The 140,473-nt window shown below is 33.9% G+C and overlaps 14 protein-coding genes, 3 long non-coding RNA genes and 1 pseudogene across 22 annotated transcripts; 9 read left to right on the forward strand and 9 right to left on the reverse strand.

The window, feature by feature from the left end:
- Positions 1–907: 907 nt before the first annotated feature.
- Positions 908–3,561, reverse strand: LOC124845128 (putative protein phosphatase 2C 33). Of its 2 annotated transcripts, XM_047322176.2 has the most exons (4): positions 2,819–3,560; positions 2,595–2,712; positions 2,288–2,511; positions 908–2,195 (listed from the first exon to the last, which is right to left on the reverse strand). In XM_047322176.2, exons 1-4 carry the CDS (start codon positions 3,362–3,364, stop codon positions 1,971–1,973), a joined length of 1,113 nt encoding a protein of 370 aa, XP_047178132.2. In that variant the 5' UTR covers positions 3,365–3,560; the 3' UTR covers positions 908–1,970. The 2 variants fall into 2 exon arrangements, with proteins under 2 accessions (XP_047178132.2, XP_047178131.2); XM_047322175.2 differs by having other exon boundaries at positions 908–2,511; positions 2,819–3,561.
- Positions 3,562–7,277: 3,716 nt separating this feature from the next.
- On the reverse strand, positions 7,278–23,100 carry LOC148194866 (phosphoglucan, water dikinase, chloroplastic-like). Its single transcript, XM_088095857.1, has 19 exons — positions 22,716–23,100; positions 22,017–22,626; positions 21,822–21,908; positions 21,610–21,741; positions 20,792–20,917; positions 20,521–20,699; positions 19,703–19,787; positions 18,417–18,581; positions 18,259–18,311; positions 17,646–17,854; positions 17,424–17,542; positions 16,905–16,975; positions 16,571–16,688; positions 15,841–15,924; positions 15,675–15,761; positions 15,512–15,588; positions 15,213–15,363; positions 14,515–14,632; positions 7,278–13,710 (listed from the first exon to the last, which is right to left on the reverse strand). The coding sequence occupies exons 1-19, from the start codon at positions 22,904–22,906 to the stop codon at positions 12,809–12,811; spliced, it is 3,564 nt and encodes a 1,187-aa protein (XP_087951983.1). The 5' UTR covers positions 22,907–23,100; the 3' UTR covers positions 7,278–12,808.
- A 1,450-nt stretch (positions 23,101–24,550) lies between these two features.
- Positions 24,551–26,639, reverse strand: LOC124840285 (UPF0235 protein At5g63440). Its single transcript, XM_047316319.2, has 5 exons — positions 26,474–26,639; positions 25,998–26,363; positions 25,450–25,538; positions 25,119–25,187; positions 24,551–24,939 (listed from the first exon to the last, which is right to left on the reverse strand). The coding sequence occupies exons 1-5, from the start codon at positions 26,586–26,588 to the stop codon at positions 24,880–24,882; spliced, it is 699 nt and encodes a 232-aa protein (XP_047172275.1). The 5' UTR covers positions 26,589–26,639; the 3' UTR covers positions 24,551–24,879.
- A 5,034-nt stretch (positions 26,640–31,673) lies between these two features.
- Positions 31,674–33,761, reverse strand: LOC124840282 (protein LAZY 1-like). The gene is made up of 5 exons (XM_047316317.2): positions 33,552–33,761; positions 33,404–33,470; positions 32,541–33,319; positions 32,140–32,410; positions 31,674–32,053 (listed from the first exon to the last, which is right to left on the reverse strand). The coding sequence occupies exons 1-5, from the start codon at positions 33,555–33,557 to the stop codon at positions 32,034–32,036; spliced, it is 1,143 nt and encodes a 380-aa protein (XP_047172273.1). The 5' UTR covers positions 33,558–33,761; the 3' UTR covers positions 31,674–32,033.
- A 6,294-nt stretch (positions 33,762–40,055) lies between these two features.
- On the reverse strand, positions 40,056–42,746 carry LOC124840287 (uncharacterized). The gene is made up of 5 exons (XM_047316323.2): positions 42,589–42,746; positions 42,078–42,488; positions 41,929–41,983; positions 41,616–41,701; positions 40,056–40,369 (listed from the first exon to the last, which is right to left on the reverse strand). Exons 1-5 carry the CDS (start codon positions 42,628–42,630, stop codon positions 40,217–40,219), a joined length of 747 nt encoding a protein of 248 aa, XP_047172279.1. The 5' UTR covers positions 42,631–42,746; the 3' UTR covers positions 40,056–40,216.
- Positions 42,747–43,250: 504 nt separating this feature from the next.
- LOC148194867 (uncharacterized) lies at positions 43,251–49,154 on the reverse strand. Its single transcript, XM_088095862.1, has 9 exons — positions 48,888–49,154; positions 48,469–48,800; positions 46,621–46,770; positions 46,210–46,353; positions 45,860–46,016; positions 45,316–45,488; positions 44,570–44,625; positions 44,090–44,192; positions 43,251–43,541 (listed from the first exon to the last, which is right to left on the reverse strand). The coding sequence occupies exons 1-9, from the start codon at positions 49,090–49,092 to the stop codon at positions 43,452–43,454; spliced, it is 1,410 nt and encodes a 469-aa protein (XP_087951988.1). The 5' UTR covers positions 49,093–49,154; the 3' UTR covers positions 43,251–43,451.
- A 376-nt stretch (positions 49,155–49,530) lies between these two features.
- LOC148194868 (exocyst complex component EXO70C1 pseudogene) lies at positions 49,531–51,444 on the reverse strand (annotated as a pseudogene).
- A 618-nt stretch (positions 51,445–52,062) lies between these two features.
- LOC148194869 (uncharacterized) lies at positions 52,063–54,737 on the forward strand. The gene is made up of 3 exons (XR_015781418.1): positions 52,063–52,222; positions 52,369–52,442; positions 54,469–54,737. It is a non-coding gene; the product is annotated as an uncharacterized LOC148194869 (long non-coding RNA).
- A 3,466-nt stretch (positions 54,738–58,203) lies between these two features.
- Positions 58,204–60,853, forward strand: LOC148194870 (uncharacterized). The gene is made up of 3 exons (XR_015781419.1): positions 58,204–58,363; positions 58,510–58,583; positions 60,610–60,853. It is a non-coding gene; the product is annotated as an uncharacterized LOC148194870 (long non-coding RNA).
- Positions 60,854–61,040: 187 nt separating this feature from the next.
- Positions 61,041–65,825, forward strand: LOC148194871 (serine/threonine-protein kinase PBS1-like). Of its 2 annotated transcripts, XM_088095861.1 has the most exons (6): positions 61,041–61,185; positions 61,310–61,535; positions 61,784–62,007; positions 62,118–62,307; positions 64,496–64,887; positions 65,004–65,825. In XM_088095861.1, the coding sequence occupies exons 2-6, from the start codon at positions 61,385–61,387 to the stop codon at positions 65,460–65,462; spliced, it is 1,416 nt and encodes a 471-aa protein (XP_087951987.1). In that variant the 5' UTR covers positions 61,041–61,185; positions 61,310–61,384; the 3' UTR covers positions 65,463–65,825. The 2 variants fall into 2 exon arrangements, with proteins under 2 accessions (XP_087951987.1, XP_087951986.1); XM_088095860.1 differs by having other exon boundaries at positions 61,110–61,535.
- Positions 65,826–67,436: 1,611 nt separating this feature from the next.
- LOC124840292 (delta(3,5)-Delta(2,4)-dienoyl-CoA isomerase, peroxisomal) lies at positions 67,437–68,692 on the forward strand. The gene is made up of 2 exons (XM_047316330.2): positions 67,437–68,115; positions 68,322–68,692. The coding sequence occupies exons 1-2, from the start codon at positions 67,488–67,490 to the stop codon at positions 68,510–68,512; spliced, it is 819 nt and encodes a 272-aa protein (XP_047172286.1). The 5' UTR covers positions 67,437–67,487; the 3' UTR covers positions 68,513–68,692.
- Positions 68,693–73,704: 5,012 nt separating this feature from the next.
- On the forward strand, positions 73,705–79,001 carry LOC124840294 (uncharacterized protein At2g33490-like). The gene is made up of 11 exons (XM_088097307.1): positions 73,705–74,220; positions 74,304–74,376; positions 74,459–74,533; positions 74,641–74,702; positions 74,792–74,860; positions 75,223–75,251; positions 75,327–75,534; positions 75,633–75,875; positions 76,587–76,670; positions 76,788–77,793; positions 78,665–79,001. Exons 1-10 carry the CDS (start codon positions 74,104–74,106, stop codon positions 77,742–77,744), a joined length of 1,917 nt encoding a protein of 638 aa, XP_087953433.1. The 5' UTR covers positions 73,705–74,103; the 3' UTR covers positions 77,745–77,793; positions 78,665–79,001.
- A 2,781-nt stretch (positions 79,002–81,782) lies between these two features.
- Positions 81,783–90,183, forward strand: LOC148194872 (coiled-coil domain-containing protein SCD2-like). Its single transcript, XM_088097618.1, has 17 exons — positions 81,783–82,218; positions 82,303–82,466; positions 82,670–82,745; positions 82,875–82,916; positions 82,983–83,045; positions 83,508–83,557; positions 83,644–83,671; positions 83,847–83,921; positions 83,994–84,104; positions 84,189–84,249; positions 84,734–84,850; positions 84,994–85,118; positions 85,205–85,274; positions 88,300–88,341; positions 88,452–88,492; positions 88,818–88,944; positions 89,954–90,183. Exons 1-17 carry the CDS (start codon positions 81,904–81,906, stop codon positions 90,061–90,063), a joined length of 1,617 nt encoding a protein of 538 aa, XP_087953744.1. The 5' UTR covers positions 81,783–81,903; the 3' UTR covers positions 90,064–90,183.
- On the reverse strand, positions 85,507–90,202 carry LOC148194873 (uncharacterized). Its single transcript, XR_015781747.1, has 2 exons — positions 90,065–90,202; positions 85,507–85,903 (listed from the first exon to the last, which is right to left on the reverse strand). It is a non-coding gene; the product is annotated as an uncharacterized LOC148194873 (long non-coding RNA).
- A 5,639-nt stretch (positions 90,203–95,841) lies between these two features.
- Positions 95,842–100,710, reverse strand: LOC148194874 (trihelix transcription factor ASR3-like). Of its 2 annotated transcripts, XM_088097753.1 has the most exons (3): positions 99,706–100,710; positions 99,384–99,425; positions 95,842–96,430 (listed from the first exon to the last, which is right to left on the reverse strand). In XM_088097753.1, the coding sequence occupies exons 1-3, from the start codon at positions 100,511–100,513 to the stop codon at positions 96,147–96,149; spliced, it is 1,134 nt and encodes a 377-aa protein (XP_087953879.1). In that variant the 5' UTR covers positions 100,514–100,710; the 3' UTR covers positions 95,842–96,146. The 2 variants fall into 2 exon arrangements, with proteins under 2 accessions (XP_087953879.1, XP_087953878.1); XM_088097752.1 differs by lacking the exon at positions 99,384–99,425 and having other exon boundaries at positions 99,706–100,706.
- Positions 100,711–102,718: 2,008 nt separating this feature from the next.
- On the forward strand, positions 102,719–106,394 carry LOC124823028 (uncharacterized). Its single transcript, XM_047295152.2, has 5 exons — positions 102,719–103,011; positions 103,256–103,619; positions 103,717–103,787; positions 105,825–105,923; positions 106,025–106,394. Exons 1-5 carry the CDS (start codon positions 102,772–102,774, stop codon positions 106,124–106,126), a joined length of 876 nt encoding a protein of 291 aa, XP_047151108.1. The 5' UTR covers positions 102,719–102,771; the 3' UTR covers positions 106,127–106,394.
- A 1,398-nt stretch (positions 106,395–107,792) lies between these two features.
- Positions 107,793–112,274, forward strand: LOC124823025 (DNA repair RAD52-like protein 2, chloroplastic). The gene is made up of 4 exons (XM_047295145.2): positions 107,793–108,305; positions 108,549–108,586; positions 108,721–108,812; positions 111,962–112,274. Exons 1-4 carry the CDS (start codon positions 107,953–107,955, stop codon positions 112,097–112,099), a joined length of 621 nt encoding a protein of 206 aa, XP_047151101.2. The 5' UTR covers positions 107,793–107,952; the 3' UTR covers positions 112,100–112,274.
- Positions 112,275–115,261: 2,987 nt separating this feature from the next.
- Positions 115,262–139,352, forward strand: LOC148194875 (ATP-dependent DNA helicase 2 subunit KU70-like). Of its 3 annotated transcripts, XM_088097288.1 has the most exons (20): positions 115,262–115,417; positions 115,513–115,590; positions 115,686–115,805; positions 116,115–116,229; positions 122,093–122,198; positions 122,285–122,402; positions 122,502–122,585; positions 122,701–122,759; positions 127,174–127,307; positions 127,606–127,649; positions 130,844–130,920; positions 131,585–131,732; positions 132,466–132,510; positions 132,883–132,944; positions 133,449–133,509; positions 135,128–135,220; positions 135,323–135,443; positions 136,362–136,464; positions 136,632–136,813; positions 138,898–139,352. In XM_088097288.1, the coding sequence occupies exons 1-19, from the start codon at positions 115,349–115,351 to the stop codon at positions 136,783–136,785; spliced, it is 1,791 nt and encodes a 596-aa protein (XP_087953414.1). In that variant the 5' UTR covers positions 115,262–115,348; the 3' UTR covers positions 136,786–136,813; positions 138,898–139,352. The 3 variants fall into 3 exon arrangements, 2 of the variants coding, with proteins under 2 accessions (XP_087953414.1, XP_087953415.1); XR_015781701.1 differs by lacking the exon at positions 138,898–139,352 and having other exon boundaries at positions 136,391–136,464; positions 136,632–136,749; XM_088097289.1 differs by lacking the exon at positions 132,466–132,510.
- The last annotated feature ends 1,121 nt before the right edge of the window (positions 139,353–140,473 follow it).

Below are 140,473 nucleotides of genomic sequence, written 5' to 3' on the forward strand. Positions count from 1 at the left end.
GTCTGGTTAATAAAAACAAATTAGTGGACAAATTAAAAATAGAAAAGAAATATTACTGGATAAAATCCCTAATGTACACAAAATAATAGTTAAGTTTTTTATTTGTCTTTCACCTAAAACCATTAATAACCAGAAAACACGATAAAATATATTTAATATTTTTATAACTTTCTAATTACCACATCTAATATTGACTAATTTTTTTTATAAAATTTTTATAAATATATGTTTGTATGTGTGTTGAATTGAGATTTTTACTTAATTACTTTTTATTTAGTTAATTAGAATACGAGACTTTATTCGAAATTAATTAAATTCTATATAGCTTATCCAATTAAAAAGTGTCAAAAAAATAAAATATAAGATAAAGAAATAAACACCTTTATGAAAATTTTAAAAAGGATATATTAATTTTATCTATAAATAATACGAAGTGATCTATGAGGATGATATTTCATAATTTTCATTTTCATTTTAATAACACCCAAAAAGTGTGTTCTTAGTTCAGATTTATATAATTGCAATTTCTTTTTTAAATATCTAGTTCACATGTATCATACGTTATATATTTTCAAGATAAGAAAATTAAGATTACAAACTAAACCAAAATAAAAAAACTGGTTAATCATATACAATGTAAAAAAATTAATGAAATAACAATGTAAAAGCATGTAAAAAAAAAACTATTGTGATAACAAATATAGATGTGCATGGGGAAGTTTATCATATACAACCACGCCAAAATCAGAGAAAATATAATTAAATAGGAGAAGCAGAAGTTATTACTATGTTGAATTCAGTTTACGCAATGGGCACAAAACAATGTAAAACATAATGCATTGACGAATATCATAGAATAATCGAGATCGGCAAAAATTCAAGATGACTTTATTGTTTAAGTCAGTAATTAAAAAGTGCAAATAGTATAATATTAAATTCTTTGACACGACTTACAAAAGAACACTCGTTTGCAAAACCCCAACCAAATGTCACCAAGTAAAAGGTCTTGTTATACAATCTACAAGTAGCTTTTGGCTGGAAAAGTTCTATTTGTCCATCAAACGAGTTCTACACAGCTCAATGATATTACATCCTTATCAAGTGACAGATAGACTCAAGGCAGCTTGACTTCATAACCCAGTCAGCACCATTATAGACAAGGAAAATGCAAATCAAAATGGTGGCTATTACAAAGTGTATTTCTCCTTTGCCCAATTTATAACATCAGTGGGTTATACTCATTTTGCTCAAGACGTTCAGAGCTACATGGAACTACAGCTAAGTATTAAAGAATTAAAGGTCAGGCTTCTGTCTCAACTCTACTAACCACTGAAATAGTAATCGACAAGAAACTTTTGTTTCAAAAAAGGACTTGGCCTTGTGTGGCTTTGGAAGGTGTTGGGTATTTGGAGTGTTTAAATTAAAATGTAAATAACAAGGAAAAATATAACTAACAGGGTAAAATACAAATGACAGAAAAGCAAATAAAATTCTTATTCTTTTCTTTCAAGCAACCCCTGGATGAACTACATAATATAATCTAAAGACTTGGATATACAGATAAGGAAAAGATCTCCAGCTAAAAAGAAAAGGACGGTAGTATCCCTTTACCCTGTACATGTAAAAATATAAGATAAATTATGTCATTTTGCACACACACCCGAGGTTTAATGAAATTATGTTCCGTATGTATTTGCATGGCTACATCTCTCTATCCTTATAACTGCCTAAAAAAATATCAAGTGACATGTGTTAATGGGTAGTATATAACTTTATTTTGTTATATAAATTGAGAGAGATTTATTTGGGGAGAGACAAATGAAAATTTGTTAAACCTTAGGATGTGAGTGTATTCCTGAAATAGGGGATGCAGCCAAATAGTCCTTCTTCTAAATAAAGAGAATGATGGTTGACATAAAAGATATGTACTGTGGGCACTTTCGTTAAGGTTCCGCTCTAAGTAGTGGTGGTTACTGCTCAACGACATTTGATGGGTCTTTTTTGGGGGTCGATGGTTTTAACTCCGACATGGAATTAAGGAAGAGGCAAACTACAGAGCAATCATCAACCTTGGAAGTGGGAAGCTTGGTTTTCCATGCCTGAACAGCTGCGTCAACCAGTATTCGAGCCGCTGAAGAGCGTGGACTAGACGACACAATGGACACAACTTCTTCGTTTGATAAAACATCCCATACCTAAAGAGATTTGAAAGTATGTGCATGATAACACAAGAATGTGGATCATATATATTTGTGTTTGACAAAAGAAAAAAGGAGGTAAGCGTTACCCCATCTGTGGCTAACACAACAAATTGATCCCTGTGATTGAGGCGGTGATAAGAGAGATCAGGAACAGAGATGAGTCCAAAGTCCTTGAGACAAAAATCTCCAAAAGATCTTGACATGGCAAGCCCGGGGGAGTCAACATTGGGAAGCCATAATCTATAAATCCCCGGTTCATTTTGAAGGGCGAACACTCTTCCCTTACAAATCCTTATCCTCTCTGCTTCCCCTGATGAATAAAAAACAGTGAGACAAGAAAAATATCCAGCATTGTATTGGACGCAAATAAAGACGTGGGTAAGAGAGAGGTACTTGGAAGATCAGGCTTAAGGTCAGTGGTCAGCTGAATGGCAATAAGGGAACCATTGCGGTCATGAGTAGCCAATACAGCTCTGGAGTCACCCACATTAGCAATAAGAAGGTCGTGGCCCTTAAAGGATGGAGGGAGGGAGGGATGAATGAACGAAAATTGAAGAAGGTGGCAGATAATGTGAAGTGATGGGATGGGATGGGATGGGATGCGATGTGATACTCACCTGCTTGAGCAAGGTAACAGCCGTGGAGCCACTAGAGGAGCAATCGATCTGATTGTGAATTCTGAGGTCTCTGTCCATGATCTTCGAAGCTCTGATAAAAGATTGTCTGAGCGTCGCAATTTCAGTTGGGGCAATGGTACAAGGTTCAAAGTCGTTGTTCATGGATGTGTTAAAGAAATTGCGATAACTGTAGGTGCTGTCAGGATTTGAGGAATTCCACTGAGCCATGAGCTTTAAAGGAAAGGAATCCCTGAGTTTCTTTGCAACCAAATGGCCATAAGGTCCGTGGCCATCGAAGACACCGCATAAAACGGTGCCGTCGTTCGAACAGAAGTTCTCCCAAACAAGCATTGCATCCTGGTTGATCCCTCCGTAGCCTTTTCTGCAGTACAAGGAAGCAATCTGCGATGAACCGTTCAAGAACAATCTCCCAGGAACTCTGTGAACCCGCATTTCAATCCTATGATCCGACAATTCGGTTGGACTCCACAAGCGGTCATCACATGCATCCGATGGTGCCCCCGCGACGGAGAGGCAAGATCCCATTCCCACAGATTCCGAGCCAACACACCACTTCTCCAGGCTACTTCCTTCCTAATCCTAACGAACGAAGCAAGAGAAACAAGTCAATGCAACGTGAATCTCCTCAGCATTTGATGCCATCCCCTACTGCTACTCTCTCCCTCCCTTTTACGATTATAGGAATTGAACGAAGATAAAGATCCTTATCCAGCTAAAACTACAAAGTTAGTTACATAGTTTGTTAGTTTGTTATATCTTTTTCGGATAATTCTTCTTTTTTTTTACTATTTTTTTCTTTTTCTAATTTCCAATATATAATATATATTATAATTGAAATTCATAATAACTAGTCAAATTTAAAAAAAAAAAAAAAACTAAGTCTTTTTATATGTTTGTGGTCATAAATGTGAATCCCAACAAACATTTAAAAAAAAAATATTAAACAAGGTTAGTAGGAGAACCTTAGTTTCCTACCTTTCCGAAAAGTTTATTAAAGTTTATCTTCTATAATATAGAGTAAAATCTAAAATTCTTTACAAAACTATAAATAATTATAAGTGAAATTTGTGAAAGGAGAAACACTTCTTTAATTACTATATTAAAGGTATCTTTTTATTCTGCGACTAATTAGGTAAAGAAAATAGACATTTACCATTTTTTTATATTTATTTATATGTTTTAATCTTTTAACGTGGTGTTCAAAGATAGTAGTGTCAAAAAGTCGATAAGTTTAGGACTTAGCTGTAGGGAAGGTCGTTCAAGCGTTAGGTTTGTGCGAAAAATGGCGTTCAACGGCAAGGATGTGTCGCTTATCGCCAATGTTTATAATTTTCTCTCTTTACTTTTTCTTTCTTTGGCTTTTTTTATTTCTCTTTAAGGATTGGATGGTACTTTATGATATGTTTAATATGCTTTATGAAATGTTATTAAGGATTTTGAATGAGGTTGATGTATGTATCAAGTTGTGATTGAATAAGAGTTTCTAAAGAAAAATTTTAAGTGGTTGTATTAAGTGTTGTTTGTACAAATGTAGGAAGCTCAATCTTATGGGTTTTTTGACACTCTAATGGTAATTTATTTTCAATTAGAGAGTGATGTTTGTGGTAAGAGTAGCAGGAAGTCCTAGTCTAGGTGTTCCATTATGGCCTAAGAAGCGAAATAGATTAACCTTGTGTGTGATAAGGTGAAACTCGTTGACAATGACTCTACAGAGCAATAATGGTCACCACAAATAACTCGACATTCATATTTTATCCGAATGGTCAGGTCTAGGTTAATGATATGTCTAGGATGTTGTTTGTTTAATTTGATATGAAATGTGATGTATGATGAATTCTGATATTTTTTGTATGTTATTTTTAACATTATCTTACCCTTTTTGTGTTTTTTTGTTTTTCTTTATTTATGTATGTTTGGTATCTTTTACAATGATTATATGGTTGGTGTGAGTAGAGAGAGATGATATCTCCATGGAGTAAGCATTGGAAATAATAGAACAAATATATAATTTACTTAGAATAAATCTTTTGTATAGTTATCTACTGAGAAAAACTTTATGTACGTCTCTTCTCTTTTGGAGTTGTAAATATAAAATATATGTATGAATAACTATGATATTTTATATATTTTCTTAACTCTAACGGGTTTTTTATATTGATTTTGTGATAATCCTTATTAGTATTTATATTATTTAAATAAGATATTACTTCTAATATTATTTTGTTTAATTACTTATATTATTTATAATCATATTTTTCCTATGTACATTTTGTAAACGTATTTTATTTAATTATTTAATATTATTTATCTAGACTATTATACGAAAAGATTATTTTTTTAATATATACATTTTGTTTTTAATTCTTTCCTTTAAAAATAATTATTTTATCAATTTTAATTTTTAAATAACCGACTTTTTAAATTTAATCGTTTTTCTCGATTTAATAATTCTTTTCTTCTAAAACTTAACTATTTTTTAAACTAAAATAGCCCTTCATAATACTAAAATTATCCACCAAAAAAATTAAAAAAAGTTACCTATAATAAAATTCTAAAGCGTATTTAAATTTAGTTGTATAATTATAATAATAAATATATTATTTTTTGTTATCATAAAAAATAATAAAATTAAAATTATTTTTTATGTTATATATAATTATTTAATGTTATATATAATTAATTTTTGTCAGTATAGTGTCTCCAATCTCTTCCTTTTAACTTTCCGATATTATTTATAGTTTGCTTAGTGATCTGAATCTACCTCTTCTTACTTGATTATTCAATGTTATTTATTATTTATTATTTAGCTTATTTCTTAATCTAATTTTGAATATGATTCCTTTTGGCAAATAAATATAAACTACATTTATATTTTTATTTTACCTATCACTTTTACAATTTAAAGATATTATTTTTTTAATTACACTCTTAATATAATTAAATGGAGAAAAAAAGACAAGTTATGATAAAAGAAAGAAAATGAAATGATAAATAAATATGTATGTTTTAATTTTTTTTTTTGATTAGGATTAAATATGTTTTTAATTTCAAAAAAATTTTATTTTTCGGTCTTCTTTTTGTATATTTTGATCTTTCTCCAGTAATAAACTTCTAATAAACTTCTGATGTGCCTAAATTTAATCTGATGTGGTTAAGGCGTGCCACATCATTTAAACTTGGTGTCCGCGTTTTCATCTCCATCATCCTCTTCAATGCCTTCAATGCCTGCTACCACCACTTTTCTACCAATCGTGATTCCAAGAAGGGAAAATAGGCTTTCTCCTAGCAGCATGACCTTGTGCCATGGCAGAAGAGGAAGAAACTCTTTCTGTGTTGCATGACGAAAAAGCCCTACCCGGATCGCACCTCCAAAGCGCCGCCTTCTCCGAACAACTAGAATCACTAGCTCTTCACTCAGCGCCACCCTGCAAGTCAAGGTTCTAGATGTTCGTCACCACCAAAACCATAATTGCCAAGAAATCCTCTATTTCCCAAGGTTAGATGGTCTGCAAGCAAAGAGCAACAGAGAAATTGGGGAAAAGAAAAATGGTCTAAGGTTTTTTCTCGAGTTATGGAAAGAGATATGGGGTTTATTATGGTTTGTGATTACATTATGTATATGGAAGGAGAGGAACCCCTTTGCAAGACCCGTCAATACAGATGCTCAGAACTGAAAAATTAATCAGTTGTTAACAAATTTGTATCAAAAGATAAAATTGGTTCATCCTTGATGTTATGTCATATTTGGTCATTGAATCAGTTCAAGATTAAATCTTTTTTTCTATTTTTTCCTGTTTTTCTGTCTTTCTGCATCATCTAAAGTTTAAATTTTTTTTAAATAACTGGGTATGCCTGAACGATATAGAGAGGCTTGATTTGTGAAACTGTACAATGGATATAGGAGCGTGAGTACTGGTTTGTTTTTCCTTTTTTGTTAGAATTTCTTGTTTTTTTTTTTCTGGGTGGGTACAAATCAGAGTATGCAAATGTCAATCGAATCCTCGTTTCCCAGATTAGCACTTTTGAGACGGTGTTTTGTCTGAAAATTTAATAATGGTTGAGTTTAAAATTGCTGGGTCAGATGTATAGTATCTGTCTGCAACTAAAAGGTTTGAAAATCAATGGCATAAATGCATAATGCCTCCCCTGGTTTATCACTTCTCTTTCATTTTCTTATTTTATGCCTTTTATCTCTCTTATTTTTTCTTTGTCCTTTTTTGGATTAATTTTCTGATATAACCAATCCCTTTGAAAGTGACTCCTGCAAAAGTGATTCATGAGGACATCAGACTTTCTTAAAATAGAGGTTTTCTCAGTCTTCAAAAGTTTCGTTTTATGGTAAATATTAAGAACCGTCTAAAATTATGTTTAATATGTAAATATCAATAAAATAAGTTTAACATAATATTCAGTTCCAATATATTCTATTAAAGAAATGTTGAACTTCAAAATTCAATGCTACATTATACACAAACAAATACACGCAGCTGGGATGTTTACCAAATAATGGATGTGAGTAAGAGGGGTTATCCTCCAAACAAAATTTTTGGTGCTATTCTCCAAACAGAATTAAACTTCCACCTAAATAACCCGTGAAATAAAGGTTTGCATTACAAACCAGTACAAGTTGGGGTGAAACTCTAATTCTAAATAGAAAACTAAACATAGAGAATATGCTTCCGTGTATCAGGTAAATCAAAGGTTTCTTAAGAGTACAAAAGAAACACACAGAGGAAATAAACAGTCTCCAAAAAATACTCTGTTCAACAGACACACAAGCTATTCTCACCACCACCTTGTTCTTTTTGCCAGCTGATAACAGGAGAACTTTCCCATCCATTATATCCGCAGCTTCAATCCTCTTACCTTCACTGTCCCCTCTGCTATTATTTAAGTAAAGCCCCCTTGCTTCAACAACCTCTTTGCCGCAGACTTACTCTCGAATAAACCAGAAGAGACCGAAAGATCCACCAATGACAGATTCAAACCAGCTTCATAAGCCAAAGACTTTGGAGACAACCAAATAGCACCGTCCTCAGACTTTCCAAACTTGGTACCATCACTCTTCAAATGAAGAGGAAATGTTAAGCCATATGCATCTTTCACGTACAATATCTTCCTAATCAATTCAGTCCCAGCAGTTATATTACCCCACTGATCACTACCCCCAATCTGAACATACAACATTTCTTTCAAGCATTGTATCGAACAGGTTCCGTGCATCTCTGGTAGCGTCACCGAACCAAACACGGTGGCGCACCTCCTCCCAGCCCAAGCCTTCTCCGAACAACTAGAATCACTAGCTCTTCACTCAGCGCCACCCTGCAAGTCAAGGTTCTAGATGTTCGTCACCACCAAAACCATAATTGCCAAGAAATCCTCTATTTCCCAAGGTTAGATGGTCTGCAAGCAAAGAGCAACAGAGAAATTGGGGAAAAGAAAAATGGTCTAAGGTTTTTTCTCGAGTTATGGAAAGAGATATGGGGTTTATTATGGTTTGTGATTACATTATGTATATGGAAGGAGAGGAACCCCTTTGCAAGACCCGTCAATACAGATGCTCAGAACTGAAAAATTAATCAGTTGTTAACAAATTTGTATCAACAGATAAAATTGGTTCATCCTTGATGTTATGTCATATTTGGTCATTGAATCAGTTCAAGATTAAATCTTTTTTTCTATTTTTTCCTGTTTTTCTGTCTTTCTGCATCATCTAAAGTTTAAATTTTTTTTAAATAACTGGGTATGCCTGAACGATATAGAGAGGCTTGATTTGTGAAACTGTACAATGGATATAGGAGCGTGAGTACTGGTTTGTTTTTCCTTTTTTGTTAGAATTTCTTGTTTTTTTTTTTCTGGGTGGGTACAAATCAGAGTATGCAAATGTCAATCGAATCCTCGTTTCCCAGATTAGCACTTTTGAGACGGTGTTTTGTCTGAAAATTTAATAATGGTTGAGTTTAAAATTGCTGGGTCAGATGTATAGTATCTGTCTGCAACTAAAAGGTTTGAAAATCAATGGCATAAATGCATAATGCCTCCCCTGGTTTATCACTTCTCTTTCATTTTCTTATTTTATGCCTTTTATCTCTCTTATTTTTTCTTTGTCCTTTTTTGGATTAATTTTCTGATATAACCAATCCCTTTGAAAGTGACTCCTGCAAAAGTGATTCATGAGGACATCAGACTTTCTTAAAATAGAGGTTTTCTCAGTCTTCAAAAGTTTCGTTTTATGGTAAATATTAAGAACCGTCTAAAATTATGTTTAATATGTAAATATCAATAAAATAAGTTTAACATAATATTCAGTTCCAATATATTCTATTAAAGAAATGTTGAACTTCAAAATTCAATGCTACATTATACACAAACAAATACACGCAGCTGGGATGTTTACCAAATAATGGATGTGAGTAAGAGGGGTTATCCTCCAAACAAAATTTTTGGTGCTATTCTCCAAACAGAATTAAACTTCCACCTAAATAACCCGTGAAATAAAGGTTTGCATTACAAACCAGTACAAGTTGGGGTGAAACTCTAATTCTAAATAGAAAACTAAACATAGAGAATATGCTTCCGTGTATCAGGTAAATCAAAGGTTTCTTAAGAGTACAAAAGAAACACACAGAGGAAATAAACAGTCTCCAAAAAATACTCTGTTCAACAGACACACAAGCTATTCTCACCACCACCTTGTTCTTTTTGCCAGCTGATAACAGGAGAACTTTCCCATCCATTATATCCGCAGCTTCAATCCTCTTACCTTCACTGTCCCCTCTGCTATTATTTAAGTAAAGCCCCCTTGCTTCAACAACCTCTTTGCCGCAGACTTACTCTCGAATAAACCAGAAGAGACCGAAAGATCCACCAATGACAGATTCAAACCAGCTTCATAAGCCAAAGACTTTGGAGACAACCAAATAGCACCGTCCTCAGACTTTCCAAACTTGGTACCATCACTCTTCAAATGAAGAGGAAATGTTAAGCCATATGCATCTTTCACGTACAATATCTTCCTAATCAATTCAGTCCCAGCAGTTATATTACCCCACTGATCACTACCCCCAATCTGAACATACAACATTTCTTTCAAGCATTGTATCGAACAGGTTCCGTGCATCTCTGGTAGCGTCACCGAACCAAACACGGTGGCGCACCTCCTCCCAGCCCAAGCCTTCTCCGAACAACTAGAATCACTAGCTCTTCACTCAGCGCCACCCTGCAAGTCAAGGTTCTAGATGTTCGTCACCACCAAAACCATAATTGCCAAGAAATCCTCTATTTCCCAAGGTTAGATGGTCTGCAAGCAAAGAGCAACAGAGAAATTGGGGAAAAGAAAAATGGTCTAAGGTTTTTTCTCGAGTTATGGAAAGAGATATGGGGTTTATTATGGTTTGTGATTACATTATGTATATGGAAGGAGAGGAACCCCTTTGCAAGACCCGTCAATACAGATGCTCAGAACTGAAAAATTAATCAGTTGTTAACAAATTTGTATCAACAGATAAAATTGGTTCATCCTTGATGTTATGTCATATTTGGTCATTGAATCAGTTCAAGATTAAATCTTTTTTTCTATTTTTTCCTGTTTTTCTGTCTTTCTGCATCATCTAAAGTTTAAATTTTTTTTAAATAACTGGGTATGCCTGAACGATATAGAGAGGCTTGATTTGTGAAACTGTACAATGGATATAGGAGCGTGAGTACTGGTTTGTTTTTCCTTTTTTGTTAGAATTTCTTGTTTTTTTTTTTCTGGGTGGGTACAAATCAGAGTATGCAAATGTCAATCGAATCCTCGTTTCCCAGATTAGCACTTTTGAGACGGTGTTTTGTCTGAAAATTTAATAATGGTTGAGTTTAAAATTGCTGGGTCAGATGTATAGTATCTGTCTGCAACTAAAAGGTTTGAAAATCAATGGCATAAATGCATAATGCCTCCCCTGGTTTATCACTTCTCTTTCATTTTCTTATTTTATGCCTTTTATCTCTCTTATTTTTTCTTTGTCCTTTTTTGGATTAATTTTCTGATATAACCAATCCCTTTGAAAGTGACTCCTGCAAAAGTGATTCATGAGGACATCAGACTTTCTTAAAATAGAGGTTTTCTCAGTCTTCAAAAGTTTCGTTTTATGGTAAATATTAAGAACCGTCTAAAATTATGTTTAATATGTAAATATCAATAAAATAAGTTTAACATAATATTCAGTTCCAATATATTCTATTAAAGAAATGTTGAACTTCAAAATTCAATGCTACATTATACACAAACAAATACACGCAGCTGGGATGTTTACCAAATAATGGATGTGAGTAAGAGGGGTTATCCTCCAAACAAAATTTTTGGTGCTATTCTCCAAACAGAATTAAACTTCCACCTAAATAACCCGTGAAATAAAGGTTTGCATTACAAACCAGTACAAGTTGGGGTGAAACTCTAATTCTAAATAGAAAACTAAACATAGAGAATATGCTTCCGTGTATCAGGTAAATCAAAGGTTTCTTAAGAGTACAAAAGAAACACACAGAGGAAATAAACAGTCTCCAAAAAATACTCTGTTCAACAGACACACAAGCTATTCTCACCACCACCTTGTTCTTTTTGCCAGCTGATAACAGGAGAACTTTCCCATCCATTATATCCGCAGCTTCAATCCTCTTACCTTCACTGTCCCCTCTGCTATTATTTAAGTAAAGCCCCCTTGCTTCAACAACCTCTTTGCCGCAGACTTACTCTCGAATAAACCAGAAGAGACCGAAAGATCCACCAATGACAGATTCAAACCAGCTTCATAAGCCAAAGACTTTGGAGACAACCAAATAGCACCGTCCTCAGACTTTCCAAACTTGGTACCATCACTCTTCAAATGAAGAGGAAATGTTAAGCCATATGCATCTTTCACGTACAATATCTTCCTAATCAATTCAGTCCCAGCAGTTATATTACCCCACTGATCACTACCCCCAATCTGAACATACAACATTTCTTTCAAGCATTGTATCGAACAGGTTCCGTGCATCTCTGGTAGCGTCACCGAACCAAACACGGTGGCGCACCTCCTCCCAGCCCAAGGCGTCGTCAGCGACACCGCACGTCGCCAGGGTCATCGCCGGCCATCGCGAAAGCTCTCCTCTCCTGGCTTTTCTTTGCGCGCGAGAGGGAGACACCCTTCTCCTCCGTGACGCGTCCTCACCGTCACTAGCAAGGTCAGCCACCACTGACGCCTCCAGCGGAGGAAATCCCGCCCTTCACGACGACTCAACCTCTCAACCACAAACCCTAACAGCTTAACGCATCCTCAACCGTTAGTGGAAGACGCTGTCGGCAACTTCCCAAAGACGCATGACCTTTGCTTCCCTTGCTCTCAACAACGACTCGTCATCACCTCCGTTACTGACGATGGGTTCTCCTTCCCTTTATTCTCTATTTTGATTGGATCGGTATGAGTTTGTAAGGTATGTGTACTAATGACCTCTTTGTGATTGCAAATGTAGAAGATGGTGCAAGGCATGGAAACAAGGATTAAATGGTCTGACGACGATTAAAATAACATAGGTTTGAGATGAATAAGAGAGAAGTCTCACGGCCTAGTCACGTTTAAAAAGAACACGAAAAATTGTAATTTTCTTAAGAAAAAAAGTTAAAATATAAACATATTTAACTCTTTTAACTATTATTATTAAAATTTAAAAATGACCTAAATAATTTTTTAATAACTTGAACACTGGGGTACAACAAAGATTTTCACTCAAATGCATATTTTTATTTATTAAATTAGAAAAGGAGAATTTATTTCCATACATTTAAATTAGTATGGAATATCAAAGCTAGGCCTTTAAAGTAAGATTTTTGGTGGAGAGCTTGGTTTTGAGGAAATGTCTTTGAGGAAATAAATCTACATATTTCAGTGTGGTGCCATAAACAAATATGTATATGCTTTCTATATTGTATTGAATTGAATGTCCACTCCACTACAGGGGTTGGGGCCTTGTCTGTACGATAAAGATGTCTTTTCCAACAAGACATCCTTCCACATCCTGTGGGCAACCGAACTTTCTCTCCAGGAAAAACCCAACTGCACAAAGGCGTTGACCAAGTTGTCTACGGAAAGCCGAGTCAACTGTCAGTGGTTTCTTGCTGTAATCAACGGTCAAACGGATAACCTCCCCATCTGCAGGCCCTGCACCTCGTACCAGCAATTCCTCACTCAAGTTAGCAAAAGCTAGGGTTTGCACTTGCCCGTCAAATTTACCCGATGATAAACGCCATGGTGTACCCCTTGTTCCAGAAGCCAGAGTTTCACCAAGGCCAGAAGCAATCTCAGCCTCCACACAATTATTATCCTGATTTGTTGGGCTCACAGTATGCAGTACAAATGATAGATCTGGTGAAAGCATTTCTTGGATCAGAACTGCCATTGAAGCTTCCATCTGAGGAACACCAGCAGCACGCCGGCTCAACACTGCTCTCCGAGTGTACAGTGAAGCCCATACTTTGCTAACGGCATTTGCAAAAACTGTTGGATTGGAAGGACTAACATTGGGTATTGATTCATAAAGTCCAGCTGCTGACATTCCAGCTAAGTCCTCAACGTTGGCACTGGATCGAACAATTAAATGTGCATTGCTTGGGAATATTTTCCCAATGCTTTCAATGATGTCTTTTGGTAGGTTGAGGGAAAAAATTAATTCCTGGAGTTGATGGCACAGATCATCAAGTTCACCACCCTCTTTTGCTGTTTCTATCTTTTCCAGGATAGACCTGAATGCTTCGGTGGAGTTACTCCTCTCTAGCTCCAATTCCATCGATCCAAATGGTAAAACTGCCCCAGAAGGAACTCGAAACGAGGCGGGAACTCCCTGATCACTGTAAACTGTAATTCAAAAATCAGACTTCAGAAATGTGATTTACCAAAAAAATAGTTGTTAGTTATTAAATTGTTAACTTGTCTATGATTCTGATAACCGCAATTAATACCGCATGTAAATCTTCCAAATCGACACAATCAATAATCTTCTAAGATCTCATTTAATTGACAATGTATGGTTCAACATAAGCACTTCAATCTATTTGAATATAAGAACATAAAGCAAAGCCGTAAGGGAGAGAAAAATTCAGAGACATGAGTTTTGCAGAAAAATGCAGCTGATATATTCACTAATGAGTCTTAACACAATGCACATTTGCATGCATACACATCAGTATTTGCCCATCCCCAATTACTGGATAAAAATATTAAACCTTTTTTATGAAGTAGAAGAATTCGTTTAGAGGAAAAGAGTAAAGAGTCAGACTAGAAAACATCCTCCAGAATATAGGGGGAAAAAATATAACATCAATTTAAAGATGAACAAGATTTAAAGCATTGTTTCAGTACAGTTCTCTAATGGTCTTGAGCTGACCAGTTTCAAAACAACATCTTGAGCTGGAATATCTTTCTTCATGACTATTAGTGAACCAGAGAGGGCGTCTTAAACAGCGACAATGTATTATTCCATAATGAATATATCATCAGAAAGATAAAATATGGCACTACTTGAGTTAAAGTTACTCGTTCCAATATCAATGGTCAGACATAGTTATGCAACTCGTTGCTTTTATTGAATCTTAACTTTTTGTTTGTGGTGCCAACATAGTAATATAATAGCACTACCATTTTCAGTTAAAAAAATCTCACCTTTATCAGAAACTTCAGACAGTGATGATAAGCGACCACATGCAGCAGCCTTTGCACCTGATGTCTGTATTTCTGCATCAGGAAGCAAGATAACTCCGCCAGAAGAAGCACCCTTGATCTGAAAAGAATAATTATTCATCAGAGGTAAATTTTATGAAGATTTAAGACAATGGTAATTGAATAAATGCCAGGCTTATAAAATCATTTCTGTGAATAATAAGAGTTAGATTGATATGACATGTGGTAATATAAAGCAAGAAAGAGGTGATACTTCTGAGTTCTGAGAACAAGGCAAAGACAAGCAAAGGTCTGCAGTAGTCTGACTGGTCATCAAGGGATTAAGGGGACAGTTTAGATGGAGGAAAAAGGGAGTACAGCTGTTGCAGGGTAAGTTGTAAGTGTTTCTTACAACAAGACTCGTGGGTTGGGACTGGAACATCAGTTGTTAGATTCAAGGACTATTTTCTTACTTTTAAAACTTTTTTCAAATTAACATTTTGAAACAATGTATTTTGTTTTGTTCTAAAAAAGTTCCTTAAACTGTTTTGAAAGATAGTTTTTATAAAAAAAAATGTCCAGTTTTCAGAAGAGAGTAAATAGTTTTTCATAAGAATACCTCATTCATTTTTACCAACCTGTAATTTATCTCTAAAATATCAACAAAGCCAAAAAAAAGTGAATAATTTATCATCCTCTACCTGATCAAAATTGGAGATTCTATTAGAAGAAAAAGAAGGAACTTCAACTCCAGAAACATAGTCATCAGAAGAACTTCTAATGGAAGAATTGTCGTTTGTGTCCACTAAAGAGGATAACTTCAGATTAACACCAGCGGTTGATGCTTCCAACCTGAAAAGTTAAATTGAAGCAGGAAAAGAGAAAATTGAAACCATTATACCATTAGATCTTGCTCAAAAGATCATGTCAAATACAAAAATATATGGTTCAGTTTTGAAAACAATTAATAATGGATGTGAAAATTGTCTGAAAATATAACCTCACATATGACCCAATCAGCCTTTGTATATCAGCAACATTTTCTTCATCTTCACATGTGACAAAGACGACTTTTTCCTGTAATAAAGAATAGGAGTACGAATGTCATATTGTAGATATTCAAACATCAAAATCATTAATCGGATACTTAAAAAAAGACTGGCCTGCCGTGCCCTAACACCAAGATGAGACAAGTGAGGAAGTTCTTGCTGAAGTATAACTCCCACTATGTTCCTCCCAGCAGCTGTTACCTGCCAGTGTAATGAACTTATAAATATTAATATTTTAATATTTACATATACTCTCAAATACAAATATATATGTAGCTACCTCTTCGTCACCATCAGCTTTGTTAACTACTAGGATAATAGGTCCTTCCACTGATGGTAGTGAACCAGGAACAATTCTTTCAACCTAGCTCAAAGAAACCCAATTTCGTGTTAGTCAAGAATGAGAGGATATCACTACCCTAGTTAGTATCCATTTATTTTATTTTTTTTCTTGTTTTTCCCCAACTTGCAGTCTTCTGTTTGATAATTGATAGTATGAAATTACTTGATCTCGTGGATTTCTTTATTGTCTTAAACCATGTGTCCGGTTCCTATTAGTGCTTTATCGCTTTCATGGACTTTATCATCCAGAGAGTGAAGTTTGAGATGTTTTTACCCATGATGGGTGATGAAAGACTATGGAATGAAGGATCTGGAAAGATATGATATCTGTCTTTCGATTCAATTACTTCAACACAAATATGCTATACGCTGCAAGTGGTCTTTGCAGTAAAAAAATATCTTGATGGTCAAGTACTGATGTATGAAAGAACATACACCATAATATTTGTGACATGAAGTTATGCTGGATTACCATTTAAGCTCTATGTTGCAGATGTTCTAGTATAAGGATAAATTCCCTTTTAAGATATTTACGCAAGGGATGAATTACTTCTGTAAATGCAATAAGGATTTTCTATAAAAGTTTTCTCTCTCATACTCAGAAGAACACAGTAAATATTATAATAACATTGTCCATAATATTTCCAAAAGCAACTTGGTAGTGGTACCTGAACCAATTTTCCCAAAGCATCTCCTGGAACAAGAACATCCCAACCTTGAGAACCAAGGGTACTTCTAACAGCTTTTAGAAGAAGCGTAGATAGTTTTGAAACCTGGAAAATCACACTTAAAATGTACAGCAGAAAAGTCAGATAATAAGTATCTTCATAATATACTCCTTGAGTTTGGTAATGAAATCTGTAGTTGAGGAATAAACATGAAGAAAAATCACAGATAATGGTGAAAAAGCTTTAGACCGTATTTCCTGAAACTTTCTCTGACCAAATTTGCAAAGGACAATGTACCCGAAAGAGAAATATGAAGGACAATGCATTAACATACCCAGCTCGAATCTCAGCTTCTGTATATGTGCTGACACTGTTTTCAGGTATTCCAAGAGCTTTACCTAGTATCTGCAACATTTAAAATGACAAGTTTGTGTATTTCAAGATATATGCATTTAAAATGAAGAGGAGTCCAACTGTGAAAACTAAACAGTACCAGCATCACGAGACATAAATTATTTAACTTTGAGACGAAGGAAGAACTACAATCAAAATTTCTATCTCTAAATTGAATTTCACTCATGTTCTGATTCCTTTCTGGCTAAAGGTTGTATAATAATTATTTCAAAAATATTTATAGGTCACACATCACAACTATTAAGGGTGTTATTAAGACTAACAAACTGTGCTTATTTAATTATATTTTTTTTCACTGAAAGGACTTTTTAAATTTGTGCACTCCCTGGTCTTCGTTGCATCTTGGCTTCATTTTATATCATATTTCTTTAGTATCCTTTTGCATCAGGCATTGAAATTGCAGGCCACTAAAATCATCATCATAATAATACTTTCTAACCTGGACTTTCTGTGGGAATATCTTAAGAAGTTCTTCAGTATATTCATCAGTTAGCCTCTTTGATCTATCAAGTGTAGCTTTCAGTCTCAATGTCCAAATTGTCTTGCCATCTTCATTTCCTGAAATAAAAGGAGTACATTTAACATGAAAATTATTCAACACTGTCTACAATGATTTTTAAAAACAATAGAGAAGGGACCCAAGAGAAGGCCTTCATGTTACCTTCTCTTTCATGAAGGTCTCTTTTACTCCAGGCAATGAGTTCATTTTCAATAGCACCACACTCTTCTGGCTTCCAACCAGATAACTTCAGCTGGTGGATTCCAATTATAAGGGCTCCAAGTGGATCAGTCCACAAGTTTACATTTTTTGACTGCACATTTGCTGCCAGCCAACTAGCACCTCCCATAACTTCAAGCTCGTTGAGAAATCTATTAATGTGTTTAGAAGTTAATGTGATACCAATAGAAAGATCTTGTTATGCAATCTACAAGTAGCAGTTGGCTGGAAAATTTCCATATGTCCATCAAAGAAGTTCTACACAGTTCAATGATACTACATCCTTATCAAGTGGCTTGACTTCACTGCATCATTATATTTTACCCTTATTTTTTGCCCTTTTAAAGTATTTAGATGATTTACGGTCTAATAAACATCTATCTTAGTGCAGAGTATTATGCACTATATTCTAGTATCATCTACTACTGTCTAAGTAGTTAAAAGTACTCCATGCCCTTCATAACATGTGTCCTTCGTATATTTCATAAAAAGTCATTCAACTTATTAGTATCTGACAATTTTACAAAATTTAATAAGAACAAGGTAGGACAAAAACCTGCTTAAAAGAACAAATGAGTAATCCTCAAGGCCAATCTCACAGAGGCGCCACTGTACCTCCCCAAAAAAGATGAGAATCAAAAGATGTTCCATCATTCTTTATAAAGAAAATCAGGTGCAAAGTCTGGCTAAATGATTGAATTAAACTAGTGTCACCTTTTGACGCATAGCTATTGCAGAATCTGGAGCATCATTCCTGAGACCACTTTCAAGACCCTTTACAATATTTTCTCTCAGAACATTTAAAGATTCCATTGTTTTAAATAAAAGTTTAATTACATCTTCTGTTGCAGCAGTTGATACTGCTACAGTATCCATATTCTGGAAAATTTACAAAACATTGTCCATTATCAGTAGATGCCACTATCAGAACAACTGAGAACCACAGTCATATAAATAGGATAAATGCTACAGTACAAGCACCATAATAGACTGGTCAGATTACTTCTGCATACTATCAATTTACACTCCTAAATCTTATGATAAGCCTTGAAAGAACCACACTACAAAAGTTAGCCATTACAGTAGAAGAGTCCAAGACCTTATCCCATACCTCCAATGTGGACTAGAGTACCATAACTTACTATTGGATCCCAACATCCCACCATGGTCTACTACCCAGGGCCATTTGATTCTCAGGCAAAAACTAAAATGTCAGTATTAGTACACACATTGTTCATTTGCAGTTGAAATACATGGTGTAAAGTTTTGATTAAAGTTGATAGGAACCTAATATCGTTTATTACAAAGTGAGGAAGTACTCCCCAATTTACAAATTTCAACACAAACACTGCAGAGTTCAGAGGGTCTGCACCTCCCGCCAATGCCCAAAAGATCCTATTTCCTCACTAATTGACATGTCCTTCCCTTGCATATTCTTTTTCTTATTTATATGAAAAATAACTTATTTTTCTAACTACTTAATTACATCCTTAGTCCTCCATCAATTGTGCACTTTTGTCCCCCAATGGTTTCTCCTGCTTAAAATCATGTCCCTCCACCCTAGCTTCATTGAATATTTAAGTCATTCCTTTTGCTGTTCATTGCTATCATAAAAACAATCAAGTATTGTCAACATGACAATTGAGTTAATGCAGTTAGAGCTCCATTTTAGGTTATTTGGGTAATGTGCAGGTTGTCGCATCAACTAATTTTGTTAAATATTAGATGAAATCAAGATGAAAGGACCTGATTGTGAATGGAAGAAAGCTTGAGAGCCACTTATCACAATTGAAGCCCAAGAGACCAAAGCCCAACAATTGTAAAAATGGAATTAATCATTTCCCGAGTATCTCATCTCCCAACAAGCTAACTCACTAACAACTACTTATTCTACCATGATTTAGCTGACATCTTATTCCATAATTAGTTTATTCTAGTGGCAAAAATTGACACCAAATCAAGAAATATAAATGCAAGAAAATCAAAACAGGCAAATTTACCTTTTTGCACTCCAAGAATGAATTAAGTGCTGAAATGCCATATTCATCCATAGATTCATGAATTGATTCTAGCTGTTCAGCAAGACTGCATGCAACATGACGAAGCCATCCGTGAAAGCATCAAATTATGATTTTCCAGTAATAGTATAATACAAGTTTAAATGATTTGAATATATCCTTGAAATTTAGTACACTATGTTCAATCAAAAGTGTACAATCCTGATTTTTCAGTCACTAATTAACACAAACCCAAATTATTTGAAAAGATCCTGGAAATGTAGTATACTTCATTGCTGGCTCCCCTCAGCCACCCTGACCCCCAACCCCTGTCAAACTACTGCAGGATTCACAAGAGATGACAAGCCTTCGCACAAGAAGCTTTAGTCTAGTGACCTTGCTAGGAACAGGCCTACAGGTTCTATAGTCTAAAGCAGCTTCTCTACATGTGAAGTGTACGACACTCCCCATGCTCTATAATGTAGGAGATTAATTCATTTAATCACCATTTTTTTATTGGAGCCTCTACTGCAAGTTGCTTCCAACGAAATTGAACATGGGAACTCATAAAATGAGAAACTATTACATAGTCTTAATCAGTTGATTTTCTGACTTAAGGAAAATCAGATTACTTCATAATGAATGCTTTGCTGCCAACAGTAAAAGTTCATGCAGTTTCATGATCAGTCTATTGGTTAACAGCCTAATTGAGTATTCAAATGATGGGGGAGTTTTCAAGAGAAAACTACATAATGTTTAAATTATAAAAAGACAAATTGACGTGAAGACGAAGCCAAAACTTCTGCATATTCATATCAAACCTGCCAGCATTGAAGAAGTCTTTGAGTTCTAGATGAAATATTTTGAATTCCTTTACAAACGGTTCACTGTATTCTCCAGGGTTTTTCGTGATTTTAGCAAGCATAGCTTCTGTAGCAACCAAATCTTCAGGCCCAGCATTTCGGTGAAGCTTGTTTTGTATTGTATGCTTAATTTGTAACTGGACAATAAACAATACAGATAACAGTTGACCTATTATTAACATTGAAAAGCAATGAGATTTCATACTTTATGTACTATGAGGAGAACAACCTTGAGGTCATGTGGGATGTCATTTCGATGAGCAATATCTCTAATTCGAGTAAGAGGTACAGATGCAGTGAATTCTGCCTTGAAAGATGGCAGACATGGATGAATCTTTCGGATGACTAGAACTTCCTGTGTGTTAATGAAAATATGGTAAATGAAATAAATAAGGGTTAAACTTTTCTGAACAGAAGGATATAAAAAAGGTGGCAAATGTAAAGAAATATTATATCAAGTTTTCAACAACACTTTTAAACAATAATTTCCAATTCCCGGACGTTTAACATTGAATGTATGTCAGACAATTTAAAGGAAATGGCTGAACTAAGCAAATAATTTAATTTAGAACAACTGCTACAAAAGTTTAAAACAAAAAAGACAAGGAAAATATTAAGAAGATATGAAACTAATTGACTGAATTTTGAACTATAATGCTATCTTCAAAAAATATAAATAAGGGTTTGTTTGAATAAACTTCTCCATAAATGCTTTTAAGAGAAGAAAACAAGAAAATTGAAATAAATTTCTACAGAAGTTGAGACTAACTTAAGTACAAGTAAAAAGACAGATTTAAAAAAAAAAAGATAAGAGATAATTTATGCATAAATTTATTTGAACTTCTAGAAAAGTTTATATAACTTTTTCATCTCATTTTTTTCTCCTATGTTTATCTAAACAAGCCTTAAGGCCAAAACACACTATATACTGCAATGTAGAACCTATGACATAAATAACCACCCTCGTATAACTTTTGTTAAACATCAGCAACATCTATAATGCAATCAGGACCACATGATCCAATGTCAAAAGTAATAATAGATCACCTGTGGAGATATATCCTTCCGAGTAGTGTGTCGCTCTAGTTCCCGAAATATAAGCCTTGAAATCTCAGCATGCCTATTGGGGCGGTGGTGACCTCCATCTTCAAAACAAGATATTTGCCCCGTGTTTATCCACTGCACAGATAATGTAAGAAGGGCTCAGAAGATGGTAAAAGAAGAGCATCGATGATTGAATGAAAAAGAAAGAACAAGACCTTGAGATAGATAGCTGAGTACAAGAGAGCCTCCAAGCGATCTTCGCCTTGCAGACCTTCAGCTATAATATCACGTACGATATCGAGCTTCAAAGTGAAAATTATGGATAAAGTTAATATGCTGATTAAGAAGTAAAGGTACTGGTTTCTAAAGAAGGCACTGGGGGAAGGGAGTATTATTATGAACTGAAGTACCTTTCTCCACCAATTCCTAGCGTTTTGGTCGGCTTGAACCAATTTGAGAGGCAAGCCATGAAGACCTGAAGTGTCCCATTTGCTCTGTGTTTCATGGGTTCGATGCTCGTTGGATCGCATGAAAGAAATAGGTTTACCTTGCCACTGACCTACAAAGGGACTTGGCTCTGCCTCTTCAGAAACAGAAGAAGCAGCAGCATCGTATGCATCACCTACCTCCTCCTGTAGTTGTGGTTGTTCATCCAAAGGGTGCAGCTCCAAATTTTCTTGGGTTGCGTCCCATGTAGCGACGGTGGCAAAATGACCTGCCACGGGCAACTTCAAGACTCTGTTTTCCCCCGCTTCCCAGACCAAAGTCGAGTCCTTTTTTACAGTGACGAATTTAAACTGAATGTGATCGGTCCTTTTAAATTCCAAGTGACACACCCATCCATTTTCGGTCCAGTTCAAGGGAACACTCTTGTTCCATGATCCTAATTCCTTGGCGGATCCTCGGATGACAACGTGATCGCCAAATTGAACTTGGTGATCTAATCGAACTTGCAGACGAACTTTGCGGTCCATGGAGACGGAGGAAGGATTGTCGTTTCCTTCTTCTTGATCTTGGTCCCTGGCATTGATGGAAGTAGTCAGTCGGAAGGAGTAAGCAATAAAAATGAAGCATTAGAGAGAGAGAGAGAGAGAGAGAGAGAGAATGACCTGGTTTGAGTTTGAGGGGAGGAGAGAGCGGAGAGGGGCGGAGGCAACCGGTGATGTAGAGAGCGCAGCGGAGGGAGCGAGGGAAGAATGAATCTGAGATGGGTTTTGTAGGAAGAAGTGGAAGTGGAGGGATGGGCACACACACAGAAGCATGGGCGGATGGTAGACGCATACACACGCAGAGAATCCATTACGTAACACTAACTTCTATTCTTCTTCTTCTTCTTCTTCCTTCTCTTCTTCCTCTATACTCAACTCCCAGACAAGATCAAGAAGATGATATTTTGGAATGTGAGCATTACACACGTGCATACCCATTCCCTCTCAACTCCTTAACACGTGCCTCCAAACACTTTATTAAATTTCCCTAAATATCCTTCCCTTCCACGGCTCAAACATATCTCCTTATCATCAACACTGCAACTGGTGTCCCAAGAAGACAACACGAGATGGGATGGGAGCTACATTTATTCTAAATCTTCATTACAAATATTCCTACCACATAAATAAATGCTTTTAATATTAAATAAGAAAATAATAAAGGTTTCCAACATGTTCTAATACCATAAACATGATAAAACTATCTACTTTTATTAGATTGGTCCCTTGTGTCTTGCTATATCTTCAAGAAACTAATTGTCATGTATTAAAAAAATTAATATATTTTAAAGACATTACAGAAAAATTAAGGAGATAATCCAGATTTGAACATAGAGATTAAATTAATAATGAATACAATTTATTTTGGTAAAAATGTTAAGTGCTAATAGTTTTATTGTTTTATTGAAATAAATTTATTTTATTTTTTAGTTCTCTTTTTGAATTTCTTTTAAGTTTTTTTTCATCATTTCCCCTCTTCTTTCACTACCTCCTTCTCTTTTCTCCTTCTCTCCCACACCACTTTCCATCCTTTTTTCTAGTCCTCCCCTACACACCAAACGATATTACCTTCATGTTACAATTTTAAATTAAATTATGATTTAATTAAGTAAAAACATATTAAATATTTATCTTCAAATATCACATTATTAATTGGAGTTATATTAAAATGAATATCCCGTAGAGAGAGAGAACAAATTGATTAATAATGAGTTTTATATGAGGTTTCAAAAATGTTTAATTGATTTGTAATGATGTCTTAACTATCTTCAAGATGTTAGAAATACTAAGTTTTAACTAATTATGACTGCCTTGAAGATGTTAGAAATACTAAGTTTTAACTAATTATTGAATTATTATGTAAAATGTTTGTTTTCATTTTAATTGATTAAAAATAACAGTAACATTTTTTTAAATAAATGAATTTTGTCTTCATTTCGCAATGTAAGAGTGCAATTCAAAACTTTGATTGGTAAAATATGAAAGGTCAAGAAGCATTCTTGGAAAGCAAATGATCTTAATATGTGAAAATAAAAAAACAAGAAGCCTTCAAGAATCTGGTTTTTGGTTTAACATTTATAATTTGTACTTATATTTTAATTTAAAAAATTACTTACAATTTAAGATACTATTTAGTATAAGAGTCTTAAGCAAAAGCCTCACATCCTCCACCGAAATTTCTTTATAAATCTCAAATGATAAACTTAAAGAATCTGACTGCGACAAGCTCAAATTACAATACAAACGCTTTTTAGATAATAGTTATTTAAAAAATCAATTTTAAAACAATTTCTAATTAGTAAATAATATATAAATTACGCTGATAACATATCAAAACTAAATTTGAACAGTTCTCCTATATCATACTGAATTCTATTGAGATGAGCTGTATAAACAACAATAATTAAAACTAAATTAATATTTTACAATAAACTAACGTTAAGAAAAAAATTAAGTGACACAAAATTTAAAGAATATTTAACAAACGGTTAAACTAGAGTGCAATACATAATTTACCCTTGATGTATCGAAAAAGAGAAGGATTTTGATGCGTTTCTCTCGTAACCAGGTAGATTTTGTTCACCTAATACCATCCAATCAAGTGTTATAGTACATGAGCATGACAAGCAAGGTTTCTATTGCACCGTAGCGAACTGCTTTGTTGAGAATCTAAGTAAACAACATTACAACTGAAATTTAAACCTCCCTGCCTTAATATGGAAAATGCAAATGAACCTCATAGAAGCAGACAGATACCATGGATACTAAAGCTAAACAAACAACGTTAAGGTTGCACAGCCTCCAAAAGTTTCTCATAAACTTGTCTAGCAGTCAAATCCTCCACCTGAAACAGTCGTCAAATGTGAAAATAATTACAAAGTGACAATCTTATAGGAGGGAAACAAGAATAATTAAATCACTGGAATTGATACGATTATTCAGAATAGAATCGTTTGGAAGAAGCCCAAATTCATATCAATGTGAATGCTTCGATTTGTTATACTTGATAATAATGTAACTCACCACAAGTAGCTTTGATTTGTTATTCCATCCTCTCTGAAGAGTCATCTGACTCAATCTCAAACCCAAAACCTATGTAAAAAATGTGTAGCGGAAAGTTGTCAGTGCTACAGTTGTCTTCGACCAAAGGGAAAGATTGAGCAAAGAGACAAAATAACATAAAAGGGTTAACAAAAAGTCCTGAGAGTTTAAGGAGGATCATGTGTAGTGTAGACAATAGGCAGCCCCGAAGAAAGGCCACCTTTACAACCAGATCCCGTGACCACAGAGTCACAAGGTAACAACCAAAACTCACACCCAATAAAAAGAGAAACAAAGAGGGTTTTAAAAATACCTTTCCCATAAATTCCAAAAGTTCGTTGTTGGCCTCTCCACGGGCAGCAGGAGCAGCAACAGTGACTCGAACATCATCGGCATTTACTCCTGATACAGAAAAAACAATCTAAATCTAATCCTCAAGATTCAACCGGGATTTTATTACGAAATTATATGACATTCCACAGCAAATGTACTGCAAGCATTGCATTATATAGAATAAGTTACAACTCTATGTTACAATGTGAACGAAAAGGTTTTTCGCATTTATTCTTAAATTTCTCATTTTACCTAACCTTTCTTTATACTTTTTGTTCCAATTTCATTTACTCTTCTCAATTAAGGCCTCCAAAACATCACTGTTCATAATACCATAATGTTTCTTAATCCATCCATGAAAATATGAGAGGGTAGGAAGCATAGAAATATGGAAGCACATGGGGTTTTGAAAAAGATAATGAATGAGAGATTTGCATATGCAGTCCGAAAAGCAGAGAAAGGGTAATGACAGAGAAAGTGGGATGTGGAGCGTGTGTAGATGAAATTACAAGGGAAGAGAAAGGGTACTGGTAATTGCTGAACGTTGTGCACGATCTTCAACTTCTATAGCAACCTGAACAAGTCCTCCTTCAAGCTGCGATATACAAGGTGGAACGGGGGCATCCTGTGGGTTGGTTTCGGCAGCAACAGTGCTGAGGGCACCATCAAGGACGTAGATGAGAGAGGAAGATTCGAAATCGTGGTCGGCGCGATAACAAACGAAAAGACCACAGCCCATACAGTTCATGCGGTATTGTTTCTCCAATTTGCCCTCGCCTCTCTTTAGGAGAACTTTTCCGGCGTGGTGAACGTTGAATCGGGCGAGATGTTTGGTTTTGTCGAGTACATAAGATTTGTCGGTTTTCCTTTTGGGCATTTTCTGCAATTGGGTATCTTCGCGTGGAAGAAAGAGGAATTGAGACAGGGATATGAAACGGAGAAATTGAGAAATTGAGAAATTGAGAAATTGAGAAATTGAGAAATTGAGAATGGAAGAAACGAACCAGTGATGAGGACATGGGAAGCGCAGTGTTTACAGTAATAAACGAAGAGATCGGAGTGTGGACCCTCCGGAGCCGCATCCTCGCTTGAGTACGTGTGCGTTGTTCTCTTCGGCATCTCTCTTCCGCTAACCGCCGCCGCCGCCGCCGCCGCCGCCTTAGCCTTCGTAACTAAGAGACTAATAATGAATTTCCTGGGCCTTGCCCGCCAGTTTTATTTGGGCCAGGCCTTGCCCACTAATTATATATTATTCTGGGTGTTGCTCCCTCCACCTCCACAGCCTTCTCCCTCCACCTCCCCAATTATCTTTAATTCCAATTATATCCTTAAAGTTAAAATTTTTTATTTTTATTATTTTATTATTTTAATATTTTAATATTTAAATATAAACCAATATAAATATACATTATTAAAATACATTAAAAAGATATTCAAAAATAATAAATCAAAATATTAAAATATCTAATAAAATAATAACAGAAACATAAAATTAAAACAAAGCTTAAACGGATGACATCCTTCAACGGATGTCAACATCCGTTTAAGGCGAAACGGATGTCGACATCCGTTTTGCCTTAAACGGATGTTGACATCCGTTGAAGGATGTCATCCGTTTAGGCTTCGTTTTCATTTTACGTTTTAAGGTTAAAGGATTATTGGAAAGATTATTGGAAGGGTTTAGGGTTTAGAGTTTAGGATTATTGGAAGGATTATGACTACGTACCTGGAGAGGAACCACGACAAGCACATTACACCACAAACACACTGCACCACGTACTGCACCGAAAGCAAGAGGAAGATTGCTTGATAATTCTTTTCACGATCACTGAGCTTTGCAGAAAAATATTTTACTCATACAAGGAACTACGTAGGTTATCAGTGAAATATGTTATAAATGAGTAAAATTAAAAAACAATAATTCTAAAAATAAAATTTTACTGAGGGGCAAAATAGTAAAGGAGAGGTGGAGGAAGAAGGCTGTGGTGGTGGAGGGAGCAACACCCTATTATTCTCTTTGCTGGAGGCCGCCAAAAACATTTCAAGATTTATCAGATTTCAGTCTTGTATGTAACTGAAATAATAAATGCGTGTAATGTTTCAATGAATTGAAATAATCTTTGTTGTAAGTAAATCTTGTCGTCCTTCCTACGTTTTTTTACTAAAGGAATGTATTTTTTTTTAATTTACCAAAATATATAACTTTTAACAATATTACATATACGAGTAAGTCAAAGTTACAATAAAATATTATAATAAAATTATATTAAAATGGTGTGATTTTATTATAAAAAAATTATGTTAATATGATATAATTTTAATTTAAAAACTAAAATTATATCACTTTAACACGATTTTAGTAAAATGTATTGAGTTAAAGTTGTGTTACACTAAAATGACTTTACTTTTAAAATGTTTTATATTAAAATCGTATCATTTTATCATAATTATTTCGCAATATAGTCATAAAAAAAAGAATTTCATATTGATGTAATGGATCTTTTTTGGACACCAAAAGTCACTATTATTTTTAGAGATGGTAAATGTGAGGATGGGACAAATGGGTTGACTATTTCATTATATTGTTCTTATATTCAATATAAAACTGTATTCACATCCATCCTTAATATAGAGTTTTTTTTTTGGTTACGTTAGTGCTTGCTTGTCTACCTCTTTAACATTTAAAATATTAATAAAATAATTTTAAAAAGTAATAAATAAAACATAAAATCATGTATATAATGTTAAAAGAATGTATATTTTCTTTTTTCATATCAAAAGTATTACAAATATAAATTATAATTATATGAATATTAAATCATGATTAAATAAAAATCAAATAATCATTAAGTTAAGCTACCATGTAATATAAAGTTTTTAAATTATCTAATAGAATAAAGATATTTTAGTAATTAAAAGTGAGATGATAAAATAACGAGGATGAATTGATATGTATATATTTATTACAATCTCCGTACTTAAATATTCAATAATTTATAAAATTGAATATATTCATACAACGTGCAAATACATGTACGAGCTTTATATACATGAAAATACTTAAATTTAATTTCACAAAATCGGTTTATAAGGTGAGATTTGCACACTTATCTTTAGTCAATGTGAAACTTTTAAGATACCTCCTCACGCCGATATATAGACATCATCTCGAACGTAAAATTAGACATTAATGAATGATTCGATAACAGGCCGATAAGAGGTGGAAGAACATACCTAACAAAATACAAATATTGCTAGAATATACTTTAACTATAGCTTTGATACTATGTTAAGAAAATAACTTTAAGTTTAACTCAATTCACACAACTGGCTTCTTAACACTCTCAATTACATCATTTTATACGATCTTTATAACAAATCTTAATTTCTTTTAAAGTTAAAAATTGAAATTAGTTTTTTTTTTCAAAATTTTGGACCAATTTTAACTTTCTATTTTTAAAATTGTTTAATTTAATCTTTTTAACCAAATTTTATTAAGTTTATTTAATATTTTAATAAAATTAGATAACTAAATTAGATAAAAAATTTAAAAATTTATTATTTCTAATTTGTAGTAAAAAATAAAAATATATTTAACCTTTCTTTAATATATTTTCATATAAAAAATACACTAACAGTTAGTTAGAAATTATTGTCGGAAAAATATGTTTAAAAACTACGTTTGTATCAAAGGAACTAATGATGAAATATCCTTTCACAAGTAGAACATATCATGAAATGGAACAAAATTTCTATTCCATTATTTATCATAAAAAGAAACAGATGAATTGTAAACTTTTGATAATATACTATCCTTATGTTAATTAGTTAAATAATAATTTAGTAACATAAAATTTACAAAGATAAAAATTTCTCTTCAATTAAATACATCCCAAATAACATGGAAAAAATCTTCCATCGCCACCTCTCATCAATCCAAGTGTGATTTTCAAAATAATAATCATTAAAGTCAACAAATCATGATATAAATGTCATTGAATAAAAGTTTTTCTGTTTTTTTAGACTTTCAACTTAAAAGACAGTTTTATTTAAATTTTAAGTAAATAGTTATAATAATTTTAATTCTGATTGAGAAACATATTTAACCTTAGATAAATTACCATGAGTTTTAAATTTATAAAGAAAAAGTAAAGGGCAACAAAGATTTTTTTCAAACTTAATTGTATATTAAGATTGACTTTAACAAACTATACAGCCAATTAATAAAGATCAAATACGTGTTTAAATATCATAATTATTGACAAAGTTTAAACAAAATTAGTATATTAAAAGAATTTAAAAAAACAGTGAAATTCATTTTTTTTTGTATTAAGACTGTGAATTTTTTCTTATTGTATTAAACATTATATCTAACAATACTTATTGTTATTTACTATTAAATTCTTAACCGAGGTTGAATACTTTTTTTTTAAAGAAGTCGTATTTTTCAACAAAAACAGTTTAAAAATAAAATATGAATGAAAGGGTTAATTAAACTAATATTTATAGATATTGAGGTTTATTTAACAATTAAGTATAAAACTAATTATATGTATTCATTAGATATCAATCACTAAAGTAAATAAGTAAAATGGTTTACAAAATAAAGCTGGATTAACTTAATGTAAATTGAAAACACACGTGCATTGCAAGTGTAAAAGTACAAAATGAAAATCTTGTTTAATTAGTAAGTGTATTTTCTTATATATTTTAATTTTACTTTCTATTTAGGTAATGTATGGTTTTGAAAATAAAATAAAAATATGAATTTTCTTATTTCCAAAGTATATTACTTTTCTTTACTATATTCTGACATAATCTTATAAATTTATCGTCATTAATTGTTATATAAAGTAATTTTTAATAATTCGTAGAAAATTAAGCACGTGTAATTTTTTTATAATTACCTTTTATTTAATAATATTTTATTAATGTATAAATTCAATTTAAAAGTATTATGCTTATTAAATTCAACTAATACAGAGGATCTTTGTTGGAGAATTTATATATATAGACACACACACAATTAATGTCTAATTTAAAAAATGATTTTTTAAATTTTAATATATTTTATATATTAGACACTTCTAATTTTTTTTTATATATTTATATAAAGGTTGTAGTACCTTAAAATATTTATATGATAGTTAATATTATATAAGAAAAAATATTACTATATGTTTATATTAACAAAATTAATGAAGAAATACTGTTCAAAATTTAACAAAAAAACATATGTGAAAAAAACGGTTATATAAGTATTTTATTAACAAATAAATACATTATTTTCATATAAAAATATAGGTTTAGTTAATTTCAAAGTCTTTATAAATTTAGGTATATTTTCAATTAATCTTCATAATTTTTATATTTTCCAAACTATTATCGTTTAATTTGTTTGTTTATGTGACTATGATGTCAGATATTCATTTTGATTAGCTATCTCTATTCCTTAAAGAATATGAGATCGAGGTACTATAAAATAGTATTTCCTCTAATCCAAAGTGAAAAATGAATTTTATTATTTTTAATAAAATCTTATTGAATAACAAGAAACCTTAACACTATAATTCAATACATTTTTAATTAAAATAATAAAAATAATTTGTTAATCTACATTAACAATAATATCATTTTATATTAACCAAAAAAATTATACGTGAAAACAAAAAAAAAACAAGATAACATAACAAAATAAAATTTATCACAAAAAATTAAATAGTATAAACTCGATTTACATATATGAAAACTTATTAAAACAAAAAGATTTAATACAAATTAAAAATACTCAAATTTGCAGGAACATAAACCTTAATTAAGACAAAAATATATCATGTTTTGATTTTTTTTTTCTTTCAGTTTTTACAGTATTTGTTTTTGAAAGAAAAAAGGTACTAAATGTGAAAAACAATTTGAGAACTTTTTTTAGTCTAAATAACAAATATATCGATTGTAAGTAACTATATTACATGAAGTACTTTAAAAAAATAGTTAAATATGTGAAGATATTTAAAGAGTTTTATCAAAACATTAAATAAAAAGATGAATGTAATGGAATTATATTATGAAAAAATAACTCTGACTTTATTTAGTAATAAATAATTAAGCATATATATAAATAAGAGAATGCATTTTTACCATTATTGGAATGTACGTGGAGTGAATAGTGAATAGATAATCTTAGAATGGAATGCAATGTAGGAGTAGGCAGCCAAACACATAAGGTTGTAAGTTTGAAACAAACATAAAGATCCATAGAAATTAACAACTGAGATACTCTGCACACACTTCCACCACTCCTTTCAATCTCCAATGTTTCTTTTGTCCTTGCATTCCACACCATATACATTATCTTTTATATATACTTCATTTATACATCATTCACAATTTTATTTCAACCACAGACACTGTCTATCATTATAATTATTACAATATTGTATACACTTCTAAGAGGTAATTAGAGGGACTACCTCTCTTATTTGCTTCTTCTCCCAAACGTACTCTTTTCAATATCATATCATGTATTGCTGCTGCAGGATCTTCAATTATTTTTCCCTTTTCTCTTCAGAGCTCCAACACCAAGTCTGCATTATAATCAAAAGTCTCGGTCATTGTATACGTATATATTTGAGAAGTAATTAATGATATTTGTAATTAATTGCACACTTACAATCGGCATCTGTTTTGATCCAGTGCTCCTTATTGTCAGATGAATCTTCACAGCCAAGAGCAAAGTGGAATGGATTTGGTTGGATCTTATAATACTGTCGCATGATGTTTTCCTTTGACAGTGTTCTTTTCTGGTGTATCAGTATATCTTCCTCTCCATGCACCACCTCGTTCATTGTTTTCTTCTTGTTCTCGTTCTTTTGGTATTTATCACACTTGTGTGCACCCGTACAATTTTCAGGGTGAACTTTTCTGTGAAACATATGCAGAATCTGCGACCAACAACTAAATATTAATTTTTACCGCGAGTCCCAGCTAAAAGCTGTTGCTTAAGAAAGTACAGAGGAAATACAGCATAATAACATACGTGTGAAGAAGAGAAAGAAGAATGTGAAAGTGCACCTTATGCAGTTTTCTCTCGGCCGAAGCAGAATCAACAGGTTGTGCAGCAGCAGTGGCTGAGGAGGAGCTTCGGGAAGAAGTGTGAAGCATTCTTTTCTTGAGCTTTTTTTTCATGAGATGCATGGCAGATTTGTCTGCTTCCCTCTCACCTCTCTTGTTATCATCCTTATTATTTCCTCCAATGCTCTCCTCCGCCAGCTTGGTTCGCTGGAACAGCTCGCCGAGCGACGTTCTGTGCTCCTTCTGCTTTGCCACAGCCACGGTCGTGGTTTCTGACAACTCGATTGCCGATCCAAACAGATATCCCTGAAGTGGGCAAACGGCACTTCCATTCCCATTTGATTCTCCACCTTCCAACAACGGCTTCCCGCTCAGCGTTATTATGCTTCCATGGCTGCTTCTCCCATTGCTCACATGGCTGTTTCTCCCACACGACGACTCATCATCCGCTCCCAGAACTTTCTCCAGCTCATCGTTTATCAGCTTCAGTTCGTTCTCAGTCACTTCGTCTTCCTTTTCAGTTATGTTCTCCACAGATATGGCAAATGTCGGAGTCGTCGATGGATCGCTAACGACTTGGTCCGAACCCAGAGTTCCAATTGCCAGGAACCCGTGGAAGAGCTCGTACATGGCACCCGCCGAATCTTCCTCGTACTCATCGTCTTCGACAGCAGCGAAAGATTTTCTTATGGTCTGCTCTTTCTGACTTTGTTTGACATGTTTGTAATTCCCGAAGCTTCCTTTGGGATTGGGGTAGTTGTGTTCATCATCACAAGTCCCTTAACAAAAAAGCGAGATGAAATAATTAATTAAAGTAGAACTGAGAATTATAGCCGAATGATACAACATACGGTGAAAGTTACCGATGAGCAAGTCTTTAAAGGGTTCGGCGGTATTCTGACGAAATTTTCTGTGCATCCACCCAAGTAACTGGAGCAAAGAAATGCATGAAGTGGCTAAGAAAAGAATAAGAAATTCATAAAGCTAGAATTCATATTGATGTTTACTGACCTTCATCGTTTGTTTGAGGAGAGAAAGAAATGATGTATTCCACAAGATTTTCCACGGAGGTTGCTGAGTATGTGTATGTGGAGTTTGGAAGAGAGATAAAAGGAGAAAAACACAGAGATAGATACAAGATTGTTTGTTATTCTATGTCAAGATTCACGTAACATTATGGGTTGTGGGGTCCTAAACAATTTTAATCCGATCATGTGGAAGGTGGACATAACTGTGAGGCTCTCATAATAATTCATATATCTATCAATGTTTGGTCATATATAAGTAAAATTCAGTTTGCGATTGATTTCTGTTGAGCCCAGTAGTGACCAAATGCCTCCCCTTTTCCATTTTAACTTCACAATGCATGCATATATATATATATTTATGTGTCTCAGACCCACCCAACCCATGCATTATTATTATTTCTATCATATAATTAAGGAACTGAATCAATCTCTCTCTCTCTCTCTCTCTCTCTCTCTTCCTTCCGACACATAACTTTTAACACTATCTGCCTAGCTCCATCTTCTTCACCTTCAACTACTTACCCACTTAAACCACCCAACATCAACTTTTCAAAACTACCATTACTTCTCTTTTTAAACATCTACCATTCCTATTCATCTACTCCTTATCCTTATGTTCTTTTCTAAACATTTTTTTTTAATTCAGCAATTGCTTAATATAATACTATATATACAAAATTATCGAGGTATGTAATGGGAATAACCTGTATACTTAATATTTAAATTACATCTTCTCCTAACAATATATATTATCACCTTAAGAAACCTCATGATCTTATCTTAAATATAAAAACCTAATTTGTTTGTTTAAATTTCCACACATAAATATATTACTGACTTTAATTTTTTTTAAATGTGAAACTATAATCTTTGATTCTTGTTTCGACTGAATCCGAGCGGACCCTGTTAAAACATACGAAGGATCACGAACGATGAAGGCGGGCGGGCGATCTCGAACGGTAGGGGCTGTCAGACGAACGGCGCAGCTGCTACGGATTTGGCGGACGCCTTTTCTCTAGGACGCTTTCTCTCCAGCTGGTGCAGACCGGGCGGACGGTACAATGACGGACGAACGTTGTTGAAGACCGGACTGTCGAACGCGAACAATACCGGCCGGTGAACGCTTTCTCCGTCAATGCGGAGCGAGAGGCTGCTAACGGACGTCCTCCTTCTCCTGGCGCTGCTCCACGCCCCGAGTCGGGCGGACGTCCTCCTTCTCCTGGCGCTGCTCCACACTCCCAGTTGGGGAGGGGCCGGGTACCTGCCAAAGGCACTCCGACGCTCAAGTCAGTAATATGACAGAGCGTTATACAATGCATGCATGTGTTGCGTTCTAAGCAATCTGTCCAGAACTCATACCTGATACCTTTATTTATACTGATTGTAATGGGCTCTTACCTTTTGGGGGCCTGAAAACGGCCCAATGATACCTTAATCTTTATTAAGGACTTTAATGTGTCATTAGCATTTAACCGTGTAATCAGCAAAGTGCCGCTCGGTTGGGCGGGCGTTCGGTTTATGAATGATGGGAAGCTCGTCCCTGATTCCTGGGCGGACGTGCCACCTTGGGCGGACGTCCAGCTCTTGAATGACTGGACGCTCGGTCCAGATTATTGGGCGGACGTGCCATCCTTGGGCGGACGTGCCATCCTTGGGCGGACGTCCGCTTCCTAAATGATTGGCCGCTCGTTGGCGTTCGGCCCAGATTCTTGGGCGGACGTGCCAACCTTGAACGGGTGGACGCTCGTCATCACAAATGGCATGTCGCTCGCCATCTTAGTGGATGGACGTTCGGCCTTGGCGCTCGACCAGGGCGGACGTTCTTGTGTTATGCGAGTCGTCCTGGGTGGTCGTTCGACTTCGGTGCTTGACCAGGGTGAACGCTCGGCCTAGTGGCGCTCGAGCGGCCTTGGTCCTGATTGCCTTTTTGGGGTTTGGGCGTACGTCCCATGTGTGGGAGGACGTTCGGTTCCTTGGACGGCTGGACGCTAATCCTTATTGCCATCTTGGTGGGCGGTATCGTTAACCGTTCGCCCGGTCTATGCTGGGAGGACCTATCAGTAGAATTCTCTTATTAAATTTCAATTGATATGTTAATTAGTGCATATTTATTCGTATCTTAAAATTATTATTTATAAAAAAGTAAAGCACTACAATAAAGTAAAATTTACGTTTTAAACGCTATAAAATTTTATGAATATTACGTAATTTATGTGAATTTTCAATTCGAAAATTGTGTATTAGAGATTAAAGTAAAGCACAAATATTTTGGAAATCAGATCTCAAAAGAGTTAGCTATTAAAGGAGAAGAGTAAAAAATAAAGCATTTCATCAATGTGTATATATATATATATATATATGTTTGATAGTAATCTCTTAAAGTATCAAATTTTAATTGATAAAAATATTCTAATACAAGGATATTTGAATAATTTCGAATTTTTTTTATCTTTTAGTTTAACTTAAAATTAAAAATTATTAAAATATGTGTTTAAAGTATGTTTTTTTTATGAATATATTTTTTTTATCAACTAAAATTAGGTATTCTTTAAAAGGTTATATAAATTATAAACTATATATATATGTATATATATAATTTACAGTGTATTATTATTAAAATGTTTTCGTAGAAAACAGATATAAACTTCTATAATTGGTAAATTAAAATGGCTATCATACGTTTTATTATATAAATAAAATTTATTTTGTATATAAAATATATTATCAAGTAGTTATAATTTAAGTTTATTTTAAAAGTAATTTTATTGAATACGGTTGTTACTATGATAAGATGAAGTTGAAACCATAGTTAATTTACTGTAACGTAATTAATGAAAGTATGAGAGATAGATGAAGATCATAATGGGAGATCTTAAATCACCTTTTAATTTCTTCTTTATATCACTTACAGACAAGATGGTCACAATGAATTAATGACAGCAGATATTTGCTTAATTGTGTCCTGAGAAGGGGTTCATGATGTCTTTGCAAATAATTTGATTGACCCATATGCTTTGTCATTATAATTAATGTTACTGTTTTTGTAAGTTTGCAAGCTTAAAAATATATTTGTGCTTAAAAGTAATCTTAAAATATCCAAAGTCCCATGAAAACAAAAAGTAATATATAAATGAAAGAAATAAAGTCTTTATTTTGAAAATGTTTAGGGTTTTTCAGTTTTATTTTATTAAAGTTAAATTTTGAAACTAACACTTTCAAACAAAGTTTGTAAATTTAAGACTTGGAAATACAGAAGAAAAAGGGGAGATAGAGGGACGATTATAAATTTATTTAAAGTGTAAAAATTAAAATTAATAATTTATAATTTCAAATAAATTGATTTTAATATTCTATCATAAATTTGATATGATATTTATGTTTTATATTTATTTATTTATTTTTTAATAAATTTTTATATAATGATAAATGATTGATAAATTTTAGAATATCAAAATATATATATATATATATATATATATATATATATATATATATATGAAATATCAAAATTTTTAATAATATCTAATATGAATTTATTTTAAACATCAACCAAACGAAACACTAAACCCTTATAATGTTAGCTAAAATATGTCTCAACAAAATTTGTTTTGAAAAATAACATAAACTAGTATTTTTTGAATTTTTATAATTGTTCAATTTTTTTATAATTAATATTCAAATAATAAAATCAAAATTCAATAAACTTATTATTTTATTCAAATAAAATATTTTAAATAATAAAAAATAAATTAAAAACAATTCAAGTTTAATGTATTTTAATTTTTTTAAATTTGTGAAACTTTATATTAAAATTCAAAGTTAGAAAATACGAGAACAACTTTTTATATTTTAAATTTTAGTTTGTATAAATTATTTATTTAATTTTTAGCAAATATGTTATTTTAAAATAAAATAAGCAAAGTAAGTGTTAGTTTATTGAAAGTACAGAGATTGAAGGGTGACATTTATTAATAAAATAAGGAATGTTAAGAAACTAGAGACTCGAACAGATATTCTATCAGAAAATAGGAGAGATATGCTTCTTTCTTAATCTAAATTTGTGAGTGTGAATTTTCTAGCATGGGAGATGATAAATAGTTTATCCATATATTTATATGATAGCAACTTGTCATAATGAGTAAAAAAAACAAGAGATTATAGTGAATATTAATTTTAAAGAACGAGTTTGAATTTCAAAGTGTATAACTATACCTATAAATACACAGGGGTGACATAGATTTGTACTTGAGAAGGGTGAAATAAATATGAATCGATATTCAATAAATTTATCCAATTTTAATGATAGAAAAAAAAAATTAAATGATACTAATCTCTTTTAATATTTATTTTTCTATCAACATATATTTAGTGGTATTCATGATTAAACTGTTAAAAAAAATAACAAAAAGTTATTCAAAAGATTGATAATTAATTAAAACTATTTTTTTAAAATTAATTTATATATTTTTTAATAGGAGACTGAAACTGTGAAACTAGTTCAAATAAACTAAATTTAATTATTTAAAATTTATTAAGTTATCTATTAATTTTTTGTTATTCGTTGTAAGAAAGAAGAAATATATAAGAAAAAATATTCAAATTTATTGTATTGAAGTTTTAGATGAGAGATGATATTAAATTTTTATATATGTTAAACTTGTTCGTAATTCAAGTGTGAGTCAAATATTGGATAGAAATGAGTAAGTAGTATAAAGATGAAAGACACATTAATTCATAGTCTTAAGATTTTTGGTAAAGAGTGGTGTCGATCCTTTATATAATTAGACTTACATCTCATTGGTGTTCGTATTTCCTTTGTGAACCTCCTCCTTGATAGACCCAACAGTGGTATGTTTAGGTAAGCAAGTTCCGTTAAGATGAACGACTATTGGAAAATACTACTCGTGGTTGTGGTTGGTTGAAAATGCTTCCGCTGCAAGCAACTCACATTGAGGGGGAGGTTGTTGGGAACTCAAATCTCATTGGTATTTGTATCTCACATGTGAACCTCCTGTTTTATATATTCAATAGAACTCATGTAATACTATTGCTAAATCTTCCAACAAATATTTTTCTAAAAAGCCATCACATATCCTAAATTTGTGAAACACAAATTTTTACAAAGTCTAAGAATTATTTTTCTAAGTTTAACTTTTGCATTGAATCTAAGTTGATTATCGAGACAAATTTTTAATTATGATGTCGTAAATAAATCTTTAGAAAGAAATTTACAATTTTCTTTATATATATATATATATATATATATATATATAAACTCTCATAATATTAACTAATGTTCTATTATTTTTGTTTTACAATGAACGTCAAACACTTGTAACTCGTCACTTTCATCATAAACATTTTTTTATAAAATTTTCCAAAAATATTGAGAGAAATAGGTAAACAAATATACCTTTTCTTTATGTTGAAAACTGTAACTGAACTAAATACATATATAAATGTGCAACTTTAGGAGTTGAATAATAAAATAATAAATTCTATTATTAAAATAATAAAAATGATTTTAGGTAAAGTTTTGGAAGAAGGAATTCCATGAAAAAGGTGATGTGGTAGAATAGAATAGGGAAGCATAGGTTGGGTAGCTTCATTCTATTCAAATGTATGCTATTGTTTACATATGATTGAAGTGTAGTGAAATGCGCTAAAATTCGCTCCAACTTTATGCAGAGAAAAACATGTATGCATATTAAAGACAACCATAATAAACATCCGTAAAACATCATTTAACTCCTAATTTCTTAACCTGTACGTATCAGTCAACGCTCATTTTCAAACCAGACATTAATATTTCCACATATACTACCTAAGCTCTCCATATATTTGCTTTAACCTCCACGTACAAGGTTGTCACATTTTTTTTTTACCAGAGAGGTATAATTTATTTCTTTTATTATTAAAATAGACAAATTTTAAAAATTTATGAATAATAAAGAATTTTTTTCTCCCAAACACGTGTTTTATTTAATCTGTTTTTCATTGACTAAAGTTTTGCTTTCAGACATTTTTCTTTTTCTTTTATTAAAATTGTGCTTAGATACATAATTTTAATTTATTTAATATATTTATTTTAAATTATGCTTCTAATATTCCCTTTTTATGAAACATTTATGAAATTTATTTTCCTTCCCTTTTTAACTCATTCATCCACACAGGTGGAAGAAGTCTTTCATTCCTTCTCTTGTGATTCAAAACACAGGTTTTTATATTTATTTCATTCTTAATCCAAAATACAAAGGGCCGATAAAAGAATCCAAATTCGATCAAGATAACACAATAATCGCTCAGAAAAAAGTCTACCACAAGTCCCTAGCAATGCTATTAATTTGATCATGCATGTTATAGAAGACTAATAATTCTGTTGACATCCATTTCCCCATGGAATCTGCACTTTGGCTTAAGGAGATACCACTTAAAACAGGTATTAAATTTTGCAACTTGACTGTAATTCTACCAGAACACAGGTGAGTGCTATAAGATTTAGGTTCAGTATGATAAAAAAAAAGGTTACCGAGGTTCTCTTAAGAATAGTCGAACAAAAATTTCCATAAAGCAGGAGTTTCTTCTCAATCTAAACAAGTTAATAGAAGAAAATGACCATGACCAACAAAATACACAAGAACCACCACCTCAAGCAATTGGAAGCTCACCACAGTCGCTGATGGTCACGTTTTTTCTAGGACGGTCACCCCTATCTGTCTCCTGGGATTCGATCAACCTAACAATGTCCATGCCTTCCAAAACTTGGCCAAATACAACATGTCTCTGATCCAACCATGGTGTCTGCCAATTCATCAAATCAATTGATTATATCAAAACCAAGGAACAGAAACAATTTCAGATAAGTAGACATTAAGAGTTTTCTAACATTCCATCATATTAGTAAAATTTTAGATTGTTGACACCATGTGGTTCTTTTAATTATAATTTATAATCAATGCTGTCAGGATCACTAGCTAAACCGTGAATAGATCGATTTCAAGACCTTATAAATCTGCTCCCTAGCTGGATCATTACTAAAATCCATCAGTGGGACCGTTGTAGTAGGATTGGAGCAAGATTGTGGGATCAGACTTCATTCTGATCGTGCGAAGCCAATTCGCCTGAATGCATTTTAACCTTTCTTTCATCCCTGAATCAGTTTGTTCTCTCTCAGTATCAGACCTAAGAACCTTACACGGTCCACCCCATTCTCTCTGTCTCTTGGTCACTCCCTCCCATCTCTCTCAATCTCTAGGTTCTGATTTATGAATTTGTTTGCTGCTGTGCAATCAGACTTGCTACGAGTGCGCGTCCTGTCTATCCTGCAATCAGATCTCTAAGTCTCTCAAGTCTCAACCCTCTCTCTCTCTGCTGTGTATCAGCTGCACCTATTGATGAATTTGGTGTTCAAATGCTTGGGAAAGTGCCGATGAGATTAAACAGATGCAGCTGAGGACGCGTAGGAGCATGATTTTTCAGCAAACCTCATGTACTATCTAAGTGACTACTGCGACTAGTTTTGGATGTTAGGGATTTAAGGTTACGAAATTTCAGTTTTAAGTCTGCTTTGGTGTTGTCATTTATAATTTTCTTTTCCATTTCGGTATCAGTATAGATGTATAACTTTACATTTTGGTAGGATCCCACGATCCTACATTTTATGATCTTGCATCCCCCTCTTGATCCTAAGTAGAATGGTAACCTTGACAACCTTGATTATAATACATCTAAAATTGCTATTTTCTATATTTGGGTTTTACACAGATGAAATCAATTATTTTTAACATAATTTCACAGAATAATATGCAAAAATTATACGTAAAAATTGCCAACAAAGTTAGAAGTTGATACGAGTTGCAGAACAACCGTGTTTGTTTTGTAAAGGCAGGAATCTTAAAAGTTAAAAAAAGTCTTCGTGTTAGAAATGTAGCACAGCTGTTCATTGAAAGACAGCATTATGGCTCAAACTTATCTGCCTAGGCGTGATGGGTTGGTGTTTCATTAGAAGAAGAACATGGATAATTCGAAATATAGAAGAGCAATATACCTTGACAGTGCATATGAAAAACTGACTCCCATTTGTGTTGGGACCTGCATTTGCCATGCTAACAACTCCGGGTCCAGTATGAGACACTGGAGATATTGTAGATATGAGTATCATTAATATATATTTACAATATCAATAATATGCAGGGAGATGGAGGAATCTAATTAGAAGAAGTTGCAGGGGCATTTGTTTAATAATAAGAATAAGAAAAGGTTGGAAAAAGAAAGGCAGGTGAAATTATTTGGTGTTTAGAAATTGAAAGCAGGAAGGGGAAATGAATGTAAAGTGGGAAGTAAGGAAGTGAGGAACTGACAAATAAAATTCTCATCTTTGAAAGTGCGACCATATATACTCTTGCCTCCAGTTCCCTGAAATATATGATAGTTAGAAAATAAATAGAATGGGAAAATGGGAAAGAGAATAAAGATAGAGAGATCGGGAGATAGATAGATAGATACATACATTTCCTTTGTCAAAATCGCCCCCTTGAATCATGAAATCCTTGATAACACGATGGAAGGTAGAGCCCTTATACCCAAAGCCCTTCTCTCCGGTGCAGAGGGCACGGAAGTTCTCGGCTGTTTGGGGAACATCGTCGCCGTACAGTCCAATGACAACCCTTCCGACAAGCTTCCCAACTGGATTTCCGATACTAATGTCGAAGAATACTTTCTGAGTCACTTTAGCCTGAACACTTGCGTCCTCCCCCGAAGAAGAACTCGCCCGAACCCTCAAACCCCTTCCAACTTCCCTTTCTTTCACACTCAATGTCACTCCATGACAACCGCCAAACCCAGACGCCGGCGTCCTAAACTTGAGATTATTAGAATTAGGGTTATGGAGGTGCAAACCTTTGATATCTCCAAAATTTGACTGACAACACAAACACAAACGAATCACATCGTAAATAATAAATACTAATAATAAGAAGAATAAGAATTCTGATTTGATCTAAGAGAATAGTAGGGATTACCAGTCTGAATGTGGTAGTCGAAGATGCAAATGCAGCTGCCATGGATTGAGTCTGCAACTGCCACTGCCACTTCCAATCTAACAACAGATATATTACTATCTCAAACTCTACTCCGTCACCACACGAATTACTATCCTATCCCTCCAATCCAATTCATCCCATCCTCTTAAAAAAACTATAATATTACTTCTACACCTTTACAATTTTAATTAATTTTAAGATTAAATATGTTTTTAATTTTCAAATTATTTCTAAAAATTGTATTTAAGATTAAATACTAAAATCAAACACATTATCAATTATATCAACCATTGAATTTCAAACAAAATTAATGATCTTAAAACTTACAAAAGTTATAATTTTATTCATTGTATTAAAATCGAAATACTGTTAGTTATTATAGAAAAATTATTATTTATCCGACCAAATATATCCAATCTACCCTCTGCAAATATATAATTTCATTTTTGTTTAATGGCTTAGTTTTAAAAACTTTTATTCTAGTCCTGTTAATCCAATATTCTATTTTTGTTCCTTTCAGTTATCGTCGTTGAAATTCTTTTGAAAAGAAAATAATTAATAACCTGTTTGATTGATAAATACATGTATGAAGTTTTTGAATTATTAGTGTAATTGTATGTTTAGATTTTGACAACTAATAGTTAAAAGATAATTGAAAAACTAAAAAATATTCAAATATTCAATCTCTCCCTTGACCAATTTACACAGTCATGCAGTCATACGCTCACTCTGTAATATCATCATCCACACAATTAAATTCATTGGATACTGTACTGTCTCTATAGTGCATACATTATTTCCTGTATTGCATTAGCAATCTGTATACACTTGAAAACAAATACTCAAATCATGTTCATTCTGCTTGGTAATGTTATGCCTGCCCTCTTCAGAAGTTCAACAGAAGCCTCTTTTGCCTTCAAAATAACTTCTTCCTGTCATCATGGACAATACAAATTAAACTTCTCCGGCCACGAGTAATGAAAAAAGACGAAACACTAGGCCAATTGAAACATAATTGATAAGAACTCTATATGTTTTTTTTTGTACGTTTGTCAAGTTCAAGAAGAAAGTAAAGGAAAAGGAGTTGTAAGAAATACTTATCTCAAGGCATGCAAAGTAGGAGATAGCGGAAGCCTTTCTTATGTTTTATAGTTTCTTTAAAAAGAATAAAACAATTCTTTAAAACAAAAAAAAAAATCAAGAGCAATTATATGTTAAAAATGATTAGATTTATAATAAATTAAATTTGGTTTTAATTAATTAAAATGATTTTTGTATATTTATCCATTTTTCACTCACCCAGATGAACGGAGTTTTAATTTTTCATTTTCCATTTATCTTTTTTTTCATTCTATTTTCTTTCTTTCCTTCTTCAAGTAAAGTGTTAGTTCATTAAGTCAATTAATATTATTGAATGGATTCTCAATCTAATATAGAATCGATTCACATTCTACATAAGAAAAACTATCCAAGATAATACCTCGTCCACGTGTATAATCTTCTTGTTCTTCATTATCCACACGCCATTGCACATGACAGATATCACATTTTCTGATCGCATGGAATACACTATGCTGGAAATGCTGCACATTGTGTAAACAGTAAATGTTTTAACTTGAAAAGGTCTTTGAATGGTGTGATAGTAGCCAGCCAAGATTGCAACAGAAAGGAACTTTCGCTGCATGGCGTTAAAATGGTTTTATGTAATGCATGATCATCACATTATTTCATAAGCGCACAAGATCACAATCTAGGATGTGCAGTTAACACACGAGAATCAATTCTATCCCACGCGATGAAATCATGAAAAGTAGAATTATCTATTACCTTGCCTTCGTCATAAAAAAAAAATTGATTGCTTCTGATAAAACTAATCCAAACACCGGTCATCTAATTCAAAAGAATTCAATAAAAGGTCTGTATAATTAACAGAAGTACCAATTATGTAATGGGTTCGTACCAGTCATGAACAGGAACCATAGGCCAAGAGGAAGGATTGACTACAACAATGTCCGCCTATTGAATGACAATCACAAAACTGTCAGCTTCGGTCCCATCAAGAAAATATAAAAAAGAGGAATGATATTAAACACTCAATAATAATCATTTTTTTCTTCCCTTATCACATCATACCACCCATAATTTCGATATTTTTCTCTTTTTTCATTCTTTCACTAGATGTCTATTAACATCTGGCGACTCCAGGTATTATTTCTCTAGCAAATAATCTACTTTACCATCAACAGAAGATTTGGTGTTAAACAAAGTTAGAAAGATATTGCAGAAGCATTGACCAGGGAGGTCAATATAACATTTGTCCAATTGAATGTAATAAGTTTCCCGCAAGATTTTTATATTTTCTTTGCTTACGTTTTTTTCTTTTTCACCTAGTCCATATCATATTTTAAAAATTTCCTATTTATTTTCATTGTTAACTAGTTTGCAAAAACGAAATGTGGTAATTATCAACAGATATAAAAAATGTCATGTTTCAACTGTGCTTTATACAAATACAAAGAACTATCCCCACACCACAACTCTCTACTTCGAATTCAAAGGTCTACAGTATAATCTGTGTCCAACAAAAGAGAATCCCGCATTTAGTCCCAATTAAAAGGGGAAGATTTCAACAAAAAGAAAAAAGTTAGCCGGGAAAGAAAAAATCATAATAATTACACTTTACGAATGACGTGAACCAATACCAACCTTTTTCCCAACCTCAAGAGAACCTAGTTCGTCATCCCACAATACCGACTTTGCACCATTAACTGTAACCATTCTAAGAATAGTTTCAGCGGGCAATGCTGTTGGATCTGTGGTTCCATTAGCATAAACTTCCCGTCCTTTATTAATTAGAGAAGCTAGGTACATTTCATCAACTGCAAATACAATTTAGAAATGAAAATTTCAATCCACTAAAAGTGTACATTTTCCATGCGGCTAGAGACTCCCACTATTTCACGTTCAAGTGAGGGTTTGGTGTTCATAATCTTAGATGAACCTGCCCTGCCTTAGGAGGGTAGGTTGCTTCTGTGGTCTATTTAATACTATATTAAAAATAAAAGTTCTTCACATAAGTAAATACAAATTCTTCACATAACAAATTGAATTTGCATACTTGAGCTTGTTGAACCTAGTGCAATTAAATTTGCATACTTCCTTCTGTGGTCTATTAAATGCGGAATTGTTGAATCTAGTGCAATTATAAAGCAAGTAAAAAAGAATTCAAAAGTTTAGAGTTCAGATGAACCGATGCTCATGCGATTGTTTGATGGGGCCCCATCAGTTCCCAGAGAGACACAAACACCAGCATCAAGCATCTCCCTTACAGGTGCAAATCCAAGCATTCGCATTGCAGCAGCAGGACAGTGGGACACTTTGACCCCTGATCTTGAAAGAAGAGATATCTGAAAAAATATTATGCAGGAATAATTACTGTTTATCACACTAACTCGAGGAATAAACAGTCATGGGTGTTTTCTTGCATACCAGCATCACCCAAAATTGAACTCACCACATGTTAGATAATAATAGAAACTTAAGAACTGAATTAGGTTTTGTTGAAAGGGTATAATCATGTTTAAAGGGGCAAAAATTTACCTCGTTATTATCAAGCCAAACTGAGTGAGCTGCTAGCAGATTGCTTTGAAGGAAATCTATCTTGTCCAAGTATGTAACAGTTCCGTGATCTACTTTGTGAACATCCCTGACTAGTTGGTTCTCATACGGTATCTCAGCAACATGCTAACAGTTTTGTATGTCAGGTGAGGACATTGGTGCATAAGTATTGTGCTGGCTAGTTTAATACACCACTTTCTAGTATGAATAAAAAATAAGTGGTATTGATTTAGAACTCCTCCCATTATTATATAGGCCATTTTGAATAATCAAATTAATATTGTTGATGAAAACAGCCCCACCCAACTCGATCTAAAGTTAGAGAATGAAGTTTTGGTTATGTTGTTCTTGTTTTTCCACAAAATGTTTGTAGAAAAGAAAAGGAATGGGTACCATGTGTATTCCAGTTTTTAGTTGTGTTGCAGCATCTCTTGTTTCGATAAGCAAGCAAGGAGTAGAGTTCATGATTTGTCGTATTCCGAACCAGATTCTGATGCGACCATGGGCTGTGTTGTGGTACTTGTCATAATTGTCCTTTTGAGACTGCATATGAGAAGAAAGTAAGAGTAAAGTCATTTGTGAAAAGAAATGGATTCGTAAAGACTTTGTTGGAGATATACTTTTCTCCTTTTTTGTAATATCTAGTTTGTTTCTTTTTGGTTAATAGTTTCTGAACAACTACATGTATTTATTGTAGTAACAGTTGTAGTTAGTTCCTAGTACTACTGAACAAGCATGCATTATGCAATACTCCTTTGTCCATATACACGGGCCTCGGTAAGCAGTTCACTCACTTTTGTAATTTTCACTAATCATAATACTTGTCGGTTTCAATATGTTATTCATAGCTAGTTGATACTCTTTCTTAGCTTCTGCTAAATCTATCCTTTTTTATCCTGTGTTTTCCATAGATCCTAACTTCTAATTCTGAACCGTACCAAACACATCGTACCACGTTGTCCTCTCAATACTCACTCTATGCAGACTCACTCTAAGTCTGGTATTGTTCAAATCAGGGTTATTCCATCTCTCCTTGTTGCCAATGTGGAACCAAAGAGTGTGAAAATTGCCTTACAGGATACAAAGTGGTTTGGTGCTATGCAAGATGAACTTCTTGCTCTTGAATAGAAGAATACCCAGTCTTTAGTTCCTCTTCCTCCGAATTTTTATACTATTGGTTGCAAACGGGTGTTCTGTGTTATGGGAAACCCAAATGGGATTAGTTGCCAGGGGTTTCAATTTACAATATGGTTTCAACTTTAATGAGAGTCTATCTTCAGTTATAAAACCTGACTCCTTTTGCATTATTCTATTTTCTGTTGTTGCTTACAAGCGGTCTTTGTTTCAGTTACATGTTAACAATGTCTTTCTTGATGAAGAGGTTTACATGACTAAACCTCCAGGTTTTTGAAGATAAAGATACTTGTTTGGTTTGTCAGCTTCACAAAACTATCTTACTGCAATTTGATTTCAGAGATGGTAAGTGTGCTTGGTTTTAAAGACGGAAAATGCGATCTATTCTTATTAACATATTCTCAGCAAAAATTGTACTGTCCAATCACTTGTTTATATTGATGGCATCGTAATAACAGGAAACTTCACATCCCTAGTTCAGCATCTTATTCATAATTTGGACTGTCTTTTCTCTCACACTAGGGGCCTCAGATTATTTTCTTGGCATTGAAGTGCGCTCATACTCCAATCCAATGACACTCCTGTTATGGCACAAACAAAATATATGAAGGATTTTCTTGTCCAGACAAAGCCTATATCTTCTCCTGTGTTTTCTGGTTTAAACTCTCAAAACAGGGTGCAGATTTTCTTCTTATCCCATCTTTCTCTAGGTATGTTGTTGGTGCTCTTCTAGCCAAGCATCTCGTTGTGCAGATCAATGGACCGTTTACTAACCAAGCCGCTTTTACCAACAAGAGTTCTTTTTCTTAGATCCAAGCTCAATGTGGTTGAGTTGCCTATTGTTTCACATCCACCTTGAGCTTGTGGGGAGTGTTAGAGATAAACTTCTCTATGGTTTTAGTAATATCTCAACTATTTCTTTTAGTTAACAGTTTCTGAACAGCTACTGTTATTATTGTAGTTTGTTACAACCATCCATCCATTGTGCAATGCTTCTCTGTCCATATATATATATATATATATTGGCTTTGGTAAGAAGTTGGTTCACTTTTGTAATCATCACTGAATAATAAATCATATTAGTTGGGAGTTTGAATAGAGAGAGACCTGAATGCATTGATCCGTGGTACGAGTGGCCCAGGATGGAGGCAAACCGTGGCCAGAGTCCATGGTGGACTGGGTTAAACAAGCTCGCAGACCCAGTAAGCTGACTGCTCTAGCCATTTCAGACACATGTTGACCCCCAGCTTCAGCAAAACAGGTTACGCCGGAGTGAATGAGCTCGATCCCGCAAAGCAAAGTAGAGAGGTAAGAATCGTGTTGGGTCATGTTGGATTCGTAGGGCCAGATGCGGTGATGCAACCAGGTCATCAAGTCCACATCATCGGCTATGCCTCTAGCGAGTTGTTGGGAACTATGGACGTGGGTGTTAATAAATCCTGTCACTCTACTGCTTTAGATTATTTAAATTTTCATTTCATTTCATAGCAATATCAAACAGAAAAAAGGAAAGAGAGAGCGAGAACCAGGGAGTAAGATGTGGCCGGTGAGATCGAGGATGTGGTGGGCCACATCAGAAAATTCAGCAAGAATTTGTGCAGATTGTCCAATAGCTTTGATTCTATCTCCTTCGATCACGATTCCCCCGTCCCTAAACACTCGCTGCTCCTCGTCCATGGTTATGATCATACCACCGTGCAGCACACTCACCACCTCCCTCTCTCTCTCCATCTCCACCGCCCCTTTCTCCTCTCTTGGTTACTTTACTCTACAAATGTATACTTATTTTATACTTTTTCTTCTTGAATCAGTATCTTCCAAGTCAAGGCAGGGGTTATCTAATAATTTAAGGACTAAAATATATTAATTACCATATACACAAATATTATGGTATTAGTGAGAGAAAAATAGAAACATGTTTGTTTATCTTTATAGTGTTTTGTAAATTAAATTAAAATAAGAATTTAAAATAGTAAATAAAAGTCCTATATCGAAAGGGTTAGAGGTAATATAATTTTTTTGACAAAAATAAAAAGAATTAAATTGTAGATGAGTTCAGTTTAAAACTAAACTATCATCAATTAAGAGGAAAATAAGGATTAATATTACAGGAGACGAAAAGAAATGAAATAGTTTGAGGTATGTGGGTGGAGGATGTGGTGTCTTCCTTCATGACCTCCTTCGAGGCATGGAGGCAGCATTACCGGCAAAGAAATCATCAATCAAAAGCTCAATGTCGTCTGGGTGGTACTTGATATACTTGTCGATGTGTCTGGTTGATTCAAGATGTTGTTTGAATCTTCCAACGAAGGAGCGGTAGGCGGGGATGACCAAAGAGGAGATGGAAACTCTGAGTTCCGACTGCAGTTGTTGATCGCTCACCATCCAACAACTCTGACACTTGTGTATCTCTTCAAACATCCGATTGAAGCATTTGAACCTTTCCTTCACGAGCTGTTTGGAGACCTTATTCCCAGTCCCCTGCTGTAGCCCCTCCGGCTTCAGGCACTGCAGCACCTTAGTCCACGTTTCCCTCTGATAACACTTGTGGTACAACCTCAGACCCGACTGCCTCCTCCTGCACCAGTTGTCACCCATCAGCTCGTGAAGCTCCTCACACCCTTTCACCTTCTGCACTACGTATCTCCCGTTGTTCATCAGAAAAAAATACCTCAGAGCATCGTCCCTGTACAACTGTGATTTCCTTTCCACATTTGCATCCAAAAGATCCATTATGCTCATCAACTGCACTGCAAAACCCGAATTCTTCCGCTTCTCTACATCTTCCACTTCGTTCACCTCCTTCTCATTTATCCTTTCTCCTTGTTCAAACACTTCCTCCAACGTATCCTTGTACTCGCATGCATATTTTAGATAGTTCATTACATACCGAGTCAAGGGGTGCACTGCACCGTTCGGAACAGGAATCCTTTCGTTGTCGTTCTTGATCGAGTTCTTCAGATCACAAAACATGGCCATAATAGCCTCTACTATCATGTCCCTTGCGGTGCCTGCCTCATACGCCAGCTCCTTAGCTCCCGACTCCAGATAGGAACCTCCGATAACGTCTTCCCTCAGGGTCTCGTACATATCTAGAAATTTGAAAAGTTTCTCTGTGGTCCATTTTGTTAGAACAGCACACTGTGCAAAGTTGAGCAAATGGACGATGACTTGTCGTGCAAGATCGCAGAACAAGTTTTGAGAAATGGAGGGATGATCGGGGAAGATGGATTTATAAAGTTTTCTTTCAGACTTGAAAAGCACGGTGGTGCAGTGCCAAACCACTTGATTCCACGTTGCAATTTCAGCTTCAAGGGATTCCCATGACATTTTACACAAATCTTCCATCCTGGTGTTCCCGAATCCAAATGTCTGGAGCGTGGTTCTGAAAGCAGTTCGCCTGAAACTAGCAAAAACCAAGTAGCACTCGATGTGGTAGCCGGCTGAGATCATGGCAGTGGCGATCTTGTTCAAAGTAGAAATCTTTTGCGGAGAGAAATCAAAGGGGTCTTGGGTGTGGTGATCCTGCTGTGGTGGTCTAGGGGAGGGAGACTCGGGAACAGAAGAAAGGTATGAGGGAGAATTAAAGGAGAAGGATTTGTTGGGTGGTTTAGATTTGGGGTCGTCGTGTAGAAGATGAGAAAGATGTTTCTCTAGTAGGGACATTGCTTTTTCTAGGACGAAGGCGATCAGGTCCAACTCCTCCTGGAAGGCAATCACAGTAGAAGAGGAGGAAGAAGAAGAAGATGATAAGGAAGCCGAAGCAGCGGAGATGCGATCCACCATGTCTAGGAATTGCAAGAGGGACATGTCCTCGTCTTCTGCCTCCTCATCCTCCCAAACAAAATTGCTCCTCCCGCTGCTGTATCTATCCACCATACGCTCCAACTCTTTGGCCAGCTCAGGGACGCCATCTGCAGGAGAAACATCTTCCACCTCATTCATTCGTGATGACATCTCCATCGCCTCTTCACATTAACGTTCAATTTCAGTGTTTATTGTTATCATATGAATTGCACAGGGGGTTCGGGCGGGAAAACCCCAGATTCCACCTCACGGGATGAACCAAGTAATTCATCTTTCCTCATTATTTTCTTCATTTCACTGCAATCTCCTAATGTAACTTTCTATTCTCTTCTATTCTATATTTTGTTTCCTTTTACTTTTTAGCTATTTTGGTGGAGCTGCCTCGCTAGCTCTGTCTTGACCGCTGATCCAAATGGGAACAAGGCACGGCATTCCGTTTTTTCGGCTTCGCTTCTGTCATATCTATTCTTTTCTCATCTATATCTTTCCCTCGTTTTCCTCTCAACACTTTCACTTCTTTTATTTTAATATACGTATCTTAGTTATTTTATTACCCTACACAATTATCTTCACATATTTCCTCTTTTTTTTTTATCCCAAAGTAAATTTTATTATATGCTTCACTTATTTGAATTGGAATTTTTAAATTCCATAAACTTGGAATTTTAATTTCTCGAGTATCGTTGTATCAACCCAGTTCCCCAAATATCAGAGTTATGTAGGTCTTAACTCTCTAATTATCTCACCAGTCAACGTCACTTATGTAAGGACCTAAAAATTTGGACCCAGGGTTATTGGGCCTTAAGTGTGGCAGCCAGACCTTTAGCAATTTGGGCTCATGACCTTGGTAAGGGGGCTCTCCTAAAAAGAAAAAGCTGAAGTTCATTTGCCAATTCTCCTTTCTCTCTCTAAAACCCCTTTTCCCAAATTGTTGTCTGCCTTCTCTCTAGCCTCCACACTGATTTAGCCATTGCATGTTCTGTTAGGTGGTACCTTAGCGACCGTCTCGTAGAGAGCTTCAAAACCATCCGATTGGTTTTACGTTCTTCAGCCGGTAAGTGGCTTCCTCTTTTCTCCGCTATTTTCGAAATCTAGGGCTTATGGTTCTACTGCTTTTGTGCAATTAGAACTGTCCTCTTTCCAATTCCTGTCAAGTTTGAGCTCTAAGGGTTGTTCTCATCACCAATGTGATGGTTGTAGGGCACTGCTTAAGTTCTTCCCGGGATAGGATACTGTTGAAAGTTGTATTGTGTGCTAGACTGCTCGACTTTAAGGTAAGGGGAGCTAGTTCTATTTTTGATTTTACTGTATGACGTGATTGCATGATGATTTTCAAATTGGTATGTTGTTGGAAGCAAAATTTTGAATTTTGCTAACTTGAAATGCATGTATGGAAGTGTGAGTGCTACGTGAATGTGGTGAATGATGGACATGAACTGTTTGGGATGATTTTGAGTGATGAATTATGTATATTGAAACTGTTTTGGTGTGTAAAATTTGTTGTGGTGTTGATAGGAAGGAAAAATCAAGTGTCTTAGGGTCACTTTTTGGTCATTTTAGAGGAAGTGAGGTAGGGATTTTGAGTAAATGAAGGCTGCAGTGTTCCTGGACTGTTTGGGCAGTCTAGACAAATCCATTGTGACTTGTTAGAAGCATAACAGTAGTTGAAAACATGTTCCAAGTAGTAGAATGGGATTTGGGTACCTAAGTTGTGAAAATTGGTATTTTAAGGTTGAATTTGAGTATGAATCACTTTAGAATGGAATTAGGAATGTTTATAATCAATTAGGTAAGTCCAATTACGGATAAAACAAGAATTAAGGGTGTTAGAAGTTGATAAAAGTGGTTAGAAATGGTCAAGAGAGGTTCTGATACAAGTCTGCAGAATTCTGAGAATTCTGCAGAATTAAATTCTGCAGAATGTGCAAATTGAGCGTTCGTCCATGTCGGAGTTGAACGCTCGGTCATGCCATGCGCTGAATGACGTTCGGTCAAATGCTGGCTTGACTTAACGTTCGTCCTTGTCTAGGGAGCGTTCGGTCTTAGGGGATGATATTAATGGCGTTCGGTCATTGGTTTAAGTAACGATCGCTCAAGTTATGGTTTAGTAACGATCGCTCAGGTGTTGGTTAGTAGCGTCGTTCATTCGCTGGCTTAGTGGCGTTCGTTCATTCGCTGGATTAGTAGCGTTCGTTCATTCGCTGGCTTAGTGGCGTTCGTTCATTCGCTGGATTAGTAGCGAGCGTCCGTAGGTAGTAGCGAGCGTCCATATTGGTGACGTTCGGCCTAGTGTTTGATCTCACAGCGTTCGTCCATGGAGCGCTTGCATTAACAGCGCTCGTCCCAATAGTGCTCGACTAAAAGTAACAGCGTTCGTCCATTGGAATGTGTTAGTGATGTTAGCGTTCGTCCATTGGAATGTGTTAGTTATATTAGCGTTCGTTCTCGATGAGGTTCGTCCAAATAGGGATCGTCCAAGTGCTTTTGACGTTCGTTCAAACAGTGTCCGTCTAATGGGTTTTGGACGTTCGTCCAAAACAGTCCAAGGTTTTGGACGCTCGTCCAAACAGTGTTCGTCCAGTGGTGATATTTTCTTTTATGCTTTCTCTCATTCCAGTAAGCTTTGTTAATTAAATATTTCGGTTACGATTTATGAATGCATCTTCATGTGATCTAGATTGGTTGAAAGTGTATGATTATAAGTGGTTTATGATGTACATTGTTGATCCAAAAGGAATATTATGAGATTTAAAATGGTCGGATTGAATCGGAAATTAGATCTCTCGGTGAGATCAGTTAGTGTATTGAATGAATGTAAGAGGCTTCCATATGGGGGGTTATCCCTAACACTCCAACGGTCTTTCATTCTCACTTAGAGAGGATTGACGCGTGTGGTGGGAGTAGTGGGAGGTCCTAGGGTAGACGCTATCACTGGAGGTCTATTCCGCGGTAACGGATTAGCCTTGTGTATGGTCGGGTGGAACCCCTCGGCAATGGCTTTGCAAAGCAGTAGAGGCCATCACAAGTGCACAACCCGCCCCAGCTCTACATACATTCTATGTCCGGACGTGTCTAGAGTCTTAACATGATAGTATGCTTGTCTTGATGAGTTTTATGAAATAAATGCTTATGTTTATGATGACTAAGGTGTTTATATGTGTATGGATATTCTGGTAAATGCTAGATTGATTGAAAATGAATTGTATGATTGTTTGAGACCTAACTCACCCTTGCATTTGTGTGTTGCATGTGTTTGATTTCCCTCTTGCGATGATCATCCAATCCTTTGGATGTGAGCAGTAGGTGATGATGTACCCTTGGAGCAAGCGTTGGAGAATGAGGAAGACCCAGCTCCTAGTGCTTAGGATTTCTACTAGCTATGTTGTTCAATAGCTTTTTATTTTGAAAAACTTCTAGCCTTCATTTTAGCATGATCTGTATTTTGGAGAATTATGAACTTGTACTTATATTTTAAAGTTTTCCAGTCAGACTTGGATAACTGTACTCCTAATTCTATCTATTGTGTACTCTTAACTGCTTCTATTATTATAATTGATGCATTCTACGTATATACTTTGTTATATATTTTGGGATGTCACATTTATGGTATCAGAGCAGTTCGTTCTTAAAACGACCTGTGAGTTATGAGTCTACCGTGCCTTTCCTGTGGAAAGTCGAGTCTGAATGGTATGTTCTACCATTTCCTCCAAGTCTAGATAGTAAAATTTTGTATCTAACTAGAAGTATTGAGAACAGAAAACATCTTGATAAGAGTAGTGAGGGTGCACACTCAAGACCCTATATCAGAGATGATTTTCCTTTCTTAATTCTGAAGGTTCGGGCAAAAGAATGAGTTGTGATTCTAGTGTAATTGTCGATAGAAATTCTTATCTTGTTCTTGCCTTTGTGGTAGTGTAATGTGCTCTATAGTAGTAGAGGAATGCATATTCAAGGACAACTTGACCTGTATGCCTTCTTTAGAATTGATTTAAGCCTTTGAGACAAATTTTTGCCTCGAAATGAGGAATTAGAAGACCAAAACTTTTGAGTTTCAAGGAATTGATGGAGATGTGGGAAGGTAGAAGCGTCACTTTCACTTCAAGAACGAAATTAGGGTTTTAAGACTTAGATTCAAGGCAAGTTGTGTGGAAAATCGAGAGTTTGTTATGTTACAATGAAGTGTGTATGTTTAAAAAGATACTGTGGTTAGAGTCAAGTTCATGCTTCATAATATGATCTGTACTAGCTATAATTTGAAAGGCTTGGAAATACATGAGTTGTTTACTATTGTACTCTATTTTAGATATTGTTTCAGTGTTGTTCTAATTATTGTTTCAACATTGTTTTAGTTATTGTTTTAGCACTATTTTAATTACTGTATCTGCTGTAAAATGATGTTGTCTGCTGTTACAAAATCTGTATAAAACACTTTGTTGTTGCTGTCAAAGAGGCTTGCTGTCATTGCTGTGTGGGTTAAAATTGCTGCAGGGAATTGTTTGCTGTTTTGATTAAAATGCTGCTAAAAAAAAAAATTTATTTGTTGTTTTTCTTAAAATCCTTGTTGTATTGAGCTGTTTTGATTGCTGTTACTGTATTAAAATCCTTGTTGTATTAAGTTGTTTGACTGTTGTTACTGCTATAGAAAACCTTGCTGTTTTAATATAAAAGTACTGCAGAAAACCTTGATGTTTTAGTATAAAAATGCTTCATGAAACACTACTGTTTTGCAACTTTATTGGGTTGTTCTACTAATATTAAAGCACTACTGTTTTGAACTGTTTTTGAGCTGGTAGAATAGATAGTTGGTGGTATATTTAAAGTAACATGAAATAGAATAAAATGGGTACAGAGGCCGTGTGCTGAATGCTAATGATATTCCTGATTTGTATTCCTTTTGATGTTATTTTGGTAGTTGTTTTAAGTGTAAAATTACATTTCTAGGGGTTATTAAAAACTAAAAGTAAGGGTGTCATTGGTGTCTTAACTATGGTTGATGTAGTTAGATGGATGGATGGGGTTTTGTTGTTATGTACATATACGTGTAGATAATTTGAGTATATAATTCTGATATTGATTTGGATTAGTTTAACAATGATCATGGTTGTTTGTTCATGTTGGTAGGTGGCACTAATTAGAATAATATGATTATTATTCATATTCATGCATTAGTTTCTATAATAGGTTCATTCTGGTCCGTAAAGATGAATTGTTCTTATTTTAAATGGTGGAAATTAGTTACTTATTTTAAAAATTTATATTACTGTTGTGCAATATGTGGTAGAATTGCTTAACATACTTGTGTGAACTACTTGGTTGTTATAGTTGTTCGAATTATGGTTAAGGTATATTTTTCAGTCATGTGTATGATGTTATTGAATGACTAGCAGTCCAGTTTGATTTGAGTGTGTTCATGGAATATGTGTTGGGTTGTGAATGTTATTATACATCCTTGTATTGAAATGCATATATATGTATATATATATTATGTGAATTGACCTGGTTGTCCAAATATAAATCTTGGAATGGGTGCATGCTTGGTTGGATAATATTGAATGATTGGATGAGTATTATGGTGAATGTAATGAATGGTCGGATGTTGTCCAAATTGATTTGATATATTGTTATTTGAGTATCAATGCATATACTCCTTTATGAGTGGATAGGAAATAGTCCAAATTATTAGAAGTCAACTATGAATGGTGAGATACCTTGTGTGTTACCCTTGAGTGATTCAAGAGTAGAAAGTGATCTAGGATAGTTGGCGGTAATACCCTTAAGGTTAGGGTCTCTGTTTCGTTTGCGAAAAGTAGTGGAAATGAGCGCTCTTCCGACTGTGAGAGACATTAAGAGTGGGTTTGAGTACCATACTCTCTTGTCTACGAGAAGTAGTGAAGAAAGGAAAGTCGTTTAATCCTATAACTGGCTTGAAGCTAAGTATAGTACTTAGTGTGAGATGCACCATAGTTTTTACTCGTAAGACCTTGAGGAATAGGGGAGATAGGTCGTTACCGAGATAATAAGACTATTCAACCCCCGATAGGGGTATAGTTACGGGAATTTGTCAGACCACTAAGGGAGTCTTGATGGGGAATGTTTGTTATGTTGAATGCTTAGCTCACCCATACATTTGTTTGTTTTTGGTTGTGTTTGCTGCGATGGGTCATATTACGGTTGTGATATGAGAGCTATGTGATTGATGAGAGAGGGGATATGCAATGGGAGTTTTGAATAGAGTTGAATTATTTTATGCATCGGTTCAAGAAATTGTAAGAAACTTTTTACCTTCTTGTTGGATTTGGATAATTATCATTTCAAATTGCAATAACTTTATTACTCTGGAATTCTTTTTAATTATGTGCGATTATAAACAAAAGTATTGTAGTCTTTGATACGCTTAAGTGACTCTCGAACTGGGAACATTACATTTGCGGTTGAAGTACTCAAAAGGTTTGTGGTTGAAGGTGATTAAGGTCATAGTAGTTGGTGGAGGAATCAGAGGGTGTGTTGATCAAGTCAGTGGGTTAGTGGTTCTTCAAGTAGGAAAAAGGAGGTAAAAGAATGTCAGCGAAGAGTTGATTTGAAATTCAAGATGTAGAGGAGGATAAAAATAGGGATTGGTAGTGTAGCAGACACAATAGAATTATTTATAGAGAAGAAATGTTATTGAGAACTAAGGTTAAGGAATTCAGAATTCGTTTCGGAAGAAATGGCTAGACCAATCTACACTATTTAACACTAGATCATCTTAGCACAGAGGCAAGGTTTTTCATGTCAGAAAGGTTGTTGGGGAGTATTATCTTTGTCAAATAGGTGATTGTAGTAGAGAATGTGAATGAAAGTAGGTTGTTCCTTCTATCTGGTAAGTTTAATTTTCGAGGTCGAAAATTTTCTTGTTGGGGAGAATGTAAGGACCTAAAAATTTGGACCCAGGGTTATTGGGCCTTAAGTGTGGCAGCCAGACCTTTAGCAATTTGGGCTCATGACCTTGGTAAGGGGGCTCTCCTAAAAAGAAAAAGCTGAAGTTCATTTGCCAATTCTCCTTTCTCTCTCTAAAACCCCTTTTCCCAAATTGTTGTCTGCCTTCTCTCTAGCCTCCACACTGATTTAGCCATTGCATGTTCTGTTAGGTGGTACCTTAGCGACCGTCTCGTAGAGAGCTTCAAAACCATCCGATTGGTTTTACGTTCTTCAGCCGGTAAGTGGCTTCCTCTTTTCTCCGCTATTTTCGAAATCTAGGGCTTATGGTTCTACTGCTTTTGTGCAATTAGAACTGTCCTCTTTCCAATTCCTGTCAAGTTTGAGCTCTAAGGGTTGTTCTCATCACCAATGTGATGGTTGTAGGGCACTGCTTAAGTTCTTCCCGGGATAGGATACTGTTGAAAGTTGTATTGTGTGCTAGACTGCTCGACTTTAAGGTAAGGGGAGCTAGTTCTATTTTTGATTTTACTGTATGACGTGATTGCATGATGATTTTCAAATTGGTATGTTGTTGGAAGCAAAATTTTGAATTTTGCTAACTTGAAATGCATGTATGGAAGTGTGAGTGCTACGTGAATGTGGTGAATGATGGACATGAACTGTTTGGGATGATTTTGAGTGATGAATTATGTATATTGAAACTGTTTTGGTGTGTAAAATTTGTTGTGGTGTTGATAGGAAGGAAAAATCAAGTGTCTTAGGGTCACTTTTTGGTCATTTTAGAGGAAGTGAGGTAGGGATTTTGAGTAAATGAAGGCTGCAGTGTTCCTGGACTGTTTGGGCAGTCTAGACAAATCCATTGTGACTTGTTAGAAGCATAACAGTAGTTGAAAACATGTTCCAAGTAGTAGAATGGGATTTGGGTACCTAAGTTGTGAAAATTGGTATTTTAAGGTTGAATTTGAGTATGAATCACTTTAGAATGGAATTAGGAATGTTTATAATCAATTAGGTAAGTCCAATTACGGATAAAACAAGAATTAAGGGTGTTAGAAGTTGATAAAAGTGGTTAGAAATGGTCAAGAGAGGTTCTGATACAAGTCTGCAGAATTCTGAGAATTCTGCAGAATTAAATTCTGCAGAATGTGCAAATTGAGCGTTCGTCCATGTCGGAGTTGAACGCTCGGTCATGCCATGCGCTGAATGACGTTCGGTCAAATGCTGGCTTGACTTAACGTTCGTCCTTGTCTAGGGAGCGTTCGGTCTTAGGGGATGATATTAATGGCGTTCGGTCATTGGTTTAAGTAACGATCGCTCAAGTTATGGTTTAGTAACGATCGCTCAGGTGTTGGTTAGTAGCGTCGTTCATTCGCTGGCTTAGTGGCGTTCGTTCATTCGCTGGATTAGTAGCGTTCGTTCATTCGCTGGCTTAGTGGCGTTCGTTCATTCGCTGGATTAGTAGCGAGCGTCCGTAGGTAGTAGCGAGCGTCCATATTGGTGACGTTCGGCCTAGTGTTTGATCTCACAGCGTTCGTCCATGGAGCGCTTGCATTAACAGCGCTCGTCCCAATAGTGCTCGACTAAAAGTAACAGCGTTCGTCCATTGGAATGTGTTAGTGATGTTAGCGTTCGTCCATTGGAATGTGTTAGTTATATTAGCGTTCGTTCTCGATGAGGTTCGTCCAAATAGGGATCGTCCAAGTGCTTTTGACGTTCGTTCAAACAGTGTCCGTCTAATGGGTTTTGGACGTTCGTCCAAAACAGTCCAAGGTTTTGGACGCTCGTCCAAACAGTGTTCGTCCAGTGGTGATATTTTCTTTTATGCTTTCTCTCATTCCAGTAAGCTTTGTTAATTAAATATTTCGGTTACGATTTATGAATGCATCTTCATGTGATCTAGATTGGTTGAAAGTGTATGATTATAAGTGGTTTATGATGTACATTGTTGATCCAAAAGGAATATTATGAGATTTAAAATGGTCGGATTGAATCGGAAATTAGATCTCTCGGTGAGATCAGTTAGTGTATTGAATGAATGTAAGAGGCTTCCATATGGGGGGTTATCCCTAACACTCCAACGGTCTTTCATTCTCACTTAGAGAGGATTGACGCGTGTGGTGGGAGTAGTGGGAGGTCCTAGGGTAGACGCTATCACTGGAGGTCTATTCCGCGGTAACGGATTAGCCTTGTGTATGGTCGGGTGGAACCCCTCGGCAATGGCTTTGCAAAGCAGTAGAGGCCATCACAAGTGCACAACCCGCCCCAGCTCTACATACATTCTATGTCCGGACGTGTCTAGAGTCTTAACATGATAGTATGCTTGTCTTGATGAGTTTTATGAAATAAATGCTTATGTTTATGATGACTAAGGTGTTTATATGTGTATGGATATTCTGGTAAATGCTAGATTGATTGAAAATGAATTGTATGATTGTTTGAGACCTAGCTCACCCTTGCATTTGTGTGTTGCATGTGTTTGATTTCCCTCTTGCGATGATCATCCAATCCTTTGGATGTGAGCAGTAGGTGATGATGTACCCTTGGAGCAAGCGTTGGAGAATGAGGAAGACCCAGCTCCTAGTGCTTAGGATTTCTACTAGCTATGTTGTTCAATAGCTTTTTATTTTGAAAAACTTCTAGCCTTCATTTTAGCATGATCTGTATTTTGGAGAATTATGAACTTGTACTTATATTTTAAAGTTTTCCAGTCAGACTTGGATAACTGTACTCCTAATTCTATCTATTGTGTACTCTTAACTGCTTCTATTATTATAATTGATGCATTCTATGTATATACTTTGTTATATATTTTGGGATGTCACAACTTAATTTGATGGAAGCGTTAAAATAACAGAATCTATTAAAATATGGGAAATTAGGAGCGCATATTTAAAACACCCAAAGACCAAAATAAAATTAAATGTAGTTTTTAAGAAAATAATAATTCTGAAATGAGAAAATTTAGGATATTTCTGGTTTTAATAAAAGTATTTAATAATACATAGGATCCAACCCAGCCCAATTAAATCGAAAGGAAAGCCCCTGGGTGTTTCTTCTGGCAGTGGCGGAAGTGTGAAAGTGGAACCACTAACTTAACTTGTACGCGCATAACCAAAGGACCCAACTCTCTTCTTTCTTCTTCTTCTCCTTACAACCACTTTGTTACGCAAATTCATTCTTTCTTTCTTCCTTCCAACCGTACAATCTGTTTGGTTTTGTCTAGGATTGAATTGGAAGATGAGGCTTTGACTGATTGGTTGATTGACTGTGTCTGCGCGTCACTGAAGAGGAAACTGGAATGGGTTGCTTTTCTTGTTTCGATTCGAGGGAAGACGAGAAGCTGAATCCCAACCCTCACCAGGAAAACCATCATCATCTTCATCATCATCACGATCATGATCTTAATCCCCCTATCCCCTCTCGTATTTCCAGACTGCCCTCTGCCTCTGGTAAGTTCTTTTTCCTCTTCTTCTTTTTTATGCAAAATATTTAATCCCAATACTCTGCTTGATCTGATCTGACGAACCAGATTGAAATCAGATCCCGTATTAGTTTTTGCTACCTTCCCCGTCTCATCCCATCACATCACATCACATCACGCATCATTTTCTCTATATCCTAATTTCTTATTGAATTCTAGTATTCGGCACACACTTCTTTCTTCTTAATATGATTTTGCTTAATTTCCATTGTATAGCCGGAGCAGACAAGCTACGCTCATCTAGCAATGGCAATGGTAACAATGGTGACTCCAAAAGGGAATTGGCTGCTCTCAAGGACGGACCTGCTGTACAAATTGCCGCACAGACTTTCACTTTCCGTGAACTGGCAGCCGCCACCAAAAATTTCAGGCCCCAATCCTTTTTGGGGGAAGGTGGTTTCGGAAGGGTTTACAAGGGCCGCCTTGAAACCACTGGTCAGGTAATCTTTCTTTCTGCTCTGTTAATCCTCTGTCCACCTTGTTATATTCACTACTTAGGTCACCTTTCACTTCTCACTAACTCCTCCCTTGTGTTCCTTTACCTCTACAGGCTGTGGCTGTTAAACAGTTAGACAGAAACGGTCTTCAGGGCAACCGGGAATTCCTCGTGGAGGTTCTCATGCTCAGTCTTCTACACCACCCTAATCTTGTCAATCTCATTGGATACTGTGCGGACGGGGACCAACGCCTCTTAGTTTATGAGTTTATGCCATTGGGATCATTGGAAGACCACCTTCATGGTATTCTTCTTTTCTACTCCTCCCATTTCAATCGTTACAATTTTTTTTTTTTAATTTTAGTTCAGTATTTGATGGCTAGTATTCTCTGTTAGAAATATCCGGATCACCAAGCTCAGTGGCTAATGCTTTTCCAAACTGTGAAATTCTCATTAGTATCTGTGCTGTCTTTATGCGATAGTACTAATACTTGGGAGGATAAGATTATATCTATGGTTTAGGATTTCTTACCAAAGACGTACGCACCCATGTTACATGATCTAACACCTGTAATCAAATTATGCTTTACTCTAAATTACCACTGTATATTTTCCAATACAGCAAAGTATAATTTGATGCTTTAAATCGATTATCTGTACTGAAATTAAAACCAGTAGTAGTCAGTGCATTATAGGACATACTTGGCTTTTCTATCTTAGAATCTTGTTTCTCTTTGCAAGGTAACCTTGGATATGTTCTTGTGCATTTGTCCTCTATAGTATGTGTTTAATTTTCTTTCATACGTATTTATAAAGAAAAATTCCCTTTTGGTGATTTGAACTACACACATTTTTTTTGTGTGGAGCTTATTATGGTGATAAAGAATTGTGCGTAGAGATAGAGTTTTGCCCTTTCACAGGAACACAGATGCTGCTATGATCATCATATTATGTGCTCTGGGTTATTATTTCCCATGCTTTACCTCTATAAAGTATAGAGGTTGTAGCTGTTAAAAATTGTTGATTTTCCATTTCACTGTCGTGAAAGTTTATAAATCCCACATTAGAATCTCATACTTTCAATGTGGGACTCAAATCTTAGACCTTGCAATTGGATCTTAACATCGGACCATGCTCTGCAGCCCTGGTAACACTTACTAGGCTAAGGCGAACATTGCAGTATCGATATCACTACCCATACCAATTTGGTGGAACCCACTGAGGTTCTGCCATGTTGTTAGGGTTTTGATAGACCAACAAATCTCCAATATTTCAAATGCCTAAATTGTTATTATTGTTCAGTTATGGTTCCTCTCTTTTTGTTGAAGAGGCAACCTAGAACAGGGAGCTAAATCTTGTCCAAATAAGGAAATAAGATAAGTCAATAATCCTATCTAGAATAAGAAAACACTAAGATATTATTTAAGTAATTCACTCATTCAATAAGATATCATTCTTGTAAAATAAACACTTCACAAACTCAATAGATTTCTGCTTAAGTTGTTTTATCTATTTCTATCGTTTAAATGTTTTACGTAGAGCATTATGTATCATGTATAGGAAATGATATTTTGTTTTTTAAGATGTATGCTTAAGTTGTTTTATCTATTTCTAGTTTAAAAAAATCATAGATCACTATTTATCATCTATATGAAATGATATATATAGGGAAGAATTTTATTTTATTTTTGTCTTGGAATCTTATGATTTGATACAAATTATGATTCATTATTTAAAAATTAGCTTTCAAATTCATGAGTGGAATCTCAATTAGATAACCTTGTTTGAGTGTATTTTCCTTAATTATTTGCTGCTGTATCCGTTGTTTTCTGGTTCTGCCTTCCTTTAAGTACACTGGGTCTAAAAAACCAGTTGACAATTTAGGATTTGGAACCTAAACATTAACTTTACTTCTAGGTTGAAAGAAAATAATATAAAGGAAGGTAACTATTTAATATTCATTATGGTCTCAAATTGCGAGATATCATAGAATAGCAGACTGTGTCTAAATGACTAATGAAACTTTCACACTATAAATTTAACGAGAAGGATGGAGGAAAGCATCTTCTACACATTCAAGGTGCTGCTTTGGCCTCTTCAAGAGAGACATAGATAAAAGAATTAAGTTGTCACACTAGAGTTTATTTTTCACCATGGACCATGGATATGCTATAAAGTGGTTCTGGCTGTTCAAATATGAAGCCTTTTGTAATAAAGCCAAGCCATCCAAGTGTTTGGACTATCTTTCCATGTTATTGCTAGCTATGGAAAAGGAATGTGATACATGTGATGATCTGATAACCATTATATAGTCTGCTAGAAATGTTTCCATTTTGCTTTGTGATAATCTTATATGCCTTCTAATTATTGATTAGCATCTCGGAACTTTGGTTAGAGAGGAGAATAAATGGCTCGTCTTTTACATCACCGCTTTCTTAGACAATGTAATTCTGTTGATTTAAAAAAAATGTTATTTATGGACTTGAGTGCAGATCTTCCCCCGGAGAAGGAACCATTGGATTGGAACACTAGGATGAAAATAGCTGCTGGGGCAGCAAAAGGATTGGAATACCTTCACGACAAGGCAAATCCTCCAGTCATTTATAGAGATTTCAAATCGTCTAATATATTACTTGACGAAGATTATCATCCAAAGCTTTCAGACTTTGGGCTTGCAAAGCTTGGACCAGTTGGTGACAAATCACACGTGTCCACCCGGGTCATGGGAACTTATGGCTATTGTGCCCCAGAATATGCTATGACTGGACAGCTGACTGTGAAGTCTGATGTATATAGTTTTGGGGTAGTCTTCTTGGAGCTGATTACTGGGCGTAAAGCCATTGACAGCACTCGACCCCATGGAGAACAAAACCTTGTCACATGGGTGGGTAGTCGTCCAATCCTTCCTTGTCTTTATTAGTTTGGCTTGCATTACATTAACTTATGCATAGTTAACAGCAGGGTAGTAATGTAATGATGGTTTTATGTATGTTGGATCAGGCACGTCCACTGTTCAATGACCGCAGAAAGTTTCCAAAGTTAGCAGATCCAGAGCTACATGGACGGTATCCCATGCGGGGTCTTTACCAAGCTCTAGCAGTGGCATCAATGTGCATTCAGGAACAGGCCGCAGCGCGTCCTCTCATTGGGGATGTGGTGACAGCCCTTTCTTTTCTAGCGAACCAGGCATATGACCATAAGGGAGGTGGTGATGATAAAAGGAACAGAGATGATCAGGGTGGAAGAATATTGAAAAATGACCAAGGTGGAGGATCTGGAAGGAGATGGGATTTGGAAGGGTGTGAGAAAGATGAGTCCCCACGTGAAACTGCAAGGATGTTAAACAACAGGGATCTTGATAGAGAACGTGCGGTGGCTGAAGCAAAGATGTGGGGAGAGAATTGGAGAGAGAAAAGACGACAAAGTGCGCAGGGCAGTTTTGATGGTTCTAACGCCTAGGCTCTCTTCACATTGTACTATTCACATCACCCTCTTCTGTCTCGCTTGGCTAAGCATGCCCACGCAATGCCAGCCACTGAAAGCCATTCACCGGATTCTACTCCTTTTAGAATCTGTTTTGCGGCCATTCCTTACCGTCCATGCCTCCGACCAAAATCTTTCCGAAATCACTTAGCTTTCTTTTATGTATCTTTCATTTACCTCCTGCTCACGAATACATTGGAGTTGGACTTGGAAAGTGTATATTATTTGTTACAAGTAGGAGGTTAATGTATTTTTGATAATGGTGCAAGGACAGAAATGTTTTTTCCAACTCATTTACTCTTTCTTAGCTAAAATACGAGAATCCAAGTTTCCCTCTTATGTCTCTGCTCTTCCCTGCTCTAAGCAATAAACTTTTATACCACTAGAATGCAATTTTCTTTATTTAACAAGGAAAAATTATTTAAAAGGAGTTATGAGTAATGATTCATAGACAATCAATATCTTTTTAATATCTAAAACTTTTGTTGTATTTAAATATTTTTAATTGTTTATGATTGATTATATAAAAATTATTCGATATGCACAATGTGAGAAAGGAGAAAAGACTCCACACTTTTTAAAGTGAAAAACTTTTTTAACGTCGTTATTTCTCATTCTTTTCGTTGTTTCTCGTCATCTCTAACTCTTTTAACGATGATTCACATACAAACATTGTTTTTTGTTTTTGTGCTCAAACTTTTAACGATTATTCAATTATATAATCATCGTTAAATGTCAAATCTTGATTTTTCCACGACGGTCTCCAAATAATCATCATTGAAAAACTTTTTCTTGATTACAAAATTGCTACCACGACTTTTCTTACAACAATAATTTTACATTTTTCATTGATTGATGATGTAGAAAGTGATTTTGTTATTAATATCATGATCTTTCTATGATTTAATAATAATAAATAAACTAAAAAATATAAAATTATATGTATAGTGCCACAAAAATAATATATCTTGTCTTTCTAACTCACATTCTTAGTTTCTTTCTCATTGAAAGATTAAAAAATGTTACTTAATTGGATATTATAATAGAAAAAAAAAGTTATAAAGATGAAATTTTATTCCAAAAGATAATAAAGTGATTTTAAAGATGAATTAACATTTTTATTAAATCTCAATTGGAGGATACGAAGTCAAAGTTAATTTAAATATATATTTTTTCTTAATCCTTATAAATATTTTTAAAAAATAAAATTATGACGTTAAAATATAATATGATAAAATATAATGAATACATGATAGAAGGAAACATATTAGGAATTAGTTAGAAGTTGATTAGCGGGTTGTGTTGCCTTTATAGAAGGTAGAGGTTGTGTAGCAGGATAACTTTTGAATAATTTTTTATGTATAGACATGAGGTTGTTCCTTTTTGAGAGTTAAGGTGTTGTAACAGTGTATTTTTTGAGTCCAGAGTAATACAGTTTTGTTTCTCAGTTATCTGTGTGTTCTTTTAAGTGATAAATAAGTTTTTTATCAAAGAAGTCTATCAATTTGACAAACTTAAGGTATGATGATTGAAACTGTGAAAATGAAATGTAATTCAAAAATTGAAAGAAATGAAAAATGATTCCAAAAACAATTTCTAATTCCTCCATTAATTGGAAATTTATTTTAATATATTTAATAATTTCAAAAATAATTTAAATACATATTTTTCTTTTAATCCTGTATTATGTATTTTAAAGAAAAAAAAAATATGAGAAAACTACTCCTAGTAAGTAATTGAGCTGAAAATGTTGTTTCAATAAATTCGATTAAAACATTTCTATGATGAAATAATCATTTTACACAAAATGACGAAATTTCTCTCAACAAGAAATATATAACAAACATTAAAACTATATTTATGAAATAAGAAAGAAATAATAATAATGTGATGGTAAGGAAAGATAAAAGAACGTGTTGTGCATGAATTGAAAGATCATTGCACATGTAATGAAATATGATAAATAGAGGGTAAGTGGTAGAGATAGAGTTATAAGAGAGAATGGAAGAGAAATACAAATACCCAAGTCTGGAAATATCGGAGAAGACCCCAAAATCCGGTGTTTGGTATGTTATATTGAATCGTCCATCACGACGGAACGCTCTCTCCCATGATTTCTTCATCCACTTCCCCAAGGCCCTCTGTGCCCTCGATCACGACCCCGACGTTAAGGTCATCGTCTTATCGGCCGCTGGCAACCACTTCTGCTCCGGCATCGACCTCTCCATTTTGGGATCAACCGCATCCAATTCGGGTTCCGGCGAGGCCCTCCGCCGACAGATCATGGCGATGCAAGATGCCGTCACTGCCCTTGAACGGTGCCGGAAGCCTGTGATTGCGAGTATCCACGGAGCGTGCATCGGTGGTGGAATTGACATCGTCACTGCGTGTGACATCAGGATGTGCACGAAGGAGGCGTTTTTTTCGGTTAAAGAAGTGGATTTGGCCCTGGCGGCTGATCTGGGAACTCTTCAGAGGCTACCCCTTATTGTGGGGTTCGGCAACGCCATGGAACTGGCTTTGACCGGTCGCACCTTCACCGGTGAGGAGGCTAAGGAATTAGGTCTCGTTTCTCGCGTTTTCGACTCCAAACATCACCTCGATCAGGCCGTCATGGATCTCGCTCAAGGTTCCTTCCTCCCCTTCAATCTTCAATGAAATATCTGTCTAACCTAACCAAATGCAGCACCACTCATTCATCCATTCCTTCCTTCTTTCCATTTGCACTAATGACTAATACTTACACTATTTGCATACGACTCAGTAGTAATTCTTATTCTTAAAAGTAATTGACTTATTGTTGGACTTAATCACTTGAATTTCAACTCTGGACAGCAATTGCCATCAAGTCTCCCCTTGCTGTTGTTGGGACAAAAATGGTGCTGCTTAAAAGTAGGGACTTAACCGTGGATCAGGGGTTGGATTATGTGGCAACCTTGAATTCTGCCAGATTGTTATCCTCTGACTTAACTGAAGCAGTGACGGCACAGAAACAGAAACGCAAGCCAGTATTTTCCAAGCTCTAATCATGGTATGATGCATTTGGATTTGAACACCACTTATCATATTTATACTACTCAACTCATCCATATTGCCGCTTACACTATACCCTGTCCATTCTCTGTCATATTGCTCGCATTCTTCATATATATTTGGTTTCAAATTCTCTTATGAGTACATGAAAAATGTATTACCACATCATCTCATTTCTGTGTCTCCATAGGACTGCAATTAACCTCAAATTAATTCACTTTATACTCTTTGTGGGACTTAACAATTACATGCCTCCCCTTATAATGAAACACAAACAGCTAATTTACCCAAAGAAAACTTATTTGCCTGCCTTTGAAGTTGTGACAGCCTAAAAGGTTTGTCTTCTTCCCTTAACCGAGTGTGAAAAAAGTTTATCTATTTTAATTAACTTTTTTATTTGATACTTAAAGTTTTTTATTTTTTAAATATTTTTTTTCTCATTTAATTTTTTGGTCGTGACTATTATTCTTGTTTTGATATGTTATCAATATTATTTTATATTAATTACACAACTTTTTATTTCTTAAGAGGAAAGAAAATTAGATGATGAATAAAATAACAATTACATCCAATTAATAAAAGAAAATTGAACTGTAACTCAATTGAAAATATAAAAATTATGAGTATCTAATGAGAAAAGATTAATAAATACTATATTAAAAATGGTGTTGAAACCAATTATATATATATGATCATATTATATAAGTGTAATCTTTACAAAATATTATGTTGTTTTTAATTTTATAGAAAATTGTAAATTCTATTGAACCCCTAAATTTTGTTAAGTTAAAAAAAAATTATATTTTTTAATTGAACCCCTAAATGAAATTGGGTGAGTGATCATTTAATGTGGCAATGTAAATACAACATTACAAAACTAAACAAGAAGAAAAATGAAGTTTTAGAACATTTGTTTTAGAATTTTTATAAAAATAATTAGGACTGTAGAGATCTATTTTTATTGTATCCAAGATTGTAGTGTTGTGTTTGAGACTGCAAAATCAAATGTTCATGTTATTTCCCTTGATGGGTAAAATCAGATGAAAGGGATTCAATGGAAAAAAAATGTAAAAATGTTTGTATGTTTCCATTGAAATATGTTCATATAGCATCAATAAACTTGTCCATAACACTGAAATATATTCCTAATTGCCACTTATAATAAGTCATGTTTTTTGGCAGTTTAATATTACCAAATTTACCAAATCCACTTTTAGCTTTCCAAATCTTACATCTAGTCATTGTATGACAATCCTTTATCTCTTATGAATTTATTGAGAATTTTCATCACCATCTAAGGATTGCAAGTCATCGTCAACGTCTACTCCAAAATCATCCAAACTTCAATAGGCCAAATAGAAATCGGCCACCACCACAATCAAACTTTTCAAATGTTCTCCAAATTTCCAATTGTAGGAATACAGAATGTTTTTTAACTCGGAAGAAACCCTTCTTTTATTTAACCAACCTTGGCTTCAAATTAATGCAAATACATATTAAATTCCACCAAAACACTCCATCACATAATCACGTCATCTTACCAAAAGGGCCAACTTTGTACCATTCTAAAGAAAATTGTAACAAAATTGAGTTCAAATAAAATATGGGGAAAAAATTGAATATATAGCCTAAATATAAACCAAAAAATAATAGGAATTAAGTAAAAATATCTAAATTTAAAAAGAATTTCAAATTTAATTTTGTCACTATTTATTTCTTTATTTCTTGTGTAAAAGCACGGAAAGGTAACAATAATGAAGGTTAGTAATGGAAATAAGTTGAGACAGCGTCTACTTGCTACCTGTCGTACCTCCATGTTATTCTTTTCTAAGTATCCTAAAAAAAAGTACCTGTGAGTTTTTTATTATTACAAATAGATAATTATATATATATATATATATATATATTTTAAATTTCAAATAAAATTATTTAAAACATCTTGAAAATATTAATTTAGATAAACTAATTACTTTTTAACTATAATTTAAATCAAATTACTTGATAAAATGTTAGTACAGATAAATTGATCTTTCTAAAAAAAAATTTAAATAAGTTGTGAAAAATATAAATTTTTTACAAAATAATTTCAGTATCATAGGTCAATATAAAAAAATAAAAATATGTGAAGTGAAATTTTAAATGATTTTTCTACCCTCTATATTTTTTACACTAATAATTGTATTTTCATCCTTAAACTTTTTTTAAAAGATATTCAAATATAATTTACTAGTAAGTGGTACAAGTATTATACTATCTATATCTAGATATATTATTTGTAAAAAATTAAAATTAAAATTAAAATTTAATTTATATTTTATTAAATTTAATTTAATTACAATTAAAATTAATTTATATTTTCTTAAGTTAAATTTAATTAAAATTAAATTTTAATTTATATTATATTATATTATATTATATACTTTTATAATTTTATTTTAAAAATTTATAAAATATTAATTTTTAAATATTCATAAATATTTTTAGGTTTTAAAATATTCAATGGATAACGAAACTGGATTAGATACTCATACTTAATACTTATGAATCAAGTAAGAATAATCAATTAATATATATATATATATATATATATATATATATATATATATATATATATATATATATTAATCACATATATTAATCACATATATTAATCACATATATTAATACGTCACTCCAGTCCACAAAATCAAACAAAATGTATCTAATTGAAAAATATAAAAACTTATAACCACGGATAAAATAAAAGATTTTAGTATATGTCTAATTGGTTTTGGTTATCTTGTCCTATTGATCAACCTAGTAGACTAGAAAAAGATGGATTTTCCAACTTAATTTTTTTGTTTAAATTAAACTATGTATATTATATATAGATATAACAAAATTAAAAAAAAAAATCTGTCAATCCAATAACAAAATTTTAAAAGAAAAAAAAATGATAGTGAACCCACTTTGACTAACTATGCAAGGTAGGCCTTCACTTTTTGTCAAAAGTAAATAGGTCAGATTAATTTATTATGTTTATCCTAAAGTAATATGATAATGAAAATAATGATCGGTTAAGTAAACAGTTTAAGAAAATACAAAATAAAATAAATGAATACTTATATATATAGATGTAGATATAAATATATGATAATAAGTTTATTCTTCTAGATAGTTAAATAACGTAATAGTAGGTTTTGTATGTAAACTTTTATCTCTTTTACAAAGTTGTTCTTAACTTAGTAAATTCATCTTTTGATTATTGTTATAAAATATTCTTCTTCGAAAAGTCATCTTCTACGTATGACCTTTGGGAAGTTGTTAGTCACTGAGAAACAAAGAGATATCATTTGTTATTTGTATTGCGTATATCCTCGTAGACATGAGAATTACCTTAAATGTTTTCCACAAACATAAGTTAGAAAATTAATACAATTTTTTTTATTTAAATTTTAAAATTTGTTTTTTAAAAGTTGAAATGATTTATATTTTCAAACTGTAGTATTCCACCACACGTGAATACAAAAGGCAGAAAACTCAAATTCTTTCACATAAAAAAGAAGAGAAATATTTTTTTGGTAACCCACCAATTACTTGATAACCTTCTTTTAGGATGTGTTTATTCTAAGTGCTAAATTTGATAGACTGAGAAATGATGGAAATGAAGGAAAAGAGAGAGAAAAGATAAGTTATTTATATTAAATAGATTTTTTTAATGATTTGATTGATACAATATATTCAAAAATAAAAAAATGATATTTATGAAATGATTAAATTATTTTATTATAATAAGTAATTTTAATTAATATAGTTTTAATATTAATTTATAAATTTACTTTTACTATTATTATTATTTTAATTCTCTAATACTAACAGTAGTAATATTATAAATTATATGTTGTTATTTATTTTAATTTTATAATAATTATAATTATTATCATTTTTAATTTTTATTATTAATAACTTATTTTTTTATATAAATGCATTATTATTATTATTTATTAATGAATATTTTTATTAATATTAATATATTATTTTTAAATTTTTTTATTATTAATAAAAAATTTATTAAATTATTATTATTATTATTATTCTTGTATTTTTTTTTTTACTTATTAGTATTATTATATTGTGTTATATAATTAACTATGGTAAGTTATATAAGTAACAATAACTGATTTTATGTATAAGTAACATGTAATGTAATTTGTAAATTTGAAATTTGGAGATTTTAACGTGTAACTTGAATGGATAAATGTGTAATATAATAAAGTCACATGACCTTTCTTTCTTTCTTCTTGTCATTGACAAATACGAAAAGTGTATCTGCATTTATTCCGGATGAATCAAAATACAAACCCGAACCATCCTAGTTCTTTCTTTCTGTTCAGAATCCATCTTTTTAAACAAACAGCATTCATAACTATATGGTCATTAAAAAATTATTTTTTTGTATAAAGAAAAAAAAATTATTATAGAATGGATATACAAATTTATTGGAAGTGGAAGTATAATGAGGTGGCAATATATATGTAAATGGAGCAAGATTTGTTCTAAAAGTAATAAAAGAGAAGGTTCTTTAAAAAAAAAAAGTTCAGCATAACTCAGAGTGAATTTTGTTTTTTAAAATTAAGGATTAAATATTTTTTTCTTAACTTTTAAAAATTAATCTATTGTTAAAATTTTGAATTAATTTAATTTTTTATTTTTAAAATTGTATGAATTTAATTTTTGTAATTAAATTTTATTAAGGTATTTAAGGTTGAATTGTGTTCTTAATTAATATTAAAAAAATATCATATAAACAACTTAAATATTATTATAAAATATATTTAAATTATTAAATAAATTTTACAAAATTTTATTAAAAAATTTAATTTTTAAAATTATAAAATTTAATTCAATTAAAATTAAAAAAAATTCTAATTTTAATTAAAGTTAAAAAAAACATATTTCATCATAAAATTAAAATAAAAATAACATCAAAGAAGGAGTTAGAATGAGGTGTGGGACCAAAAGGAGGTTATTGAGAGTAAATAACTTGGAATTCACGTCAGGGAACACGTTTTGTTGACCAAAAAATAAAATGAAAGTCTTATTTTTCTTTGTTCCCTTCAGGAATCATGGTCTGGTCTTCTATTCTCGAAACTACTTAGAACTTGATATTTTGTTTTCTTTTGTAAAGGGTCAAACATTTCGGAAGTGATTTCGCCCACACTATTACATCTCCAATTATACACTCATTGACCATACAAAATCATGCCAATGCAAATTTAGTTCAGACGTTAAAACATTTATTTAATTATATATTTGTTAATTAAATGCAGGATGTGTTGGAATTTAGGAGGAGGATTAGGTTTGATAAAGAAATTGTGTCGAAACGCGGGAGAGAAAAGGAAAAAGCCAAGAAGGAAAGAAAGAAAGAAAGAAATAGTAATAAGAGTTTGTTAATTGGATTTGGAATTTCGGAGCTCAGCTCAGCTCAACTTGTTATGCAGTTACCTCCTTCACTGACTTACCATTCATTCATCAGAGGCAGGGATAGATAGATATAGAGAGAGAGCGAAGCCACGGTTCTCTGATCCATTCCTTTGCGTAAAAGATGAAGAGGTCTCTGAGAAAGTTGGGAGTTCTGACGTTAGAGAAGCATCACCATCACCGTGACCGCTCTAACATTCTGCCTTTGTCCCAGTTAGAGGACCTCGCTCAGGCTACCCAGGTTTTTCTTTTCTTTCCTTTCAATTTTAATTTTAGGGTTCAATTTCTAATTCATATTCACACTCAAGTCTTCATCCACTTCAGGACATGGAAGACATGAGAGACTGCTACGATAGCTTGCTTTCCGCGGCTGCCGCGGCCGCCAATAGTGCTTATGGTATCTCCTGTTCCTGTTCCTTTCTATTTTTTATTTATTTATTTTAAGACACATCAATTATGGAAACTTTCTTCTCTTCCAGAATTCTCAGAATCCTTGGGAGAATTGGGCTCTTGCCTTCTTCAGAACACCGCCTTGCATGACGATGAAGAAAGCGGTACTATGCTCTTATCTCTCCTACACTACATAAACTCACTCATCATACCCAACTACCAACTAACTTTCTCTTTCTCTTTCTATTTTCCATTTGATGCGCTCATGCAGGCAAAGTTCTCATAATGCTTGGTAAAATGCAGTTTCAACTCCAGAAGCTCATTGATAAATATGTCAGTCCCTACTCATTCCCTACTAACCTAAATCTTCAACAATCTCTCTCTTTGCTTTTCTAATCCTTTTTCCCTTTTTGTAATTTCAGCGCTCTCATATTACCCAGACAATTACCGTTCCCTCGGACTCTCTTCTCAATGAACTTCGAATTGTTGAGGTTTCTTCTATCTAATCCAATCTTTATCTCCTTCATTCATATTTGGACTACCCTTCTTTATTTGCTTCCTAATATTACCACCATTTTTAACTCCCTTACAGTACGCCCATCAACACAATTATTTCAATGATTATATTTCATCCAAACAAGATTCCTAGCTTCTTTTTTTATTCGACAAATTTAATATGTTAGTTTTATCTTAGTGGGTACTCCCACCTCCGACCACCTTTCTCTACCTTACCTCCAACCCAACCTTATATCCCCCAACAACATTCCTCGCTTATTTGTTGACTTTACCATATCTTGCTCTATCCTTTTTGCAAATGATTATTTATTATTTTTTTTCCTTCACGTTGAAACAGGAGATGAAGCGACATTGTGACGAAAAAAGGTTTGGCGTGTTTTATTGGATATAATTGTCTTTGAATGTGATTCGCGCCTTATCTTTTCGGTCTATAATCTGCAGAGTTGCATACGAGTCCATGTTAACAAGATATAGAGAAAGAGGTAGGTCTAGAAGCGGAAGAGCAGAGACTATTTCCTTGCAGCAGTTACAAATTGCTCGTGATGAATATGATGAGGAGGCCACCTTATTTGTTTTCCGCTTGAAATCTCTGAAGCAAGGTCAATCGTGGAGCCTTCTAACACAGGCAGCACGTCACCATGCAGCTCAGGTTTTACTTGTTCCCAATATTTACTTTCCAGTGTGGGAGAGTTATTCATTTTTAATGTTTCTTTCCTTTGATACTGCCTCCTTTATCCCCCGAAACAGTTGTGTTTCTTCAAGACAGCAGTTAAATCTCTTGAGACAGCAGAGCCGCACGTAAAATTAGTAACAGAAGAACATCACATTGATTACCACTTCATTGGTATTGAAGGGGAGGATGATGATGATGACGAAGATGAAGATGAAGATGGTGACAGCCATGATGAGAATGATGATGGGGAGCTGAGTTTTGACTATACACAAAATGAACACGAGCAAGATGTTTCTACATTAGACAACTCAAAGAAGGTGACTACCTTTCGAAACTAGAAAAATTAGTAATGTTTTTTAACGTCTTTTGAATATTTCAATCACATTGAGAAATGAACACGAGCAAGATGTTTCTACATTAGACAACTCAAACTACCTTTCGAAACTAGAAAAAGTAGTAATTTTTTTAACGTCTTTTTCATATTTCAATCACATTGAGAAATGAACATTACCATGATTGAGCAACCATTCCAGCAAACCTGCATCAATATGAGTAGGAATTCATTGAGCACACAAGTAGTGATAGATGTCGGGTGTGATGATGGGAAGTAGGCCCCCTATCCACCTTACATCCCACCTAAACCTCTCACGGAATTTCGTATTCCTCCTGCTATACACTCCCCATATTCTCTCCCCTCTCTTTATTTTCATTCCTAGCAGTTGTGGTTTTAAACCCTAAGTGATGTTCTTATGTGCAGGAACTTTTCATCTGTAATATTGTTTTCAAATGTAATTGTGTGAACAACTAATTCAGTTTGGATGAAAACTGGAAGGGTGGATTAAGAACTAAGAAAATCCAGAATATAACCTGGAATATCAATATCTCTTGTCTATCCATATAGTTTATATGAAAGTTGTACACTAACCTTATGATTTTCAATTTTTTGGATCATATCCATACTTCTGGTTTTAATTTTTGTCTATAAAAATCTTAGATTGGCCTAATTACTCTCTTTTTGAAATGTTGAGTCATGCATGCTTCTTCAACCCATAAAAGCAAAGGGAAGGAAAAACAAAAACCTCACTGGATTTAGGACTGGAAATACTACACAGGTTGATATATATGACCCAAGTGGAGGCCTCTTGATGCATTTGAAACGAGATTAGTTAATTTCCTTATAATCTAAAATTTTTGAACTCTTATAAATATGCGTGTTGTTTATTGTGTAGGAAAACTTGGATAAGCTTCGCAGGAATTCATTCTCCTTTAGGGTTAGGTCAGCGAGCCAATCTGCCCCACTTTTAGCTGATAATAAATATGATTCTAGAGAAAGGCTGAGTAAGATGCGGCCAACTTTATCACGGAAGTTCAATTCATATGTGCTGCCTACACCAGTTGATGCAAAGAGTACCGTATCTCCGACGTCAAGTAAGCAAATACCTTCCAAAATAAAGGCAAATTTAGATGAGCCTATGAAGAATTTGTGGCATTCATCCCCACTGGAACAGAAGAAATATGGAAAAACTTTTGGAGATGGGGCATTTTCTGGTCCGAATGTTAGGACTGTGCAGTCTGTAGTCAAGGAGAGTAATACCAATACTGCTACCACTAGATTGCCACCTCCTTCAATTGATGGTAATTTATCCTCAAATCATGACTTTGTTACTGCTTACTCTAAAAAGATTAAAAGACAAGCCTTTTCTGGTCCATTGGTAAGTAATGCTTGGCCAACCAAGCCTGTTTCTGTAGAGAGTGTCCAGTTGTTTTCTGGACCTCTTTTACGGACATCAATTCCTCAGTTTCCATCATCATCATCTCCAAAAGTATCTCCTAGTGCTTCTCCCCCTCTTTCATCTTCACCAAAAATAAATGAGCTTCATGAACTTCCAAGGCCTCCAACCATTTCCGCATCCAATTCTAAGCTTTTAGGTTTGGTGGGTCATTCAGGTCCATTGGTGTCCCGAGGTCCCCAGCTTTCTGCTCGAAATAATTTGGTTACATCAAATGCAGCATCTCCATTGCCAATGCCTCCTTCAGCAATGCCTCGAAGTTTCTCCATACCTTCTAGCAGTGCTAAAGTTACAGCATTAGATGGGTCAAGACCTCCAGAAGACCCTAACAGATCATCAATATCCGAGTATGTTGATTCTCCTCCTCCGTTGTACATTGCTTCATCTACTAGTTAGCCATCATGAGACGGCTGTCGGCCTGTTGCTCGGGTTGCCTTGTCTGGAGGTAATATTTAAAATGGACTATTTTTGTTTAATTACTTGTTTTTTGTTTTCACGGTTTAAGTAAGTATTTGTTATTAATTATTGAATGTAATTGAAGTTTCATGTTAAATTGAAAAGTCTACTTGGTTTCAAGAGAAATAATATGGACACGAGGGTTATCACTCAATCCCATATATTAAGTTCATGGAAAGCCCTATATTTATTATGCTCTTTCATAGACACCTCTTCACATACTAGAAATGTGAATTGGCATTGAATCTATTCGAAGTGCAAGCACGGGATCTTTAAGCTGTTTGAATTGGTAGAAAGGATTTAAATTAAATGACATTAATTATGTTGTTTGAATTTCTTAAAACCAAATGCTAGCGGGCACCTCTAGGGTGTTTGATTAAAGAAGGAAAAGTATAAATATTTAATGAACTCAAAAACATGTATTATACAGAAATTTTGAAAACGTAATAACATTTTGTACTTGATTTGTCAAGTATTTATAAGCCTTTAATAGGGTGAAAAGTAGATGTTCCTTAACCATTGTTCAAAGGGTACTATTTACCAATACGCTTCTTAAAACTAAAAATAATGGAATGGAACATGACGGATTCTATGTCATCCTATTCAACCAATACTCTGAATTTTCTTCACCCTCTTGATTCCCCTCCTCCCAAACTTTGGGTTGGACGAGGCCTCTGAAACAACAGAATATAATCTCTATTCAAATTAGTTACTCCCAGTCCATTCTTTTTCATCCCAATTTGTAGAAGCCTGCATGGTATGTTTTTACACATTTAAAACCAAAATTGGCTTACTATGCTCGTAGTATAAATAATCCTATAAGCAAAATTTGTTTAACCCAGTTTATTTCTTGATTTCAGGGATGTACATGCTTATATTAATAATATTCAATGACCCAGGTATGGCACTTAAGCAGATTAACTGTTTTTAAGAAGGTATGCTCTATTCAATATCGTGAGGGTCAAGTTTTGTTTCTCATAGTTTGGTACGGTTGCAAATCTGTAAATATTCCTTTATAATTCTTTTTCTGTCGTTATTATTGTTAATTCACCCAGCAATGGGGGCGATTATTCAATTTTTAATTTTTAGTGAAATAAATGACCATGTATTGAGCTGTGGAATTTTTCTTTTAAGCAAGCTATTTAATGCGAGAAAGTTCACTTTAGGGCGAAAAGTGACAAATCATTCTAAATCTTACTACAATACCCTCTTAATCTTTTTAATTACAACACTATTCAATTTTAAGGAACCATTGGAGTATTCACATTCAATTTATATTTTTTCACTAGAAACTTTGGTCAAAAGCTCTCTTGAAACCCCGGTAATGCCACTGCCAATTGCTATGTTTGGATTCTTTATTCTTTATTTAAGGTTATTTTGGAGAAACTACATGTGTAAATTGTTTTACTCATTTCTTTCTCCCAATAAATACATGTGTAAAATAGTGTAAGGGTTAAGGTATGCTAGGGGGGAAATATGTTATTGAAATTTTAACTATAAGAAAAAAAATTACAGTCCCTAGAATTAAATGCAAAGATATTTTTTAAATAGCATCAATAAATGGAACTATGGAAGTTGGAATCTGTTAGCATTTGAGTTTTTCATATTAAAGGAAAACTAAGTCTCCAATAGTCACACATTGATCTTAGGCACCAAATTGTGTTGCGTAAAACATCTCACGCTCTACTACATGATCACGCTGTCAAAGGTCCTGCACTGAATAATAATTTTTTGGAAGAACACAAACTTCTTAATGAGTAACGATTTCAAAATTTTAATCCAGATTGCTTATCTCTTCACTTATTTATTTTGTTTTGCCTTATGGGTAGTAGAATGAAAAAGTTTGTAGGATTTGGTGCAACAATTTAACGTATCAATTTCCTTGTTAGTAATATTGTCACATCAATAGGGGCTTATACAATGAAAATATAACATGTATGCAATCCTGAATGAGAACGGGACAGGTATAACTAGTGTTTTCGGTTAAAAAATATGTCTCATTATTTATCTTTTTTTATATTTACAATATTCATAGATATTCACGATAATGTTTTATTTTGTTTCTCCATTTTAAATTAAATTATTTAAAACAAGTTTTCCAAATATAAATTAAATAATAAAATTAATGTAAATTGTAATATAAACAAATTTAATGAAAAAAAAATTAATTACAATAATTTTTTTTAAAAAAATTAGTATTTTAAAAAATAGCATCAATCTCGTGATTCTAAATAAAAAATATAATTTTATAAAATTAAATTTTGAATAATTAATCAATAGTTAATATTTCTATTACTAATAATTTTATTTATTAAAAAATATTTGAATAGAAATTATTAACAATATTTAAATATTAATATTATTTAAATATTAAAAAGTAGTTATGATTATTGTTTACTTAAGAATCAGCAATTCACGTTTTTTCCATTATCAGTGATATTTAAAAATATTATTTTTCAATTTTTCTTTCATAATTTAGCAAATATTTAATGTATATGAAAGTTTTGTAACATTTTCATCGTTAATTTTTTTCTATAATTATTTGATAATAATATGTGACTACTTATAAAAATTTAACCAGTACAGCCTTTAAAAACTTTCAACACAATACATAAATTTAATTAATTTAATTACAAAGTGATATTTCAATTGTTTTATAATGTACTTATATACTTCAATCATCAAAATATAACTAACATTGTGTTCACTTTCAGGAATTCACTGTTAGCATGGATGAAAGAGAGAGTAATTAATGTTTCTTTTAATTGATTTGAGAGTAATTAATTTAAAGTGATTATTTGCGTGAGAGAGATGATAATCATCACCAACATGAGCCGATGAGAAGCAAAAAGCCAGTTCAGCAAGTGGGAATTTATAAAAGTGGCCCTCTGCTTTTTTTTAGACGATGAATCTTTTCTGGGTTTTTTAGAATTCATTCCATTGACGTTAACCATTTTAGCTTTTGAAGAATCGATTCATATTTGTAGAATCGATTATGTGTTGGTGATCTTGTCGAAGAACTGATTTCATGTTTGCAAGATCGTTTTTGTGGTGTTACTGATGTTGGAGAACGAATTCCCATATGATGAGAACCGATTTTGTTTGGTTGAGAAACAGTTTTGGCTGCGTTGTTCACGTCAGAACTGATTTTGGATTGCATGGAATGGACGGAAACATGTGGACTCGGAAATGGATTCTTGGACTGGTTTTCTTGGAGGACAGATATGTAACTTCCTTTATTTATTAAAACATTTTGTCCATTAAATCTTTCACAAATTTTAATAAATTTTTACTTTAAATTCATTTATTTTCACTTCTACATTCCTAAAAATAAACAACACCACGGTAGTTTTCCTATCTCCTCTTTCACACTGTATCAAATTCATCTTAGATGTGAACAAAGCCTGTACAAAATACCAATACAAAATTTATATCATAATTAATTTTATTGATGAATCTTAAGCATTTTTTTCTTTTTTCAACACCTCAATAATTTCTTCTAAAAATATAATAAAGTTCTCTTCCTCAAAAAAACATGAAATAGATACATTGAAAATAGATGCTAATTATTAAATGCATATTAATATACAGGAAATAATTCTTTTTATTTTCATAAATACAATAAAGAAAATATGTCAGTGATTCCTTAATACAAATTAAATGTATCTATCATCAAATTAACTTGAGTAGTAAATTTAAAATAAAATAAAAAATTCAAATTCAAATTATGTCTTTCAACATTTTGTTTTAAAAATAAGTGAATCGATATATATATATATATATATATATATATATATACACACACACATCGAGCATCATCTTTATCTCATTCTTCTTCAACGAATGAGGAATTAAAAGTAGGAATTGTTAATTTATTATCTTTAGTGTAATTTTAGTTGAATAATTATAACGTAATAAGGAAATGGAGGAAAATGATATAAAATTAGTAACGGTTATTGAATTTTAAAAGGAAAAAGAAAAGAGTGGACCAAAATGGTGAGTGACAAGCATTGACATTGAAGCAGTACTAGTAGAAGTACTGACCGACTAACCAGGAGTGAACAGACATCAATTTGCAAAGGGTAAAGGGGAAAGAGAGATGGAGCGGAAATGGAGCAGTGAATCTGGGAATGTGATGTCGTCGCCATCACACTCACGTAATGGCCATTCTCGTTCTTCCTCCCTCACCCTCACTGCAACTGGAATTTCAACCGTCAAAAGGACTCAGAATGTTGCTGCCAAAGCCGCTGCTCAGCGCCTCGCTCAGGTCATGGCTTCTCAGACTGCCGACGACGATGAAGACGACGACGACGGCGAAGATCTAGGTTTTCGCTACACTGCTCCCCCGCCTCTATCTCTCTCCAGGAACTCTGCTAAGTCCACTGCCGCTCTCAGATCGCCATCTCCTGCCGCGGTCCGATTCTTCCCATTCCACTTCACATTTACCCCATCCATCATTAACTGACTTCCTTTCCTTATTCACCTCGTAACTTATCAGGTACCTCGAAACCTCCCGGAAGAATCAATGTATCTTCGCGCACCAGCACCAGCACCAGCACCAACTCCACCTGCTACTAACAGACCACCGCTAAGCCTCAAGACTCCAGCTCCTGTTCCTTCCTTAGACCCTCCCATCCTTAGTAGTAAGCCCAAAGATAAAAGGTAAATTCTCATTCCCTTCGCATTTCTTCCCGTTTACGTCATATCTTATTCTATAACTAATAGATTCATACAATGCGTACCCCTTTCCACATTGTTTTTTCATACTGCCGCTTCCTTTTATGTGAGTGTGTATGTGTATAATAATGCCTGCCTGTCCACTCCCTAAACTACAATTACAATTCGGGATTCCATTAAATTTACAGGTTTCCGTTTGATACTGGATTCGTTCTACCAAAAGATTCAGGACATCAGCGTGAGGCTTCTGTACTTCGCGATGAGGTTAATTACCTCTCTTTCCAATTTTTTTTTTCGTGTTTCTAACTTTCAATGAAACAGAATTCAACGTGTTAATTTCTGAGGCCCACGCCCTTCTAAATTCACTTAAACAAATCTCTGCTCTACCTGCAGGTTGATATGCTGCAGGAAGAGAATGAAATTATTCTAGACAAGGTACTACGGTCGACTTTGTTTTGAACTCACATCATTCGTAAGTATTCAAGCGTTTCTACCATGCAGCTTAGACTCGAGGAAGAGAGATGCAAGGAATCAGAGGCCAGAATTAGGGAGCTTGAGAAGCAGGTGCTGGCTTTTTTTAATTTTTGGTATACAGTACTCTAGTTTCCACACTTGATAATGGCCTTCTGAGTTGTTGTCTCCTTGTTCTTGGTTGATACATTAAGAGTCCCTAATTCATACTTGCTTATTACACTGCTTCTGATTAAGAATTCCCTGTTGCTTTTGATTTCAGATTCTGTTTATTGTTTAGCATAAATCACCATTTTTACCACGCTGGATTGGGTTGTATTTGTGCACCTAGTTGGTTATTGTAATCTACTAAGCTTTACTGGAAGAATGTGACCTTAGGCCCAGTAGTAACTACCTTTAGTCCATGTTTTAAGAGTTTCTCTCTAGTTAATTGAACTTTCCTTTTTAGTTTTGAAATTTTATTACTTGGCTTAGATATTTATGTTTATACATGAGTGTATGTGTCAACGAGATTTCTTTCATGTGCAATTTATAATTTTTCATCTGACTTTGTAGGTTGCTTCCCTCGGAGAAGGTGTATCTTTGGAAGCCAAACTCTTGAGCAGGTGTGTGAGTTAAAGTTAAAACTGTTGCAAATGGGTTTTCATTCGCTTAGTACGGTGTATGACATTCCCTTATTACTGAATTGCAGAAAGGAAGCAGCATTGCGTCAAAGAGAGGTAGTGTGGTGGTAATAAATTGAACTCTTGAGTTGCATGTTGTACAAACTCTGAACATAGTTGATTTATACCATCAAGGGGAATCAAGATATTGTTTAGCAAAATAGTTTGGTATTCGATTTCTTGCTTAATCCCCTTGTGAAGAATTCTTTCAGCAAAGCTTTTTATTTCACAGGCTGCACTTAAGAATGCCAAAGGCTCAAAGGATGGAGTTGATAAGGAAATCACATCTCTACAGGCTGAAATTGAGGTGAATATGCCACTTTTTTAACATTCTCAACACAGGCTGCTATATGTGTTTAATTTTTTTCTTCTGAAACAGAATGCAAAAGTTGAGACTGAGGCTGCAGTGAGACAGCTTAATGGAGCTGAATCTGAAGTAAAAGCTCTTCGATCAATGACTCAAAGAATGATATTAACTCAGAAAGAAATGGTACATATTTCCACGGTAGTAGGAGTTCATTGGTATTTGTGAATTACTTAGAAAACTTGTTATATATAATTACTTTCTTGTCAGGAAGAAGTTGTTCTAAAGAGGTGTTGGCTTGCTCGTTATTGGGGTTTAGCTGCAAAATATGGTACGCTACTGTCTGTTTTAACTTTTCTTTTCTTTTGGGAGAAGCATTATTGTATTTCTTGTGGACATGACTATTGAGTCATTTTATTATCAATTTGTTCTGTATGTCAATCACTTTTGACAGAATTTATGTCAATCACATTATTGTATTTCTGAATAAGCTTTCACAGCTCTTTATTATAGTTCTTTCAGAATTTATGCATGTTAGTATTATCATTAATCAATAGAGTGATGTTAAGTTAACACATTGGTATGTAGCTACAAAATAAACCAAGCTATATCGTCCTTTTTTCGCTTTTCTTCTGGTGAGAGGCAAAAACATCTCAACTGCACTGGAATACATTACTGAAGCTTTTAATGAGTTTTATAATTTTTGTATGATTGCATGCATATAGAACTATACTTTGTCTATATATCAAGTTTGAATTCAGCTGATCTAGATAAGTGAGTAATTCCATGTAGTGTAACTTCTTCCATGGTTATAGGCATCTGTGCAGATGTTGCAGTTTCGAAGTATGAACTTTGGTCATCCTTAGCCCCTCTTCCATTTGAGGTCGTTGTTTCTGCTGGACAAAAGGCAAAGGAGGAATGCTGGGAAAAAGGCATGAAATAAAGATTTGGACTGTACAGTTCATATTAGTTTGCTGCATAGTAGGGCAAATCTATGCTCTATGTTATATATTTTCTTTACAGTGATGATTTTCATTACGTGAATTCCAGAGATGATTGTTATGATTTTAAACAGGTGATGATGATGCAATCGAGAAGAGGAGCAAACTTGTTCCTGACTTAAATGATCTTACTGGCGAAGGCAATATCGAAAGTATGCTTTCTGTTGAAATGGGATTGAAAGAGCTTGCTTCTTTAAAGGTTTTCAGAAATATTTTACATGACTTAAATATATTGTTATGGGAAATTCAGTCATCTTAGTAATTTTTGTTACCTTTCTCTATAAGGTTGAGGATGCAATTGTGCAAGCATTAGCTCAACAGCGGCGTCCAAATTCTGCTCGACAATTAGTATCAGGTATGTATTGTTACTGCTATCACTATTCTTGTTATCTTGTGCTTACATAACTCTTGAATGATAGATTGAAGAGAAGCATTTTAAAAACCACTAAACACATTTTTCTGAAAGATTAACACAAGTTAGCTCTTGAATAATATCATTAGATTCACATATTTTGTATCATCAGTAGATCAAACACTCTTAATAAACTTTCCATATTGATTTTAAAAAGAGGGAGGAAATAGACAAATATTCAACAAACCTTATATTTATTCTTCAAAAGACAACCATGTCACACAAGTACAGTCATCAATTGATCTCACAAACCACATAGCCCCGTGTGTAGAGTCATTAATAGGTCACCACACATAAGAATGCACAAGTTCAAAAGTGCATGACTTTTATTGCGACCAGGAGGAAATGTTGCATTATGGTGTTTTGAAAATTGACAAATATCATAGTGAAAAGACTTATCCGATTTTTTTGAAATGGAGAAATAAGGACTTAGCATGGTGAAGCTTCGGAGTTTGCTTGTTGACTAGAAGACAACACCATTTTCCAAGTACACCATCAATCTTCATACGCTAAAAGAAGTAGCACCTACTCTGCTCTCTAGCAGGTCCAATCTTCTTTCCCCCAAGAAGGTCCTAGAAGACACAATGAAAACGGAAAATGGTCAATACACAATTGAAATTTTGTGTGAGCCAATGTATATGGATAAGATTGCTAGTCAATTCGGGAACATGCAAAACTTTGTGCAAGAATTGGGATGACTAGAGTTTCAGAAAATCATAAGAACCATAAAAAAATCAGGAATACTATTTGGGAAAATATTGATCTGCTGCTAACTTAAGACCATTCTTGTTAAGTAGCCAGTAAAAGCTTTATATTTACAGCACAACATCAATAAGAAACTGTAACATCTAATTATATAGTAATTATTGAAATATAATATTTAATTAAAGACTATGACAGCCTAACAGAAAGATTTGTGTTGTGCAATTGTAATTTCTAACTAAAAATAATTATCACAACATAAAGGGTATGAAATTTCGCAATTTGCCAAAAAGTAGCTAATGTTTAGCCATAGTGTTGGTTAAGATATCAACCTCTTTAAGAGCTGCATAAATATACGGAAGAGGGGTAACTTGGCTAGCTAAGGCTTCTCTTATATAATGACAATCTATTTCTATATATTTGGTGCATTTATGAAACATGAGATTTGTTGCAACTTGAGTGGAACTTGTATTATCAACATAAAGAATAGGATCAGATAGAAAAAAAGCCAAACCTGCAGTAAAAGATTATGCGACCACATTCTCAGATCATGTAGATGACATAGCAAAATATCTAGGTTCAGTCGAAGATTTGTATTTTGTTTCTTACATTCCCATGAAGTATGCATCTCCTAAAAAAAATGCACCACCATGCAGTAGAATTTGGCAACCAACCCAATCAACACCATTGTAAGCCTAGGTTGTAAAGATTTCCTCTAAGGAAAAAATCCCGCACATCATGGTGAGGAGTAGGCTATTCAAGGAAGAGTGGTTACAAAAGTTGGGGCTAGGATAAAAGAAAAGAATTCAAGAAGAAAATAATGAATACGAAATAAGGATAACCAAAAGAAAGATTAAGGAGCTTATGGAGTTGCTAATAAAATCCAGTTACATAATTAGATTAGAGAATCGATTGTTCTTGGGTGGAAATTTGGTGACTTGGAGAAGTAAGAAACAAATGTTGTTGCAAGGTCTACTGCAGGGGCTGAATTCCTAGCTATTAGAATTTGGATGATCTTAACTCTTATGCCACTCTTTATTTCCAAGTTGAACATCAATACGAGTAAGAGAAAAAATAAAGGCAAAGAAGGAGAACATGTAGACGAAGATATTGAATAGGAAATAGTCATCCAATTTTAGGGCCCTTCATAATTTTTTTCCTGGATACTTGGTCCTGCATAACACAACTAGAAGAAGAAAACTGGGCATTGCAATTATAATCAACCAATTTCCCAATAGAAATAGGGCTTGTGGAAAGATCAGGAGGCACAAAAACTTTAGTTAAAGAAGAAATCTCGCTGGCAGCATTGATAGGCAGGTAATTGCCATCAGCTGTATGAATTTTTTGAATTCCATCGTATTTCCAATCATTGGAAAAAAGGTTGTTATGTTGGCCATAAGGTTTGAAGCTTTTGGAATCAAAATATCTTGGTTGAGAAAATTGGGCAAATTTCAAGATCTAAATTCACATTTTAAGATGGTATTAGAATCCTTCCTTAATCCGTTAAAAAATGGTCATCCACCATGCTATTCATGTACCATAGAGCTGGGCATGACGGGGTGGGTGTATTGGGAAAAACCCAAGTTCCACGTTGGATAGAGATAGGACCAAAATACAATATATACGTGGGGGAAACCCACACTTTGTAAATTTTGTAGGATTAAATTGGCTCTAAACCCATGTTCTAAGAAAGAATAAGAACTAAGAGTCCCCAAGCACAAAAAGCCAGAGAGCATCATGTTCTGTACCATTTCAGGGTGAGGGTGTTTGGGTTTAGTGAAGGTATAGAAATTGGCAAGAAAGTAGTACTAGAGACACCCATTGTAAGCAACCCTTGTTTATTTCCAGGTAGTGTGGGGCACAGACAGAAATAATGTGTTCTAGCGGTAACCGTTACCAGTTTATGTCTCAGTCATTAGTCAAGGGAATTCTCGTTGTTGATGTTCTCTTAGTTCTCACTTCTTGAGAGCTTATGGGTATTGGAGTATAGTTTTGCTCCTGTTATAAATAAACCTTTCTTTTCTGTCAAGTTTTGACTACCGTCCTCTGTAACTAATTTTGTTACAGATTGTTAGGATCAGATGCATTCTGTCCGAGTCTCTCTAGAATATATAGCTAATTTCATCATTCTTGTACTTTGGCTTTTTTTTCCCCTATAATACAATGCAGTTTCTTTTTATTCTATTTATAAACATTAAATCTGTCATATTAAAATCCGGCATTCTTATGTACTAATAACATTCTGTACATTTTTTACCATTGCCAGATATTAAATCACCGGGGGACCCTAAGTTCATGGAAGCCTTTGGTAAGTTTTCTCCCCCCTACTATTAGCTGAAATAGCTACGCATTGCCCCTTTTGTGCAAAAATGCAAATGACAAGTTAAAGCCATGCTAAATATCTTAGTTTTTATGTAGAATTAAGTCCAGAGGAGTCTGAAGATGTTCTTTTCAAGGAGGTATTCTGTTCTCTTATGAACTATTTATGCTCTTTATCACATTATCAGCTTCTTGAAATGTTTGTATATTACACTGTATTTTATTTCTTCGCTATGAGAAGGCATCCTTTCTAGATTCTAGATTACACCATTCTTTGATTTTAATTTTTGTAGCATGTACTTTTTAATTATTCACCTCCTCATAATGTTAGTGGCTTGCATCTAGTTTGGATCTGTAAGCAGTGAAGATGACATTTACTCTCACGGTTCTCTGTTTTACTAGAAATGTGTGCTTTGTATTAGTGAAACATGCTGCCTTCTATGTGAATTTACTCTTCGTGGACAGGCTTGGCTGACATATTTTTGGAGAAGAGCCAAGGTTCATGGTATAGAGGAGGACAGAGCCAAAGAACGTCTTCAGTTTTGGATTGGTCGGAGTGGGCATTCACCTACATCACATGATGCTGTTGATGGTAGCGTTTAGAATTTTTGTTTTAATTAATTACTATGTAGTGCACGTGGATGTTTCAATCTAGTATTTTACTATTTGGTTTCTGAAGGGGAAAAATTTCATGCACATTGAAAATTATCACTGTTAGAAATAGCAAAAGAGCAATTTAACATGGCCTAACAGCTCTTGCCTTCATCAACGGGAATATCTTAAAAGTATTTATTATCTCAAGTAAGATTGCAAGTTTTGTGGATTAACTTCAGAGTACCCCTCTCATTACAAGACCCAATCTTCGGGTTGGGTGATATCTTCTTTCTTTACATGACCCTTTATAGAAAAGGACCATGACTTCGTTCATTAACGACACTAGTGAGTTTTACTTATCCAACTAACTTACCCCTCCTTATGGTAGTGAAGTTCTCCAAGAGTTAAGGACATTCCAATAGCTTTTGCAATGTACCTCTAAATTTCCACTCACTTTACATTAGTTTGGAAATTTGAATTGTTCTCCTATAGTTTCGTAGAAAATTGTCCTGTTATTGTCACCGGTAAAATATTTCTTGAGTCAATGCCTTGCTACTAATCACGTGGTACATGTTGAATTACACTCATTACATGCAACAAGTCTCAGCTGGTAGGCCTAGAGTCTAGATTGGTTAATGACAAGGTAGGGGGAGAGTCTTCTTTGTTTACGTGTTTATAATGGAGCGTGCTTATTTCGGACACATCAAAATGCTTCATTGTGCTTGAAATTTTGATGTATTGCAGTTCCAATTGTCTATCTAGTGTGTTTTCATGTCCCATACCATGAACCGAAAACATAGCTAACTGTTCCTTTCTCGTGCCTTCTGTTTTTTATACCCAATTATTTTTCGAGCCTTTTCTCCTATTGTGTCAGTCTTCACGTAAGCACATAATAAATATGCTTTAATTTTTCCTCCATTGACAATGTTGGCCAAGGGATCAATACTTGCTTAGTATTATTGAGAAAATTAGCTCTCTATTACTTACGTGGATTTTTCAAATTCCAGTTGAGCAAGGACTTTCGGAGCTGAGGAAACTGGGGATTGAACATCGACTATGGGAAGCATCCAGAAAGGAGGTTGATCAAGAATTAACTATTGCACGAAAGTGGACTTAACTGTAAAGGTGTGCTTAATTTGCTTGAGAGATTTGCTGATTTATGCATATGAATTGTGAATTTTAATCTTCTGGAGAGTGCACCTTCCACTGTGTTTAAATGAGTTTATTCTTTCTGTTAGCTCCAGGTATAGTGACTGTTATTGTGACTGATTGAATTTAGGAACGGATGAAGTAATCGCTCTCCTTTTCCACTTTTGATGGCATAATTAGCAGTGATAACCTGTCAGAATAATAATCAAAGAAAACCTCATCTATAGATGAAGGGTATTAGAAAATAATACGACAGAAAGGTAAGAAAGATGTAAACATGAAACTAATATTATATCTTATTTCACTTGCTAAAATCAAGAGTACAGGGCTTAAAAGCCGACAGTTCACGTAACAAACCAAGAAAAGAGCATCAAGTGAATGCTTTACATATCATATCTCCTCCACTGCCACCGCTTGCCCCCACCCCTTCTGCACAAGCTTTTCTATCTATAAGAGCTTCCAGATGTTTCTCCTCAGACATACAAATTAGTATAAGAAAAGCTTGGTTGGTTAATGGTTGGGTAATAAACCATTTTTCCTTTTTCTCCACCTTCCATTCCTTTTCTTAACCTATTATACAAGCATACATCGACGCTGGGGATTTCATTTTAGTTTATCAAAACTAGTTTTAATTCCGTGCGTAGCGGGTTGATGTTTGTTTATATCTTTATTAAAAAGGATTTAGAAATTGTGAAAAATAAATAATTATTTATAAATTTATAATTAAGTTTTAAATATAATCAACATGAAAAATGATTTTTAGCTTTAGAATGTCAATATTTATTTAAAAATATAAATAATAGACTTTGTAAAAATACATATACACGTACAAAAATATAAAGAAGATTATCTAATTATATAAAAGATATACATAAACATATAACCATGTAGAGTAGATTTGTTAAGAATATAAATCATTGTATGAATAAATTGATTTAATGTGTATTGTTAGACTTATATAATTAATGCATTGATAAAGTCGTTTAATGTGTTGTTAGAATTGTCTAATCAATATCACTTGTTTATTATGTATTGCTAAACTCGTCTAATCAATACATAGATAAATTTGTCTAATATATATTGTAAGACTGTCTAATCAATACATAGACAAATTTGTCTAATATATATTGTAAGACTCGAATAATCATAGAATGGGAAGGGTCATCTACTTTGTATTAATAGACTCGTCAAATAAGTACATGAATAAAGTTTCTTAATGTATGTTGTTATATTTGTCTAATTGAGGTGTTGTTATATGTTATGAATTTAGTAGAAGTGGGGGTACACTAGAAATATTTGTTCTGGCAGACGAGTTGTAAAATTTATAATTTCACAGGGGTGCGTCAGTAGAAAAATAATTAAATGATTTAATTGTGAAAATTTATTTATTTAATTATTTGTGAATTTTAATTAATTGTTGGGTAATGAATTTGGTTGACTTATAAAGGTTATTGTGAAATATGTATGGTTGTGATGGTATGAATGTAGGAGCAAGTGTTTTATTATTTCCTTGGAATTTTGTCGAACGAATGATGATCGTATTGCGATACAATAGATTATTAGGTCTTTGTGGAGATAGAGATTGAGTGTCACCCTACCTTGCGCACAAGGAATGAGAGGGTTGGATGTCTCGTCCAATGACTTTGACTTGTGTTGAGTATAGTGCTTGGTGGGTCTAACTGAAATTTTTACTCATAAGTCCTTGAAGAGTCGGGGAGATAAGTCTGAAGTTGCGATAGAAGACAGCTCGAATCGCCCTGTTTTAGTAAACAGGTTTGGTATGACAAAATTCAAAGAAACAACATAGGCTTGTATATATACTCTGACTCATGTAATATTTTTTTTATATAATTCTCTCATTAGTGTGTGGACAATTCCGTCTAATATATATTGTTAGACTTATGTAGATTTTTTGCTATATTAGTCTTATTAGTGTATGGATAAACTCGTTTAATGTGTATTGTCAAACTCGTTTAATATATATTGTTAGACTTGTCTAATTGGTACATGGACATACTTGTATTGCTAGACTCTTTTAATAAATGTATATTCATACTTCTATAATGAGTATCTTAAAAATACATAGTAAAATCTCTAAAAATATAAAGGATATGTATAAATATGTGCAGTAAAGTCGCTAAAAATATAAAGTAGTGTATGAATAATCTGGTGTAATGTGTAATGTTAAACTCGTGTAATGTGTTGTTAGACTCGTCTAATCAATATATAGACACACTTGTCTAATGTTTAAGCATAGAATGGATAAAGTCATCTAATGTGTATTAATAAACTTGTATAATATTTGTATAAATAGACTTATCTAATGTATATTGTTAGAGTCGTCTAATTCTTGTATAGATAAAACTAAGAATGAAAATATATCATAGAAATATATTTTTATTTTTAGGACAAATAAGTTTAAAATTAAAATAAAAAGATAAATGACTAAAATAACTTTTTGGTATATTGGTTTAAAAACAAGTAAAATGGATAAAATAGTGAAATAATTTTGGAGAAATTTTTTATATGACATGGTAAACAAATTATATATATATATATATATATATATATATATATATAAAGAATTAATACTTTATATACTTTTATTCTTTAGTTATTTATTAAATGATGATGTAATTAGAAATTATAAAACGGTAAAATTAAGAATAAAAAATATTATAAAAATGTATTTCCATTTTTAAGACAAATAAATTTAAAATTAAAATAGATAAAAGAATAAAATAGTTATATGCACATGTGTCAAAAAATAAATATAAATAAAAAAAGGTAAATTAACCATGTCAAATGACTAATATTTTTTACTAATTAATTAGGTATGAATAACTCTCTAATGTGTATTGTAAGATTCATTTGGCTAGTAAATGGACAAACTTGTCTAATGTATATTAATGAAGTTCTCTAATTTTGTGTGTGAAATGTCTTGTTTAATGTATATGGTTAAAGTCATCTAATAAATATGAGTTATTGGTATAATTAATATATCAATAGACTCATATAATTTTTTGATATACTCATCTAATCAATATATTTCTAGACTTGTCTAATAATTTTTTTTATTATTGTCCAATTCATGTATGAAATGAGACATATAATATTTTTTTGTTATAATCATCTAATTAGTGTATGAACAGTCTTATCTAATGTTTATTGTTAAACTCGTGTAAATAAAACATAGTCTAAAAAAATAAGATTCTTAGGTCTGAAAGTCGATTATATATAAAAGAACGGGTTAGCACCTTACAACTTTTAATTAAATGTGGGTAGTTGGTGTAATTTTTAAAATGTTTAACTTTTTCCAAAAATAATAAAAAAATAAGTACAAAAAGAATTAGAAATATTTTTTTGGTTTGACAATAATTAATCATAGCTTCTACATATTCCAAATGAGAAATCATGATTATCTATTAAAAAACTATTTGAAAATGATTTTGGAAAATAATTTAATTGTTTAAAAGTGAATCAACAAATCTCACTCTTAGTCTTACGTGTTTCCATTCATAATAAAAAAATAAAGAATCAAATAGTTCTTAAAGAAAAAGTTATTTCTTTCAAAATATTGATGATTTTAGTTTTCAAAAATTTTGTATTTTTTTATGATTGAAAAAAATAAAAGTATTAATTAATAAAACGCTACAGTACCCATGTCTTTAAAAACATATTCTAATCACTTTAAATTAGCCTGTCTAAGGATAAAATTATAAAAGGAAAGATATTAGAAATTATAAAAAAGATAAATTAATAATGAAAAATAGTGTAAAAAAATAATATTTTAAATATAACATATTTTTTAATAATAAATATATTGAAAGTGTATAAGAAAACATAAAAAAGTAATTATTTATGTATTTTGAAAATGAAGTAACTATTAAAAGAATTTTTAGGGATGGATATCATGGATTAAATTGATTAATAAAATAATTCCATCTTTAAACATAGCTCATATTTTAAATTTGTGAGGTTAATAGTACTATTTAATAACTAAATAATAATATATTAAATATTAAATAATAGAATTGAAATATATTTTCACTTTACAGCAAATCAGTTCAATATAAGTTAAAATAACTCTTTAGAGAGACAATTTTTTATATGACAGTAACATATGTATTATTAATAAACATATATTATTGTTTTAAATAATATTCTTTTAAAAAATAAAATTAAAAATATATTATTTTAAATTTAACTTTTTTAAATGATCAAATAATTACAAAGCATAAAAAGATAAAATTAAAATAAAAATTAGTATAAAAGAAATAATTAAGTGCTTTATATATAAATTATTTTTTAATAATTTAATAAATAATTAGAAATTATAAAATGATAAAATTAAGAATGAAAAAAATAATATAGAAAAATTTAATACTTTAAATATAATTTATTATTTATTAATAAACATATTCATATACGTAAAAAATACTTTTACAGTTGAAATGTCTTTATTAATAATATTAAAAAAGTAATTATTTTTTATTTTAAAAAACAACAAATTTTTAAAATAGCTTTTAGATGTGTATATCGCTTATTATATTAATTAATAAAAATACATATAATTTATTATATTAATTAGTAATAGAATTCTATCTTTAGTCATAATTAAAGTTTTAGAAAAAGATATAAAGATTTAAGAAATGAAAAAATAGTAATACTATTTAAATACTAAAATAATAATTTATTCAGAAATAAAATAATAAAAAAAGTAAAATAACTCTTTAAAGACTTGTGACAGAAAAAATAAATATGAATAAAAAGTAAATTAAGTTGAAATAGTAAAAAAGTAAATTAAACTAAAATATATTTTCATTTTTAAGATAAATCATTTTAAAAATAAAATATAAAATAACTTTTATATACAATAAAATAAATATAAATAGAAAAATTAATAACATCAAATAAGTTTTCTAATATCTTCTTCATCTTTTATAAGTTATTATTTTAAAATCCTATATATATTTTGTAATACAAAAGGTACTTGCATTAATAAAATATAATTTTTTTATAACTTTCATAATTTGTAAAGAATATAAATATAAATTCAAAAAGTAGAAACTATAGACTATGTTAATAAAAAATACTCATTTAAATATATTTTCTACTATATCTTATCATTATTTAATTGGTATTTTACTTATGTTGATTATAGGATAAAATTAAAAGTTATTATTTTAACTCTTTATTTTATTATACCTTATTATTTTATCATATTATTATTATTATTATTATTATTATATATATATATATATATATATATATATATATATATATTAATGTAATTTTTCTTTTTAAAAATAATAACTACTACTTTTTTAATATTATTTTAAATTATATTAAGAATAATGATACACAACAACTTTCTAACAATATTTTAATATCATTGATCCAAAATTACGTCAGAATCAATAATAATAATCATAAACACTAACATACACATGATACGATGTTAAAATGTTATAAAAAAATCGTTAAAAGTATCATTATCCTTGGATGAAGTTGCTTACCCATTCGTCCCACGAATTTGGGGTTATACGATCTGCGCATAAACCGAGGTTAGATGTGTGCTCTGATGCAGCCGAAAATGGTCCATAAAGAAGTGCTTGTGGCTCCTTATGCTCTTCATGATGATGATCATCTTCTAAACTCGAAAGTTTGTGGAGAGCTACTCCAGCAAATAGAAAACAATACCTAGACAAAGATGGCCAAATATTAAAGAAAACCCTGTGAACCATAGGAACAAATAAATTATGAACCATTCATGAAAATAAAAATGAATCTAAATATGAAATGTCATCCCTGGGAAAGATTCGTATATTAACATAGCAGTAAGAGAGAGAGGAGCAGTAGTACAAATGTGTGTAAAATCCTAAAATGGCAGTAATAAACCACAAAAATAATGGCATATCCATAAAGGAAAACAAAGGGGGAACAAGTGTGGCAGTCATCCTCTAGATGACATCCTGTGATAAATAACAGTAACCCAATTATCTACAGGACTTCAACTGTTATGTACACTGCATTCTGATTGCTCTTGCGCTATAATTTATCAGCGATTCTCCCTAAAGCATCTGCAAGCTTATCCAGCACGGCAACCAAATTACTACCATTGATTTTCCGCTGCTCACGATCCAACTGGAAATTTATATTCTGCGCTTCAAGTTGAGCACTTAGCATCTTGCCATTTCTTTCTAAGACATCAATTAAATGAATTTGCAAAGTTTCCTCCCCTCCGTCAGTTGATAATCGCTTCCTTTTCCGCTCTCCTTGAGAGGTAGAACCCATTTCTGGATTTGGAGTAGACTGTTTCTCGTTAGTCACACCTACGGAAAAAGAGAACGTTTAAACAAATTAAATGTATAGTAAAAAATCAGTTAAGTCCCCAATGTTATCATTGTTAAACCAGTAACTTAGTTTCTAATTTTATTATAAGAAGCTAAAGCTAAAAGGTTTAAAATCACACAATCGGTGCTTGTGGCTGGGAGGCAGTTACTGATCATCTTAGGCTATTTCACGGAGCTCAAGGAACGATTTTATCCAGGAATTTGCTAATTATGAATAGCATGCCTCTGAAACATTAACAGTTCAAGAGTACCATATGAGGCATGTAAAGAATTTGGACCTTTCAAAAAATTTCTCGGCAGAATTTAATATCCAATGACTTGTGGAGGAGCGAAGGAGTTATAAAGTGCATTACTTGTGCGATTATACAAGTTGACATCATTTACCTATACGTGACGAACCTTGATCTAATTCATATTGTACATATGCATGATTTATATGCCAGCTTTCCAAAAAAAAATCTGAACCATCCTAAGTAAGCAATCATACGTTGGATGATTATCCCCCAAAAAGTGGACACGAGTAAATGATACTTAGCACAAGAAATAATTATATATTGGCATTATTGAAATTCCAAATTCAGAAATAGGAAACTGAAAAGCAACCAATCAACTCTATTCTAAGGCTGTTGCAGGAATCAGAAACAGCAGCAGAAACAAAAGCAGTGGTCTAGATATTGAACAAGGTAGCTGTAGCAAGGTGCATTAATTGTCTAGGTAATGTGAACCAAGTCACAGTTAAATCATGACGTTTTACGCTTTTAAGTAGAAAGACTTGTGTCCTGACTATCAGCTAAGCATAGTGGTGAGTGTTCAATTTAACAATTGGTATCATAGTTAAGATCATGAGTTTAATTCTAAATGGAATAATTGTTCAGGGAGAGATTATTGCAAGTTATACAATTATTCCATGGCATAGGATTGGATAGGTGAACCGAGTCACAATCAAATAGTTTGATTCCAATTAGAAAAATTGTTGAGGGAGAGATTGTTGCAGGATATATCAATTGTATTGTGAAATAGGTTGCTTAGGTAAAGTGGAATCAAATTGTGACATTCGATTGTTACATTCTTAAGTAGTATCATGCATGATTGTTTACCACTCAATCCAACAGTAGCAAGCTGCGACACATGAATTTTAGTTGATTGACTCAATGTCTAAAAGCCTCGTGTTCATTATATTTTGGAGATAAAGTAAAGGTCATTGAAGTAACTTCCATGTGTTCGGGTTTGTCATTAAGTGCGGTATAACTTACTTAAACATGCATTAGTAATTAGAATTAGAGCCCACATCATAATTGGTTAAATGAGAAAGTTGTCCTAAGAACTACACATAGAAGCCGAATCAAATTAAATATTAAGACTGTTTTGAAAAAAAAAGTACTTCAAACAAAAAAAAAATAGATAGCAAGATGAATTATAAACTTCTACAAGTTAAAATCAACTTATACATCAGTTTTGAAAAAAAAAACTAGATGAGGAAACTTCTAGAGAAGTTAAAATGAGTTTAACTTGTGAAAAAGTTGGAAACATTTAACGTTTTTATTTTCTTCTATAAATAATTTATTAAAAAGTTCTCCAAACACAGTTGGAATTTAACTAAACATAATTCCACGACTAAATGCTATTACTAACAATATCATTTGAGTCTTAAATCTTAAGAAGGTACATGTTATTTTCAATCAATTATGACATACATTATGAACTCAGCACGTTTGCGAAATGGATATTCTCATTTGAAAATGACTTAATTTCACTGTTAGTCTCATACCTGAATCTATGTGTGACTTTGGTCCTCTATTTATTTTAATTGCTCACATTTAGTCATCATTGTTTTTAGGCTAAGTCTCTCACTTCAAAATTTCTATTCAATAATTAACCGAAATGTAATAGAGGCATAACATGACATTAATTTCCAGTGGCAATGTTTTGATTCCCCTGTTTTCATCTCCTTTCCTACATATTTCAGATATCCAAATCACTTCCCTTAGAAACACCAACAACATCTTGGGACTCTCAAGGTTGGCTTAAAGGTAAAGTTGGAAGAGAAGGTGGGAGATGTTGTGCGTTCATCTCTCCCTACTAACAAAACACTACTAACTAATATTGCCGATCTAAAAAAAAAACAACATCGGGTCCATCTTCACCATCAAGCGTCAAATTCCACCACTTTAGAACATGTGCAGCCTCCTGAAATTTGTCAGTTAACTTCCCAATTGATACAAGTTGGTCTAAAACATATTGGTAGGAACTTCTCAATGGATGCAAGTTGGTCAAAAACATAGTTATGGATGGGTTCAAAAGCATCTCAATGTCCTTTTCCTTGTCAAGGTTCTTGTTGCACTTTTTAGCATGTCGGAGATCTTGTCTGTAGCAATGCTGACAATGCTAATCGGCCAACCACCAAGCTGGTGCTTTGACATTAAGGAGCGGTTTGTAGGTGGAGTCTTGAACCATACAATTATTTATATTGCTAGAAATAATTTTTGATGGAGAAAACTGAAGGGAAAGGTTGAGATTAATCTAAGGGCTACAAATTTTGGTGCATGGTAGACCATCTATCATGTTATGACTAGAAGTCATCTAAAATCAACTGATGAACTTAGCTATCTCATTTAGCTTCTCCAAAAGCTAAAGTGCATAAGTTGGTTTGAACTTACGAAAGAAACTCGATTCACTTTACATTCTTTACTCTCTTCCACGTGCTTATGGAGAATATCAATCAAACAAGTCTAAAAGTCAGCTATTTTAAAATAAGCTTAGATTTCACTAATTAAGTTGTCTCCGTAAAAAATAAGCTGATTAAAAACTAGGGAGACAAAAATGATTCCTATACTAAACCAAAATTATATTTAAGCCTTTAGGAAATCAGAAGCAATAACACAAATGTGATAAAGCAGTTGTGAAAGCTGTGTGGTATTATATTGAACATTACCTTCCCCTTGGCATCCACGGAGGAGTGGTTGATATTGCTTTTACGTAAAGGAGAAGAAAATATGCTGGCAATGGTCCAGACAGCAATCAAACAATGTGACGTGCTTATAGTTTTTCCATGTTTAAAAGAGACAGACGTGTAACAGTAGCACAGCAATATCATTGGTAGAAGAAAAAGACAAGAAGCGAGCAAGCAAGTAAAGAAGATAGATGACAAAGTGGCAAAAACAAGGTAGTAGAGTACGAGTGGAGTGCAGAAAAGGCAAAAGGAACAAAATCACGTACGAGAAATTAGAAAACATGGAATGGAATAAAATTTAAACCTGATATAGGAATGGGAGCAGGGAAGTCCCTGTTGGAGGGCGGAAAAATGTCCTTCTTCTCGGGACTGGCAGAGGCTTCATCTTGTTCGAAATCTGAAAACAAACCATCCTCAACAGGCACGCTCCGATTACTATCGTAGAGGTGAGGCTCCTCAGGCTCAGCAGGGGCAGGGACAGGGGCAGGGGCAGGGGCAGGGGCAGGGGCAGGGGCTGAGGCTGAGGAAGGGGCAGGTGCATACCCTCTTTTGGTGTCCATGTCCATGCGCATGTCCTTGCACACCGTTACTGTCATTGAAGGAGGCGATGAAAGAGCGAGAGCCAACGCCGGACCTTGGGAGCCTGAATCGAGAATATCATAAACTTCCTTGTCAAAAAATCCGGGCAATTTCCGGTCTCTCCTTAAATCGTTTCTCATGACCCAAAAGGAATCCGACTCCTCTCTTATCTGAGATTCCCATTCTTTGATCTTCTTGTAGTCTCCGGCCAAATTGCTCCACCTTTTCCGGCACTGAACCGGACCTCTGTTGACTCCATGCTTTCTGCAGTAGGAAGAGACCGATGCCCATTTGGGCTCCACCTGACCCGACCCTAATGGCAATCCGGCCGTTCGGCCCCTCCTGAACTTGTTTTCAGCGTCTCTCTTTCCCTGTATCAGAACCAGAATTTCTTGCCTCGTCCACCGAGGCAGTCTCGGCGCTTTCCCTCCCTCGTCTCCACCCTCACCCCGAACATCCACGCAATCAACTGGGTTCGGATTCCTATTCGAATTCGTATTCTGACCCAGGGACAATTCCTGCTCTAAAGCCATCAACTGGCCCGACCCTTTTTTTTCTTTTTCTTTTTCTTCGGCACGTGTCTCCTTTTCGGATGTCCGTTACGCCGTTAGGAGAGTAGGTCACCTCATCTCTCCGTAACTAAGCACCAAGGCACAGAAATGGAGGAAATAGGCGTGTTGGTTTTGCGGCTTTTCAGACTGCAGCAGTATTTGTTTGTTATTTTTTCAATATTTATATGTGCCTGTATATACACTAAACAAACAGCTTATTGACCCTTGACTACCAAATAAAAGCTTATTGACCCTAACCATTTTAAAAGGGTCTATATTATTATTTATAGCAATTGCCTCCTATATATTAAATTTAATCACTCTTTTTTTTCTTTTCTATTCTTTTATTTTTCCTCTTCATGCTACTTTTAGTTTAATATTTATTTGGTTCCTTTATTAGTTGTTTTATTTAAAATTGTCCTTTTATTTTTAGATATTTTAAACGTCTTTTTTTTAAATGATTTAATTTGATTTCTTTTTCTAACGACGTCTAAAGCGCACGTAATGTTCAATTAAATTTACTCAACCTTAATTAATTGCATCACTATCATGAATGTCAATAATATGCTTAGAATTTTTTTAAGTGTTTTTGACCTATATGAAGATTGAGAAAATTATAAGAAAGAATATGATTTTAAAAGAAATGTAAAGATTACACACATTTATCTAACAAACTTGTATGTTTTAAATTGTTTTTTTATTAATGAGAATTCGAGAGGAGAAATGTGTTATTTCATATGAAGTGGTTGATCTTAATGGAATAATATCAAACCAAATATCAAATAGGAACAATAATTCATCTTTAAAGTCACTTTCGCTATTCTCCTTATTGAAATTATTGTAAATAGAATTGAAAGCCTAGTTCTTTTAACCTTCAACTAAGGGAGTGAAAAAATATTATAAATATGAACATTTGTCCATGGGAGACTTCAACTACAAGGTTTAGTTTGTTATGGGAAATGAAAAATGAATATTTAATCACTTAAACCTTAATTAGAGACCCGTTTTAATATATTTGATAATCTCATATTGTGTAAGAACGACAACTAAAAATAATTTAAATATTTTTCATCTTTCAATCCACACAAAAATTGTATGGAACTTCGAAGTTCAAAATAAACAATAGCTTAACATTTTTAATTATTTATAATAATTATAAAAAGATTATATGTTTTGGTGTATATTTTTTTAAATTTTTACTTTTTAAGTATTTTTTAAAACTCATTTAACTACTTGTATGCTCTTCATTATCTGAGGTCTAACCGGATATTAGAAAATAATAAACAGGTTATACAACTTTTTCGTCTCAAAAGCTGAAGACTTTAAGGTTGGAGAGGTGTGTATCTTTCAAGATATGACTTTAATTTATCTATTTTAATCTTAACTTGACAAAGAATATGGGCCAAGATATCTGACCATAATAACATAAGATGAAACCACACTTTGAACAGAGTTAACATACCTAAGTAGTGTATTAAAACTGACATGCATGATCAAGCCAAAATTAGGCCTAAGTTTGGCCAATAATAAATTTAGATTCTACTAATATATTTAATTGATATTATAGTAGAGACGATTGATATTATTATATTTATTTATTATATTTATAACCTTTATTTTGGTTATTATTCCTTGTAACAAAAATACACTTAGACAGAAGATTCGATAGTTATTTTTGTAATTTTATTTAAAGATCACTACAGTAATGAATTTTTTGGACAATAAGTTAAGGAAAAAAGTAATCATACATGCATGGCATCTCTTTCCACTTAGAATACGTGTTTTTACAAATTTAAAAAAAAAATAAAGTTGTCTCCTTCTTTCATTAATTTATTGTACAATATTTTATGATAATATTTTTTGGCAACGTTTTAACATCTATAATTCTGTTATTGATTTATGTAATTGATTTCTGTTGATGTTTATGATTATTATTATTATTGATTATAGAATAATTTTAAATTAAAATATTATAAAAAGTATTATCAAAATAATGTTATCATTCAAATATCATGTTCTCGTATTTATTTTTAGATATATTTTATTGATGTTTTTATCCTCATCCAAACAAAATAAATAAAAAACTGACGCAGACGGAATACTGGATACTTAAAAAAAGGAGTGCATTACACTACTCCAATTTGATTAACTTGTCACCTTAAGAAAAATAAAGTTATTACTATTTAAAAAACTGAAATATCGTACAGACAAAAATAAGATATAATCTGATAAATTAGAACATGGCATTGCGAGGATTGAGTACGGTGGCGGTGACTGCGTCAGTATACCTCCCAGGTCCACGATGCAGAGTTCACAACACTCCAAGGTTATGTTGTGGGGCTCGGTTTCCTTCTTCCGGCCGCAGATTCTCTGCACGGTGTGAAGCTGTTGGAGAAAAGCAACAAGGTTCCGTGGACGAAACCATCGTATATGACGGTATATATGGCCCGTGGACGATTGACGACTCCGATGTTCGAGAGGTGTTCATCCTGTCCTCATTCTCTTTCATGCAGAGTAGATAGCTAAGCTTCCCTTCTTTATAATTTCGTTTTACTTCGATTCAATCTCCAATGTTCTTATTGGTTGAGTTTGACGTGGATTCATCAATTTGTTAGATCCAGCTATTATTAACATAATTTGATTGGACTTCTGAACCAGAATGCGTAGTGAGGTTGTAAGCAATTATAATTTATTATTGTTGTTATTATTATTACGCCATGGCAGGTAATTTTGTACAGATCGGGATTGGTAACAACTGCTACATCGTTTGTGGTCGCTGCTTCTGCTGCCCTTTTACCAGATAACTCCTCCTTAAGTACCACTCTGAAGCAGAACCTTGATCTATTTTATGTCCTTGGATCTAGTGGGTTGGGTTTATCGTTACTCCTGATTCATATCTATGTTTCTGAGATCAAGCGCTTCCTACAAGCACTGTGGGTGCTCGGTGTTCTTGGATCGGCTACAGCTTACTTCACCCTTGCTCAACCAGCTAATAAAAATTTAATACTATATGTCGTCGACAACCCATCCGCTATCTGGTTTGTCGGTCCTCTTTTTGCTGCTCTTACAGGACTTGTCTTCAAGGAAGGTAATGCGTCGTCTAACTTATCTTTCCTCATTACATATCAAATTGAAAAAGAAGCATTCTCTTGATTCTTGAAAGTTATCCTGTGTTCTTTAAACAGGACTCTGCTATGGCAAGCTAGAAGCTGGACTTCTTACGTTTGTTATTCCTACAGTTCTTCTGGGGCATTTGGTATTATTCTTTTCCACTCTAATCTGATCTATTAAGCAGATTACCCATCATTTTACATGCCTGTGGTCACGGTTCCTTTGAATTTGGCTAACAATGGCATTGGTTACTGAGATTTAAACTCCAATTTTTTTGTCTTCCAACCTTTTTTTTCAATGCTATTATTTCTTAGGATCAATGCAAAAAAAAAAAAGTACGAAATAGGCGTGTTTTTTTTTTCTAAATTAATTCTTTTAAGAAATTATGTATTTGGATAAGTAGTGTTTATAAATACAATTTTTATAAACATCTTACTTTGAATTTGTTTTTCTTTTAATTTAGTTTACTAAAGCAATTCTATTTTGTATTTTGGGTGAGCAGTATTTACAAATAAAATTGAAAAAAAAATCTTACTCAAGTAAAAGTTTTTTGGAACAGTGTTGATGCCAAATAAAGCAAAACTGTTGGAAGGGTTTACTAAAAAGTTATTGCTATCTGAGAAGGTAATACAGAAAGGGGTTATTTACATATGGCACAACAAATTTGAATGATACTAGTTATAGAAGGAGAGTGGTACAGTGGAAGTCGCAACCAAACCAGATAAGAGAGCAACAAAGAAGGCACTGTTGTACGGTCTTGGTTCAGTTTGCATAGAGTTGTTTCTGAAATCATTGTATGTTTCATTAAGGAAAGGACCACCAACTCTAGTGCTCCAAATGCTACATTAGGATTGGGGTAAGGTGAGTGAAACCACTTGAATCCATCCTTGCAATCAGTTTACCATTAACAGGAGGAACAGAAGATCCTGTGATGTACGTAATTGGGGTTGAGTTGCATAGCCCAGAAAGATAGCTCATCTTCGTAGGATTTTCACCTAACACATAATCAGCCTGAAATTGTTAGCCCATAAATGTAAAATAGAGTCACATTCATCCTATACTGATTATAGGTGTTGATTGACTAAGAAATTGTGAAGCTAAATACAGTGATGATTAAAAGGATGGAAGATTTCTCTCATTTTGTAAGACTTGCATACCTGAGAAAGGCAAATTTGCGAAGATCTACTGGCTTATACAATTTCCCACTACAATATAGTGTCGGTTTGAGATGTCAGCATGTAGTCGCTGTAAATAATAGCTAAGAATGCAGAAGCTATTGAATGTTGCAAAGAGTTTCATGGTACCACTCATAACAGTCCACCTGTTACATGGTGATTGTTGGTCCATCCAATGGGGGAATTAATATTAGATATATTCTTTGCCATCCTTTTGCATTATTAACATGAAATTTTAGGTACCCTGTAGTCTGAATTAACTAAAAAAATAGGCAGACACAAATCCTAATTTTATTCCTTCTTATTTCACAAGATGCACTATCTCAATATCCCTAATATGAGGGTGAATCTATAAATATAAATTTTCACCGACATTACGAAGGAAGCGTCTCTCTGGCTTATAGCCTAAACCCTAAGAAAAAGAGAGAGTACTAGGTGTAGTTTTTTTTTCTAAATTAATTCTTTTAGAAATTATGTATTTGGATAAGTAGTATTTATAAATACAATTTTATAAAACAATCTTACTTGAATTAGTTTTTCTTTTCATTTAGTTTACTAAAGCAAATCTATTAAGAAATTTTGTATTTTGGGCAAGCAGTAGTTACAAATTAAATTGAAAAAAAATCTTATTGTGAAGTAAAAATTTAGTTTTTTTTTTTAATTTTTCTTAAAAGATCATGGTGGACAGAAATACTATCTACATTTTAGTGTAACATGTTATTTTGAGATTCGACACTACTATTTGGTAAGTCTTTTTATATTATTTAGGATATAAAATCTCTTAATATTTTATTCTAGTTGTACAAGACTTCGTGGTCGGAAAAAAGAGAGTATAAAACTCATCAATATGAAACTTTAAAGAAAAAAGTTGTAATATTTGCCCATACAATTTTTATAAAAAATTCTTATTTTGGTAATTTAGGGGAAAAATTGCATATTTTGCTTATGACATTTCTAAAGACATATCTTGCATGCAATTTCTTTTATACGGAGTACACTATTTGCAGACTGGTTTGATGGATGACGGAGTCAAGCTTACTTTACTTGCTTCGTGGATGACTCTTTTCGTGATATTTGCTGCAAGGAAATTCACCCAACCCATCAAGGTAGACTTACTCTTACTTTTGAGGATTTGTGTTCATAGAAGCTTATATATTCTGTTCATGTACAAAAATTTCCTGATCTTGAACTCCGGTTTAACTTCAAGGATGACATCGGGGACAAGTCCGTTTTCAATTTCAATTCCCTCCGTGATGACGAAAGGAAAACCTTGCTTGAGAAATTAGAACAGCAAAGAAATCAGAATTAAATGCAACGGCTCCAGTTCACCTTGCGATGAATTGCTTTAAATGGTTATGGAAAAATCTTTTCGAAGACAATGACACGCCAAGCTCTCTCATGACGGCCACAAATTATCTCATTTAAAAGGAAATAGTTCCATCCCCTCCCCCAGATCAGCAAAAACAAAATCACTTTCCCTTATGTCTTCTTCCTTTATCTTTGCAAAAGTTACATGGTATTTTGCCGAATACATCAAGGCTAATTGGGCTCTTTAAATGATAATGCATCATTCTTCATTGGCAGCCTTTTTTCTGCAACTTTTTCTTTATTTTTGAGTTCCGAAATACATAATTTGAAAACATTATGAAATATAAAAATTGTATTCTTAACTATATATATTCTGAAATGTAAATATTGTATTTCAAAATTAGAATTCGAAATATAAATTTTTTATTTTAAATTGTACATTCCAGAATACGAGATAGAAAGATAAAAATGCATTATGATTTATATAATTTGGAGTACAAAAATTTGCATTCAAAGTACAAATTTTGTAATTTGGAGGGTGTAATCTGGATTGTATTTCAGAATACATTTATATTTTGGATTGTGCCTTTTAAAATAAAAAACAAAAAACTGCATTTAGGAATGGATAATTCGGAGCCAATGTTTTAATAGGGAGAGGGGAGTGTCGGTGGAAGGAGAAGAAAGGGGAGGGGGCACTGACGGAGGAGGGTCGATGGTGGTAGTAGAAGAAGGATTAATTGTAAAGTTATAATTGGAGAATGAGGAGAAATTCATTATCTTATAATTGGGGAGCGTTGGAGTTTCTTGTGACTATTATGAAGACTGGATAAAATTTTATCAATTTTGGGATGATTGAAAGTTGACTGGCAAGAAAATCCTAGTCCCTATGTCTTGAAGCTGTCTTTTTATTTATAGGTTTTAAATTATATATTCCTAAGCCCAAAATATAATAACTGTAACATATAATGTCTTCTAAATTATAAGAACATGTTAATAAAATAAAAACGTCTTAAAAGCCTTGTAATTTTAATTGTATTTTTAAAACTTTCCAATAAACAAACTAAACTAGATATTACATGTGTTTATGTTAGTCGAAGATTAATTTATCTATTTTCTAAGTTGGATTCAAATTCTGAGTTGGACCAGAAACAATCCAAAATAGTATAACTTCATACATGGAAACACTAATTAATCCCAAAATTTTAAAAGTCGATTATACAATTAAGTTTGGATAAAATGTAAAATTTTTATGAGTTAAATATTATTTTAATCTTTTAATTTTTAAAAAAAATTATAATTAGTTTATTTTTAAAACTTTAACTTATTATAATCTTTCAATTTTATAATTATGTGAATTTAATTTTTTTAATTAAGTTTATTTCACAGTATTTATTAATTTCTTAACTAACAGAAAAACAAATTTAGACAATTTTTATATTTTTTTACTTTTATGTTAGTTAAAAAATTTAATAAACACATTTGAAAATTCAAATACAATTAATAAAATTTAGTTAGAAAAATTTCATTCACATACTTATAAAATTGAAAAAGTAAATTATATCAAAGTTTTAAAAATTAATTAATTAATTTTTAGACAAAAACATTCATTTGAGTTTTTATTTATTCATAGTTAGAAAAAGAGTGGTTTGAAAAAGAAAGGGAAGCAAAAGAAAAAAGAAAGTTTACTTGTTTGTTCCAATCGTAATGCGGAGTAGGTGAGCCAACCTGTTGTGGTTGGTTTTTGCTAAGATTTGATATAAACACAAACACTTGGTGTTGGAATGCCCTAATGTAACTGGGGATCTGACAGGTTGGTGAGTTGTGGCGATGGCTTTTGCGGTTGCGCCTAAGATAATTTCGCTCTCACTTTTTAACAGAGCAAGGAAAGAGGGTCTTGAAGCAGGGTTTGGGAAAAGGGATTTTGGGGTAACGGATCGCCATGGTACCCTGACCCTGAAGTGTGCTATCGAGCGAAGCAGCAACGGCAGCGATGGAAAGAAAGGAGGCGTATCTAATTCGAATTACGTAGTGCCGCTGGACAATTCCTCTCCTTTCTCTAACTCATCCTGCATAACTCGTCCTTTGGCAGAGATACTCCGAGACCTCAATAAAAGAATCCCCGATACTATCGTCAAAGCTCATGTCCCTGGCGATCCCTCTGCTTCCACCTTCATCCCATGGTACTTTGCTGCGTTATGATATTTGGTTAATATTTTTTTTCCTTGCTATCCAATTTTCATAACAATATCTCTGGATTCCAATGCCTCTCATTCCAAGTGCTGACACATATCATTTGTGACTTTCACTTAACAACAAAGCCGCCAAGGAGAAAACAAAAAGATAAAGAAAAACACTGCAGAGTTCTTTTCCTGAATTTATGGCCATCTATTTAAGTTATACTATCTTTTTCTGTTCTTTGGTAGGTATCATGCCAACAGGATGTTGAGCTTCTACGCCCCAGGTTCGTGCTTGGAGTTATCCACTTATTACTATTCGTATTAGTGTCTCTTTGTCCTAACATCTTCCATCACTCTAAATGTAAATTAGACTCCAATGGATCTATACATCTTTCAAATTTCAAAACTATTTTTGCAGGATGGTGTGGCGAGATACGTGATGTCATTTTCTCTGACAATGGCAGTGTAACCGTGGTATATCGTCTTACCGTACGTGGATCTGATGGAGAGGCAAGTCTTTAACATCTGTTTCTAATTCTACTCTTTTCTCCCTTTTACTTTGGTGCATTTTATTGTTCCTTCTCATTATTTGTTTTTCTGCAAATTAACGAGTCATTCTCTATGCTTGTAATAGTTATTAGAATGAGGACCTTACTAGGTATGGTTGTCAAAATCACAGTCCTACGTAGGATTGGAGGGGGTTGGGGAGAGGTAAATTTTGTAATAAATAACATACACGTCTTTGTTGCTTTCTATTTTCCATCTCTCCTGTCTTTGTTGCTATATTCCTTTCATCACAAATTTTCGTATTCTTCCATAAAGATATAATTTTGATCATCATCCTTAGCAGGTAAACTCGAGCATGTTAGTCTTGCATGTTTGGGCAATTAACAAATTTTGCTAAAGAATATAGATGCCGGACAAAACAGTTAATGTAACGTAGGCATCACCCCTTAGACATTACTTGTAGTTCTTTTATGCATTACATAACCAACCAAAGAGCAAGCTGGTGCTAAGATTCATTTCTCGCATTTAATTCTTGTATTTCCTAAGCAACCAGGGAATCTTAATTCTTGACGCTAGAGAATACAATCCAACCTAATGACCACAAACCAAAGCTCGAATTCAAGACCATGAACAAAAACAACAATTTCATTTAGTAAGTTTGGCTACATGGATTATATGACACCATTGGGCTCGTCTAAAACCAAATTGTCCATTAGATCACTTTCAATGATATCCTTAGTCCCCCGTACCATTTTCACAGGGTTAAAAATCATGCAGTCTACTCTCTAGTGCTTTGAGTGGCCTTCTTTGCACACAATGAACCATCTTAACTGATTTATTTTAATCATTCTTTTCGTCAACATATGTTACTAATAATATCCTTAGTCCCCCTTACCATTTTCATACGGATAAAAGTCATGCAGTCTACTCTCTCATTGGTGCTTTGAGTGGCCTTCTATGCACACACTAAACCATCTTAACTGATTTTTCTTAATCATCTTTTCTTCAATATATGTTAGTAATATTTCCCTGTATACGTTCATCCCTTATCCTCTTGCATCATGAAGCATTGTCTTAACCTTCTTGATTTTGCTCCTTCCTCTTTTTTCTCATGCACTTTTAAAATCCATGATTCACCACCAGAGTGTAGCAGCAGGATAAAACTTTTTTTGAGCTTATTAAGTATTTTGTAGTCCCAAATAATCCAATGCCTTTCTCCATTTTAGCCACTCATCTTGTATCTTGTGTGTATCATATTCATTAATTTTCAATCATCTTGTAATACAGATTTTAGATACAAAACTTAGAAACTAGTGATATGACATATTCCATTTGTAAAGTCGGTAACTTGAGATATGACCATACTTTGTTTTACTCTTAAGTAAAACCCTTTAATTTCAGAATCTCTTTCCAAAGCTCAAGTTAACAGTTAACGTCTTCCCTTAATTCATTAATTAGAATTGTATCATCTGCAAATAGTATGGATTTACAGATAATCTTTTGTTTGTTCCTGCAAACAACAAAAGTCATGGCTAAGCTCCAATGTTAACTTTTCCTTAAGTAAAGTTATTATAATCTTTCCTGTAGGAGTTATCACGCTCTGAAGTCTTGTATAGCTTGTGTATAAGCCACGTGAACATCATCTCTTCCACAGCCTTTTACAATTAAAGCCATGTTAACCTCTTCGCTTTTTCACTTTTCCCTAAGTTTCTATAGAAGATAGATAGCTTCTATTGTAGTCCTTTTAGACATAAAACCTAATTAGTTTTCAACGAAGCCTAATCACTTTTTTTCACATAATTTCATAGCATGTTCACATCACAAGTTTTATCATTCCCTTGTAGTAACCTCTCCAAAGGAGGTTAGCAGTACCTTGTGATTCCCTGTCACTTCTAATAATTTTTAATTGTCAAAAATGTTATCATCCTTGAACTGCCACTTGTTGATTCTTGTTTTTTTTTCTATAATTTTTGGTTATACCTTTATGATACTTGGAAAGAACATTAAGGATCAATACCCTATCTTATGTAGCAAGACTTTCTTATAGATTCATATGGCAATCTTTTCAAGTTCTTTTAACTGAGCTTTTCCAGAAAGAAATCAATTTGCATCTTTTAGGTTCCACTCCTATAAGCGATCAGAGGTTCCTTCTATTCTTTAAAATAAGTGTTTTAATCTTGAAATTGAGAAGTTTTTATTCGTATTTAGCCCTCGAAAACCAAAACTACCATGATCTCCTATTTTGTCTATTTAGATTTTACGTATGAGAATATATTTTTTTTCTCGTGGAGAACTCTAAATCATCCCCTCTTAATCTCTCTAAAACTTTTCTTTCGAAAGTGTGTCTAATCTCCTATTTGTGATGTATAGATATTATTGAAAGTGTCTTATGCAATCTGTTAGAATAAGTATTAAATCTGGGTAGAAATTAGTTGTGTTGGAAATTACTAGGAGTTGTACCTAAACTAGGTTTCTAGTTTAGTCTTTTTGATCTTCCATCTTCTTATTGTATCATATTTCTGCCGTTATATATATGAGATCATAAGAGGGGTTTTACAAGTCCTTTAAAATCTATTTTCTCTCTTATTGATCTTAAGTCAATCATTAATTAGTTTTGAAGATAAAACCATGTCCTCGTTCCTTTTTATAGCCACCACACTTGTTTTTCCCTATAGTTTTCTCTTTTCAATCTATCGGTTTCTTGAAGACACCTGATGTTAATCTTTCTTTCAATCATATATTGTCCACCACCTCCAAAGAATGAACTATCGAAGTACTAATATTCTAACTACGAAACCTAATGAAGCACTTCTGGACCAGCTTCTTTACCCACATCTGTCCAGAAAAAAAATGTAAGGATCCTTGCTCATTTAATTCTAAATTCAGGTGCTGAGTGGCTCTGGCTTATTTAACACCATACTCAAGCCATATATATTTTTCTAGCCTCTTAATCCTAAATTTTGAAATTTGAAACATTATAATCACCGCTGAAATACGAAGGCAAATTGAGGCAATTTATTGGTAAGCTTAGACTTCTTTGACGAGGGCCGTCTTGCTTCCTGGAGGTCAAAGAGAGAGTTTCCCTTTTTCATTAACTGAACAATGAGTAACACCAGAAGTCTCTAAACACTGTATTTTCTCCGTGATGACAGGCATATCGTGAATCAACTGGGACAATTTCACCCAGTCATGGCTCCATCGGCGATCCAGTTTCTGCTGCTGAGGAAATTGCTTTCTGCAAAGCTTGTGCCCGGTTTGGTCTTGGCTTGTATTTGTATCATGAAGATTAAACGACAAATTCTAAGCTTCCAAATTTTTGTTTTGGTTGAATGTGTTGTTGTATTGGTATTTTATTAATGTGAATAGAAGTAGACGACAATAGGTGGAAAACTCGAAGCCATATCTTTGTTGGTATGGCGATACGAATGCTTATGAGAAAAAAGTTTCTTTTATTGCTAAGGTACATTTATGGCTTTAAGTTTTGTAAGTTATGGTGGCCTAAAGGGTTCAATTAACAAATTAACAATTATTATTTGCTCTTATTATTAAGTTTATTTAGAATATATCAGGGAATCTTTCTTGACTTAATATAAGAAAAACAAATCATGTCTAGGGAACTGATATAAATCAAATTTAGCAATTCTGCTTTTATTTAATATTATTGCTTTAAAAATAATTTATTGATTGAACTTGATTACCAAGTAATTATGTTTCAAGATAATTAAGAGCATGTATTTTTTTTTTATAAAATTAAGATTATTACACAAATTTTACTAATATTCTCAATAAATGAAATGAACACTTTTCTATGATTAAAATCGTTATGAACAATTACAAAAGAGTAAATAAATGCTTTTGGTATTTGCAAGGTTACTTAGTCCAACAATTTTATACACGTGATTGCATGTATTTGCTTGATCTTCAAGTTTTCCAATGTAATTAAAAGTCAAAGAAACAATATAATAAAATATAGGTTTAATAGCTTATTTTGTCCTCAGTTTTGGTGAGTTGTGTTAATTAAGTCTTTTCTTTTAAAAAAGTATCAATTGTATTCCCATTTAGTAAAACTTGTCTCAATCAAGTCTCTTCCGTTAAGTACACAGAAACGTCGTTAACTTTTTTTCTCTCCCCTCTGTTCCTCTGCGCAAACAGTCGTATTTGTTAGGCCTATATTCAGGTCCTTTTCTTTTGTCTTTGGATTATGTTTAGAAACATGATCATGACTTTTTTTAACTATATAATATCATATTTATTACTTAAAAAATTGAATAAATATATTTAAAAAGTGATTTCTTTTTTATATAGCATACAAAGGGTTGTAGGAGTAGTTCCTAATCCCATGATAGTGTCTTTTTTTCCTCAAAAGAAGCATAAGGTTGGAAGAAAAAGTGGTTGCACGGGAAAGACTACATATATAGTAGTGTATTTTTAATTATGTTTTTAAAATTTAAATATAATTTTATTTTAATTTCTTTAAGTTAAATTTGATTATGGTAATTATAATTTTTTTTAGATAAATAATCAATTTAGTACCATCAACATTAATATATTTTATTTTTAATGTAATAAATAATTATAATTAAAGTTTTAGTAGAAAATTTTATTTTTATTAATTTTGTTTGAATTCTATTGATTTAATTGAATGGTTACATATATTATTAAAGCCAAAAAATATATATTTATTAAAGGTAAAATTAGTATTAATATATAATTAATTTTTAAAATATATTTTTTATTTTATAAATTTAAAATAATTAGTGATTATTTCAAAATTAACTAATTATTAATATGTTAATAATGATTATTTTTGAATAAACTCACTTACTAAATGCATGCTTAATTATATTGATCATAAAATTTAAACAAAAACAATAAAATTATTAAAAAATTATATTTTTAATTTTTAATTTTAGAGTAATTAAGAAATAAATAGGATATGGTGACATCACTCCAAATAGCACAACCACTAAACTTTTCTCTATATTGTTTGTGTTGGTGGGGTTTGGATTTATAGACATATTGCTCACTGGGATGGTTAGCTATGTGCTTGATTTGCAAGAGAATCATATGTTGACAGCACCGAAGGGGAGGAGGGGTGAGAAGAATTTTAGAATCCTTAGTAGCTTTTAGTGGGACCCGCGCGTTAATGAAAAAGAAATTTAAGAAGAAAGAAGGAGAATAGGAGACGGGTGGAGGGGCGTATGTTTATTATAGAATGTTTTACTTGTTTATTCAGATGTTAAATGATGAAGAAAAAATAACTTTTTTTTTACGTAAATGAATTGATATTTTTCAAAGTAATGAAATAATTCACCAACCTATATTGTAAAATATTTTGTATTACTTTATTCAGATGTGCAGAGGAAAAAGTACTGATAAACAACTTTACATAAAAAGTAGAAAAGAGAGAAAAAAATTTAACACCATTTGTAAGTATTTAACGGAAAGAACTTGATTGAGACAAATTTTACCAAATGAGGATACAATTGACACTTTTTTAAAAGAAGGAACTTAATTGACATAATCACCATAACTGAGGACAAAATAAGCTATTAAGCTTAAAATATACAACTGTAGGAGAATATAACTACCTTTGCCCAATCTAGAGAAAATGGATTTCTTAAAATGAATATTTTTCTTTAAGAAAAACGAGTTAATACTAATATCCTATTTTACAGTGGCCACGAGTATATGTTTATACTATATTACAGAATCAACTATAACAAAAACACTGAATGATTAGGAATTAATTTTTTAAGTTTTTAGATTAATTCTATATAAATCTGTAATAACTGATTACATTATAATAGAATGATCAATTTAAAATATCATTGAGAAAAAGTAATTAAATTCTGATATTTATGATATAGGTAAAAATTTCAATATATTTTCTAGAACAAATAAAATAATGTCCTTTATTTGCAGAAAAAGATGAAAACGATCACCCAATAAGTAGTTTATCAATCAAGATTATNATAACAATATACTTTCTTATACCAATTAATTGTATAATAAATAAAAATCCAAATGGAATAATTAATTCGAGTGATAAATTGATTGGGACTTTTATTTATCTTCTTATAGTAGTGTTACTTTTTTCTCATTTTTATCAACGTCTCAATATCTCTTCATCATAGTTTTTCCCCATCACTAATAGTTTTTTTCTCCCTAGTCTCGTTTAATTTGACATTTGATATTGGAATGTATAATTTAAAACACAATTTATATTCTGAATTATACAATGTAAAAATTATTTTTTATTTTATATTTTAAAATATGTCATCTTAAGAATAAAATAATTATATTTCACACATTACATAAAAATTTATAAAATGCATGTTAAAATTGGGAAGATGAAAAAAAATGACCACATTAAAAATGAGAACTAAAAATAATTTAAAACAATAACATAGTATCAATTTCAATAATCACAGTCAGTCCCATAAAGTTTTGGGCGCGTGTTTGAGAGAGATAAAAGGGGTTTCAAGTCTTTGCTTAATACAGTTGAGAATAGAGGAAAACCGAGGGGTCAGTGCAAGATGGAGTTGGATGCTGATGATTTCTTCAGAGACGACGAAGACCAGGCCGAAGCTCAAGATTCGCTCCTTGTAAATTGCTTTCTCTCTCTCTCTCTCTTCTTTTTTTCCTTTCTTTTATGTTCTGTTCTGTTCAAATGTCAACTAAGAAGAAACCCTTTTACCAGGAAGGTGAGTTGAGCAAAGAATATGTGGTTTACCTGGTTGATGCTTCACCTAAAATGTTCAACACTCTTTTCCCCAAGGTTACTTTTCTTCTCCATTTATTACTATTCATTTATTTCCTTTATTCTTTTAGCTTTCTTGCCTATGAGAAACTGACTATCCATGGCTATGGCAGCAAGAACACCAGAAACTTGAATCTCATTTTCACATTGCCATCTCTTGTATATCACAAACATTAAAGACTCAGATCATTACCAGATCTTACGACCAAGTTGCCATATGCTTCTTCAATACTGTAAGTTTTAAGTTTTTGCTCACCCTTCTTGCTTCTTGCGCAGTAGAGTGGGGAAAAACCTTAAGTAAGGCATCATTGTCACAAAATTTGGTTTTATTCTTGTGGTATAAATTACAAATTAAAAGACTAGGTTTCTGATTTTCAGTTTTATAAATCTTAAAGGCCAATTAGAGTTATTTTTTCTCCTTGTTACCTCAGTAATATGTGATGGCAATAACGAAATCCTTCATTGCACATATTACTAAGGCTAAACTCTAATTCAGTGTACCTAGTTTTGCAATCTCTTATTTAGTCCGTTTGTTATTTCAGAGGGAGAAGAAAAATTTACAAGATTTAAAGAGTGTTTTTGTATTTAATGTTCCTGAAAGAGAGTTTCTAGACAGGCCAACAGCAAGGCTCATAAAAGAATTTGACCAGTTGGAAGGTAAGATTTTGGGCTTTCCAGTTCTGGTGGTGGATATAGAGAATCATTTTGGTGAACCTTATTTATACTAAACTATCTTGTAGTAATTTTCTTTTCATAAGAGATGCCATTGAACTTGGTGTAGTATTCTTGTTAAATTTGTAATTTTTTGTCACATCAAGCACTGACTAGATGATTAAAGATTTTGCTTGCTGACTAACTGGTTTTCAAACTTACATGAATAATATTGTATAAACATGGGCAAAGGATTGTTTACCTGATGCAAATTTCCTTCTTTTGAAGTTGTTACTTCTGAAGCTGCTTGTTCCTGTTATACTTTTTTTTGATCTGTAACCAGGGTTTGAAATTTTTTTGGATAAATATAATAGTGTTGTTCTGACTCTGATGACTGGCACAGTAAATTTGGATTGAGGATGCGACTTAGAAGAAAAAGTAAAGCAGTGAATTTAATTAAACCTATGATTACATTGGTTATGTCTGCTAATAACTCATAATACACACATTATTAGTGTATATGTTTTATCTTTTTCAATCCTTATAAGCTTTATGTAATGCTGATAGGTTCTTGGGATCAAGAACCTATGGAAAGACACTCAAGAACACACAAAGACAATTTATCTGAATTATACAGCCCTCCTTTTATTGAAAAGAATCACAAGAATGGTGATACAACGTAACCCGAGAGCTTAACCTCCCTCCAAAGAACTATCAGAGTTCCCGCCAAACAATAACACTCCAAAACTAATCCCAACCAACCACTAATCCCCCTTTTATATCACTTACTAACAGCACTTAACAGAACTATTCCTAACTGCCTTGGCAGTTAGGCTCTGTAACTTTTCCCCTCCTCCTATATACAATCAACTCCCTAACATTACTCCCCTCTCCTCCAACAACCTTGTCCCCAAGGTTGAACTCCGGGTATTGCTCTTGTATAGTCACCTCATCTTCCCATGTAGCACTCTCTTGTCCCCCTTCTTGCCATTCTATTAAAACTTGTGGTATTTCCTCTGCTCCCAGTTGTCGAGTTCTCCTGTCCAGCACCTTGGCTGGTCTAAACATTGGTCCATCTGCTTGTAACTCAGCTGGAAGCTCTTTTTCCACTTTCTTCTCCCCCACAGCTTTCTTCAGTTGGGAAACATGGAATATGGGATGGATTCTGGCTGCCTCTGGTAATTGCAACCTAAACGCAACTTTCCCTATCTGCTGTAATACCTCAAAGGGTCCATAATACCTTGCCGATAGCTTCGGATGTAAGCGAGTTGGCATGGATGATTGTCTATGGGGTCTAATCTTTAAATAGACCCAATCGCCTATCTTAATGTCTGATTCTTTCCTTTTTTTATTTGCCTGATTACTCATCGCCTCTTGTGCTTGCCTTAAATGCATTTTAAGCTGTTTCAAAGCTTCATCCCTTGTCATCAAATCTTGAACAACCGACTCCACCGCTGTCTCCCCAGGAATAAACCGACTCAAAGCTGGAGGTGCCCTTCCATAAACTATTTCAAAAGGGGAACACCTGGCTGCACTTTGATAACTGGTATTATACCAGTACTCAGCCCAAGGAAGCATCAACTTCCAACTCCTCGGCTGCTCTGAGCAAAAACACCTCAAATATCCCTCCAAAATTCTGTTCACCACTTCAGTCTGGCCATCCGACTCAGGATGGTATGCGGTGCTCATACTGAGCTGAGTACCCTGCATCCTGAAGAGCTCTTTCCAAAATACACTTAAAAACAGGGGGTCTCTATCACTGACTACTGACATAGGGATCCCATGTAACCTTACTATTTCTTGAACGAACTTCTCTGCAACCGTGCGAGCCGAATAAGGATGTTTCAAAGCAATAAAGTGGCTATACTTACTCAGCCTGTCAACTACCACCAGTATTGCGTCAAACCCGTGTGACTTGGGTAGCTTAACAATGAAATCAAGGCTTATTTCTTCCCAAATAGCTTGTGGGATCGGTAATGGCTGCAAAAGACCCTGAGGAGAGGCAGCCAGGTACTTGTGCTGTTGACAAATTACGCACCCCGCGACAAAATCTGTCACCGTTCTCTTCATTCCTGGCCAATATAGTGATTGGGCAATTTTCCGGTAAGTACGAAACACACCCGAATGGCCTCCTGTACTCGTCACATGAAACTCCGCAAGAAGCTTGGGAATCCAACTCGATTTAGCTGATAAAACCAATCGTCCTTTATAGTGAAGGCGATCATTCTCCATCGTGTATGCTTCATGGCTCGTTGGATCCTCCTTGAGACCATCCATAATCTTTCGCAGCATGTCATCTTCTTCTACTTCTTTTAAAACCTCTTGAAAGTCATGCCAATAAGGCCTAGAAAGTGCCCGTAGTTCTCCCTCCTCTGTACCCCTTTCTTCTTTACGAGACAAGGCGTCTGCTACCTTGTTGGAACTTCCTAATTTATAAACTATTTCGAAATCATACCCCATCAACTTGGCTATCCAATTCTGCTGGCTATGCGTCGTTATTCTTTGCTCCAACAGATATTTGAGGCTGCGCTGATCCGTATAAACCACAAACCTCCTCCCCAATAGATAGGGTCTCCAATGCTGGATGGCCATAACCAACGCCATTAACTCCTTCTCATAAATTGACTTAGACCGAGACCCCTCAGACAATGCCCTGCTGAAGAAAGCAATGGGCTTCTTATGTTGCATCAATACAGCGCCCACTCCACTCCCAGAAGCATCACACTCCACATGAAATTCCTGTGTAAAGTCGGGCAGTGTTAGCACCGGTGCCGTTGTCATTGCCCTCTTTAGAGATCCCATAGCTGCCCGGGCTTCCTCAGACCACTCAAACTTTCCCTTTTTCAACAACTCCGTGAGAGGTTTAGCTAGCTCCCCATACTTCGGCACAAACCTCCTATAATACCCCGTTAAGCCCAAAAAACCTCGCAATGCCTTCAAATTCTGGGGTTCTTCCCACTCCATCATGGCCCTTATCTTATCCCGATCCATCTCCACTCCTTGCTCCGAAATCTGGTGCCCCAAATATTGAATCCTCCTTTTCCCAAACTCACATTTCTTTTGATTTGCTACCCACTCCTTCTCTTCCAGCAGCTGCAGTACCGCTGTTAAGTGGTGGAGATGCTCTTCCCAGGATGGGCTGTACACCAATATGTCATCAAAAAAAACCAGTACCCATTTCCTCAAATAAGGTGCCATTAATCTGTTCATGGCACTTTGAAACGTGGCCGGGGCATTCATTAACCCAAAAGGCATCACCATAAATTCGAACAAGCCTTGGTGGGTTCTGAATGCAGTCTTGTGAATGTCCTCCTCTCTCATTCGTATCTGGTGGTAACCCGCCTTCAAGTCCAGCTTAGAGAAATATCTAGCACCCTTGAGCTCATCCAATAGTTCTTCAATTACCGGAATAGGGAATTTATCCGGTACCGTAGCCTTGTTCAATGCCCGATAATCCACACAAAATCTCCAGCTCCCATCTTTCTTTTTCACTAAAATTACCGGGCTGGAAAACGGGCTTTGACTGGGTCGAATAATACCAGCTCGAAGCATATCTGCAACCTGTTTCTCGAGCTCCTCTTTCACGAAGAAAGGATACCTATAAGGCCTTACATTTATAGGATCCTTACCTTCCTTAAGCACTATTCGGTGCTGTGAGTCACGTGAAGGAGGTAGTCCTTCTCTCTCCATAAACACCTTGCAGTGGGCCCGCAAGACTTTTATGAGGTCTGTCTTCTGTTCCTCCGTCAAATCATCCGTCACGTCACCGTTTCCCCTGGCCTCCACTATGCACAATTCCCACACCAAGAACCATGACTCAGCGTCTGTGATTTTTGTAAGTGCACCCGGTTCCACCAGCTGTCTTGCCAAAGCTGGGTCACCGCAGACTTTCTTCTTCTCTCCATCCACCACATACTGCATAGACATCTCTTTCCAGTTAATAACCACCTCACCCAGTTTTGCCAACCATGCAATACCCAATATTAAATCCACTCCACCGAGATCAAACACATGCATGTCCTCCTCTACCTTCACATTTCCCAGCATCAATCCCACCTTTTCACATCGCCCCCTGGTCCACTTCTTACACCCGTCACCCAAACTCACCGCGTATGTGGCCGTTTCTGTTACCGGAAGCCTCAGTTCCTCCACCACCTTCCGGCTGATGAAATTATGGCTGGCTCCGCTATCGATCAAGACTACCACTTGTTTTTCTCCTATCAGACCGGTCAGTTTCATGGTTTTGGGAGGCGTTAGACCCTCCGCCGAACAAGCCGAGAGCTCCATAGGTTTCGTCTCAAAGTCAGCGTTTTCCTCCAACTCACCCTCCTCATCCTCCGCCAGAAGCAACACTCTCAAGCCCTTCTCCGCACACCGGTGACCCGGTGCGAACGGCCCTCCGCATCGGAAGCACCTCCCTTCTTCCCTCCTCTTCAAATACTCTGGATAAGGTAAGTTTCTGACCATTCGATTCTTATTTTCTCCTCCGGCCGAGCCATTGGCCCTCGCATTGGTGCTATTAGCCACCGTCGCACCTTCTCTCCTGGCCGTACCCGCTCCTTCTAAACCACCAACCCTCGTCGCGGTACTGCGATCTCCATCAGCCCTCACTATTGCCGTCGCAGTTCGATTACCCACGTGGGTCATCTTGAGCCCGTTCCAACCTCCTTCGCATGCACGGTTTATGGCGTCCTCCACGTCTCTCGCAACTCTGATTGCGACCATCAAATCAGAGGGATTCTGAATTCTCACCTGGCCTTTAATATCTTCCCGTAACCCCGCCAGAAAGAAACCCAAAATCAGCTCCTCCGATAGGCCCTGGGTCTGACCTAGTAACATCTCAAAACTCTTTACAAACTCTTCCAATGCTCCTTCTTGCCTCAAGGTGGCCATCTGTTCGTAAACCGTTCCCCGGAACCCACCACCGAATCGATTAATCAACCCATCCTTCAAACCCATCCACGTCCGATTCCTGGTTTTATCCCGCCAATACTTGAACCAATAACTCGCGCTTCCCTCCATACTAATGTAAGCGAGTTCGACCTTATCCCCCTCCGCTACCTTCTGAATGTCAAAAAATCTTTCAGCCCGATTAATCCAAATGTATGGATCTCCGCCTTCGAATGATGGCAGTTCCACCTTCTTCCGCCAATTGACCCCGATTCCCCCAGTATCGCCCCTCCCTGGGTTCTCGTTCACCGAGCTACTGCTCCCTTCAGAACCACCCCCTTGATGGTTCGAACCTCCCCCCATCATTCTCATCAATTGCTGCACGTCGCGTCTGATTGCCGCGGTCTCATCTTTGATTCCCTCAACCGTGATCTCCAAGTTATCTAACCTTCCCTCCGTCTCGCTCCCCATAGCTGGCTCCTCCCCTTCGTGATCCGGCAGGTCGGACCAAATGATAGGTTCTTGGGATCAAGAACCTATGGAAAGACACTCAAGAACACACAAAGACAATTTATCTGAATTATACAGCCCTCCTTTTATTGAAAAGAATCACAAGAATGGTGATACAACGTAACCCGAGAGCTTAACCTCCCTCCAAAGAACTATCAGAGTTCCCGCCAAACAATAACACTCCAAAACTAATCCCAACCAACCACTAATCCCCCTTTTATATCACTTACTAACAGCACTTAACAGAACTATTCCTAACTGCCTTGGCAGTTAGGCTCTGTAACTTTTCCCCTCCTCCTATATACAATCAACTCCCTAACAAATGCTTTTGTAAGTTTCTGAACTGCTATGTAGTGTATGATGTGGAGTATGCATTTAGTAGGATTAATTTCTGATTCAGATTCTGTCTTGTTTTGTGTATTATGTAATATATAATTCTGAGGCTATTGTTTGTTTCAATCTTCTCTAGAGTCATTTTCGAAATACATAGGAAGTCAGGTTGGCATTGTGTCTGATACTCGAGAAAATTCTCTGTACAATGCTATCTGGGCAGCTCAGGCACTTCTTTGTAAAGGGTATTATATTGGCTATGGACACACACTACACACAGATTTTTTTCACGTTATTATTGGTTACTGATAATTGGAAACATTTATACCAGGTCAGCAAAGACAGTTGACAAACGCATACTTCTGTTCACAAATGATGATGATCCTTTTGGTAGTATCAAAGGGGCTGCAAAATCAGATATGATAAGAATGACCCTGCAGAGAGCTAAAGTACCCATTAACATATGCTTTTGTTTATAGCATAGATGGTAAAACCATAAGGTTTGAAGAAGGCTAGTGGTTCATAATTACTTTTTTTGGTTTGTTAAGGATGCACAGGATCTTGGAATTTCTATTGAAATTCTTCCCTTGAGCTGCCCCGATGCAGTGTTCAAAATATCTCAATTCTATGCTGTATGTTTGCACATTTATGATATATATTTGTTATGCTTCCCCCTCCCCAGATTTCTTCTGTAAAGTGATCCTGATTATATCATTTTTCCATGCTTGTCAATTGTATGCCTTTTAGGATTTGATTGGGTTGGAAGGAGATGATCTTGTTGACTTTATGCCAGAAGCAGGAAATAAGTAAGACCTATTATTTATGATATTCTGACTTATTCCTCTCGTGTCATTGAAATTGGGCATTGTAGTTTTACTGGTATGCTTCTGAAACATTGAGTTTCAGGCACATAAATTGTTGCTTAGTTGGGGTAGTGAACTTGAACTTTTTTCCTGTATTTTGTTCATATTAATAGTTTACTTTTCATAAGCTTATAAATTACAGACATGTCAGCAAATGGTCTTAAGCAGTTGCACAATTCTGGTTCTGATTTCTGTTTTGTTTTGCAATGCATCTATGTTGGAGTTGGGTTATTGTAATAAGTTATGCTGAATATATAAAATAAAAAGGTAACCTAACATCATTAAGAGGAGAGTAAAGGGCCCTGGATGAATCAAGGCAACAACCAGGAAGGTACATTTCCTACCGGTTGTTGTTTTATTTTCAGTCAGTGTTAGAAACTTGTATACATTCTTTTCAATTCAATTTAAGGTTTAGTCTTAGGGGTGGGGGGATGGGGGTAATTTAGGTTGAGTTTTAGTTTTGGGAGGTTCTTGTGCGGGAGGGTCCTGAAATTCAACAACATTGTAATGATCCGATTGTGACTTATATATCAAATATAAGTCAAAGAGGGGATATATTGTGATAGGATAGAAGTTGGTAATGGAAGCTTGGAGCAGAGTTATGGGATCCATGACATTGGACTCAGGTTGAGAGGAACACAACCAACTTACAACCCATTACCATTCCCTGATCCAACGCTGAGCACATTTCTCTAGTAAACTATGGCTCCACTTGGATTGAAACAACTGCGTACAGTAGGGGCAACAGGATAGAGGAGTGTGTAACCTATCATACCAGTGGTACATATATGGAGGGACACAGACATGTGTTTTCTATGTGCCCAACAGTTTGGAGATTTTCTCTGGTGTTTGGAATGACAATTTAGAGTATGGTGGAAGAAGAAGAGAACTATTACAAGGAGAATATAGGGGACAAAGGAGCAGAAAAAAGAGAGGATATAGAAATGTAGTTAGTGGTGATGGAGCACCACCTATTGGATTTAGTACTCAATGGGGGGCTTTACTCAGCCAAACACTCTGAGTTGTAAGGAGTAGTGGCAAAGAAGACTGTAGTAGTGATGGTTGACAGTGGACCATTCCTAGCTTCACCTCAAATGACTTAGCTATGGTTCTGAAGATACTCATTGAGTGGACTCTTGAATTTAATGTCAGATTGAGTGATGGACATTAGAAGTCAAGTGGGCTTTGTAAGCAACTAGAGGGGATTGTAGTGGTTGAAGATTTTCACCTACTTCCTTGTGTCAGCATGGAAATTCTATTGGGAATTTCATGGCTGGTGACATTGGGAGACATGAAGGTAAATTGGAAGGCTCTCTCTCAAAAATAATGATGACCTTTAATCAGCACAGTAGACATGGCTGAATGGGTTTCCTTCTTAAGATAGGAACCAGGTATCTCCAAAAGCCTTACTGAAGCAGCATGAGCTAATTTTTCAAGGGCTTTAGATTTGCTGTATTTTTAATTTTATGGTGTGCATTCATTGTCTCGGAAGAAGTTAGGTCAGCCATATCACATGAATCAGTTACCAACCTGACCAGGAAAAAACAAGAATTGAAAGGGTTGCTAATGGGCGTTGTGGTTGTATTTGAAGAACAAAAGGGTCTGCCGCCTAGGAGGACTAGTGCCGATTTTATTCCTATTCAACCAGGTACCTGTTCTATCAATGTACAACCATTAGGTATGCATACTCACAAGTGAATGAAACTGAAAAGTTGACGGATGATAATGGAAAGGAGTATACTTTAGCAGAATTTGACAGGTTTTGTAAAGATTCAGGCATAGAGCATCAACTTACATCCCCTTACACACCTCAACAAAATAGAGTTAGTGAGAGGAGAAATAGATACATCATGGAGATGACAAGATGCATGTTGCATGAGAAGAATTTGCCAAAAAAGTTTTGGGCAGAGGCAGCAAATACAACTGTGTTTCTTCAAAACAGGCTTCCAACAAAGGCAGTGAGAGAAATGACACCATTTGAGGCATGGTATGGTTATAAACCATCTCTAAAATTTCTTAAAGTATTTGGTTGTTTGTGTTTCACTCATGTTCCACAGAGTAAGCGTGACAAGCTTGATAGGAGAGCTTCACCAGGCATTTTTATAGGCTACAGTTCTGTCAGTAAAGCCTATAAAATTTTCCAGCTACAAACTGGAAATATTATTGTCAGCAGGGATGTTCACTTCATGGAGGATGAAGAGTTGAACCTGGATGATGCAGAACAGAAGGTTCAAAACATGGCAGAACTGAAACTCAAGTTTTATAGTTCAAGCATTGAAGAAGAAGATGACTCGCAGAATCAAACAGTGGATGATGCTCCTGTGAGAGGAACAAGGTTTCTTTCAAATGTTTATGAAAGGTGCAATATTGCCTTATGTGAACCTGCTGACTATGCAGAAGCAAAAAAGGATCAAAGGTGGATAGATGCAATGGAGGAGTTGTCAATGATAGAGAAAAACAAAACTTGGATCCTAGTGGATAGGCCTCAAGACAAGAAGGTAATTGGAGTCAAGTGGGTGTTTAAAACCAAACTTAATGCTGATGGCTCAATCAACAAACATAAAGCTAGGCTGGTGGTTAAAGGGTATGGCCAAATCTTTGGTGTTGATTATTCTGACACTTTTGCTCTTGTTGCTATATTGGACACAATCAAGTTACTCCTTGCAATAGCTGCACAAAAGAGTTGGAAAGTGTTCCAGTTGGATGTAAAATCAGCCTTCCTAAATGGTATCCTACAGGAAGAAATTTATGTTGAGCAGCCCCAAGGACTTGTGAAGGAAAGTGAGGGAGATAAAATCTATCTTCTCAAGAAAGCCCTTTATGGTCTAAAACAAGCTCCAAGAGCTTGGTATAGCAAAAATGATGAATATTTGCTGAATTTTGGATTTGAGAAAAGTCTATCAGAAACAACATTGTATGTCAAGCATAATGGCACTAACATTCTTAATGCTTCATTGTATGTTGATGACCTACTAGTTACAGGAAACAATACAAAGCATATTCAAAACTTCAAACAGGAGATGATGAAGGTGTTTGAAATGACAGATCTCAGAGTTATGTCCTACTTCCTTGGCATGGAGATCAAGCAAGGGCAAGGTGAAATTTTCATGTCAGAAAAAGTATGCAAAGGAAATACTAAAGAAATTTCAAATGGAAGAATGCAAGGCAGTAAGCACTCCAATGAATCAAATGGAGAAGCTGCACAAAGAAGATGGTGCTAACAAAGTTGATGAAGGATATTTCAGAAGCTTCATTGGTTGTTTGATGTACCTCACGACAACAAGGCCTGATATTTTAAATGCTGTAAGTATTCTGTCTCGATTCATGCATTGTGCAAGTGAATTGCATCTCAAGGCTGCCAAAAGAGTGATTCGGTTTGTGAAGGGTACAAATGATTTTGGTGTTAAGTTCACATGGAGCAAAGAATTTAAGCTGACAAGTTTCTTTGATAGTGACTGGGGAGGTTCAATGGGTGATGTGAAAAGTACTTCAGGCTACTGTTTTACTCTTGGATCAAGTGTTTTCTCTTGGAGCTCAAAGAAGCAAGAAATTGTGGCTCAATCCACTGCAGAAGCTGAGATTATTGCAGCAACAGTTGCAGTCAATCAAGCTTTATGGTTAAGAAAGATTTTAATGGATTTAAGTCTAGAGCAAAAAGAAAGTACCAAGATTTTTGTTGACAACCAAGCTGCTATCGCTATTTCCCATAATCCTTTATTTCATGGGAAAACTAAGCATTTCAACATCAAGTTGTTTTTTTAAGAGAAGTGCAGAAAAATGAATTTGTGACTGATTAATTGCAAGTCTGAAAATCAACTTGCAGATTTATTTACAAAACCACTTTCAGGTAGCAGGTTCGAGCTTCTAAGGAAAAAAATTGGTGTTTGTAGCTCCTAAAGCAAGGAGGAGTGTTAGAAAATTGCTTCAGGACTGAAACATGTCCACCTTTTAATTCCGTTCTATTTTTTTTTATTAGTTTTCCTAGTTTTAAGGGATCAATTTAGGTTTGTTATTTTTGATTCATGCATTTTATTTAATGGCTTAATTCTAGGAACACATTGTTAGTGGGTAGTTATTTTTAAATTTTATAAATTGTAATGTTTCCTGATTCAATAAGATAAGTTTTCAGGGTTCTCCTTCCATATATTCTACTTCAATATATTTTCCCGTTTCTTTCTGTTCATTTTTGTTCCCGGTTAAAAACCTTGCTTTCTTATAAACACCAACATATTTTTATTAAGATTGTGATGTTGAGCAACTAATAGTTAAAAGATATATTAACATTAGAAGTTATTGTTTATTTAAGCACAATTCAATTTAAGTCTCGTTTTTTTCTATTTTTGTGTTTCAAATTCAGATTGGAGGATATGAAAAGTCAGTTAAGGAAACGCATGTTTACGAAACGCATCGTCAAAAGACTTAAATTCACCATAGTTAATGGGATATCCATAGAACTTAATTCTTATGCTTTAGTTCGTCACACTGAGCCAGGTAAGAATTTCATGTTACTTTCTATCTTATAAAAGCTATTATTTTGTCTTGTGTAACCTCTGCAAGATTTTGCATTGGTCCTTTCTTAGTTTTTAACTTGGAAATTCATACCATATAAACTTACTGCTTTAGAAGCTATTTTTTTCATAATTAATTTCATTGTTCTAGTGTTTTGTTATGTCCCATGTGACCTTGCAAGCTTTTCCATTGGTTCCTTTAGTTTTTAACTTGGAAAATTATAGCTTATACATATTCAGCTTATCTTAAATTAATGACACTCCATGCTTTTGATGTGTAGGAGCTGTCACATGGCTTGATTCTGTTACTAATCGTCCTTTGAAGGTGATTAATTTTATAATCTAAATTTGAAAATAGTCTATTTTCCATGGAATGATATAATGTTACAATTTAAATTCCAGAATTTACTCATCTTGTTCTTTTTGTAGAATTTATATAACAATGAAATGATGTTCTCTATTGAAATTGGACATGATCCTTGTATCCATAACTATTGTATATGATTGCCAAGAAAGATATAAATGAGTCTATTATGGAAACTGGATCAGAAGACTTAAAGAAGATGAAGTTTACAGAGATAAGAGAGACAACACCATATATTTCCGTCAATGAAAAGTATTACAGAAACAATAACTCTGACTCTTCGAGGGTCCAGCATCCTCCCACATATATTTTTTTCCTCCCCTTTTTGTCTAGATCCCAAAAGTATTTATACAAACCTCTCTTATTCTTTATCTAGCTCTACTGACATGGTGCTGACTCCTAACTACTTGTAATTCCGTCACATAGCTCAAGTACCATTTCCCTTATTTCTTCTTTCACAAACCTTTGTAGTAGGAGGACGTATCCTATCAGTCTACATACTAAAATTTATTTGTAGACTATTGTCATTACTTTGTAGAAAGAATGTGTTAGGTTTCTTGATGACAAGAAGCCGAAAAACGTTCAGTTTCCACCCACAAACAACAGTGTTGACAATCTCAGCACTGGAAAACAATCTTATTAATCCAACACACATACAGTACATGATTACAACCAAGGGAAAATGTTTCCCTTCACACAGGATGTCTCTAGACCTGTCCAGCCTCTTCAATTTACAGAAAACGAGTCTTCTAAAAGACACCATCCTACCTATATATAGTCTTCCCACTAAGGGGACTACAACCACCCAAACCACCTAACAACCCATGTTTTATTTTTAATCACCTTCCTCCTAACATAGACCCTCATATTCCTATCAGAATGTGTATGAACTTTTTTGACTTCCTGGTAGTTTCTTACTGCAAATAAATTGCAGCTTCATTTTTCTTATTGTTAGTGTTCTAAATTAGTTTTTTCTTTACACATACCTCTACCCACAATTTTATGGCCATCATCAACCTCAACCGAATCTGGACTTGTATCCATTACTGGTAACTGGAGTTTGATCACAAATTCTGTAGAAATAAAGTTGAGTTGCCCCACAGTCAATTAATACCACGTCAAACCGTGCAGTGATAATTGTGTTTCCTACTGCTCCTCCTTTGCAATTCCTTGCTCTGTATCCCACTCTTGCTCTTCTTGTCCTTCTAATAACATCATGACTTTGAGTTGCTTGTTATTACAAACATGATTTAAACAATAATTTTCATCACAATGAAAACACTTTCCCTTTTTAATATTTTCTTGAAGTTCTGATTGCACCGGCACTCTAAAATTTCCTCTGCTAGTATCCATTCTTTTGTTCCTCTGCTGCCTTAGCTACAGCTATATTTTCCGCTTCTACAGTGTGGGCTTTATTTATCATTTCTGAAAGATTTTCTGTTTTGTACAATTTCAATTCTTCTTTAATCTCCTCCAGCAACCTATTTGGAAAAAATTCTCATCAAATACTGTTCATCCAAGCCCTTAATAATTCTTGCAAATCATTCAAATTGAGTGATGAATTCATTAACTGACTTCTCCTACTTTAGAGCCCAAAATGACTCAAAGGATCTCCCATCAGGACTGGTCGAAACCTCTGGATGAGTGCATTCTTTAAACCAACCTAAAATTGGCTTGCACTGCTTATTTCCTACCACTAAAACCAAGTTAAAGCAATTCCTTCCATTTTCTCTGTTTCTTGCGTTCCTCTCAATCAGAAATATCTTTCCACTTTACCTATCCATCCCATAGCATCTTCTCCCTCAGAAACTGGAATATTCGGCTTCCTTCACTTATTGCAACTCTTAATTCCCACATGCTCTTGACCTACTAGCTCCTCTTGTGCAATCTCAGTTGAAACCCCTTGACTCGTACTTAACTGCATTCATTTTTTCTGTTTCCCTCACTCTCTAATCTGTCAACAATCATTTTCAACCGGGCCATGTGTAAATTCTATTGCGCAAGACTGGCTTCCCAATTTGCATCCATTTGTGTCCATCTTGCATCGAAGATTTTTTTGAAGCCCTTTGGTAACTGAAACCCGTTTTCTATGGTCTCCAATTGTTAAATAGTGGACTTTAAGCCTAACTCAACCCCACAAAACCAACTTGTAAGGTGAGGTTTACGCCCACTTATATACTCTAAATTGGTCTTATCTCTAATTGATGTGAGACTTACAACACCCCTCTCACGCCGAGGTATATATATCTCGAGTGTGGAACTAGACATTAAAAGATAATCCGATAGCGGGTGGAACAATATGTCCAACAAACACAAATCTCGTTAGGTATAGACTCTAACAATGACTCTGATACTATGTCAAGAAGTGAAACTTTAAGCCTAACTCAGGTATAGACTCTAACACCGGCTTGTGAGGTAAGGTTTGCACCTATTTATATATTTTAAATTGGTCTTATCTCTAATTGATGTGGGACTTCTAACATCAATGCTCTCAGTCTTGTAGTCAGCATTAATACCCAGAGCCCAGAAAGAGCTATGACACCAGTTTATAGAAACTGTGTCAGAAGACTTAAGGAAGATGAAGTTTACAGAGATAAAAGAGACAACTGTAAATTTCCTTCAATGGAAAGTAGTATAGAAAGAACAAATGTGGCTCTTCGAGGGTCAAGTATCCTCTCAGTATTTTTCCTCCCTTTTTCTCTATACCCCTAAAAATATTTTTACAAACCTCTCTTATTCTTTAGCTAACTTTACTGGCATGGTAACGGACTCCCAACTAATTGTAATTACATTATATAGCTCTATTCCCACTTCCCTTATTTTTCTCTCATTAAACTTTGTAATAGGAGGTTGTATCCTATTAGTCTTTGTAAAATTTATTTGTAGAATATAATCACTACTTTCGAGAAAGAATGTCTATAGACTTTTTCTATGACTTCTTGGTAGTTTCATGAAAATCAAGCTACTGCAATTAAATTTCCGCCTTATTTTTCTTGTTGCTAGTGTTCTATAATCATTCCCTTTTTTTTATATAATTTTATCTATGGAATAACAAAGTTGTTGAATTCCCATTGGTTATATTCTTTTTGTCAAACCATAATGCTTAGTGCTCTTAGAGCTGTATAAGGCAATTGTAAACTGGTTTGATGGTGCAGATTGAAAGAACTTTCATATGTGCTGATACTGGTGCAGTGGTGGAAAAACCTACTAGACAGTTTTTACCTTATAAAAAGTATGCATTTTATACTTCCATTTATTTTTAATTTTTATGTTTGGATAATTTTCTTCACTTCAATTTTTTCTATTTGGATTTGATTTGAGAAAGAATATTAACTGTACTATATGGGGCATTGCTATCGTTGCTGAGAATAGGAGTTTTTGGAATCTGAATCATAGCCAATTACTTGTTCTGGGACAAATCTGTCATTGAAGGAGGACGTGAGATGGTTTTGTTTAGTTTCTGAAAATATAGGGGTGAATAATATCATTGTAATGAAAATAAGGTGGCCTTTTCTGTAAAGCTAAGTGAAAATATACTACCAATTGAAAAATGAAAAATAGAAAAGGGATCAAACGTTATCGAGGTCTACCTAATCCTAGTTGGTTGTGAAAAAGTTGGTGTTTTTTTACTTAATTTCTGGAAATTATCTTCTTGTGGTTCTTTTGTTTTTAAACTATTTAAAATTGAGACCATAATTTTAGAAAAGGTGGAAGTTTTTTTGTAGTTTGAAATGGATGCGGAGTTGCAGCTTTGAAAGGGGATTAGATAAACCAACCACATTGACTTGAAATTTCTATATGCATGCCTGTAAAAATACTTCAGATGCCCTTATTCTATTTCTTGAGGCCCTGTTGTTTCCTTTTCTTTCTAATTATAATTTTATTTATTTTTTCAGCCAGAATATTACATTTTCGATGGAGCAACTATCTGAAATTAAAAGAATTTCAACTGGACAGCTTAATCTTTTAGGGTTCAAGCCACTGAGTAGCTTGAGAGATTATTACAACTTGAAGCCATCGAGTTTCCTTTATCCTAGTCATGAGGTTACTGGCTTTTGTCTCATATGAACTGTTGATGGCATCTTTAGTTATGGATAATGTTGGATTTTAAATGTAACTTTTGTGCTTGGTTTTTGTGAACTCTGTGACTTTATGACAGAAAGAGTACACAAGCTGAGCATATATATGCTCTAAAGAGGTTAAAAAAAAACATAACATTTTAGGTTCCTGGGTTTGAAACCTAACTAAGAACACTAACAATAGGTAGAAATAGTAATGAAAGAATGATTTTTTCTATTATTCACAGTAAAAGAACTCTCTTTACAAAGAATGGTTGGAAGCATAATCTCCCTGGTTAGGAGCATAACCTCTCTCTACAGGCTAAAATCCTATCTTACAACAAATTCACTCAATAATCCCCCTGTACAGAACCCACTCCCTATTTATAAAGTTTCTCTTTCCCTTCCCACTAACTAACTAACTGTCAAATAACTCTTCCCTCCTAACCGCCCTCTCATTTTCTTTTCCTTCTATCCTAAACCCATTATAAGCTAGCACCTTATATCCTATCATAACAGAAAACAGAAAAGTTAACATCCAGTTGAATAACTGACTGTTTAACATGTACATCTCTAGAAGGGGTTGTTGAGTTTGACTCTTAGCATGTATTTGTCTTTGTTCTAGATGTCCAAATTATTATGGGTGTGTTTAGATCTCATCTGCAAGAGATATGATCAATGTAGTCCTTGTAGGATTTAAGCAAGTTCTCACTTTTCAGAAATTGGGCTTAAGGCTGATCAGCCTCTCAAATTTGGTTAGTAAGGTAACAACTGCTCGAGCTTTATCAGGGCTACGTTGGTCATATCCCTATTTGATGTGTGATTTCTGTAAAATGGGATGTTTTTTCATTGGTACATAGATCATGTGCGTTCTTCATCTTGCCATTGGGAATCTTGTTTTGATGCAAGTTGTTTTTATGACTTTGCTACCAATAAATTGCTCTCATCAAATGGATGCATACAGTGTCCCTTTTACAGATAAAAAAGTATTTTTATCTAGTAGTCTATTGGTATTTTTCGAAATGGTGGCATGTATAATAGTTGCACCAAATCTATCTTACATGCTTCTCTAGTTTGTATGTTTATCCCTTTTTCTATTTCATAGTATTCTTCTGTGATGCCTTTTTGCTTTGCAGGGTACAGACAGCAGCATGTGCATCTTCATTGCTCTTCATAGGTCCATGATACAACTCAACCGGTATCCTTGATTCATTGTCTTTAAGGATTTTTTTAATTGCACTTTCATGTCTACATCAACATCTTTATTCTTTGTTTTTGGTGATTATGGGAATTTAATATCTTAAATAATGTAGTCTGATTCTAAGTGCGTTCCAATTGGGTATCTGCATTTTCTTTTTCTTAAAATGTAACTTCTTATCAAATTAGAGTTTGAAGTGGTAGCATTTTGAATCAAATTCTACATTGAGAAATCTTTGGTATTTATGAGGCAGTTGCATGAATGTTACTTGGAAAAGGGAAAGAGAGGGATTTGTCAAAGCTGCAACTGAAATCTAGTTAGGTAGTGTGTGACAAAAACAAGTGACAAATATTATATATTAACTAAGCATCCTCTTGTAATACTACTAAGTTTTATTACATGATTGATAAAGTAGTTTGTATGGTTGTAACATGACTGATGTTAAATGACACTTGCATATGCTAATAATTACCAATCAAAGTAATTATCTGATTTTTCTTTCAGTTTTGCTGTTGCTTTTAGTGGTAGTTCTTCTCGCCCTCAATTAGTTGCTCTCATTGCACAGGTACAATATGTTCAATGCTAGAAATTTGGCATTATAATGAATGATTGCTTTCTTGGCTTAAAAGCTGATGTGACGTAGCTGTTTGATGGCTTTGTCTCTAAACTTCTACTTGAGATCTAAAACTGAGAAAAATAGTTCTGAAGGGCTTAGAAGACCCTTCTCAGTTCTCTTATTTATATAGATAAACTCTGGTACAAATAGATAGATGGAAGATGAAGAGATTGTCCTAGACTGCTAGGAACAATCATTATAGATAACCCAACACACAACTACCTACTTTAGGCCCTGCTACACTAATCATAGGTAGACTTAATAATTATTCTAACACTTCTGAATAATTTTAGAGCTCCATTTTGTTGTATAATTGTCTTGCATTCTTTTCTGGACTCATATTTTCCTGATCATTGATCTTTATACTTATGCTCAAGATTTCTTTTAACCGGATCATGTGACACGAGATCCGAATTTGGTTTCACACACAATTCAAGCTGTGTTTTTTGTTAGAATTGTGATTGTGAGTGCGATATGAATGATACAACACTGAGAAAACCTAGTTCAATCACGGAAAACTAATTTGTAAGAGAACTTTCTAGGCTTTATAATTTTTATTTGTTATCTTTAATCAATGTGAAACTGAATCACCACCTTTAAGGCTGACAATTAGCGCTGCACCAAGAGAGGTCCCAACTGAGATGGGCTAGTGATGACCACCGTCAAGGTGATTTTCCAACATTTCCCGTCATGCCCAGGCTACAAGCTTGTAGTGTTGCACATACTTGTAAAACTAACTTAACCCTATAAAAGTAACTTATAAAGTGAGAATTACCCAAGTTTTGTAGCCTATATTTAAGCCATATTTCTAGCTAGGACTAAATCACCATCCTCAAGGTTGCAATTAAGACAACCCTAGAGAGGCCACAAATAGGATGGGCTAGGGTTTATGGCAATTAAGACGACTTTATAATACCTTTGCAAAATTGTAACTTCTGAAGAAGTTGTTTCACTCACGAGGTCACATGTGGTGAGGGTCGTGGCTGTGGTAGTGTGCCTTTTCATTGGAACTCTAGAAAACATTTTGCTGTATACTCCTTCATGAAATGAGATTACTTTTTTAAAACCATATTTGTCAGAAATAAATTGCTTGTCCTTATGGACAATCTGCCCTATGTCTGGCCTTCATATGTCAATTAGGTTACCAATCAACCTGTAATATCCTTAGGATCAAAAATAGGATGTGGTGGTTAGGTACAAGCTTCCATCTGTGTATATGATTTGGCTCATTCTAAATATTCAGAACATACATGGCCTGCCTTTGCTGAGCTACTTCAATTCAAAGAAAATCTCTGTTGTTTGAGGCATTCAATGCCATCATGATCATCACATGCAATCATTATGTTATCAATATAAACAATTGAGTAAATGCAAAGATTGGAAGAACATATACAAAGCACAGTGGTCCGCTTCGCGTTGAATCGTTCCAAACTCCTGAATTAACACAATTTTAACCTATTCTAAAAGGATCTCAATAAAATTTTTGCAATCAATACAATCTAATCGTAATCTGAGCTATTCATTTAATGTGCTTGTATGGAATTCTTACCTCATGTATGATTATTAGGAAGAAGTTATTCAATCAGGTAGTCAGATTGAGCCACCCGGAATGCACATGATTTATCTTCCATATTCTGATGACATCAGACTTGTTGAAGAGGTAGAAAATTGCAATATTTTGACTTTGTTTAAACTTTAAATGTCTAAAACAGTGAAAATTTTAAATATGAAACTGTTATCTTGGTGGGTATGATTTTTACAGCGTTATTCTGATACAAGCGGGATGGTGACTAAAGCAAGTAGTGATCAAATAAAAAGGGCAGCTGATTTAATTAAGCGTGTTGACTTGAAAGATTTTTCTGTATGCCAATTTACCAACCCTGGTAAGCCTCTTCTCCCTTCCTCTGGCTTACTCCCTCTCCTTGCTGTTTGGCAATTCTGCATATACATCTAGTAAGCTTCATTGGTTTTATAGTAATTTATTCTCTCATCTAGAAACACTCACCTTGACTGAATTATAGACAGTTTACTTAAAGATACAGGATTAAGCATGCTGGTGATTTCTATATGAAGGCTGGTTGACAACGAATAAAAGTAGCAGTGTTACTCAAGATTTCTCCAAATATAATATTCATTAGCTTATGTTTTTTAAATGTTACCAGACTTTCAATATAAATGATGTAATGATGTATATATTGAAGAGTTTATTCCTGAACCTGATATATTGCATCAAAAGGTTATTCTTATTTGGTGGGGTTGTTTACCTTGATCAAATGAAGCCACTTTTCTATATCTTAAAAACCTATTATTTTTTGGAAAGATCAGTTTGTTCAATGAATCATAAAGTTGTTTTTGGTAATCTTTTTATCTCACCCGCTTTTCTTACTTGGGCCTCAGTTGGTTTCTCCTTGCATGACCAAAGGCAAAAATCTCTCATCCTTTTTAACCCATCCCATCTACCCCAACATTTTCATCTCTTCCAACTCTGATAGATTATTATTATTATTTTTTTGAAAAGCATTGCATTTATACACTTCATTCCATTAGCTTTACCCAATAATTAGACCTTTTGTTGATATTTTACTCAATGAAATCAATAAATTGTAGAAATATATTAACTTCATAATAACGTTTTACTGTTTTTTGTCTGTTTACTTTTTTTGATTTTATTCCTTGATAGTGTATGATGATTAGCTACTTGCAGTATGTGTCTTGTTCTACTTCTAATTATTATTCCCATTTGACACAAGAAAAGATATAGTGATTCCTGATGGTAAAAAATAAGCTTTTTTCATCTTCAGCCTTGCAAAGACACTATGCTGTACTGCAGGCATTAGCATTGGAAGAGGATGATGTTCCAGAAATGAAAGATGAAACATTACCTGACGAAGAAGGCTTGGCCAGGTAAGCTCTAGTTATTCATAATAAATTGAGCATTTTGTTGGTCTAAATAGCACCGTAAAATGAAACTGAAAGAAAGTATATCTGTTCTTTCCTCTTTGACCTTTCATCTATTTGCTGATGAAGAGTTTAGTTTTGAAGTGATAATCCTGCTTGTGTGTTACCTGCAGACCAGGAGTGGTGAGGGCAGTGGAAGAATTCAAAACCTCGGTATATGGGGAAAATTATGATGAGGAGAATGAGCATGGCATTGGGAACCAACTGAAGCCTCAAAGAAACGAAAAGCAATGTAGAGTTTTGCAACTACAGAGTGTAACAATATGACTGGGGCGAGCTTGCTGACACTGGAAAGGTAATCCTTGGAAGTTTTTTCATGCTGGCTATTTGTGGAAATTTTGATCAAATTTTGGATAAGCAGTGTGCTTAAGCCTCAGCCAATTTTACATCGAACATACCTAGTTACCTACCCTTCGAAATCCAAGCAATGATTTTTGTCGTAGGTCTTTTCAGTTGCCAATACAAGCTATGGAATAAACAGGCAAACTGTAACTGGACAAAACCATATAGTTACCTAAACTAGCTTTCAGTATACCTAAACTGACAAACTTTTTATTGATAACTCGCAAAAATTACATTACATTAACATCATTTTTATTTGTATGATCAAATACTTCAAATAAGGAAATAAAAATATGTTGAAATGAGTAGGAGAGATTTTAAGGATTTTTTTTGCTAATCATTTAGTAAAGAATTGGGGATAATTTTTATTCTGATAATTGAATCTATTACAACACCCCCCTCGTTGTTGTTTCCTTATTTTTTTTGGTCAAAGAAATTTGCCTTTCCTCACTGGGTTTGTTTCAATCCCATTTGGGGGCTTCATCATTTGGATCTTGAGCTCCTCCACAGACAAATATGGTAATGGTAAAATGAAAGCTCTTTTTGCTTCAACTGTTTCTCCCATGAAGTGGGCAGCTGTAAAGAAAATATTCTGATTCATTAAAGGTGACATTTCCATTTATATTCAGCTTCTCTAAATTTCTAAAACTTTCTAAACTTTTACAAATTAATTTGCTTTCTAATTTCTTTCTTTAGCTTTCTAAGTTTACCCCCTTTTGTATATCTTCTTTATTCTTCTAAATCTTGTTCTTCTTATATTCCATGATGCTTATAAGGTCCTCATCGTATAAGATTCAAGAAACTTAGTCATTGATTCAATCATTATTCTAAAAATCAAGTTTTCTCCTTATAGGCTTTCATACAACTTAAAGAAAAAAAAACACAAACAAAGACATAATAGAGAGAACTCATTTAGCAGAAGAACCAAAAAAATTATATTACTCAATCAGAGCCAAAGGAGTGTCACCTTCACTTGGAATGGGTTTTAAGAGTCTTGACAACCCTATCAGTGGCAATGGCGAGTGGAGCGTTGCCAGAGGTACGTGTTCTACACAGTTTGACGATGTAACTGGCAGTGTTGTTTATTACAATGTGATGTGAGATGCACCTTTTATCCCACTACTAACCACAGTAACGAACAGAGGATTTGGCTTGCTATTAATATGACGAAATTTGGACATGGTGTTTGGTTGCTATATTGGGGGGCGAGATATGACCGTGACTTAAGATTTGTGTCTGTTAAATATAAACGAGGATGACTGTTAATAAAGCACAGGCTAATATGAGTTGACTAGAACTTAGATTACCAACCCTGGACACATCTTTCCCATAGATGGAGAGCCACTTGCCTGGCCTTTTCTAGCCTCTTCTTCCTGCTACCTAGCGTTTGTCTAGTGGCTTTTCTTTTCTAGGTCTTTTACTAATAAAATGAAACAGTTTTCCGCTTTCACAATTCCAGTGGAAATAGGGCTCCCAATATTTGGAGCTTTGCTACCAATTTGATCTGTGTAGGAAATAACAAAGTATTTTATTAAGGATTAAATATATTTTTTGTCTCTAACTATTAACTAAATTGTATTTATTCCTGTTTCCAAAGTATATACCAATTTCGTTCCTACACTTTTATAAAAAAATGTTTCTACACTTCATAAAAAAATGTCTTCGCACTAGAATCTTCCTCCCTCCCTTTAACTCTCTATCTCTCTCCTCACTACAAACTCTCTTTTTGTGGTGGACTGGTGGGGATTTGATTGAGGGCGGGTGTTTAGGGTTTAGGATGCCTTGTGTCTGGTCTGCACCTCCAACGACAAGGTGATTATGACTCAAAGTTGTAACGAAGTTTTAATTATGACTCAAAGTTACCATACCTTATACGGACAAAGATGTTAGTCACACTTCAAATTTGAGTTTCTGGTATCAGATGGCTATCAGTTTAGGTGGGGGTTGTAATAATGGCTTAAAATTTTCATTTGCAGTGCTGCTCTTTCTTTAACTTTCAAAATTGCTGATGTGGAATCATTTGATATTTTTTTGCAGTTAAAGGATTTGACTGTGGTGGAGTTGAAATATTATCTTACCGCACATAATCTTCCTGTTTCCGGAAAGAAAGGGCTATAATTAGCCGAATATTAAGTCACATGGGAAAATGAGGAAGGGGCCAAAGTTTCATTAATGATTTTGCAACGTGGATAACTAGAACCTAAGACTCTTGGCCACAAGGTCTGCTAAAGTTAATGTTTTGATATCTTATTCTTGAACCTATGTGGATAAAGGGGTTAGCTATACATGGTATTAGGGTATGTAGTAGCATGGTTTACCGGTTGAAGACATAATCTGTGTTAGACATCCAACCCTGTTTTGGTTAAATTGCTAGCATTCCAGTTATGATTCATAACCCAATTAGTGTAATTATAGACCAGGAAATGACAAAAAATCTGGCTATTAGTGAATTTTTCCGTTGTCTGATTTATAATAGCAATATTTTATACTCATTTTGCTTGTGAAGAGGTTCAGAGATCTCTAAAAGATGAATAAACATAAAAAGGGGGTACATTGCGATATTGTTGATATGGATGGATTACTTAGTGGGATTGAAGTTTTAAAACGTGTTTTCTGTTCATGCTCTGCATTATACTTTGTCTACCATTCTCCTCCTTGTGAGTGTAAGCCATTATTGCTGAATAAAATCTATCCATTGTCTTAAAAAGAAAGACAAAATAGAAAAATCTACCAAAAAGAAAGCTTTACAACGATTGGATCAAAATTGTGAAGATCAAGTACAGAAATATGAATTGACCTGTCTGGTTAATAAAAACAAATTAGTGGACAAATTAAAATAGAAAAGAAATATTACTGGATAAAATCCCTAATGTACACAAAATAATAGTTAAGTTTTTTATTTGTCTTTCACCTAAAACCATTAATAACCAGAAAACACGATAAAATATATTTAATATTTTTATAACTTTCTAATTACCACATCTAATATTGACTAATTTTTTTATAAAACTTTTATAAATATATGTTTGTATGTGTGTTGAATTGAATTTTTACTTAATTACTTTTTATTTAGTTAATTAGAATACGAGACTTTATTCGAAATTAATTAAATTCTATATAGCTTATCCAATTAAAAAGTGTCAAAAAATAAAATATAAGATAAAGAAATAAACACCTTTATGAAAATTTTAAAAAGGATATATTAATTTTATCTATAAATAATACGAAGTGATCTATGAGGATGATATTTCATAATTTTCATTTTCATTTTAATAACACCCAAAAAGTGTGTTCTTAGTTCAGATTTATATAATTGCAATTTCTTTTTATTAAATATCTAGTTCACATGTATCATACGTTATATATTTTCAAGATAAGAAAATTAAGATTACAAACTAAACCAAAATAAAAAAACTGGTTAATCATATACAATGTAAAAAAATTAATGAAATAACAATGTAAAAGCATGTAAAAAAAAAACTATTGTGATAACAAATATAGATGTGCATGGGGAAGTTTATCATATACAACCACGCCAAAATCAGAGAAAATATAATTAAATAGGAGAAGCAGAAGTTATTACTATGTTGAATTCAGTTTACGCAATGGGCAC

Source organism: Vigna umbellata, chromosome 8 (assembly GCF_029865625.1).
Source record: "Vigna umbellata cultivar VRB3 chromosome 8, Vumbellata_1.0, whole genome shotgun sequence".
In the NCBI taxonomy this organism is placed as follows: Eukaryota; Viridiplantae; Streptophyta; class Magnoliopsida; order Fabales; family Fabaceae; genus Vigna; species Vigna umbellata.

Bases quoted from the DNA above. Each gene is read 5' to 3' on its own strand.
- LOC124845128 (XM_047322175.2), bottom strand. From the start codon at position 3,364: ATGGGATCTTGCCTCTCCGTCGCGGGGGCACCATCGGATGCATGTGAT. The intron at 2,713-2,818 runs GTGAGTATCACA...CCATCCTTTAAG, and splicing joins CTGTTACCTTGCTCAAGCAG to GGCCACGACCTTCTTATTGC. The intron at 2,512-2,594 runs GTACCTCTCTCT...TTTATTCATCAG, and splicing joins CCTTAAGCCTGATCTTCCAA to GGGAAGCAGAGAGGATAAGG.
- LOC148194866 (XM_088095857.1), bottom strand. From the start codon at position 22,906: ATGGATTCTCTGCGTGTGTATGCGTCTACCATCCGCCCATGCTTCTGT. The intron at 21,742-21,821 runs GTCTTGTTCTTT...TTATCTGTGCAG, and splicing joins ACTCAGCTATCTATCTCAAG to TGGATAAACACGGGGCAAAT. The intron at 17,543-17,645 runs GTAACATGAAGG...CTTTTATTTCAG, and splicing joins AGACCTTCATGAAAGAGAAG to GAAATGAAGATGGCAAGACA.
- LOC124840285 (XM_047316319.2), bottom strand. From the start codon at position 26,588: ATGCCGAAGAGAACAACGCACACGTACTCAAGCGAGGATGCGGCTCCG. The intron at 25,539-25,997 runs GTACCCTTTCTC...TTTCTGTATCAG, and splicing joins ACAACGTTCAGCAATTACCA to GAGTAAATGCCGATGATGTT. The intron at 25,188-25,449 runs GTATTTTTAAAA...TTTTTTACATAG, and splicing joins TTTTGGAATTTATGGGAAAG to GTTTTGGGTTTGAGATTGAG.
- LOC124840282 (XM_047316317.2), bottom strand. The intron at 33,320-33,403 runs GTAACTTTCACC...TTTTTTGTTAAG, and splicing joins CTTTAAAGACTTGCTCATCG to GGACTTGTGATGATGAACAC. The intron at 32,054-32,139 runs GTAAGTGTGCAA...ATTATAATGCAG, and splicing joins GATCAAAACAGATGCCGATT to ACTTGGTGTTGGAGCTCTGA.
- LOC124840287 (XM_047316323.2), bottom strand. From the start codon at position 42,630: ATGGCAGCTGCATTTGCATCTTCGACTACCACATTCAGACTG. The intron at 42,489-42,588 runs GTAATCCCTACT...TTGTGTTGTCAG, and splicing joins CGACTACCACATTCAGACTG to TCAAATTTTGGAGATATCAA. The intron at 41,702-41,928 runs GTCAGTTCCTCA...CAATATCTCCAG, and splicing joins CAAAGATGAGAATTTTATTT to TGTCTCATACTGGACCCGGA.
- LOC148194867 (XM_088095862.1), bottom strand. From the start codon at position 49,092: ATGGAGAGAGAGAGGGAGGTGGTGAGTGTGCTGCACGGTGGTATGATC. The intron at 46,017-46,209 runs GTAAATTTTTGC...ATATTTTTTCAG, and splicing joins TTTGGCTTGATAATAACGAG to ATATCTCTTCTTTCAAGATC. The intron at 45,489-45,859 runs GTTCATCTGAAC...TTGTATTTGCAG, and splicing joins AAACAATCGCATGAGCATCG to TTGATGAAATGTACCTAGCT.
- LOC148194871 (XM_088095861.1), top strand. From the start codon at position 61,385: ATGGGTTGCTTTTCTTGTTTCGATTCGAGGGAAGACGAGAAGCTGAAT. The intron at 61,536-61,783 runs GTAAGTTCTTTT...TCCATTGTATAG, and splicing joins CAGACTGCCCTCTGCCTCTG to CCGGAGCAGACAAGCTACGC. The intron at 62,008-62,117 runs GTAATCTTTCTT...TTACCTCTACAG, and splicing joins GCCTTGAAACCACTGGTCAG to GCTGTGGCTGTTAAACAGTT.
- LOC124840292 (XM_047316330.2), top strand. From the start codon at position 67,488: ATGGAAGAGAAATACAAATACCCAAGTCTGGAAATATCGGAGAAGACC. The intron at 68,116-68,321 runs GTTCCTTCCTCC...AACTCTGGACAG, and splicing joins CGTCATGGATCTCGCTCAAG to CAATTGCCATCAAGTCTCCC.
- LOC124840294 (XM_088097307.1), top strand. From the start codon at position 74,104: ATGAAGAGGTCTCTGAGAAAGTTGGGAGTTCTGACGTTAGAGAAGCAT. The intron at 75,535-75,632 runs GTTTTACTTGTT...CCCCCGAAACAG, and splicing joins CACGTCACCATGCAGCTCAG to TTGTGTTTCTTCAAGACAGC. The intron at 76,671-76,787 runs GTTGATATATAT...TTTATTGTGTAG, and splicing joins GGACTGGAAATACTACACAG to GAAAACTTGGATAAGCTTCG.
- LOC148194872 (XM_088097618.1), top strand. From the start codon at position 81,904: ATGGAGCGGAAATGGAGCAGTGAATCTGGGAATGTGATGTCGTCGCCA. The intron at 83,558-83,643 runs GTGTGTGAGTTA...ACTGAATTGCAG, and splicing joins GAAGCCAAACTCTTGAGCAG to AAAGGAAGCAGCATTGCGTC. The intron at 83,672-83,846 runs GTAGTGTGGTGG...TTTATTTCACAG, and splicing joins CAGCATTGCGTCAAAGAGAG to GCTGCACTTAAGAATGCCAA.
- LOC148194874 (XM_088097753.1), bottom strand. From the start codon at position 100,513: ATGGCTTTAGAGCAGGAATTGTCCCTGGGTCAGAATACGAATTCGAAT. The intron at 99,426-99,705 runs GTTTAAATTTTA...TCTCCTTTACGT, and splicing joins TGCTCCCATTCCTATATCAG to AAAAGCAATATCAACCACTC. The intron at 96,431-99,383 runs GTAATGTTCAAT...CTTTTTCCGTAG, and splicing joins CCGTGGATGCCAAGGGGAAG to GTGTGACTAACGAGAAACAG.
- LOC124823028 (XM_047295152.2), top strand. From the start codon at position 102,772: ATGGCATTGCGAGGATTGAGTACGGTGGCGGTGACTGCGTCAGTATAC. The intron at 103,788-105,824 runs GTATTATTCTTT...CACTATTTGCAG, and splicing joins CAGTTCTTCTGGGGCATTTG to ACTGGTTTGATGGATGACGG. The intron at 105,924-106,024 runs GTAGACTTACTC...TTTAACTTCAAG, and splicing joins AATTCACCCAACCCATCAAG to GATGACATCGGGGACAAGTC.
- LOC124823025 (XM_047295145.2), top strand. From the start codon at position 107,953: ATGGCTTTTGCGGTTGCGCCTAAGATAATTTCGCTCTCACTTTTTAAC. The intron at 108,306-108,548 runs GTACTTTGCTGC...GTTCTTTGGTAG, and splicing joins GCTTCCACCTTCATCCCATG to GTATCATGCCAACAGGATGT. The intron at 108,587-108,720 runs GTTCGTGCTTGG...CTATTTTTGCAG, and splicing joins GTTGAGCTTCTACGCCCCAG to GATGGTGTGGCGAGATACGT.
- LOC148194875 (XM_088097288.1), top strand. From the start codon at position 115,349: ATGGAGTTGGATGCTGATGATTTCTTCAGAGACGACGAAGACCAGGCC. The intron at 115,806-116,114 runs GTAAGTTTTAAG...TTGTTATTTCAG, and splicing joins CCATATGCTTCTTCAATACT to AGGGAGAAGAAAAATTTACA. The intron at 122,403-122,501 runs GTACCCATTAAC...TGGTTTGTTAAG, and splicing joins TGACCCTGCAGAGAGCTAAA to GATGCACAGGATCTTGGAAT.